This window comes from Lytechinus variegatus, chromosome 13 (genome assembly GCF_018143015.1).
Source record: "Lytechinus variegatus isolate NC3 chromosome 13, Lvar_3.0, whole genome shotgun sequence".
Taxonomy (NCBI): Eukaryota; Metazoa; Echinodermata; class Echinoidea; order Temnopleuroida; family Toxopneustidae; genus Lytechinus; species Lytechinus variegatus.
In genome coordinates, this window is record NC_054752.1 from 39,874 (window position 1) to 184,052 (window position 144,179).

At 37.6% G+C, this 144,179-nt stretch overlaps 1 protein-coding gene across 3 annotated transcripts; it reads right to left on the bottom strand.

Moving 5' to 3' along the window:
- Window positions 1-23,959: 23,959 nt before the first annotated feature.
- On the bottom strand, window positions 23,960-110,639 carry LOC121426341 (probable ATP-dependent RNA helicase DDX23). Of its 3 annotated transcripts, none has more exons than XM_041622608.1 (14): window positions 110,496-110,639; window positions 89,322-89,566; window positions 75,204-75,312; window positions 64,059-64,197; window positions 51,956-52,068; window positions 50,110-50,222; window positions 48,862-49,002; window positions 46,666-46,891; window positions 43,724-43,869; window positions 42,338-42,605; window positions 31,013-31,162; window positions 28,980-29,240; window positions 27,049-27,223; window positions 23,960-24,424 (listed from the first exon to the last, which is right to left on the bottom strand). In XM_041622608.1, exons 2-14 carry the CDS (start codon window positions 89,564-89,566, stop codon window positions 24,198-24,200), a joined length of 2,313 nt encoding a protein of 770 aa, XP_041478542.1. In that variant the 5' UTR covers window positions 110,496-110,639; the 3' UTR covers window positions 23,960-24,197. The 3 variants fall into 3 exon arrangements, with proteins under 3 accessions (XP_041478542.1, XP_041478544.1, XP_041478545.1); XM_041622610.1 differs by lacking the exon at window positions 110,496-110,639 and adding an exon at window positions 92,779-92,860; XM_041622611.1 differs by lacking the exon at window positions 110,496-110,639 and adding an exon at window positions 90,696-90,790.
- Window positions 110,640-144,179: the final 33,540 nt, after the last annotated feature.

Genomic DNA, 144,179 nt, shown 5'->3' on the forward strand with positions numbered 1-144,179 from the left:
AATTATTTTTTTCCAGAATTGCCCCCGAAACCCCCCCAGAGCAGCCGTCTTCGCTCCCTGGGATGTTTTGGCATCCTACCCGATTATTATAGCGAGAATCAAGAAGATCCAGGGAGTTTGAATTTTCGACCCTCTCGCCCCACCCGCGACATGGAAAATTGGCCAAAATAGGGCAAAATTATTTTTTTCCAGAATTGCCCCCGAAACCCCCCCAGAGCAGCCGTCTTCGCTCCCTGGGATGTTTTGGCATCCTACCCGATTATTATAGCGAGAATCAAGAAGATCCAGGGAGTTTGAATTTTCGACCCTCTCGCCCCACCCGCGACATGGAAAATTGGCCAAAATAGGGCAAAATTATTTTTTTCCAGAATTGCCCCCGAAACCCCCCCAGAGCAGCCGTCTTCGCTCCCTGGGATGTTTTGGCATCCTACCCGATTATTATAGCGAGAATCAAGAAGATCCAGGGAGTTTGAATTTTCGACCCTCTCGCCCCACCCGCGACATGGAAAATTGGCCAAAATAGGGCAAAATTATTTTTTTCCAGAATTGCCCCCGAAACCCCCCAGAGCAGCCGTCTTCGCTCCCTGGGATGTTTTGGCATCCTACCCGATTATTATAGCGAGAATCAAGAAGATCCAGGGAGTTTGAATTTTCGACCCTCTCGCCCCACCCGCGACATGGAAAATTGGCCAAAATAGGGCAAAATTATTTTTTTCCAGAATTGCCCCCGAAACCCCCCAGAGCAGCCGTCTTCGCTCCCTGGGATGTTTTGGCATCCTACCCGATTATTATAGCGAGAATCAAGAAGATCCAGGGAGTTTGAATTTTCGACCCTCTCGCCCCACCCGCGACATGGAAAATTGGCCAAAATAGGGCAAAATTATTTTTTTCCAGAATTGCCCCCGAAACCCCCCCAGAGCAGCCGTCTTCGCTCCCTGGGATGTTTTGGCATCCTACCCGATTATTATAGCGAGAATCAAGAAGATCCAGGGAGTTTGAATTTTCGACCCTCTCGCCCCACCCGCGACATGGAAAATTGGCCAAAATAGGGCAAAATTATTTTTTTCCAGAATTGCCCCCGAAACCCCCCAGAGCAGCCGTCTTCGCTCCCTGGGATGTTTTGGCATCCTACCCGATTATTATAGCGAGAATCAAGAAGATCCAGGGAGTTTGAATTTTCGACCCTCTCGCCCCACCCGCGACATGGAAAATTGGCCAAAATAGGGCAAAATTATTTTTTTCCAGAATTGCCCCCGAAACCCCCCCAGAGCAGCCGTCTTCGCTCCCTGGGATGTTTTGGCATCCTACCCGATTATTATAGCGAGAATCAAGAAGATCCAGGGAGTTTGAATTTTCGACCCTCTCGCCCCACCCGCGACATGGAAAATTGGCCAAAATAGGGCAAAATTATTTTTTTCCAGAATTGCCCCCGAAACCCCCCAGAGCAGCCGTCTTCGCTCCCTGGGATGTTTTGGCATCCTACCCGATTATTATAGCGAGAATCAAGAAGATCCAGGGAGTTTGAATTTTCGACCCTCTCGCCCCACCCGCGACATGGAAAATTGGCCAAAATAGGGCAAAATTATTTTTTTCCAGAATTGCCCCCGAAACCCCCCCAGAGCAGCCGTCTTCGCTCCCTGGGATGTTTTGGCATCCTACCCGATTATTATAGCGAGAATCAAGAAGATCCAGGGAGTTTGAATTTTCGACCCTCTCGCCCCACCCGCGACATGGAAAATTGGCCAAAATAGGGCAAAATTATTTTTTTCCAGAATTGCCCCCGAAACCCCCCAGAGCAGCCGTCTTCGCTCCCTGGGATGTTTTGGCATCCTACCCGATTATTATAGCGAGAATCAAGAAGATCCAGGGAGTTTGAATTTTCGACCCTCTCGCCCCACCCGCGACATGGAAAATTGGCCAAAATAGGGCAAAATTATTTTTTTCCAGAATTGCCCCCGAAACCCCCCCAGAGCAGCCGTCTTCGCTCCCTGGGATGTTTTGGCATCCTACCCGATTATTATAGCGAGAATCAAGAAGATCCAGGGAGTTTGAATTTTCGACCCTCTCGCCCCACCCGCGACATGGAAAATTGGCCAAAATAGGGCAAAATTATTTTTTTCCAGAATTGCCCCCGAAACCCCCCCAGAGCAGCCGTCTTCGCTCCCTGGGATGTTTTGGCATCCTACCCGATTATTATAGCGAGAATCAAGAAGATCCAGGGAGTTTGAATTTTCGACCCTCTCGCCCCACCCGCGACATGGAAAATTGGCCAAAATAGGGCAAAATTATTTTTTTCCAGAATTGCCCCCGAAACCCCCCAGAGCAGCCGTCTTCGCTCCCTGGGATGTTTTGGCATCCTACCCGATTATTATAGCGAGAATCAAGAAGATCCAGGGAGTTTGAATTTTCGACCCTCTCGCCCCACCCGCGACATGGAAAATTGGCCAAAATAGGGCAAAATTATTTTTTTCCAGAATTGCCCCCGAAACCCCCCCAGAGCAGCCGTCTTCGCTCCCTGGGATGTTTTGGCATCCTACCCGATTATTATAGCGAGAATCAAGAAGATCCAGGGAGTTTGAATTTTCGACCCTCTCGCCCCACCCGCGACATGGAAAATTGGCCAAAATAGGGCAAAATTATTTTTTTCCAGAATTGCCCCCGAAACCCCCCAGAGCAGCCGTCTTCGCTCCCTGGGATGTTTTGGCATCCTACCCGATTATTATAGCGAGAATCAAGAAGATCCAGGGAGTTTGAATTTTCGACCCTCTCGCCCCACCCGCGACATGGAAAATTGGCCAAAATAGGGCAAAATTATTTTTTTCCAGAATTGCCCCCGAAACCCCCCCAGAGCAGCCGTCTTCGCTCCCTGGGATGTTTTGGCATCCTACCCGATTATTATAGCGAGAATCAAGAAGATCCAGGGAGTTTGAATTTTCGACCCTCTCGCCCCACCCGCGACATGGAAAATTGGCCAAAATAGGGCAAAATTATTTTTTTCCAGAATTGCCCCCGAAACCCCCCCAGAGCAGCCGTCTTCGCTCCCTGGGATGTTTTGGCATCCTACCCGATTATTATAGCGAGAATCAAGAAGATCCAGGGAGTTTGAATTTTCGACCCTCTCGCCCCACCCGCGACATGGAAAATTGGCCAAAATAGGGCAAAATTATTTTTTTCCAGAATTGCCCCCGAAACCCCCCAGAGCAGCCGTCTTCGCTCCCTGGGATGTTTTGGCATCCTACCCGATTATTATAGCGAGAATCAAGAAGATCCAGGGAGTTTGAATTTTCGACCCTCTCGCCCCACCCGCGACATGGAAAATTGGCCAAAATAGGGCAAAATTATTTTTTTCCAGAATTGCCCCCGAAACCCCCCCAGAGCAGCCGTCTTCGCTCCCTGGGATGTTTTGGCATCCTACCCGATTATTATAGCGAGAATCAAGAAGATCCAGGGAGTTTGAATTTTCGACCCTCTCGCCCCACCCGCGACATGGAAAATTGGCCAAAATAGGGCAAAATTATTTTTTTCCAGAATTGCCCCCGAAACCCCCCCAGAGCAGCCGTCTTCGCTCCCTGGGATGTTTTGGCATCCTACCCGATTATTATAGCGAGAATCAAGAAGATCCAGGGAGTTTGAATTTTCGACCCTCTCGCCCCACCCGCGACATGGAAAATTGGCCAAAATAGGGCAAAATTATTTTTTTCCAGAATTGCCCCCGAAACCCCCCCAGAGCAGCCGTCTTCGCTCCCTGGGATGTTTTGGCATCCTACCCGATTATTATAGCGAGAATCAAGAAGATCCAGGGAGTTTGAATTTTCGACCCTCTCGCCCCACCCGCGACATGGAAAATTGGCCAAAATAGGGCAAAATTATTTTTTTCCAGAATTGCCCCCGAAACCCCCCAGAGCAGCCGTCTTCGCTCCCTGGGATGTTTTGGCATCCTACCCGATTATTATAGCGAGAATCAAGAAGATCCAGGGAGTTTGAATTTTCGACCCTCTCGCCCCACCCGCGACATGGAAAATTGGCCAAAATAGGGCAAAATTATTTTTTTCCAGAATTGCCCCCGAAACCCCCCAGAGCAGCCGTCTTCGCTCCCTGGGATGTTTTGGCATCCTACCCGATTATTATAGCGAGAATCAAGAAGATCCAGGGAGTTTGAATTTTCGACCCTCTCGCCCCACCCGCGACATGGAAAATTGGCCAAAATAGGGCAAAATTATTTTTTTCCAGAATTGCCCCCGAAACCCCCCAGAGCAGCCGTCTTCGCTCCCTGGGATGTTTTGGCATCCTACCCGATTATTATAGCGAGAATCAAGAAGATCCAGGGAGTTTGAATTTTCGACCCTCTCGCCCCACCCGCGACATGGAAAATTGGCCAAAATAGGGCAAAATTATTTTTTTCCAGAATTGCCCCCGAAACCCCCCAGAGCAGCCGTCTTCGCTCCCTGGGATGTTTTGGCATCCTACCCGATTATTATAGCGAGAATCAAGAAGATCCAGGGAGTTTGAATTTTCGACCCTCTCGCCCCACCCGCGACATGGAAAATTGGCCAAAATAGGGCAAAATTATTTTTTTCCAGAATTGCCCCCGAAACCCCCCAGAGCAGCCGTCTTCGCTCCCTGGGATGTTTTGGCATCCTACCCGATTATTATAGCGAGAATCAAGAAGATCCAGGGAGTTTGAATTTTCGACCCTCTCGCCCCACCCGCGACATGGAAAATTGGCCAAAATAGGGCAAAATTATTTTTTTCCAGAATTGCCCCCGAAACCCCCCAGAGCAGCCGTCTTCGCTCCCTGGGATGTTTTGGCATCCTACCCGATTATTATAGCGAGAATCAAGAAGATCCAGGGAGTTTGAATTTTCGACCCTCTCGCCCCACCCGCGACATGGAAAATTGGCCAAAATAGGGCAAAATTATTTTTTTCCAGAATTGCCCCCGAAACCCCCCCAGAGCAGCCGTCTTCGCTCCCTGGGATGTTTTGGCATCCTACCCGATTATTATAGCGAGAATCAAGAAGATCCAGGGAGTTTGAATTTTCGACCCTCTCGCCCCACCCGCGACATGGAAAATTGGCCAAAATAGGGCAAAATTATTTTTTTCCAGAATTGCCCCCGAAACCCCCCAGAGCAGCCGTCTTCGCTCCCTGGGATGTTTTGGCATCCTACCCGATTATTATAGCGAGAATCAAGAAGATCCAGGGAGTTTGAATTTTCGACCCTCTCGCCCCACCCGCGACATGGAAAATTGGCCAAAATAGGGCAAAATTATTTTTTTCCAGAATTGCCCCCGAAACCCCCCCAGAGCAGCCGTCTTCGCTCCCTGGGATGTTTTGGCATCCTACCCGATTATTATAGCGAGAATCAAGAAGATCCAGGGAGTTTGAATTTTCGACCCTCTCGCCCCACCCGCGACATGGAAAATTGGCCAAAATAGGGCAAAATTATTTTTTTCCAGAATTGCCCCCGAAACCCCCCCAGAGCAGCCGTCTTCGCTCCCTGGGATGTTTTGGCATCCTACCCGATTATTATAGCGAGAATCAAGAAGATCCAGGGAGTTTGAATTTTCGACCCTCTCGCCCCACCCGCGACATGGAAAATTGGCCAAAATAGGGCAAAATTATTTTTTTCCAGAATTGCCCCCGAAACCCCCCAGAGCAGCCGTCTTCGCTCCCTGGGATGTTTTGGCATCCTACCCGATTATTATAGCGAGAATCAAGAAGATCCAGGGAGTTTGAATTTTCGACCCTCTCGCCCCACCCGCGACATGGAAAATTGGCCAAAATAGGGCAAAATTATTTTTTTCCAGAATTGCCCCCGAAACCCCCCCAGAGCAGCCGTCTTCGCTCCCTGGGATGTTTTGGCATCCTACCCGATTATTATAGCGAGAATCAAGAAGATCCAGGGAGTTTGAATTTTCGACCCTCTCGCCCCACCCGCGACATGGAAAATTGGCCAAAATAGGGCAAAATTATTTTTTTCCAGAATTGCCCCCGAAACCCCCCCAGAGCAGCCGTCTTCGCTCCCTGGGATGTTTTGGCATCCTACCCGATTATTATAGCGAGAATCAAGAAGATCCAGGGAGTTTGAATTTTCGACCCTCTCGCCCCACCCGCGACATGGAAAATTGGCCAAAATAGGGCAAAATTATTTTTTTCCAGAATTGCCCCCGAAACCCCCCCAGAGCAGCCGTCTTCGCTCCCTGGGATGTTTTGGCATCCTACCCGATTATTATAGCGAGAATCAAGAAGATCCAGGGAGTTTGAATTTTCGACCCTCTCGCCCCACCCGCGACATGGAAAATTGGCCAAAATAGGGCAAAATTATTTTTTTCCAGAATTGCCCCCGAAACCCCCCAGAGCAGCCGTCTTCGCTCCCTGGGATGTTTTGGCATCCTACCCGATTATTATAGCGAGAATCAAGAAGATCCAGGGAGTTTGAATTTTCGACCCTCTCGCCCCACCCGCGACATGGAAAATTGGCCAAAATAGGGCAAAATTATTTTTTTCCAGAATTGCCCCCGAAACCCCCCCAGAGCAGCCGTCTTCGCTCCCTGGGATGTTTTGGCATCCTACCCGATTATTATAGCGAGAATCAAGAAGATCCAGGGAGTTTGAATTTTCGACCCTCTCGCCCCACCCGCGACATGGAAAATTGGCCAAAATAGGGCAAAATTATTTTTTTCCAGAATTGCCCCCGAAACCCCCCAGAGCAGCCGTCTTCGCTCCCTGGGATGTTTTGGCATCCTACCCGATTATTATAGCGAGAATCAAGAAGATCCAGGGAGTTTGAATTTTCGACCCTCTCGCCCCACCCGCGACATGGAAAATTGGCCAAAATAGGGCAAAATTATTTTTTTCCAGAATTGCCCCCGAAACCCCCCCAGAGCAGCCGTCTTCGCTCCCTGGGATGTTTTGGCATCCTACCCGATTATTATAGCGAGAATCAAGAAGATCCAGGGAGTTTGAATTTTCGACCCTCTCGCCCCACCCGCGACATGGAAAATTGGCCAAAATAGGGCAAAATTATTTTTTTCCAGAATTGCCCCCGAAACCCCCCCAGAGCAGCCGTCTTCGCTCCCTGGGATGTTTTGGCATCCTACCCGATTATTATAGCGAGAATCAAGAAGATCCAGGGAGTTTGAATTTTCGACCCTCTCGCCCCACCCGCGACATGGAAAATTGGCCAAAATAGGGCAAAATTATTTTTTTCCAGAATTGCCCCCGAAACCCCCCCAGAGCAGCCGTCTTCGCTCCCTGGGATGTTTTGGCATCCTACCCGATTATTATAGCGAGAATCAAGAAGATCCAGGGAGTTTGAATTTTCGACCCTCTCGCCCCACCCGCGACATGGAAAATTGGCCAAAATAGGGCAAAATTATTTTTTTCCAGAATTGCCCCCGAAACCCCCCCAGAGCAGCCGTCTTCGCTCCCTGGGATGTTTTGGCATCCTACCCGATTATTATAGCGAGAATCAAGAAGATCCAGGGAGTTTGAATTTTCGACCCTCTCGCCCCACCCGCGACATGGAAAATTGGCCAAAATAGGGCAAAATTATTTTTTTCCAGAATTGCCCCCGAAACCCCCCCAGAGCAGCCGTCTTCGCTCCCTGGGATGTTTTGGCATCCTACCCCATTATTATAGCGAGAATCAAGAAGATCCAGGGAGTTTGAATTTTCGACCCTCTCGCCCCACCCGCGACATGGAAAATTGGCCAAAATAGGGCAAAATTATTTTTTTCCAGAATTGCCCCCGAAACCCCCCAGAGCAGCCGTCTTCGCTCCCTGGGATGTTTTGGCATCCTACCCGATTATTATAGCGAGAATCAAGAAGATCCAGGGAGTTTGAATTTTCGACCCTCTCGCCCCACCCGCGACATGGAAAATTGGCCAAAATAGGGCAAAATTATTTTTTTCCAGAATTGCCCCCGAAACCCCCCAGAGCAGCCGTCTTCGCTCCCTGGGATGTTTTGGCATCCTACCCGATTATTATAGCGAGAATCAAGAAGATCCAGGGAGTTTGAATTTTCGACCCTCTCGCCCCACCCGCGACATGGAAAATTGGCCAAAATAGGGCAAAATTATTTTTTTCCAGAATTGCCCCCGAAACCCCCCCAGAGCAGCCGTCTTCGCTCCCTGGGATGTTTTGGCATCCTACCCGATTATTATAGCGAGAATCAAGAAGATCCAGGGAGTTTGAATTTTCGACCCTCTCGCCCCACCCGCGACATGGAAAATTGGCCAAAATAGGGCAAAATTATTTTTTTCCAGAATTGCCCCCGAAACCCCCCAGAGCAGCCGTCTTCGCTCCCTGGGATGTTTTGGCATCCTACCCGATTATTATAGCGAGAATCAAGAAGATCCAGGGAGTTTGAATTTTCGACCCTCTCGCCCCACCCGCGACATGGAAAATTGGCCAAAATAGGGCAAAATTATTTTTTTCCAGAATTGCCCCGAAACCCCCCAGAGCAGCCGTCTTCGCTCCCTGGGATGTTTTGGCATCCTACCCGATTATTATAGCGAGAATCAAGAAGATCCAGGGAGTTTGAATTTTCGACCCTCTCGCCCCACCCGCGACATGGAAAATTGGCCAAAATAGGGCAAAATTATTTTTTTCCAGAATTGCCCCCGAAACCCCCCCAGAGCAGCCGTCTTCGCTCCCTGGGATGTTTTGGCATCCTACCCGATTATTATAGCGAGAATCAAGAAGATCCAGGGAGTTTGAATTTTCGACCCTCTCGCCCCACCCGCGACATGGAAAATTGGCCAAAATAGGGCAAAATTATTTTTTTCCAGAATTGCCCCCGAAACCCCCCAGAGCAGCCGTCTTCGCTCCCTGGGATGTTTTGGCATCCTACCCCATTATTATAGCGAGAATCAAGAAGATCCAGGGAGTTTGAATTTTCGACCCTCTCGCCCCACCCGCGACATGGAAAATTGGCCAAAATAGGGCAAAATTATTTTTTTCCAGAATTGCCCCCGAAACCCCCCCAGAGCAGCCGTCTTCGCTCCCTGGGATGTTTTGGCATCCTACCCGATTATTATAGCGAGAATCAAGAAGATCCAGGGAGTTTGAATTTTCGACCCTCTCGCCCCACCCGCGACATGGAAAATTGGCCAAAATAGGGCAAAATTATTTTTTTCCAGAATTGCCCCCGAAACCCCCCAGAGCAGCCGTCTTCGCTCCCTGGGATGTTTTGGCATCCTACCCGATTATTATAGCGAGAATCAAGAAGATCCAGGGAGTTTGAATTTTCGACCCTCTCGCCCCACCCGCGACATGGAAAATTGGCCAAAATAGGGCAAAATTATTTTTTTCCAGAATTGCCCCCGAAACCCCCCCAGAGCAGCCGTCTTCGCTCCCTGGGATGTTTTGGCATCCTACCCGATTATTATAGCGAGAATCAAGAAGATCCAGGGAGTTTGAATTTTCGACCCTCTCGCCCCACCCGCGACATGGAAAATTGGCCAAAATAGGGCAAAATTATTTTTTTCCAGAATTGCCCCCGAAACCCCCCAGAGCAGCCGTCTTCGCTCCCTGGGATGTTTTGGCATCCTACCCGATTATTATAGCGAGAATCAAGAAGATCCAGGGAGTTTGAATTTTCGACCCTCTCGCCCCACCCGCGACATGGAAAATTGGCCAAAATAGGGCAAAATTATTTTTTTCCAGAATTGCCCCCGAAACCCCCCCAGAGCAGCCGTCTTCGCTCCCTGGGATGTTTTGGCATCCTACCCGATTATTATAGCGAGAATCAAGAAGATCCAGGGAGTTTGAATTTTCGACCCTCTCGCCCACCCGCGACATGGAAAATTGGCCAAAATAGGGCAAAATTATTTTTTTCCAGAATTGCCCCCGAAACCCCCCCAGAGCAGCCGTCTTCGCTCCCTGGGATGTTTTGGCATCCTACCCGATTATTATAGCGAGAATCAAGAAGATCCAGGGAGTTTGAATTTTCGACCCTCTCGCCCCACCCGCGACATGGAAAATTGGCCAAAATAGGGCAAAATTATTTTTTTCCAGAATTGCCCCCGAAACCCCCCAGAGCAGCCGTCTTCGCTCCCTGGGATGTTTTGGCATCCTACCCCATTATTATAGCGAGAATCAAGAAGATCCAGGGAGTTTGAATTTTCGACCCTCTCGCCCCACCCGCGACATGGAAAATTGGCCAAAATAGGGCAAAATTATTTTTTTCCAGAATTGCCCCCGAAACCCCCCAGAGCAGCCGTCTTCGCTCCCTGGGATGTTTTGGCATCCTACCCCATTATTATAGCGAGAATCAAGAAGATCCAGGGAGTTTGAATTTTCGACCCTCTCGCCCCACCCGCGACATGGAAAATTGGCCAAAATAGGGCAAAATTATTTTTTTCCAGAATTGCCCCCGAAACCCCCCAGAGCAGCCGTCTTCGCTCCCTGGGATGTTTTGGCATCCTACCCCATTATTATAGCGAGAATCAAGAAGATCCAGGGAGTTTGAATTTTCGACCCTCTCGCCCCACCCGCGACATGGAAAATTGGCCAAAATAGGGCAAAATTATTTTTTTCCAGAATTGCCCCCGAAACCCCCCAGAGCAGCCGTCTTCGCTCCCTGGGATGTTTTGGCATCCTACCCGATTATTATAGCGAGAATCAAGAAGATCCAGGGAGTTTGAATTTTCGACCCTCTCGCCCCACCCGCGACATGGAAAATTGGCCAAAATAGGGCAAAATTATTTTTTTCCAGAATTGCCCCCGAAACCCCCCAGAGCAGCCGTCTTCGCTCCCTGGGATGTTTTGGCATCCTACCCCATTATTATAGCGAGAATCAAGAAGATCCAGGGAGTTTGAATTTTCGACCCTCTCGCCCCACCCGCGACATGGAAAATTGGCCAAAATAGGGCAAAATTTTTTTTTCCAGAATTGCCCCGAAACCCCCCAGAGCAGCCGTCTTCGCTCCCTGGGATGTTTTGGCATCCTACCCCATTATTATAGCGAGAATCAAGAAGATCCAGGGAGTTTGAATTTTCGACCCTCTCGCCCCACCCGCGACATGGAAAATTGGCCAAAATAGGGCAAAATTATTTTTTTCCAGAATTGCCCCCGAAACCCCCCCAGAGCAGCCGTCTTCGCTCCCTGGGATGTTTTGGCATCCTACCCCATTATTATAGCGAGAATCAAGAAGATCCAGGGAGTTTGAATTTTCGACCCTCTCGCCCCACCCGCGACATGGAAAATTGGCCAAAATAGGGCAAAATTATTTTTTTCCAGAATTGCCCCCGAAACCCCCCCAGAGCAGCCGTCTTCGCTCCCTGGGATGTTTTGGCATCCTACCCCATTATTATAGCGAGAATCAAGAAGATCCAGGGAGTTTGAATTTTCGACCCTCTCGCCCCACCCGCGACATGGAAAATTGGCCAAAATAGGGCAAAATTATTTTTTTCCAGAATTGCCCCGAAACCCCCCAGAGCAGCCGTCTTCGCTCCCTGGGATGTTTTGGCATCCTACCCCATTATTATAGCGAGAATCAAGAAGATCCAGGGAGTTTGAATTTTCGACCCTCTCGCCCCACCCGCGACATGGAAAATTGGCCAAAATAGGGCAAAATTATTTTTTTCCAGAATTGCCCCTGAAACCCCCCCAGAGCAGCCGTCTTCGCTCCCTGGGATGTTTTGGCATCCTACCCCATTATTATAGCGAGAATCAAGAAGATCCAGGGAGTTTGAATTTTCGACCCTCTCGCCCCACCCGCGACATGGAAAATTGGCCAAAATAGGGCAAAATTATTTTTTTCCAGAATTGCCCCCGAAACCCCCCAGAGCAGCCGTCTTCGCTCCCTGGGATGTTTTGGCATCCTACCCCATTATTATAGCGAGAATCAAGAAGATCCAGGGAGTTTGAATTTTCGACCCTCTCGCCCCACCCGCGACATGGAAAATTGGCCAAAATAGGGCAAAATTATTTTTTTCCAGAATTGCCCCCGAAACCCCCAGAGCAGCCGTCTTCGCTCCCTGGGATGTTTTGGCATCCTACCCATTATTATAGCGAGAATCAAGAAGATCCAGGGAGTTTGAATTTTCGACCCTCTCGCCCCACCCGCGACATGGAAAATTGGCCAAAATAGGGCAAAATTATTTTTTTCCAGAATTGCCCCCGAAACCCCCCAGAGCAGCCGTCTTCGCTCCCTGGGATGTTTTGGCATCCTACCCCATTATTATAGCGAGAATCAAGAAGATCCAGGGAGTTTGAATTTTCGACCCTCTCGCCCCACCCGCGACATGGAAAATTGGCCAAAATAGGGCAAAATTATTTTTTTCCAGAATTGCCCCGAAACCCCCCAGAGCAGCCGTCTTCGCTCCCTGGGATGTTTTGGCATCCTACCCCATTATTATAGCGAGAATCAAGAAGATCCAGGGAGTTTGAATTTTCGACCCTCTCGCCCCACCTGCGACATGGAAAATTGGCCAAAATAGGGCAAAATTATTTTTTTCCAGAATTGCCCCCGAAACCCCCCAGAGCAGCCGTCTTCGCTCCCTGGGATGTTTTGGCATCCTACCCCATTATTATAGCGAGAATCAAGAAGATCCAGGGAGTTTGAATTTTCGACCCTCTCGCCCCACCCGCGACATGGAAAATTGGCCAAAATAGGGCGAAATTATTTTTTTCCAGAATTGCCCCCGAAACCCCCCCAGAGCAGCCGTCTTCGCTCCCTGGGATGTTTTGGCATCCTACCCCATTATTATAGCGAGAATCAAGAAGATCCAGGGAGTTTGAATTTTCGGTTACCCTTCGTAATTCCGAAGCTTCGTAATTCCGAAGGTTCTTTATTCCGAAGGTTCGTAATTCCGAAACACGTAAATTGCCTATACCTCGATGTTCGTTAATCCGAAAACGAAAAAGGGTTCGTTAATCCGAACATTTGTGGCGTAATTCCGACGGTTCGTTATTCCGAAGGTTCGATAATCCGAAAACAAAATAAGGTTCGTTGTTCCGAAGGTTCGTTAATCCGAAAACGAAATAAGGTTCGTTGTTCCGAAGGTTCGTTAATCCGAAAACGAAATAAGGTTCGTTGTTCCGAAGGTTCGTTGATCCGAAAACGAAATAAGGTTCGTTGTTCCGAAGGTTCGTTGATCCGAAAACGAAATAAGGTTCGTTTTCCCGAAGGTTCGTTAATCCGAAAACGAAATAAGGTTTGTAATCCGAAAACAAAATAAGGTTCGTTAATCCGAAAACGAAATAAGGTTCGTTAATCCGAAAACAAAATAAGGTTCGTTAATCTGAAAAATGAAAACCGTGAAAGCAGAGGCAAGGGGAGGGGGGCGGGGGCACTGTTGCCGTTCAATTATTATGAGGATGGGAAGGCAAGGGCGGCTGAACGAATTTTCGTTGGGGGGTAAAGCCAAAAATGAAACTCATACGTCAAAATGGGCACTTTGGTGATATTTTCACCTTAAGATTATCATCTGCTTGAAGTCATTGTGTTTGATAGTGATTAAGTAGAGAAAAACTTTTTTGAAGTGACTTCTTATTATGGCAAAATGTATAATTAGGCTTTATTTTTCGGGAGAGAGTATAATGAGCGAGCGGCTTGGTAAAACAAATTCAAAGGTGAAGTTGTTAAAACGTTTTTTGTGGTCAATTATTCTTAAAATGGCATTATTGCGGGGTGTTGCGAGCGTGAATCACAAGCTAAAACTTTAGGGTATTTAAATAAAAAATTAAAATAAGTTTTTTTTAATTCGAGCAGATTTCTGCTGTCATTAAAAAGATGTGCATCTAACAAAAGAATTAACACGAGCGCAAAACGCGAGCTTAAACATACACTGACCAGAAAAGGAACCTGTTAAAGAAAGCATTTAGTGACCTCTTTAGGATGCATATTTCACCAATCAAATATGAGAGTGCGAAGTGCAAGCTGAAAATTTGCAATATTCCAGCCTGAAAACTTAACTTAACTTGTATACTTTAAAAAGAGTATTTCATTTCGAAAAAACATAAAAAACGGCATATTTATTTTTGAAAAAGGAACTTTCCCATTTTGGAAAATATTAATTTCCCTGTTTTTTATTTAATTTTGGGGGTGCAAGTGCCCCCTGCCTCCCACCCGGCGGATCCAACTTTCGTCAAATAGGGGGGCAATATTTTTTTCTGTCCTATTTTCCTCGATCGGCAGCTTAAAGTTGTTTTTTTTTTCTTTGAAAGGGTAGTCCTAACAGTCAATTAGCTTTATACTTATAAAATAAAGTAAATATGTAATAACATGATAAACCCTTTTTAAATAATGCGAGCGCGAGCTATATATTTTTTTTGATGGGCAATATGTTTGTGATCTTCAAAACGAGATGCCTATGTACCTAAATTTAGATAATAACTGCGAGCAAGAAGCGCGAACAGAAATTTTAAATATATAAGCTCTGACCTGATCTAAAGGGGACATTTTAAGAACTTTTTGCAGTTTGCCATGAAGACGATGCGTTTTTCAACCAATGGCGGCGGAACGTATTTTATTTTTTCGGGGGGGGGGGGGGGACGCAAAGAAAAAAAAGGGCCAATAGGGGCAATTTGGTGCAAGCGGATATTTTCACCATGAGATTATCATCTGTGTAAAGAGGTTGTGTGTTTTGTAGTAATTAAATTGAGCACAATTTTTTAAGTGATCACTAGAGTTATATATTTACGTTTCATTTCTGGGAGCGTAGCGAGCAAGCGGTTTGGGGGAAAAAAATCCAATCTGAAATTATGTAAAATTCGCCTTTTTGGTCAAGTACTGTTAAAAGGGCATCCTTGTGAGATGTTGCGAGCGAATCACGTGCTCAAACTTTTGGAAATTTCATGCAGGTCTAGAATGATAATTGATATAGATATTATTTACCCAGGGAAGCCACTTCAGTTCTGAAAACTGTTCTCCCAGCTATTATTATTATTTTTTTTTACAAGAATGCTTAGAATGTCCAGTTTTCAGGTTTGGAAAATCGGAAAAGTTTGGCTCACGTTTCTCGCTCGCATCAAGTATTGTTTATTGAGGAACTCATTCTATTCCTGGTTACAAATAAAAAAAGTATAAAATGTCCATTTTTCAGGTTGGAATATCACAAATTTTAAGCTTGCGGTTCGCGCTCTCATTATTTAGTTCGTGAGATATATACTCTATTCATGAGTCACTAAATGCAGTCCTTAAAAAATTACTTTCTGAAGCCTGTTGCATAAAACTTTTTACCTTAGAAAACTGGTAAAAACTGACAACTAAGGTTAGTCTGATTTCCGCCATTTACTTTAGCACAGGGCAAAAACTCCTGTAAAAGCAATTTATGCAACGGGCCCCAGGTCAGTATACAGCTCGCCCTCGCATTAATTCTTTAGAAAGATACACATCTTTCTCACGATTACAAAAAATGCTCCGAATGCTCAATTCACGTCTTGAAATGTCTACTAGTTTGAGCTTGCGATTCGCGCTTTCAACATCTCACAAGGATCATTATTAGTATTATTTTTATTACCAGCAGAAGCTGTTATTAAAAATGACATCCCCCAATACAAATCCTATTATCTAGAGGTTACTCGCACGCGACCAACACACTTGATCCCTGCATCTTTAAACCATTTGCTTAGGCAGCAATTGCTCAGATAAAATCGAAATCGGCCTATGCTTGATCAGGGCGCCTATATTTTTAATGATATACATGCTTTTGGCCACAACACACGCATGTATCATCGATCGTTATTACTATCATTGCATAATATCGTGTAATCTTGTAACGATAACATCGTTTTTGTTACCAAAATGAATTATTCTCATTTTCGGAAATACGAACTTTATTTTATTTTCGGATTAACGAACCTTATTTCGTTTTCGGATTGACGAACCTTATTTCGTTTTCGGATTAACGAACCTTAGTTCGTTTTCGGATTAACGAACCTTATTTCGTTTTCGGATTAACGAACCTTCGGAATTACGAACCTTATTTCGTTTTCGGATTGACGAACCTTCGGAATTACGAACCTCATTTCTTTTTCGGATTAACGAACCTTATTTCGTTTTCGGATTAACGAACCTTCGGAATTACGAACCTTATTTCGTTTTCGGATTGACGAACCTTCGGAATTACGAACCTTCGGATTGACGAACCTTCGGAAATACGAACCTTCGGAATTACGAAGCTTCGGAATTACGAATGTATGCGGAATTTTCGACCCTCTCGCCCCACCCGCGACATGGAAAATTGGCCAAAATAGGGCAAAATTATTTTTTTCCAGAATTGCCCCCGAAACCCCCCCAGAGCAGCCGTCTTCTATGGGAAATAGGACGAACTCAACACGGGAAGAGGACTCGGATCACGAGGAGTATTTAGACAGTTGAATAGTGTTTTTAATGTGATTTTCATTGATTTTAATGATTCTTATTATCGAAAATATTCATTAATCATGTCTATTAAACTGTCTAAAAGTGGCAGAGTGGTTTTGAAGAGGAGGGAAATGAGGGGTAGATGAATATAAACGGGTTAATTGCCGTTTTGTATTTTTAGGAGAGGGGACTTGGATCACGAGTAATAGTACTCCTCGTTATCCAAGTCCCCTCCTATGGGAAATAGGACGAACTCAACACGGGAAGGGGACTCGGATCACGAGGAGTATTTAGACAGTTAAATAGTGTTTTTAATGTGATTTTCATTGATTTTAATGATTCTTATTATCGAAAATTTTAATTAATCATGTCTATAAAACTGTCTAAAAGTGGCAGAGTGGTTTTAAAGAGGAGGGAAATGAGGGGTAGATGAATATCAACGGGTTAATTGCCGTTTTGTATTTTTAGGAGAGGGGACTTGGATCACGAGGAGTAGTATATACTATTTCAATTCAATTCTATCGATCTTAATAATTCATCATCGAAAATCAACAAGTGACTTAGTAGTTTAATTCGGATGAAGGGGGACTTGAATCACGAGGAGTAATTATACAAATATTCTTTTTACCTGACGACATAAAGCAATGGAGACAGCTCAGAGGGAGATATGCAATTTGATTAATTTAGTAAAAACGTGATAGACGAAATAAAGCATAATCATGACAAACATATGAGATTTATTTATATAGCATAATTAAAAAGTACGACGAAATGAAGCTATATACTGAAAAGAAGTTGATGCAATTCTGATTTATTTAGTAAATTAGGGATAAACGAAATAAAGCAATGCCTGAAGAGGGATATACTCGGGACCGATTTATTTAGTAGATAGAAATGTAAACGAAATAAAGCAAATTTGATAGTGTGAGAAACATAAAAAGATGAAATAATCCTGATTTATGTATATGAAAAGTACTAGTCTACGAAATAAAGCAATGGAGATTGAAAAGAAATAGATGCAATTCTGATTTATTTAGTAAATCATGAATAGATGAAATAAACCAATGGAGACTGAAGAGGGATAGGGACTATTGATCTATTTAGTAAAAATGTAAATGAAATAAAGCAAATTTCATAGTGAGAAACATAAAAAGATGAAAATAATCATGATCTATTTACATGAAAAGTACTAATTTACGAACTAAAGCAATAGAGATTGAAAAGAAGCAGATGCAATTTTGATTTATTACGCAAATAAAGTAAAGACCAAAGATTGTAGAACGCCGCGTACGCGGCGCTCTACAATCTTTGGTTGAGACTGAAAAGAGACAAGTCACACACAACTAGGAGGTGGTGGGTTGGCAGAAACAGTTAGGACATGTTTTACGTTGTAAAAAATTGTCCGTGGATCCGAGTCACCGGGGACTTGGATCACGATAATGCCGCTGGATCTTACGTTTGCACACGTATGCACTTGCAGCGCGGTATTAACCCACGGAGCTCTGGCCCGTCGGTAACCCGGCACAGGCCGAAGCTCCCTGGGTTAGCAGCGAGGTATACTCACGCTCGCGACGTCGCAGCATGCATTGTAATTTGCATGTGTTGTCGCTCTAGCTGTGTTTGCACGCGCTTCTGGAATGTGCGCGCCATGTGAGATAGGCAAAGTGAAAAACTACGTACAAGAGTGTGTGTTCAGTTAGTGGAAAAATAATGTTATTTGGGATATAGTCGATTTGACAGTCTCATAGGCTCAATAAACCAACCTAGAAATGTTCTTTCCGATGAAGTTTTTTTCTTGATTCGTGTTCCTGTCCACAAAATGATGAGTAATAGCTCGTTTTAGGGGTTTAGAGATGTGTAGAATCGATTTCTGTAATCATTTTCGCAATATACGGTCATCTTCAAGTCAAATCCAAGATGGTCGCCATATGCCATCTTGAAAAATTGACTTTTGTTCCCTTTGCCCCAGAATGACGAGTAATACCTCGATTTAGGGGGTTTTGGGTGTGCAGAATCCATTTTTGCTTTCTATTTTGCAATATGTTATCTTTAGGTCAAATCCAAGATGGCCGCCATACATGTATGACGCCATCTGGAAATATCAACTTTTGAACCCTTTGCCCCAGAATCATGAAAAATAACTCTATTCGTAGTCATTTGATATTTTGATTCAATTCATGCTGTAATTTTGCATAAAGGATAATCTTCAGATCAAATCCAAGATGGCCGCCAACCGCCATCTTGAAAAATTATTGTCCGAGGCTTATACGTGTTAGAACTAATGTAAAGGGATTTCAGTAAGAAAACTCATTTCTTTTATTAATTCTCAAGTTTTCTTCCCCAGAATCATGAATAATCCCTCTTTTCGTGAGTTATTAAGTATGTTGATTCCATTTCTGTTAATAATTTTTCAATCTGGATAATCTCCTGGTAAAAATAATCCAACATGAACACTAAACACCATAGTAAGAAAAAGAAAACTACTTCCGAGACTATTGAACCTTGAAGAAGTGCTCTCCCTAATAAGGTTGTTGTTATGTATTGGAGCTCATGTAAGGGGATTTCAGTGAGAATGATTCATTTCTTTTAATCGCTCAATTTTTAGTTTGAGGTCAAGTCATGTCTAAGATGGTCAGATGGTTGATAGATTTCGTCAATAACTGCTTACTTTAGAATGAAACCATTCAAGGTTTGGGCTATGATTTCGGGAGTTCTGATCCTTTTTTTTCTGTGCAACCATACTTTTCCAGTGAAATGAATTTAAAGTATTATTTGAATTAAAAAGTGATTTCTCCATATTTTTTTTAAAAAAATTAGTTTACTTATTAACTTCCTTTATAATCATTATTGGACTTTTCCTCCTGATTAGAGCCATTCACTTGGTCAGCAGGAGTGCACTCGTTAGCCTCCTGCAGAAGATAGGCTCATCCAAGACTGTTCCAAGGTCAGGACTGTTCTCATTCGTGAAATGTGTTACGGAAACGATGTCGCTCCTGCCTCTCAAGAAGTGGGAGTACAAGACCTAGTCATACATAACAGCTGCCCGTCCTGTGCATGTAAGGGGTTTGGATCATCCATCAGCCTTTGAGACAGTCAGAAATCCTGATAGACTCAAGACACGTCCGTCTGTCCTCCAGACATGTATATCAACAGCACACACTCGTCTGGTTGTGGTGGACTCCTCACCTACCTTGGACCGACTATATGTCTCTTGCCCCCTTTCACAGGACAAGCATATAAGCATCAGGATTGTAAAATCTGTCACAGTCATGGCCAAGCTCCTGCAGGGAAGTAAGTCCTGGAAAACGTAAGCCGACCAAGAAAAGTGGCTAAACACCTTCCATGTAAGCTGCCTCGGACGTATCATGCACGTAAAATGGCAGGACAAAATACAGAGGCCCTTCAGCGTACGTGCTGGCATCAAAAACTTATTCTCGCTCCCTAGTCAAAGGCACCTCAGGTGGTTGGGGCATGTTTGCCGCATAAAACCTTGGCGAATCCCTTCTTGGATTCGCCAAGGTAAGGTGAGCTGTGTGATTGGTCTCACCCCATCAGTAGATCACACCTCCGTTATAAAGACACCTGTAAAATTGACATAAAACTTTCCGGCATAGACACTAACACTTATCATGCTTATGAAGGTGTAGATGATAATCGCCATTCTATGGAGAGCTACTAAGTACAGGGTCAAGACGTCAAAAAATAATCGGAATACTAAATTGGCAGATCAAAGGCCTCGAAAATGTAAGGCCTAGCGCTACACCATCGTCTTTTAAGGCGAACTGATGCCTACCAATCATTGGACACATTGATTCAGAAAAAAATATTGATAAAACACTTTTAAATTCAAATGGGCCTCTTCAGTACAAAGGTATGGATGGACCTTAAAAAAATGAAAATACACTCGAAATGGATCATAGCCCAAACCTAAAGAGGATTCATTCTAAGTTGAGCAATTAATGTTGAAATCTGACATCTAAGATGTAACTTCACCTTGACCTTGAGAATAAATAAAAGAAATGAGTATTCTTACTGAAATCCCTTTACATTTGTTCTACCACGTATAAGCCTCGGACGGTAATTTTTCAAGATGGCGGTTGGCGGCCATCTTGGATTTGATCTGAAGATTATCCTTTGTGCAAAATAACTGCATGAATATTAAATCAACATACCAAATGACTCATAGTTATTATTCATGAATCTGGGGCAAAGGGTTCAACAATTGATATTTCAAGATGGCGTCATATGGCGGCCATCTTGGATTTGACCTGAAGATGACATTATTTTGCAAAATAGAAAGCAGAAATGGATTCTGCACACCCAAAACCCCCTAAATCGAGGTATTACTCGTCATTCTGGGGAAAAGGGAACAAAAGTCAATTTTTTTCAAGATGGCATATGGCGGCCATCTTGGATTTGACTTGAAGATTACCTTATATTGCAAAAATGATTACATAGATCGGTTCTACACATCTCTAAGCCCCTAAAACGAGTTATTACTCATCATTTTGTGGACAGGGGTTCAAAAGTTAGGTTTTCAAGATGGCATCTGGCGGCCATTTTTGATTTATGCAAATTAGCAAAATTGCCCAAACGGCAACTTTGGGCAACCAAGCTGAATTTGTTCTAGGACCCCATAGGAACAAGAATCAAGAAAAAAACTTCATCGGAAAGAACATTTCTAGGTTCAGAAAATGTCAAATCGACTAATATCGCAATATCCAGGGGTGGTATTCTGTAACTCTGTCATAACTTTTGTAATTTCTCTCCGAGATGTGACACCGCTATGATTGTCACAAATCGGTATTCTGAACATTGTCTTTTCCCTGTCATATCTCTCAAAGTTCCCACCCATCTTTTCGGAAGCAAACCAATCAAAATCATCGTTAGTTCCCAGTTGGAGCCCTTCTAGCCAATAGGAAAGCCCCGTGGCAAGTAGGGCGTATCCCCAAAACAGTTGCTGGCATCATGCAACTACGCGTATATTGATGCGCTTAATTACAAAGAGAGACAGGGAGCTGTGAAGAATTTTAGAGAATTATAAAAGTAAGGAAAACAGAGAAAAAAAGGAGGAATAAATATGTAGGGCCTAACTAATTGTAGCATGAAAAAAGAATTTTGAAAATTGTCATGGAAGATGAGTGAAACTAATACCACAATCTAATCTAAATAATATAATTGTTTGCTTGATATTCAGTCGGCAGGTTATCGGGATATTTGGTACTAAAAGATATGACAAAATTTATGACTGCTATCCCCTTGTCATAACTTTTGTCATATCTTTTGCTTGTATAAAAGGATTACGCGCATTTAAAGCCGCGTATTTTTGGTGCGCGCTAAAGAGAAGAAACAAAATTTATGACAATTTTTGTGACAAAAGTTATGACATCCACCAGAATACCGATTTTGTCATATCTCTGTGATAAGATAAAATATGGAGTAAAGACAATGTTCAGAATACCGCCCCAGGTGTCCGCAAGCTTCAGATTGGTCTAACCTTCGCTCCAGCCGTTTTTTCAATATTATCAATGTAAAAATTAATGAAAATCGGAATTATGGGGTTGATATTCGTAATGCGGAATTGGCAATAAAAAATTGCGATGATTCCGCCAAAATCGGAATGGTTGGCAAGTATGCCCAACATGGCTAAAATTCATTGACCTTGGTCATGTGACCTGAAACTCACACAGGATGTTCACTGTTGCTGCTTGCTTACTCTTTTGTCTAAGTTTTATTAACTCTATCCACATACTTTCAAAGTTGAGATTTCAAAAAATTAACTTAGTTAATAATATGTTTTGATTCCCCCAACATAAAATAAGTTCACTGACCCTAAATGACCATTGACCTTGGTCATGTGACCTGAAACTCAGATGATTACCCTTATGTCCAAGTCTTATGAACTATGTCCATAAACATTTAAAGTTATGGAAATTAACAAATACCCCCAACGTGGCCAAAGTTCATTGACCCTAAATGACTTGTGATGTTCAGTATTAATTACACTTATGTCCAAGTTTTATGAACTAGGTCCACATAATTTCTAAGTTATGACATTTCAAAACTTAACCTTCATTTAAGAATTTAATTCCCCAACATGGTCTAAGTTCATTGACCCTAAATGACATTTTACCTTGGTCACATGACCTTACCATTGTGTCCAAGTTTCAGTCCATTTACTTTCTTCTTATGATGACATTTCAAAAACTGAACCTTAGGTTTATACATGTAGTTACGATATGATATTGACGCTTCCTTATTTCTTATGATGACATTTCAAAAACTTAACCTTAGGTTTATACATGTAGTTACGATATGATATTGACGCCTCCGTGGTTCGTAAATGTATCATTATTTCTCTTTCTACTGATTAAACTCAATTTCATCTTGTTTATGGCCAAATTCCCCGACAACCACCATTGACAAAACAATGTTAAAAAAAAAAAAAACAAGATATTTTAAAGACATTTAGAAAACAATAAAATACAAAAAATAATTGTGGTATTGAATTTTAAAAAAAGTAATTCTTTAAAGTAATTTGATCAGAATCCTACAAAGAGTCTGTGAACAAAAATTATCATTTTATGGTCCTTATTTTGATAACTAGAGCAAACTTTTTTATTTTTGGCAAAAATATGCATGATTAATTTAGAAATGAGATTCTTTGATTTGACCTTACAATTTTGTGAATCATGCCAAGGGCAACGGGTGTGCTGATTTTTCGTCATGATCATGTGATCGGTGGCCAAGATCAGCCCAACCCCGTTAAGGGAGCATTGAAATAGTGCAGTCTTTTTAGGGATCACTCGCATTAAAAAAAATACGAGGAAATGAACACACAGCCACCATCCTAAAGAACCGTGTACCCAGGGGTCGCAATTTTGGTCTTAAAAGTTGCACAAGACAAGGTAAAAAGTCAGTGAGCAACCCGGTCAAAAAAATTTGCATGGTGGATTTATCGCCTTAACCCTAAGAAGACATGGCTGATTCATCCCCCCCATCTTCATGGGCTTAAGGCGAGGTAAAAAATGCAGAGAATAACAGTGATGTCACACAGTAAGTTTGACAACCTATTTGGCCCAGCCTCTTCTATACTTAAATGCTAAAAATCAATATTTATAATTGGTAAAACAATTCTTCACCTTATACCCCCTTCATACTGCTCTCTTCATTTTTCTCCGCCTCGCATTCCTCACTTCCCCGGCGGAAAAAAATGTACCCTTTCACACTGACATTTCTTCCCCGGCAAAAGTAAACTGGCGATTGCAGAACAAATGAGAGAAAATTGTAAACATTACTTCTTACCTATTATAAAAGGTATAAAAAACTAATTACAACATATTTTGGAAGAATTACAAGAAAAACAAACAATATCACCTTGTTTTTATATTTTAGCACATTTTTATACGTGTAAAAATTGCTTTTTAATAAATATTGTTAGTAAAAAAATTATATTTGAGGGTATCTACTTGACCATAGCATTCAGCTGAGCTTGCAACTATCGCACGCGGAATCTCGGTACAGGACTACGGGAGAGAAAAAATTGACCTCTGATGTCATTAAAGAGAAGTTCTCCGGTTTGCTTTCATACTGGCCTTTTCACCTCTATAGAGGTGGAGATGTTCACCAGTGAAGTTCTCCTGTGTACCTTTCATACTTGACACTTTCCCCTTTGCTGGCGAACTTCGCCGGTGAAAAGCGCAATATGAAAGGGGTATTAGTCAGCTACGTGTATTCCAGTTACAATCTTATTGCAATTTTGATTAAGAGTCTGTCTAACTCAATCACACAATGTAAGGCAGGATCAAAGTAAAGAGTCATGTGGTGATTCATCTGTCAATCATCTCCAAAGAATAAATAGTCTGCTGACCTTTCCACTCATTAGGAGACAAATATCTTTTCATCTTTTCGTTTCCTCTGCATGATTGTACCAGGTTTGTTCTGAGCCTCAGGATGGCTTGCTAACTCAGGTGGACAAGATGAATTGTTACTAGACATCAAGACATTCTTAAGGTCATAGAATACAGAGCTGTCATCTTGGGTTAGGAAGGTAACAGCAGTACCAGTCTTACCAGCTCTTCCTGTTCTCCCTATACGATGGGTGTAGTCTAGCATGAAACAAACATTAACACAATAACTGTTACTATTTGTTTACCCTATACAATGGGTGTAGTCTAGTATGAAAGGGGATAACAAACATTTACCCAATAAATGTTACTATTTGTTCACCCTGTATGATGGGTGTAGATTAGGGGAGGGTAAACAAAATATCTGTTACAATACAAAACAGAAAATATAGTTGGTTAAATGCAATGGCCCTTTAATTCTTCATATTCTTGCTGTATAACTCAAAGTGAATACAGCACATTTCCATGGGAACAATCACTCTAACAATGGGGGGAGGGGGGTCTTCTTATTATTTGGCAACCAGTCAATTCGACTCTTCATCATCATACATATTCTTCAATTTTGTTTTCTTAAAAAACAAGGCAAAAGCGATTTTGTGTCTTGCCCACTTATGAAAATAAGCAGAAATATTGTGATTTGCAAGGGCATGCAACAGAATTGTATCAAAACTTCATTGCGAAATGACTGCGATGGAATAACACTTGTCATAAGTCTTGCACATAAGGTTTAATGTTGACCTCAAAATGAACTTTCACCATACCATGTGACCTCCCAACACTTCATAGCATGCAGGTCCCCTAAGTAAATCTACCATCAAAGTTTGGTTGAAAAGTGATTTACCGTTACGAAGTTAGGTGTCATAAAAGTCTTACATGTAACCTTTAACGTTGACCTGAAAATGACTTTTGACCTTACCATTTGACCTCTGACTGCAGCATAACATGCAGGTCCCCCAGGTCCACTTACCATCCAAGTTTGGTTGAAAAGTAACTTACGGTTGCGGAGTTAGGTGTCATAAGAGAGTCTTGCATGTAAACTTTAACGTTGACCTGTAAATGACCTTTGATCTTAACATGTGACCTCCGGCTGCAGCACAACATGCAGGTCCCCCAAGTCCATCTATCACCCAAGTTTGGTTGAAAAGTTACCTACGGTTGCGGAGTTAGGTGTCATAAGAGAGTCTTGCATGTAAACTTTAACATTGACCTGAAAAACCTGTGTGCCAATTATTGGCGCGATCACGTGGTCGAGACCTCAAAGGGGGGAGGGGGGCCTGGGAGCCCCCCCCCCTTCAAAGCCATATGAATTCCCAAAATATCCCGGCCTAGATAGGCAGTCTCACCTGTATCACGCGATTCAATATAGCAGCAGTGCTGACTTTGAAAACTACTATCAAATAATTATTCACAAAAAACACCATTCATATAATTAAACAATACTACGTTCATTGACATTTGATCTTGATCATGTGACCTAAAACTTGTCAGTGAAACTTGATTACCCCTATATCCACATTTTATACACTATATCTATAAAATTTGAGAGTAATGACAGCAATCTAATAATTACCTCTAAAATGGCCAAATTTCAATGACCTTACATGACCTTTGACCTTGATCATGTGATGCGAAACTTGCACAGGGTGTTCAGTGATACTTGATTACTCTTATGTCCAAGTTTTATGACTCATATTCATAAACTTTCGAAGTTATGATGGCAATTCAACACTCACAGATACCCAAATTATGGCCAAAGTTCATTGACCTTTGACCTTGGTCATGTGACCTGAAATGCGCACAGGATGTTCAGTGATACTTGATTACTCTTTATGTCCAAGTTTTATGAACTAAACCAATGAACTTTCAAAGTTATGATGGTAATTTAACAAATACCCCCAACTTGGCCAAAGTTCATTGACCTTAAATGACCTATGACTTTGGTCATGTGACGTGAAACTCAAGCAGGATGTTCAGTAATACTTGATTAACCTTATGGCCAAGTTTCATGAACTAGATCCATATATTTTCTAAGATATGCCGTTATTTGAAAATCTTAACCTTAGGTTAAGATTTGGTGTTGACACCGCCGCCGTCGGAAAAGCGGCACCTATAGTCTCACTCTGCTATGCAGGTGAGACAAAAAATGGTGGCAAAAATATGGGTTGAGTTTGCAAGTCAAATTTTGAATGTGGTACACTCCTTTTTCTTTTGCTGGATATTTTAACCAAACATTGCAGTAATTCAGGGAATTACAACGATTAATATCAGATGCCACAAGGCTTATTTCACAATGAAAATAATTTCTAGAACCATTTTGGTTTAATTAATAGGCAGTGAGTGGATCAGCTGTAAAAAAATAAATGCACATGGCGAAGTAATGCATTTGCATGTTAAAACTTGCATTTGCATGTTAAAACCTCTTTCATGTGGTATGACTTGCATGATTCCTCATTTATGCATGAGAGAGCAAGAAAAATTTGAAAAAGTATACCAAAAAGTCAATGTGATGTCCATCTAATGTTGGTAAAAAGTTGAGTTGAACTACAACAAATCCAGAAAAGATTTCAAGATCAAACATGAATGGGAGGAGACCTTCCTCACACCAAATCTGAGCAACATTTGAATTGTACTTCACTGAAATTACATTACTGGACATCTTGTAATTTTTTTTACCCAACCAGATGGACCCATATCCAATAACAATTATTCTTAATATTATTAATATTATCATCATCTTTAATTCCTTGAATGTATATTGAGCTGGAAACAGCAGCTTGATATTGCACCTAAGAATAGATAAAATAGTATTGTGTTTGTGATCTTACCTTCAATATTCTTGGCCATATCAAAGTTAATGACGAGAGAAACATTCCTGATGTCAATACCACGACCAGCTACATCCGTTGCTACTAAGATATCCTTCAATCCTGCTTTCAGGGATGCCAGGGCATACTCACGCTGCTCTTGACTCTTACCTCCATGAAGAGTAGTTGCATTGAACTAGTTATCAAGGAGAAAAATCTTTATAATGAATCTCATTGAATACTGTAGGAATAAAATTGAGTAAATGACCAGGCAGTGGTGTTTGGAATGGAAATGCAAGACAATTTTTTTGGAAAGTCAAATGTTATTTAAACATTCTACATTCATGTGGGACTACAATATTTACCTAGTGTACCATCATAAATTGATCTTTCTGACTCGAAAAAGGTGAATATTCTTACTTTTTCGGTAGTTTCCAACTAACCTCCAATTAAAATCAAGGAAATACGGAAAATAATAATAATACTCAATATCTATAACGCGCTTTTCCCAAATGGCCCAAAGCGCTCACAATTTCAATTAACATATAAAAGATACAAACAAAAATCAGAATGACATATTAAATGAAGGCAATTGCTTAGAACAAGAGAGTTTTAAGTGACTTCTTAAAAGACTTGATTGTTGGGGATTGTCTTATTGCAAGAGGGAGCTTGTTCCATTCCATTGAGGATGCAACAGTGAATGTTCTATCTCCAGTCTGTTTTCTTTTTGTTTTCAGATCGCCATTTAATGAATATAAAGACGTAAAATGTGAAATTTCTGTAACTTTTTGGGAAGGTTTTTTTTCCCCATTTTGTCATTGATTTGACATAAGTTTGGCCAATATTGGATTTTAAAAAAATTGAACGGTCTGCCGAGGACAACCAATATTTTTTTTTGTGCCTCACCCCCCTCCCCACAATCCTCAATATATCTCAAAAAGCCCAATCTTATTACAACTAAAGGGGAAGTATTAAGATTTGAACAAATTTATTAAGTTAAATCATTAAAAAAAACATTGAAAGTTTCATAATCCCTAAGGAATAACTAAGTTAAAACATATTAACCCTATAAGGCCTGGGGGAGGAATCCTCCCCCTCTACATTTTTCACGATAAAGTCTGCAGTGCAAAATTTTTCAACCGCGCTGCTCGCTGACTTTTTACTTTGAAATCTCGCACAACTTTTGAGACCAAATTTATGATGCCTGGATAAGCGATTACGAAATTATGCAACATTATGTACATGTAAGTGCAGGTTTGACCCAAAACAGCTCAAAAATGTGAATTCATGTACACATTCAATGCAAACTGTGTATTTAGCCAAAATTCATAAATTGAATGTATCATAATTTCAAATTTTACTGATTGAACTGATTGAGCGGAATCTGGCCCTTCCCGGCTGTGAGATGGGTCCAAACAACCTGGTTCTTGTAAGGTTAAAGTTTTGAATTGTTTTGGTAAAACAGTTTTATGCATGTCTTCATGAATATGGAATGAGCATGCTGATGATGTCATATCCTCACTCTCTTATTAATATTATTATCATGAAGTCATATTTATTCAAATTTTGTCCAAGAACAAAAAAAATAAAAAAACTGATGTAATGTATACCCTATTTTGTTACCACAGATATATTTCATACACATATACATGACAATATAAAAATATTCATGCTTCCATGGAATAGGCCTAAGAAGAAAAAATGGGGATATGACATCATCAGCCTACCTATTGCATATTCATGAGGATGTGCATATAAATGATTTAAAAAATGTTGTTAATCTTTAAGACTCAAGAACTTTGTTATTTGTTATCAGATTTTAATGAAATTTTCAGTGTTTTATTACATTTATTTTGATACAATTTTCAGCCCTGAGAATGCTTTTAAATACGCCATTCCCCAAACTAATGAGATAAGTGTAAGAACGGAAGAAGCAATGGATATCAACTTACGCCCATCTTTTCTAAGCTCTTTGCAAGGACATCAACACCCTTCTTCTGATTGACAAAGATAAGTACAGGAGGATCTATACCCTTCTCAAGAAGCTGTATTAGTTTATGTCTCTTCTCTTGATTGGTTGTCATGTAAACTATTTGTTGTACACTCTCAACAGGTTTGCCAACTGAACCAATGTATACCACTGCAGGTCGGCGCAAGTAAGATCGTGCTACACGCTCTACAGCCGTAGGCATGGTGGCCGTGAACATCACAGTCTGGTTTAATAAAATAGGAAATATTATTTAGTATTACACACATTTTTCAATCTATAGCATAATGAACTAGCACATCAATGATGTGGAGCTCATCTGGCATCTCGCAACGAAATCTAACACAATTTTAATTTTAGCCTAGTTGACACCAGTGAATCATACTGGTGACATAAATTGAGGATATAAAATTGAAATTGATGAAGAAATGACATAGAAGCATCTACGAACAAATTTCATAAAAATTAAGCATAAATAACTTTCTAGTCATAATTTCTTAACTCTGTGTAGAACCTTGGTGAACCTCATGTAGCTCTCAGATGGAACAAAAATAATCTAAATCAATCAACTAAATAAGTAATTTTTGTGAGTTTTGAAAATATATGAATAAATTAGCATATCTAATGAATTTCAAAATTCTGTGTTGAAATTTTGTATCACCATCTTGAGCTATCATATTAAGCAAACAAAATTGAAATTGACAAACAAATAAAGAAAATACATTTTTTTTTTATTTATGAATGAATTTTGCATAAATTAGCATAGATAATTTTCCAGACAAAATTTCAAAATTTTTTGTACAAGTTTGAACCTCATGCAGCTCTACCAGATGGAAGAAAAAAAATCAAAATCTGTCAACAAATAAAGCAAGAGGCATTTTCTGTGATTTCTGAATAAATTTTGCATAAATTAGCATATATAATTTTCTACTGAAAATTTCAAAATTCTGTGTAGGAGTTTGGTGAACCTCATGAAGTTCTACCAGATGGAAGAAAAAAAATCAAAATCGGTCAACAAATGAAGAGGCATTTTCTGTGATTTCTGAATAAATTTTGCATAGTTTTCTACTGAAAATTTCAAAAATTCTGTGTTAAGTATGGTGAACCTCATAAAGTTCTACCAGATGGAAAAAAAAAATCAAAATCGGTCAACAAAGAAGAAAAAGCATTTGATGTGAATTTTTAAAAATTTGCATGAATTAATTTAGCATAAATTACCATAGAAATTGTTCTGGTCAAAATTTCAAAATTCTGTGTAGAAGTTTGGTGAACCTCATGAAGGTCTACCAGATGGAAGCAAAAATGGGTCAACAAATAAAGAAGAATTTTTTGTGAACTTGAAAAATGCGCATAAATTAGCATATTTAATGAATTTCAAAATTCTGTGTAGAAGTTTTGAATCCCCCACCTAGTCCTATCATTTAAAGCAAACAGAATTGAAATCGGACTTGAAATGGCGAAGAAGTAGCATTTTGAAATTGTGGACGGACAACAGACGACGGACGCCACGGCATAAGCTCATCTTGCCCTTCGGGCCGGATGAGCTAAAAATGATAGTGTAGTGACTAAGGTAGTGATTTGACACCAACATAATATTGTGGGCTAAAGTAGACCATACAAGCTCTAAGATGATGATTTATTTCATTTGAACAAAATATATTCCATATAAGAACTATCTTTATAATCAATGGAACAGAATATCATTTGGGTAAAGAGAAAACATGGTTTGGATTTTCCTTTTCACTCAAGCAGTGGGCATGCTTACTGCGCTGTTACAAAGAGAAATGCTTTTATTTTGAGTGAATGTTATAAGTTACTCTTCAAGATTAGTTGTTGAAATTTGATCAGAAAAATTTGTAGTGTTCGTACATCTTTCCAACTAGCTCATTATGTTTGGGATGGCATGTTGGCATTCATTGCATTTAATCTACTCAACCAGGTAGTGTATCTCAGTAGTGAATAGGTCAAAGCTTTCTGTTTACTAAACCTTTAGCTCACCTGTCTGTATTTCTTCTTTGAGGCAAAGTTTGCAAGAAGTTTGGTAGCATCTTCTGCCTCTTCTGTATCTGGTTTCTGATTGGTCACTGGTAAGTATTCAAGAATCTTCTGAACATCAGGTTCAAAACCCATATCAATCATTCGATCAGCCTGGGTAAATGAAAGATATCAAATGTTCATTGATAAAAAAGAACTTTCAATTCAAGTAGTAGGAGATAACATACAGTACATCTCAGAGAAAAAAAACCCAAAGACTACCAATGATTTAGAATCTCCTCTTTCATCTTATATAACTTGGATGATTATTCATTTATGCATGAGTAAACTCAATTTGAAGCAAGGATACAAAAAACAAGTGGAACGCCTCTGGCAGTCTCGCCTGCATTACGCGATTTAATGCAGCAGCAGTGCTAACTTTAAAAAGTGGAATACCTCTGGCCGTCTCACCTGCATCACGCGGTTCAATATAACAGCAGTGCTGACTTTGAAAACTACTCTAACTCGCACAAGATGTTCAGTGATACATGGTTACTCTTATGTACACTTTTTATGAACTAGACCAATAAACTTACAGAGATATGATGGTTATTCAACAAAAAACCCCAAAATGGCCAAAGTTCATTGACCTTACATGACCTACATGTATGACTTTGATCATGTGATGTGAAACTCAAGCAGGATGTTCAGTAATACTTGATTACTCTTATGTCCAAGTTTCATGAATCAAATCCATTAACTTTCAAAGTTATGATGGTAATTCAACAGATATCCCCAATTCGGCCAAAGTTCATTGACCCTAAATGACCTTTGACCTTGGTCATGTGACATAAAACTCATGCAAGATGTTCAGTGATGCTTGATTACTATTATGTCCAAGTTTCATGAATCAGATCCATAAACTATCAAAGTTATGACATTTCAAAAACTTAACCTCAGGTTAAGATTTTGATGATGATTCCTCCAACATGGTATAAGTTCATTGACTCTAAATGACCTTTGACCTTGGTCATGTGACATGAAACTCTAATAGGATGTTCAGTAATACTTGATTAACCTTATGGCCAAGTTTCATGAACTAGGTTCATATACTTTCTAAGTTATGATGTCATTTCAAAAACTTAACCTTAAGTTAAGATTTGATGTTGATGACGCCGCCGCCGCCGTCGGAAAAGGGGCGCCTATAGTCTCACTCTGCTATGCAGGTGAGACAAAAACTACTATAAAATAATCATTCACAAAAACACCATTCACATAATGACATAATACCACATTTATTGACCATAAATGACATTTGAGCAGTGACTAAGACTTGTCAACTACACCCATGTCCACATTTCATTCACTCTATCCATAAACTTTCAAAGTTATGATGGCAATTCAACAATTACCCCAACATGGCTTAAGTTTATTGATCTTAACTGACCTTTGACCTTGGTTTTGTGACAAAAACTACTATAAAATAATCATTCACAAAAACACCATTCATATAATGACATAATACCACGTTTATTGACCATAAATGACATTTGAGCTGTGACTAAGACTTGTCAACTACACGCATGTCCACATTTCATTCACTCTATCCATAAACTTTCAAAATTATGATGGCAATTCAACAATTACCCCAACATGGCCTAAGTTTATTGACCTTAACTGACCTTTGACCTTGGTTTTGTGACCTGAAACTCACAGGGGATGTTCAATGATACTTGATTACTCTTATATCCCAAGTTTTATGAACTAGATCCATAAACTTTCAGAGTTAGGGTGGTAATTCAACAAATACCCCCAACACGGCCAAAAGTTCATTGACCTTTAATGACCTTTGACCATGGTCACGTGACCTGACACTCATACAGGATGTTCAGTGATACTTGATTACTCTCATGTCCAAGTTTTATGAACTAGATCCATAAACTTTCAGAATTAGCATGGTAATTTAACAAATACCCCCAACCTGCCAAAGTTCATTGACCTTAAATGACCATTGACTATGGTCATGTGACCTGAATCTTGTACAGGATATTCAGTGGTACTTGATTAAACTAATGTCTAAGTTTCATGAACAAGATCCATAAATTTTCAAAGTTATGATGGTGATTCAACAAATACCCCCAACTTGCCCAAAGTTCATTGACCCTAAATGACCTTTGACCTTGGTCATGTGACCTGAAACTCAGGCAGGATGTCCAGTAATACTTGATTAACCTTATGTCCAAGTTTCATGACCTAGGTCCATATACTTTCTAAGTTATGATGTCATTTCAAAACTTAACCTTAGGTTAAGATTTGATGTTGACGCCGCCGTCGTCGGAAAGCGGCGCCTATAATCTCGCTCTGCTATGCAGGCGAGACAGACAAAAAATTATTTAGCCGATTGTACCTGAATTTCGAAAAAAAAATCACATCTGTGAAGAGCTTATCATCTGCTCTGTAATTTGTTCCCTCAATCACAGCAAATGATCCGGAAATAAAGTTCTGTTCATTTAAAATAAAGCTTGAATATTAATCATTTCATAAAATGAAGATGTTGTACAGGCTAACTGTCTGATTTCCTCAACACTCTACAACTGGAGGGAATCTGTGAAAACACATCACAAAATTCACCAAGGGACAAGGGGGGGGGGGCAATTTGAGCAGAACCCCTCCCCATAATTTAAGGTATACACAGTCGCAATATATTTATATATATTCATATGTATATATAGAGTGCGTATCAAAAAAGTTTACACTTCGATAAAATCCTGTAAAATTATACATTTGTAACATCCTGAAGATTTTTACATCATGTTAACATTGGTACAGATCCATTTAAGCAAATGACGATAAAACTGTAAAAAAATATTTCTGCTTGAGTGAGCACCATTTACTTTTGAAAATTTAGTGAAAAATGATTTGCACAAACTTTGAAATAGTTAGGCAAATAAAATTAGACCTTAATCATGAAGAAAACGTGGAATTTAGCTAGTAAAATTGATTTGAAGATATTTTTCACCTTTTCAAACTTGTTTCCTTGCCCAAAACACTTCAAAGAGTGCATTGCGCCCCACCCCACTTCCCCACACACCGAGGCCAACGAGACGATATCTGTTTAACCCTGAGTTGTGATTTACATGAAATGGCTTAGGCTTGATTTTCATTTTGTTGATCATTAATCAGCTTGGGAAAAGTGTGGAGAAACAAGTACATGTATTAAATGAACAAGTGGAATGCCTCTGGCCGTCTCACCTGCATCACGCGGTTCAATACAGCAGCAGTGCTGACTTTGAATACTACTCTAACTCGCACAAGATGTTCAGTGATACATGGTTACTCTTATGTCCACTTTTTATGAACTAGACCAATAAACTTAAAGAGATATATGGTTATTCAACAAAAAACCCCAACATGGCCAAAGTTCATTGACCTTACATGACCTTTGACCTTGATCATGTGACCTGAAACTCGAACAGGATGTTCAGTGATACTTGATTACTCTTATGTACAAGTTTCATGAATCAGATCCATAAACTTTCAAAGTTATGATGGTAATTCAACAGATACACCCAATTCGGCCAAAGTTCATTGACCTTTGACCTTGGTCATGTGACCTGAAATGAGCACAGGATGTTCAGTGATACTTGATTACTCTAATGTGTAAGTTTAATGAACTAGACCAATAAACTTTCAAAGTTATGATAGTAATTCAACAGATACCCCCGATTCGGCCAAAGTTCATTGACCCTAAATGACCTTTGACCTTAATCATGAGACCTGAAACTTGCACAAAATGTTCAGTGATGCTTGATTACTATTATGTCCAAGATTCATGAATCAGATCCATAAACTTTCAAAGTTATGATGGGAATTCAACAGATATCCCCAATTCGGCCAAAGTTCATTGACCCTAAATGACCTTTGACCTTGGTCATGTGACGTGAAACTCATGCAGGATGTTCAGTGATAATTGATTAACCTTATGTCCAAGTTTCATGAACTAGGTCCATATATTTTTTAAGTTATGATGACATTTCAAAAACTGAACCTCAGGTTAAGATTTGATGTTGACGCCGCCGTCGCCGCTGCCGTCGGAAAAGCGGCGCCTATAGTCTCACTCTGCTTCGCAGGTGAGACAAAAATGAAAAGTAAACCCACTTTAAATGATAAAAACTCAGTGAAAAAATGTTGGAGATGTCTGATATAAACTTTTGTTGAGATCCGCTGCCGTCGGAAAAGCGGCGCCTATAGTCTCACTCTGCTTCGCAGGTGAGACAAAAATGAAAAGTAAACCCACTTTAAATGATAAAAACTCAGTGAAAAAATGTTGGAGATGTCTGATATAAACTTTTGTTGAGATTCAGTCATGTCCTCAGATCCAGCTGGCACAAAAAAGGTAAATGTTGTGCTTACTAAATGTTGAAATTTCAATTTGGGTGGCAAAATTGTTACAAAATGCTTGAATGTATCCGTTTTATTTCAATTAACTAAAAGTGCAAGGGAAATGTATGAGAAATGTTTCGCAGGGTATGTTTGATTTCGCCCTTTCCCCTTGACTTAGCGTGAAAAAGAGCATTTCTGCACAAACGGCTTTCTGTGAGCTTTACAAAAATGGACAGCGCTCACTGAAGTGTAACTTTCTGTCAAAACTTTTACTTTCATTGGATAGATGAGACCTAAACCCACGATTATATGTGAAAAAATTACTCACATGTTGTATATTTTTGAATTCCTAGGGCTTTTTCAAAGTGTAAACTTTTTTTGATACGCACTGTATATTGTGAAAGAAATGAATGAAGGTGCTATCTTCCCCTTGGAAACATTGGTGAGGCTGAAAAAAATGTCTCTGCCGGGAATCAAAACCAGGCCCCCAACTTAGAACGCTGGTGCCGTAACCACTAGACCGCAGAGACAGGTTAGTGGAGGGCGACTCCGATTCAACTGACCGTCAGATAAACAGATTTTCGACCCCACTAAAGATTCTTTGTCGAGTGTAGATGAGTTTTGAACAAGACAAGCCACCATGCCCCAGCTGGATCAAAGCAAGTGCTTAGATACCTGACATGTATGGATCAAATTATACAAATGCGAGAAAAATATATACACACCCACCAGTATTGTTATTTGATTGATTGTGTGATTTTGATGCCATGGCAGTATTCTAATGTCCGGTTATAACTATAGGAAGCCAAAAGATGTCAAAACATTAATTTTAACTTTTTACGGAGTGATGCTTCTTATGTTTATTCAACTCATATTCTTCATGCTTATATTGAAGGAAACAAATATTCTAGAGCAAGTATTGATAATTTCATTGCAAGATGTGCTTATTAACCAAATCTCAGCTGTAGATCTGTGTCATACATGTATCTTGTTATCCAATTGCTAAATTACAATGTAGACCATGAATTAAGATAAAGAATTCTCACAATGGATCAAACGCAAGATTTAGTTCGGAGGGTAAGGATGTTTCTGTGAATGCCCATTTTAGCTCTTTGGTCGTCAATTTGTCTAAGTGCAAACTGACTTCCAATGAAAGTTCGATGCTTACAAGGGGGCTTAAATTTTAAATGGCCCCGAAGCATGTTCTCCTACAAAGATTATTGCGAAAGTGGAATCCTCCATCCGTTGTCTTGATTTGGAAACCGACGGCTATGTGCACAGAGAGATAAATGTTATTCTCTCCTCCGCTGAACCGTCCAAACCCAACATTACTCATGGTATGCACACAGCCTTGAGATCGCTCAAGGAATACGAGTCTTCTATTTGCCAGTAGGCAAAGGGTGCCAGAGTTATTCTGGATACCGATGTCTATTGCATTGAGTTAATTGGATCTAGCCCTACTGATCCAAAACCTGATATTCCGCTACATCCGATTGTATCACATTTGAGTTCTTTTGCTTATAACTCAAAGTTTCTAGCTGACATTCTTGCTCCTAAGAGCTGCTTCATGCAGGTGACGTAAATCCGAACCCTGGACCGGAAAATTGTGATGAACTTGTACGATCATCTATCACTCACAGGGTCCCCTGTCTCCAGCGAAGGATCCAGTATTCTCCTACTGAACTCTCGCAATGGAGATCCATAAACTTTCCATTATCGTCGTCTGTTCAGGACGCCATACATGACTATGGAATTCAGCAGAAGAAAACAAGAAGAGGAAGAGGAGAAACAGCCTGCGACAATCAAAACTCTCATGATCACCGGAACAGCTTCTTCTTTGCTCCATGAACAAATCATCACTGATATACGACTTCATCTGTGACAGTAACGCCAACCTTCTCCCTATGACAGAAACCTGGCTAACGGACAGTGACTCTACAAGTCTGAGTGAATTTGTTCCTCCAGGATATAAGTTCATTCATCACCCTCGATGCAACCGCCGTGGTGGGGGAACTGGACTAGTTTTTAGAGAAACAATCAATGCCTTGCAAGCATCTGCTGGTGAGAAATCATCGTTTGAATTTGCTGAGTACCAGATCTCATGAATTGAATTGAATGTAAATCATATCAGTTATACTTGATAAATATATATATAGGCCTCCATACTCAGAATTGCACCCTATGTCTGTATCATGTTTTATATCAGAATTCCGTGTCTATATTCAGAGTCACTTACTTTCCAATGTTCCTTTAATGACAGTTGGAGATTTCAATATACATGTTGATACCAAAAATAGAGACTCTCAATCCTTCTTGTATCTAAATTAGAGTTTTTCATCCTATATTGTGGTCTGTTTCAGGGTTTTTGAGGACAAATACAGACACTCATATATATGTTTCGTCTCAGTTTGAGATTTTTTTTAAATCAGTTGCTCACAAAGTTAAATGATCCCTTTAACTGTTGACGATTCGGTTATAACTCCATCAGATAAAGCCAGAAACCTTGGTGTAGTCTTTGATACCCACTTAAGCATGGAATCACAAAACAACAATGTTTGTAAATCCGCTTATTTTATGATCTATAACGTGAGACGTATCCGCAAATTTTTTGATCAAGACACCATGAAAACTATTGTTCATGCTTGTATCACAAGTAAATTGGATTATTGCAATAGTGTTCTCTATGGATTACCCGATTCTCAAATAAGCAAACTGCAGAGAGTGCAAAACACATGTGCACATTTGATATGTTGTCTTCCCAAATTCTCTCCTGTCACCCCATTATTGAGAGAATTACACTGGCTACCTGTCCGGCAAATAATCACATTTAAGATCCTAATGATAGTTTTTAAGGTCTTAATGGTCAGGCCCCAAGTTACATCTCAGATCTCTTGAAATTGAAATCCCGATCTCATGACCATCATCTACGTATCTCACAAGATACACTACAAGTACCCTGTTACACCCACAAATGTAATAATCGCCCACAAATGTAATAACGCCCACAAATGTAATAACACTTTACCCACAAATGTAATAACGCCCACAAATGTAATAACACTTTACCCACAAATGTAATAATTTTTGATCGCCCACAAATGTAATAACACTTTACCCACAAATGTAATAACGCCCACAAATGTAATAACACTTTACCCACAAATGTAATAATGCACTTTACCCACAAATGTGATAATGACTTTACCCACATATGTAATAAATTTGAAGTGATTTTTGGCGAATTCGTTCTAAACTAATATCCTATAGTAATGCGTTCATATATATAGCACAAAAGTTCAAAGTCTTTTTTCCAGACCCGGTTAATGAAATATTACAGTACAAGTCCAAGTCTTTTTCCAGACCCGGTTTTTCAAAATTATAATATACGTCCAAAGTCTTTTTACCAGACCCGGTTGTTTCAAAATTATAATATACGTCCAAAGTCTTTTTTCCAGACCCGGTTAATTCGAAAATTATAATGCAAGTCCAAAGTCTTTTTTCAGACCTGGTCGTTCCAAAAATTATAATATACGTCGGTGAGGGGTAAAGACAACACTCTAAGCCCAAGCATTTTAAGTGGGTTTAATTTTGAAGATTGGTCTCAGCTGTCATTTTTTTTTCAATATTTCTTTATCTTTTAAATAACCGGGTCCAGACGAAAGACTAAGCATAATATTCCACAAGAATAAGAATATGAGTCTTTTGTTTTTAGGATTGTTTAAATCATGTTTAAATCACCGGGTCTGGAATAAAGACAACGCTCTAAACATGTGCTTTTCTACATGCATGGTCTTAATTTGGAGGATCGTTGGTTCTTAGATTCGTTGTTGGGGGTTGAGTTTTATTGATTTTTTTTATTCCTGAAATAATTGTGTCTGGAGGAAAGTCGATCTTCGACAATCGGTCTTCACGTTGTTCCACAGTAATTAGATTATTGGGTATTCGTTTTAGAATATTTGTAAAAACTATTTTATTTTTCAAATAGTAACCAAGTCTGGAGAAAGGATGTCTGCTTTACCCACGCGTTGTTACAATGTTTTGTAGGGGTAGTAGTAGTATTTAAAAAAAGACATATTTTTACTGGGTGAAACTTTGGAAATTTGGTCTTAGATTTGAAGTTTTTCAGTTTCTTTTTTTTAATAGCCGGGTCTGGAGGAAAGAGTACGTTTTAAAACTCGTGTTATTCCACGAGAATAAGAATATAAGGTCTTATGTTAGAATATTTTTTTTCGTAACTGTTTTAGGTCTGGAATAAAGACAACACTCTAAACCTCTTTTAAAACAGGTTCTTAGGTTGAAGGTTTGTTTGGTCTTAGACTTTGATTTTTTTATAATTCTTAATATTAGCGGGTTTTTTTAAGAAAAAAATTGGTCGGGCTGAAAGACTTCGCTATATCCAGCATTAATAAGATTATGAGGTCTTTATACTGTTTTAAACTGTTATTCATAATGTTTAAATAACAGGTAACCGGGTCTGGAGAAAAGACTACGCTTGATTCTCAATTTACTCTTAGTGCATATATTCACAATATACACCGTATAAGTTGAAACAACAACAAAGACATTAATTCCACCAGTTTTAATTAACTGGGTCTGGAGACAAGACTAAGCTCGATTCCCATTTTTTCCACAGGAATATCATTATCGTATCTTAGTTTGGACTTATATTATAAATTTTGAAATAACTGGGTCTGGAAAAAGACTTTGGACTTATTAAAATTCTTGAAACAACCGGGTCTGGAAAAAAGACTTTGGACTTTTATCACAATTTTTTAATCAACCGGGTCTGGAAAAAAAGACTTTGGACTTTTATTATATTTTTTTAAACAACCGGGTCTGGAAAAAAGACTTTGTATTTATATTATAATTTTTGAAACAACCGGGTCTGGAAAAAGACTTTGGACTTGTATTTTGATGTTTTATTAACCCGGTCTGAAAAAAAGACTTTGCACTCTTGTGCTATATGAACGCATTACTATAGGATTTTAGTTTAGAACGGATTTGCCCCAAATCCCTTCAAATTTATTACATTTGTGGGTAAAGTCATTATTACATTTGTGGGCGATCAAAAATTATTACATTTGTGGGTAAAGTGTTATTACATTTGTGGGCGTTATTACATTTGTGGGTAAAGTGTTATTACATTTGTGGGCGTTATTACATTTGTGGGCGTTATTACATTTGTGGGTGCAACATACCCCCACACAAGACTAAAGCAACACTAGGAGATAGGTCATTTCTGATGTCAGCCCCACAACTATGGAACAAACTTCCCCTCAACATTAGGAATTCAACAAACTTACATAATTTCAAGATAAAATTAAAAACCTACAGTGTATCTATTCCGATAGTATGTATAGCACCTAGGAAGCTCTTGCAGTGCAATAGAATATATATAGTTTTTGCGCTATATAAATGCATATTATTGTTATTCATGCCAGTCAGTGGAGGGGGGGGGGATATAGTTGGTATATAGGATGGTCATCTAACTGGAAATCTTTAGATAAAGCATTCTAGATGTATTTTGTTAACCAGTCGCAATATTGCTAATACACCTGATTCTATTTATTTCATTTTGTAATCTTTTTGTCTTAATTCTTGTGCCAAAAAGGGGGAAAATTACATTTTGGGGGTAATATTTTTCAATTTGGGGGAATTTTTCGTGAAGTCTGCCCCCATGTGGTAAAAGTGAAAAAAACATTGACATCACAACATTATCAAATATTCATTCTTGTACACCTCAGACAACTTAAAAATATAATTGGTGAAGAAAAGTGAGAAATAAGGTTGAAAACAATGGATTATCCTATTGGGCTTTGTACAGGCCAATATAGCGCCAAAAAGGACCCCCACGAAGGGAAGGAAGGGTCTGAAAATTTAAAACCCATCATTTTTTAGTCTTAAGGGACCCCAATGAAGCCAAAACAACCCAAAAATCAATTTTGGCAAAAAGTCCTACGGAATACATACATGTACCAAACCACACTATAATGGACCTACATGCCACATTTGAACATGATCGGAGAAGTACTGCAGCTGGTATAGCGCTCACAAGGACATCTATGCTTCTTCAACAAAAACTCTTGTTACCATGACAACAATGTCTCCTCTCACACCAAACTCAATAGGCGGCTTTGTTTTACCACAATGGACCTACATGCCACATTTGAAGATGATCGGAAAAGAAATGAAGCTGGTAGAGCGCTCACAAGGACATCTGCTATTTCCACAAAACCTTGTTACCATGGCAACGATGTCTCCTCCCACACTAAAATCAATAGGCAGCTTTGTTTCATCACAATGGACCTTCATGCAACATTTGAAGATGATGAGAGAAGGAATGCAGCTGGTAGAGCGTTCACAAGGACATCTCTGCTATTCCACAAAAAACTCTTGTTACCATGGCAACGATGTCTCCGCGCACACCAAAATCAAAAGGCTACTTTGCCTAACCATAATGGACCTTCATGCCACATTTGAAGATGATCAGAGGAAAAAATGCAGCTGGTAGAGCGCTCACAAGGACATCTCTGCTATTTCCACAAAAACTCGTTACCATGGCATCGATGTCTCCTCCCACACCAAAATCAATAGGCGGCTTTGCCTCACCGTAATGGACCTTCATGCCACATTTGAAGATGATCTGATAAGAAATGCAGCTGGTAGAGCGCTCATCTCATCAAGAATAGCATAGGGACACTGATCAAGAACAAGGTACATGTACATTTACATGTAGGTGAACTCATCTCAACAAAACAATAGGAGTACAGTATACACTGTCAAGAACAAGGTATCTAAACTCACCTCATCAAGAACGACGTAGGTACACTGATCAAGAACAATTTGGCTAAACTCACCTCATCAGCACAACTACGTGTCAGAACAGTATAGAACAAAGTAGCTAAATTCACTTCATCAAGAACAACATTCTAGTACACTGATCAAAAGCAAGGTATCGAGACTCACCTCATCAAGAACAACGTAGGTACACTGACCAAGAACAAGGTATCTATTCTCAAGAACATCAATGAGACGTCCTGGTGTTGCTATGACGATTTCACATCCAAGGCGGAGCTTGAATCCTTGATCTTCACGTGAGATACCGCCGATGATGGAAACGGTCCTGATGCCGAGAGGTTTACCAAATTTAATAGTTTCTTCTTCTATTTGTTGTGCAAGTTCACGTGTTGGGGCTAGGATGATGGCATAGGGTCCTTGATCAGCATCATCATCTCTAACAATTAACAGAAGAGAAGCATTATTATAGTGTAGTAGTTCTGACTTGTATCTCTTAAAGGTCAAGTCCAGTCCAGAAACATGTTGATTTGAATAAATAGAGAAAAATCAAACTAGCATAACCCTGAAAATTTCATCAAAACTGGATGTAAAATAAGAAAGTTATGACTTTTTCAAGTTTCGCTTATTTTTCACAAAACAGTGATATGCACAAATTAGTGAAATGCAAATAAGACAGTTGATGATGTCCCTCACTTACTATTTCTTGTTTTTTTATTGTTTGAATCATACAAAATTTTATTTTTTAGAGATTTGACAATAAGGACCAGCTTGACTGAACAATATAGTATTAAACAATGGTAATTACACATGTTCAGAGAGGTATTGATCATTGTTTCACTTGACAATGAGGAGAAAATTACAATATTTCATATTTCACTTAATAAAATACAAAAGAAATAGTGAGTGAATGATGTCATCGGTATTCTCATTTGCATACCAACCAGGATGTGCATATAACTGCTTTGTGAAATTAAGCGAAAATTTAGAATGTCATAACTTTCTTATTTCACATCCTATTTGGATGAAATTTTCATTGTTATGCTTGTTGGATTTTTCTTTTTTCTTTCAAATCAACTTCTTGTTGAGTGGACTTGTCCTTTAACTCTTTATGTGCCACTTAAAAAACCTGCCTGTGCTACATTATTTCAGGGATGCTACTAGTTTTCAAGTCTCTAAATCACTGAAGTCCAGAATACATTGATAACATCTTTATTCATCACTCTCAAGTTCATACTACTCGTTCATCTTCATCAATCTGGTTCATTCAGCACCTTTCAAGCAGGTGAAACATCCTTCCCTGTGGTTGCTGCAAAGCTCCTCCCTTCTACTGTGAAGACAGCCTCCTCAGCCTCCTGAATTATTCAAGAAAGCTATTAACTCACATCTATTTTGCTAAAAAGAACAATACATTGTATGTACTCAGCTAACCATTCCAATAAGATTTCATATTATGGTAAATATTACAACATGATATTGACTTGTGTTGAAGTAATTATTACCATTGATCCAGTCTTACATTATTCTAAATGTAAAATAAAACTCAATTTAGCTCACCTTTCAATCTTTGGCAAGGTAGTGATCCATACCAGAAGAGGAATAAGAAAAGCAGCAGTCTTCCCAGAACCAGTCTCAGCAACACCTATAACATCACGATTCTGGAGACCAATTGGAATGGCTTGTCTTTGAATAGGAGTTGGGTCCTAAAAAGTAATTTTGAAATGAGAGTATAGTTTAAATGAAGAGTAAATCATATGATACATGTATGACTAGAATTTTGCTAAATTGAAATGAGTTGAACTGATAATAATAGTAACATTAATATAGCGCTTAACCCTATCCAGGCGATTCGCGCGAAATTTTTTGACTTTGCTACTCGCTGACTTCTTATTATCAAGTCTTGCGCAACTTTTGAGACCAGTTTTGCGTCACCCGGGTATGCGGTTCCGAAATCACGCAACATTATGTAAGTGCATGTCAGACCCAAAATTGTTCAAAAACGTGATTTTGTGTACAAAGTCTATGCAAATTGTGTTTTCAACCAAAATCACAAGTGTACATGTCTGATTATTTTTAGTTTTGCTAGTCTGAATTGATTTACTTTATGCTGCTTATGATCTTAAGAGTTCCTGACTATGTTCATTGAAAAAACAATAAAATCAACAAAAGTTTGAAAAGACAGGAAAATACATAAGAATTTCAAAAAAATGAAATTTGAAAAGAAAATGAATAAGAAATTAATTATATTTTTGAAATTTTTGTAGATATTGGTTAGAAAGGTAAAATTTGATACCCTCATCTAAGTTTGGTTGAAAAGTGACATACGGTTGTGGAGTTATGTGTCATAAGGTTTGTAACGGAAGGACGACGGACGACATATGGTTCCCTGAGTCTCGCCTTCATCTTTGGTGGGCGAGACAAAAAGAGTAAATCCTACAAGCATAACACTTACAATTTAATCAAAACTGGATGTAAAATGTGAAAGTTAAGACATTTTAAGTTTTCCCCTAATATCACAAAACAGTTACTTGTATATGCCAATCCTGGTCGGTATAGAAACGAGGGGACTGATAACATCACCAATAACTCTTTCTTTTGTATTTCATCGTATGAGATATTCTAATTTTTGCTGTTGTCATGTGAAGCAAAGCTTTATTCCTCCCTGAACATGTGGAATTACAATTGTTTTACAATTTTCTGGTTCAGTCAAGATGGTCATTATTGTCAAATCTGTAAAAACTGAAATATTATACAATAGTAAGTGGGGGCCAGCATCAAATAAGTCATTTGCATATCACTGAGTTGTGCATATAACTGTTCAAAGAAAAAAATAAATGAACCTTTAACTTTTAATTTTGTGTCTCGCCCACTTATGAAAATAACCAGAAATTTTGTGATTTGCGAGGGCACGCAACAGAATTGTATCGAAACTTCATTGTGAAATGACTGGATGGAATAACACTTGTTATAAAAGCCTTGTACATAAAACTTTACTGTTGACCTGAAGATGACCTCCGACTGTAGCATATCATGCAAGTTGCCTTAGTCTGCCATCCAAGGTTTGTTGAAAAGTGACTTACAGTTGCGGAGTTAGGTGTCATAACAGAGTCTTGCATGTAAACTTTAACATTGACCTGAAAATGACCTTTGACCTTACATTGTGACCTCCGACTGCAGCATAAGATGCACATCCCCCAAGTCCATTTACCATCCAAGTTTGGTTGAAAAGTGACTTATGGTTGCGGAGTTGGGTGTCATAAGAGTCTTGCATGTAAACTTTAACGTTGACCTGAAAATGACCTTTGACCTTACCATGTGACCTCCGACTGCAGCATAACATGCAGGTCCCCCAAGTCCATCTACCATCCAAGTTTGGTTGAAAAGCGACTTAGTTGTGGAGTTATGTGTCATTAGATTTGTTACGGACGGACGGAAGACATTTGGATCCCTGAGTCTAGCCTTCACCTCTGGTGGGCGAGACAAAAATGACCGAACTTTCTTATACATCCAATTTTGATTAAATATTCAGTGTTTATTGTTTAATTTTTCTCAATTGATTCAGTCAACATTTAGCTGGAGTGGTTGCATAATTTTGTGACCATGTAAAGTGGGGGCTGCAAATTTGGTCTCAGAAGTTGCGTGAGACTTGAAAGTAAAAAATATATGAGCAATGCGGTCAAAAAATTTCTCACTGCAGATTTATTGAAAAAAATGTTGAAGGGGCACTGAATCAGTACCTCCCCTGTCTAATTAAAATGGAAGTGAAGTTTTTCATATTAACAAGTGGAATGCCTCTGGCGGTCTCACCTGCATCATGCGATTCAATATAGCAGCAGTGCTGACTTTAAAAACTACTCTAACTCCACAAGATGTTCAGTGATACTTGGTTACTCTTATTTCCACGTTTTATGAACTAGACCAATACACTTACAGAGATACATTATGATGGTAATTCAACAAATACCCCCAATGTGCCAAAGTTCATTGACCTTGCATGACCTTTGACTTTGATCATATGACCTGGAACTAGCACAGGATCTTCAGTGATACTTGATAACTCTTATGTCCAAGTTTCCCGAGTCGGATCCATAAACTTTCAAAATTTATGATGGTAATTCAACAGATACCCCCATTACGGCCAAAGTTCATTGACCTTTGACCTTGGTCATGTGACCTAAAATGCGCAAAGGATGTTCAGTGATACTTGATTACTCTTATGTACTAGACAAACATAATTTCAAAGTTACATGTATGATGGTGATTCAACAAATACCCCCAATTTGGCCAAAGTTCATTGACCCTAAATGACCTTTGACCTTGATCATGTGACCTAAAACTTGGACAGGATGTTCAGTAATACTTGATTACTATTATGTCCAAGTTTCATGAATAAGATCCATAAACTTTCAAAGTTGCAGGTGACACAAAAAACTACATGTATTAGTATGAGACAATGGCCATTGTTACACAGCCAGGAGTGATAGCCCATAGCCACCTACCTTATAACCAACATCATTGATAATATCAAGAATATGTTTAGGGAGTCCATACTCATCCCAAAATCGGATTGGTGATGGTATGTGACCTCCTTTAGTTGAGATGTTGAAGTCTTCTCTAAAGATTCTCCAATCTCTGTCTTTCATCTCAGTTAGTTTCTTCTGTTTCCAATGTCTCTCATCCCATGTTTGTTTGTCTTCTCTTTTCTTCTGCTTCTTTAATCGGCTCCTGTAATAGTAATGACCATTAGAATGAATCTACATGTATTACACTGTACAATCATTCTTGGGCCCCTGTACATCTTCTACAAAATCAATTGAAATCATACAACACGACCTGTGTCTTTAATGTTCAAATTGTTCAGAACCAAAGAGCATCCAGGTCAGGACTCTCTACAGCGCGATTAAATGCAAGGAATACCTACATCGGAAGGCTTTTGAATGAACCCTAACTAATCATGCCATGTTTTTGGTTGCTATGCCCAGAGTCACTCCTACACTGTATCTCCTCCCTTTATCTTTTTTTTATTTCTTAATATTCACTGACCTGGACATGCCTATGGAATGGCAGTCAGACCAAAGGTCCCTATGCTCATGAGCAAATATGATGATTCATCCAAAATCTCGTGATTCATGAGATTTTCTTTATCTAAGAATTTACCTGTTTTAACCTCAAGTCAAATGAAATATCAATGCACCATCAGATAGAGTAAAATGTTTCCCTTTTTTAATATTGGTCGTTTATTTTGTATACAACTTTTTTGTTTTGAGCCTCAATGATATCTATATCACCATAAAGCTGAACTTCTGTACTTTCTGACAATGTCACTCTTGATATGCGGCACCTTTCAATCGGGTCAAGATCACACTTTTCCCATCAAGGTACAAGACGAGATTTCTGAAATTTTGGAGTAGTATGATATCCAGAGTTCTGATTGGCTAGATAAGGTTCACAAAACAACAGGCATGGGTAATTTGAGGAGATTACCACATGGGAAGTGTGAGCTTCCCATGAACCCAGGCACTGGAACCGTTGGAATTTGCCAGTGTGTGGTCTATTTTACCAATCAGAGTGGTATTCTTGGTTTCAAGCTGCGTTATGTACTTGGCCAACGAAAAGTATGATCTTGACCCCATTAAACCAATTCTTATTTTGAAACCTATACCATTTTAAAGCATACATATTCAGCTTTATCATGATCTATAAATCATTTGGGCTCAATAGTCATTAAGTGTAAAAATAGCACCTTTTTTCAGGTGAAAATAACTATTGTTTAGCATAGTTTAGATCAAAAGTTTCATCTACATTACAAAATCCTTGAATAAATTCAAACACATGACCTGAAATAATGATTCTCATCCTTTACAATGATACCACAATCATGAAATTTGATGTAGAATTAGAGCAGCAATGACCGAATGAAAAGAGGTGTTTTAGTCCGCATCAAGCTCATTAAATATGCAAAACTTCTCTTGTAATGAATATCCCTTGGATGAAAGAAGCCACTTTTGGGGGACCTGCCTACTGACTGAATGGCGTGTACAAATCACACCCATGGCACAATTTTCATACTTCAGATGACATTTCTCACATATTTTTGCAACATGAATATTTTTGGTTTTAATGATTCACATTACATGTACTTGATTTTATGCTCTTTGTGTTCATCAACAAATTTCGTCTAAAAATAAAATAAGACAAGTGGAGTACCTTTGGCAGTCTTGTCTGCATTACGCGATTCAATATAGCAGCAGTGCTGACTTTGAAAACAACTATCAAATAATAATTCACAAAAACACAATTCACATAATAATATACTATGGCCATTGTCCCTAAATGCGCAAGCCAATTTTCGTCGCAGTCACGTGACAGACAGCCAAGATCCTAAGGAAGGCTGAATCAGCCCCCTGGTCTTTTTAGGCAAGGAAATATCCCAATAAAGTGAGTTAGGTTTTAAAGTTATCCGTCATAATGTCTTTGACAGATGGATGACGGACAGACAACATTTGGATCCCTTAGTCTAGCCTTCACTTCCGGCCAGGCCGTCGGGGAGACAAAAGCATAAGTTTGGAATTAAGTGTCAATTCGAACATTTCATGCTTTTTGTAAAATTTGAATATAAAATAAAAGCCAGAAAGTTTATGGTCAGTCAGGTTACGGCAACAAACTTCTTTTTAATTGGGGGGACTTAGCTTTACTTTTCTTGGTCTTTCTCCTGTTCTGTCCTTCGTTGTTCTAAGATCTCTTGATAGAACTTGGATTGTTTCTTCTGTGCTTTAATATCTATTCCTGCAACGCTCCCACGTCCAAAAAGTTGGATCTCATGATGTTCTCTGTACCTGATCAACAACCAAAACATAAATAAATAAATAACTGCATCAATACAGTACACCAGTTCAACATTTGTTTCTTGCTCAGATTCATCAAGCATTATTTCAGAATTAAAGGACTAGTTAAGCTGGCTGTTTCATCAATATATTGAGCAATCCTGTTATTCATTGTTTATTATGGAATGGGTGTCATGCATGATCAATTACCAGTAGATAGCCATCCATGCATGTGGTAAATTTTCCATGCGTCCAGTAAATACTTATGCATAGTTAAACAATTTTTTTTTATTTTCAGCGAAAAAATTCCACTGTTCTGTGAGCATGCGATAGCTATGGAAACTATTCTTAACCACCCAGTTGCACCTTGTGGGTTCAACAGTTATCTTGTGCTTGAAAAACCTACCAATGCACAGTGTATCATTTGTATATTGTGAATTTCTTGTGGGTTTATACTTTATGGCTTTCTCTGGCTCACTGAGGGGACACAGAGCAGCAGATTCATTTAATATGTTGTTCTCTATCTCTCTGTAGTGGTTTAGAGAGTTCTGAAGAGTCGTTTGCATGTACAGTATATAATTGTATCTTACGGTATTTGAAATATATCTTGGCTCTTTATGTTTTATTGGTATTTCATATGTTGAATATTTGTTTATTATGTTTATAATATACTGCCATCAGAAGTCAATTTTCTGTTTTAAAGAAAATATTACTTTGAACTTTGAATTGAGCCTCCAATCATGTATTTTTTCAGAAATAAAATGCAATATTGTCTTACGTATAAAAACACAAGGTCTAAAAAGATGGGACAATAATATTCCAAGGACCTTGAACCCAATGCCTACTAGACCAGAGATGAACCCGTACAAAGCCTGTATGAATTGCATTATTTAGTTTTCAACAGATTAACACTTCTAGGACTTTGCAGTACTTTTATTTCTAGCTTCTCCATAAACAGGAAGTTGCTCTTTTAATGAACATGACAACAAATGAATTACTAATCTCTGGACTGGAATACTGATATTTTAAAATCAAGACAATTTGAATTGCTAGGGAAAGCTCTACGCCACATAGATGAAGAAGCCCTCAAAAGCCTCATCGAGCTCATAAATGACTTACAAAGGGTTAAAATCAGCTGATGTATCTTCTCCTGCATCCCAATCAAAAACAAATTTCCGATCATTGAGACGACGAACTCTCCTCTTCTTCTTTACAACTCCCAAATAACGGTCCTGAACGATAAAGATAAATTCTGGTTGTGGTAAATGAAGACTGAGGGGCATACAGCAATTTGAATGTCAGACCTGCCTATCCAAAACCAAAATGTCACCAAAAAATTCATTTTTATGCAAATGAAAGAGCACACCTTCTGCTTTAAAATGATATGTAACTTGTCAAAATGATCAAAAATTACCCACAAAAGAACTTGATTATATTCAGAATTATGCAGTGAGAACAAATTTTCGAATAATCTGTACTTTTTGAAGCTATATATAACAGCTATTTACTGAGACCTTCTCTAGTGACTGGGTTTCAGTTTATGGATCATGAGATTATACAGTCTATGCTTATGTACAGGTAAACTTACATAAAAATAAGCAAACATCGTTTAAGCTATTCACCAAAATCAAAGTAATTATAAAGACCTTGGCCCCATTGCATAACAAGTGCAGCGCCTCTGGCAGTCTCGCCTGCATCACGCGATACAATAAATGTTCAGTGATACTTGATAACTCTTACATGTACATACATGTCTAAGTTTCAAAGCAATGATGCTACATGTAATCCCACAGATACCCCCAACTTGGATAAAGTTCATTGACCCTAAACGACCTTTGACCTAAATCATGTGAACTGAAACTCAGGCATGATGTTCAGTAATACTTGATTCACATTATGTCCAAGTTTCATAGACTCGGTTCATAAACTTTATTATTAAAGTTACGTTGTCATTTCAAAAGCTTAAACTTTGGTTAAGATTTGATATTCACGCCACCGCCGTCGAAAAAGTGGTGCCTATAGTCTTGCTCTGCTACGCAGGCGAGACAAAAATTACAATTATTAATTGGAATTTTCAATATCACCTAGATGAAAATCAGCAGCAATACATACACTACGCTTTGACAACAGAATCACATTTCACAGACATTGGAGACAAGCTTGCTACAATTTCTGATCTTAAAGGACAAGTCCACCCCAACAAAAACTTGATATGAATAAAAAGAGAAAAATTCAACAAGCACAACACTGAAAATTTCATCAAAATCGGATGTAAAATAAGAAAGTTATGGCATTTTAAAGTTTCGCTATTTTCAACAAAATAGTTATATGAACGAGCTAGTTACATCCAAATGAGAGAGTTGATGACACCACTCACTATTTCTTTTGCATTTTATTATATGAAATAGGAAATATTTTGATTTTCTTGTCATTGTCATGTAAAATGAAGTTTCATTCCACCCTAAACATGTGGAATTCCATTATTTCAACATTTTGTGCTTCAGGCAAGGAGGTCCTAATTGTCAAATTCGTAAAAATTGAAATATTGTAGAATTCAAACAATAAAAAACAAAAGAAATAGTGAGTGAGTGACATCATCGACTCTCTCATTTGGATGTAACTGGCTCGTTCATATAACTATTTTGTTGAAAATAAGCGAAATTTTGAAATGTCATAACTTTCTTATTTTACATCCGATTTTGATGAAATTTTCAGCATTGTGCTTGTCTGATTTTTCTCTATTGATTCAAATCAACATTTTTCTGAGATGGACTTGACCTTTAAAAAAAGAGGATAAATGATCAATGAAATGAAAAATCACTGATAGGCCTCTTCAATAAACTGTACTGCAAAGTTTGCATTATATAAGACTTTTGGCATGCAAAACATTTAAACTGAATGATGCAGGGTGGGAAAAATTATTGATGGTTTTCGATATTAAGAACTGTTATAATTAAAGTCAAACCTTTATTGCTTGTTTCTCTTTGATTTCATCTCTTGATAGTTTTTCTTCATCCCCAGCATCTTCCCTCATCCTCCTCTCTCTTCGTTCTCTTCTCTCCTTCTCTCTAGGATCCTCTGTATAAAACGAATGGTTCATGACATTTGCTCATTTCATACCCTGAAGGAATTACCAGCTTTAACCCTGGATTTAACACTGCCATATTGATCATGAAAGTTCATCTGTGTTACTGTAGTTGAAAATAAGAAAAGGTTAAACTTTTGCTCTCAACACAAAGAAAAAAAATCAGAATTACCTCAAAATTTCTAGCTGCCAACTACAGCTTTCCTCAGAGATGACCAAAGTGACCTGATTGACCTGGAGACCTAGCAATGACCGAAGTGACCTGGTGACCTAGCAATGACCGAAGTGACCTGATTGACCTGGTGACCTAGTGATCGATAATCTGGCTGAAGCATTCGGAAGCTTGTATCGCCTCTGTCCCTATTGAGAGGTTTGAATGCCGAGATCATTGATCACCACGTCACCAGCTCAAATTGGGTCACTTCTGTCATCGCTGAGGAAAGCTGCAGTTAGCAGCCAAAAATTTTGAGGTACCGGTAATTCTTCAGATTTTTTTGTGTATTAAGAAAAAGTTTAACCTTTTCTTACCATGCCCAATCCTAAACCCAACCCTAATCTATATAGGAAATATTCCTTTCATACTACATATACAGTAGGTGAAGAAATATAATAAAATAAGAATGTCCATGACATTTGCTCCAACGGCAATTTCTCCAATGGAAATCTGCATATTAAGCCAATACATGTAAAATGTAACCTCCAAAACTTTAACACTTATCCTTTTATTCTGAACCAAAACTATAATCCTAACTCTAACCCTATGTCCTCTGAAAGCATTTGTCACAGGAGCAAATGTCATGTTACCTTCAATTAGAATGCTTTTACTGTATAAGCTGTTATTTGTGCACACATAATTTTGTGCAAATCAGGAGGTCTCAACATTTTTGCGGGTTGTTGTGCGATCGGAAGATGTACCAAACACTACCACAGCATTTCAGAGAAGCAAAAATAGTGCAAAACATGAGCAAAAATATACTCCTCAAAGCCCCAATGCTGACATGTTTTTTGTACATACATGTAAATATGTCCCTTTAAAGAAAGTGTAAAAAAGTGGCTTTTCACTTGTTTTTGTACTTTTATATCTAAAAATTCATCATGTCACTAGCTAACTTTTTTAATAATTGTACTTTCTCAACCTTATATTTTGTACATTGCAGGTGCATATTACAATTTTTTTCACCCAACATGATGTTTGCAATTTAGTAGAACTATGCTGTTGGGGACATTGGCACTGACTACTAAATGTGTCAATAGTTTCACGGCCAATATTAAGCAATTCGCAAAATCAAAGACACTACAAGGGGGCAACAGAACAGTCAATAGAGCGCATAATGAAACACTCGCGAAGAGCACACCAAAGCATTAAGTAGACCCTTGCTGAGCCTTGGGTATCGCTATTGTGGGTTGTGTACAAAACATTTGAGGGAAATGATGGAAGTGTGAAGGAATAGATGATATTTTAAAATTCTTTTCTTCTTTTTTTTAATTAGATGTGAATGAGATTTCTGGGAGAGAAAAGGTGGAACCATCCACATGCGATGCCCTTGTGCCCTCTCCCAAAACCCCTATATCATTTTCCCAAAATGTTTTAAACACAGCCGTGTGCCGATATGCGAAGGTTTACTTAATACTTAATGCTATTGGGAGCCCTTCCCCCATGAGCATTTCAAAAATCGCCAAAGTGTCCGGTCTTCCCCTTGTACTTTCTTGGCTTAATCTGCAAAAATAATCCCCCCCCATATAACAGCTTATACAGTACATGTATTAAAGGTGGAGAATAGAAGACAATAAAAGAAATGCCATATAATGTGGGGAAAATAAAAACAAGTGAAATTCTAGCTAACTTTTTGAATCACTAACTGTACTTTCTAAGCCTTATTTTTGTACATATAGAGGTGCATAGCTCAATTTTTTTCACAATGCAGGATGTTTTCAATAGCAAAGCTTTGCTGTTGGGGGCATTGGCACTGACTAAGAAATGAGTCAAAATTTTTGCGTGTTGTTAAATTCGCGGCCGATTGGCAATTCGCGAAATCCGCGAAAAATAAAACCCCCGCGAAAATAACAGCTTATACAGTATAAGAAATGCTCATTTCCTATAAGCTGGAAAAAAGTACATGTAGATAATACTCCTTTCATAATTGAGGCATGGATATTACCAAATCTTACCCTGGCACAATAACAAAGTCTGTGCTGTGTACATGTATTGTACTGTACATGGAGCTTGAATCATGGTATGAAGGTGATATGTGACCTGAGTAGTGAAATTCTCACTCCCATTCTTGAGTAATTCTTCTTGAATAAATGTTGCTGTGAAACGATCTATGTATTTGGGATTCCTACTGACTTTTGTTAAAGATGTCTGGACATCAAATGTTGCTATCAAGGACAATTTCAAATAAAAACCTGGATTTGAACATGGTGAAAATAACAAGTGGAGCACCTCACCTGCATTACTGTATGTGATTCAAAATAGCAGCAGTGCTGACTTTGAAAACTACATGTACTATGAAATAATTATTCACAAAAACACCATTCATATAATGATATAATACTATAGTCATAAACCCTAAATGACATCTGACCTTGATCATGTGACCTAAGACTTGTAAGTGATACTCGAATACCCCTATGTCCACAATTCATAAACTATATCTATAAACTTTAAGTTATGACAGCAATTCAATAACTACCTCCAACATGGCCAAAGTTCATTGACCTTCGTCATGTGACCTGAAACTCGCACAGGATGTTCAGTGATACATGTACTTGATTACTCTAATGTCCAGGTTTCATAAATCAGATCAATAACTTTCAAAGTTATGACGGTAATTCAACAAATACCCCCAACCTGGCCAAAGATCATTGGCCTTAAATGACCATCGACCTTGGTCATGTGACCTGAAACTCACACAGGATGTTCCGGGGTTTATTTTTATTTAATTGTAAGTTTTTGTAGTAGGGTGGCTCCATCGGTAATTGGTATACTGTTGTCCTTGGAGGCCAGACAACAAAAATATAAATATAACAAACATGGGTATTAAAAAGTGTACATTGAAGTTGAGACAAGCAAAGTGTAAAGAAGAGAAAAACACAAAGGGCAAAATTATAAGACTATTGTAACAGTAAAATAAAATACGAAATGAGGATTCGGAATTTCGGATTTGGCATTTCTTAAAAAATTAGGTAAATTATTTCAAATGAATGCACCAGCAAAAGAAAAACTTTGACACCTTCCGTTGGAACTTTGGGCAAAATCTAACCTGTGTTTTGTGCACTACGTGTACCAATACTGCATGTATACAGTTTCAGATTTTTTAAAGATATTAGTATAACAAATACATGTAGGCTGGATTTCGATAAAGGAAAACAGAAAATACAGTATTCAACAAAGGTAAAAGTAATGCATTTAGCAAGGAGTTTTAATCCTTCCAGAGGTATCTTCTTGAACGAACAAGTAATGCTATCCTCGATCCTATTTTTTCAAATTGTTTTTGTCACGTGTTCTTTCCAATGCAATGTTGGATCTAGAAAAAAAAAGGATCAGTATAAAGTGTATGCTTGTAAAAATTTGCCGTTGTTCAAGTCTAATGCAAATATTTTTCTCAAGTTTAGCCAATAAGCCAGTTTGTAGTTCCATTCTGCGCATGATCAGAAGATTCTGCCAATGATCAGAGGAAGGTCATTTGTATTTATTGTGACATGGTGGTTTAAAATTCAATGAGATAAGCACCAACTTTGATGTCTTGATTATTCATATATTCTTTTCTTTTGAATTGTGCTTTTCATTTACATCCACAAAAAACAATGCATCCATGAACGACGAGTATTTCACAGTTTGCAATAAAGTACATTGTACAACATGCTATAATATGCATTAAAAGTAGAAATGCAACAAATACCTTCATATAGTGTTCAATGGTGTGCTTTTCTAGTCACCTGGTCTATTCAATTTTTTATCTTGCTATATAAGGCATCCTTACATATTATCTTGTTTTGAAATCTGCCATCTCAATGAAAGAAATGAAAGGTCATTTGACCTAATTTGTCCATGAACTACAAACTAGTCCATTTCATTTGTGAACCAAATAACGTAAATTCAGAGTTCTTTGCATTCATTGTGATAGTTGATTACTCTTATGTCCAAGTTTTATGAATCAGATCCATACTTTCAAAGTTAGGATGGTAATTAAAAAAATACCCCAACTCGGCAAAAGTTCATTAACCCTAGATGACCTTTATCCTTTGTCGTGTGACATGAAACTCAGGCAGGATGTTCAGTAATATTTTTTGATTACCCTTGTGACCAAGTTTCATGAACTAGGTCCACATACTTTCTAATACCCTGTTTAGATCTGTCTCTCTCTAGTGTCACACTAGATCGTCTGGAACAAACACGGCATGAAATTCCTTTATCTAAACATGAGGAACACATGTGAGTGCCGTCTAAATTGGAACGTCTGCGGTAATCGCGAGATGCGCTGTGAAGCCTGTGATGGTACCTATTTCAGTGAGGAAAACGAGCGCTCAATGAATTTTGAAACTTTTCTATTTTTCATCTTTTCCAACAACTCCTATGTATTTTTCTGTTTTTATTTTTATCTTCTTTTTTTCTATTAATTTGTATGTATCTGCTTGTTTTAATATTCTCATCTTTTATTCATTATGTTATTTTGTTCTCTCCTTCCGTTTTCTTCTTTATAATTTCTTACGTATTTCTGTAATATGTCTTAATTCTTCTTTCAATCTCTTTTCTATCAATTTTCTTTAATATGTATTTCCTTGCTTATAATTACATCTTGATTCATCTTTGTTTTTTTTCTAGTCTTTCTTTTTTTTCTATGAAATCTTATTTATTTCTATATTTTCTTCTTCCTCTATTTCCTTTTCTGTAATTTCTCATGTATGTCTTTGTTTCATTTCTTCTTTCATCGTCTTAATCAATTACTTATGTATTTCTTTTGTTTCTTTCTTTCTTTAATACCCTTCTTTGTGATATGCAGGTGAGACAAAAAAGGTGCATTGTAATACATGTATGAATCCATTGTTTATACACATTGGTTTTAATAATCAATAATGAACATTATTGTTATAACATGCTGAATTTACTTGTTTTGCTGTGGTTTGAGCATTTATTAGCCCCCAGTATCATATCTAATCTACATTAAAATCATATCAAAATGTCTGAATTTAGACATCTGTGATACAAGCACAAAGTATAAAGCATTATCTACTATTGAAATCTGCATAAACCATGGTGGTTTTGAACTGCAGATCAAAAACAAATTGTGTGAATTTTGACAATCAAAATTGTTTTCCCAATTACAACAGTGAAGAGTATTTTTTGCTTTATGGAAGGCACTTCTTTCTTTCTCAAGTTTTGGGTGTGACGTTCACTTTTATAATGTTGAATAGTTTTGGATCAGCATACTTGGGTGTCACACATTTTTTTTAAACTAGCACATCAATGATGTGGAGCTCATCTGGTATCTCACAACACAATTTAACAAAATTTTCATTTCAGCCCAGTTGACACTGTAGTGAATTATATTGGTGACATAAATTGAGGATATAGAATTGAAATTGATGAAGAAATGACAAAGAAGCATTTTTTGTGATCTATGAATAAATTTCATATGAATTAAGTATTAATTATTATCTAGTCAAAGTTTCTTAACTCTGTGTAGAAACTTGGTGAACGGTAGCTCTCAGATGGAACAAAAATAACCAAAATCAATATGAATAAATAGCAGATTCGATGAGTTGCAAAATTCTATGTTTAAATTTTGTATCACCACCTCGAGCTATCATAAAGCAAACAAAATTGAAAAGAAAAAAAAAAAAACAACATATTTTGTGATTTATGAATAAATTTTGCATAAATTAGAATTAATAATTTTCCAGACAAAATTTCAAAATTTTGTGTACAAGTTTGGTATATCTCATGCAGCTCTACCAGATGGAAGAAAAAAAAATCAAAATCTGTCAACAAATAAAGAAGAGGAATTTTCTGTGATTTATTAATACATTTTGCATAAATTAGCATAAATAATTTTCTACTGAAAATTTTCGAAATTCTGTGTAAAAGGTCGGTGGGCCTCATGAAGTTCTACCAGATTGAAAAACATATCAAAATCTGTCAACAAATAAAGAGGCATTTTCTGTGATTTCTGAATAAATTTTGCATAAATCAGCATAAGTAGTTTTCTACTGAAAATTTCAAAAATCTGTGTAGAAGTTTGGTGAACCTCATAAAGTTCTACAAGATGGAAGAAAAAAAGTAAAAATCAGTCAACAATTAAAGAAGAACAAGGCAAAAGCAATTTTGTGTCTCGCCCAATTAAGAAAATATCCAGAAATATCATGATTTGTGAGGGCAGGCAAGAGGATTATATCAAAACTTCATTGTGAAATTACTGGGATGGAATAACATTTGTCATAAGAGCCTTGCACGTAAACTTTAATGTTGACCTGAAAATGACTTTTGACCTTACCATGTGACCTCCGACTGCAGCATAACATGCAGGTCGCCTAAGTACATCTACCATCCAAGTTTGGTTGAAAAGCGACTTATGGTATGCAGAGTTAAGAGTCTTGCATGTAAACTTTAACATTAACCTGAAAATGACCTTTGACCTTATCATGTGATCTCCGACTGCAGCATAACATCCACGTCCCCCAAGTCCATCTACCATCAAAGCTTGGATGAAAAACGACATACGGTTGCGGAGTTAGGTGTCATAAGAGAGTCTTGCATGTAAACTTTAAAGTTGACCTTTGACCTTACCATATGACCTCAGACTGCAGCATAACATGCAGGTCCCCAAAGTCCATCTACCATCCAAGTTTGGTTGAAAAGCGACTTACGGTTGCGGAGTTAAAGTCTTGCATGTAAACTTTAACGTTGACCTGAAAATGACCTTTGACCTTACCATGTGACCTCCTCGCCTTCACCTCTGGTGGGCGAGACAAAAAGCATTTTATGTGAATTTTTTAAAATATGAATAAATTAATTTCGCATAAATTAGCATAAAAATTGTTCTAGTCAAAATTTCAAAATTCTGCGTAGAAGATTGGTGACCCTCATGAAGCTCTACCAGATGGAAGAAAAAAAAATCAAAATTGGTCAACAAATAAAGCATTTTATTTGAATTTTCAAAAATATGCATAAATTTTGCATAAATTAGCTTAAAAATTTTTCTGGTAAAAATTTCAAAATTCTGTGTAGAAGTTTGGTGAACCTCATAAAGCTCTACCAGATGGAACCCAAAAAAAATCAAAATCGTTCAACAAATAAGTAGCATTTTTTGTGAATTTTGAAAATGCGCAGAAATTAGCATATTTAATGAAGTTCAAAATTCTGTGTAGAAGTTTTGAATGCCCCACCTAGTAGTGCTATCATATAAAGCAAACAGAAATGAAATCGGACTTGAAATGGCGAAGAAGTAGCATTTTGAAATTGAGGACGGATGCCACGCCATGGCATAAGCTCATCTTGCCCTTCGGGCCGGATGAGCTAAAAATCAAAATCGGACAACAAATAAAGAAGAAGCATTTTATGTCAATTTAAAAAAAATATTCATAAATTAATTTCGCATAAATTAGCATAAACATTGTTCTGGTCAAAAATTTCAAAATTCTGTGTACAAGTTTGGTGAACCTCATGAAGCTCTACCAGATGGAAGCAAAAAAATCAAAATCGGTCAACAAATAAAGAAGAAGTAGCATTTTTTGTGAATTTTGAAAAATGCGCATAAATTAGCATAAAAATTGTTCTGGTCAAAATTTCAAAATTCTGTGTAGACATTTTGAATGCCCCACCTAGTGCTATCATATAAAGCAAACAGAATTGAAATTGGACTTGAAATGGCGAAGTAGTAGCATTTTGAAATTGTGGATGGACGACAGACGCCACGCCACGGCATAAGCTCATCTTGCCCTTCGGGCCGGATGAGCTAAAAAAGTCAGCGAGCAGTACAGTCAGAACCTTTCTCATGTAGTCAGGCAGCATATGTCATCTACTTCGAAAAATTGGCTAAGTCTGATTTTTCACTTTTATGTGATTGGTGACATCACAAGGAACAACTTTCAACTTGGTGACAAATTTCTAATGGTCATATTGACCATGTGAGGGGTCAAACTGGGGTCAATTTTTGGAATTGCCCCGGTTGTATTGAATCATACATCAAATTGTTTGTCTGGTTATACTGAACAAAAAAGTGTACACAACCATACACTCTTGACCTCCCATTAAAAAGTTACGACCGGAAATGTCATCAAGAGGTCAACGAACTTTCGTTACATTGTATATTATATGGCAAATTACACTGAAGTTGATAAAAAGCTAATGTTTTCGTTTTTTTTTTCTTTTTTGCATGTGTGTACTTTTTTATTTTTCATTTTAATAAGTTCATCTTCAGAGGTCATTATCCAGAAGATATTAAGGGTCAAGACAAGGTCAAAAGGTCAACAAACTTTCATTGGTATCCAAAATACACTAAAAGCGGTTTGAATCTTAGGAGTAGGTTCTTCATTTTGAAAAGTCTCTAAAAAGACATCATCCATTAGATAAAAAAGGGGTTAAATGTGCTCATTTAGGAACAAAATAGATAAACAGTGATATGCGTCAAATAGTTTAGTGTGGTATTATGGTTTATTGCAGGAATACCTTGAAACAACTTGACAAAACCTATGAAAATCGTATCATCTTCATGATGTTATAAGTGCAACCATGCAGCTCTTTCCGAGTTTCTTAATTTAGGAATTCAATTCAAGTTCTTTTCATTTCCAATTTACCGGTCTTTGATATGTAAAGAAACATTTCATCCATTTTCTATGTACAGAATATTTTAATCAACAGAAAATATTGTAACGTCCTGGGGTATATGTGTAATACTTTGCTAATAAACACATCGATTGATCAGTGCTCCCAACTCCAAAGAAAGATGCCTATCTTATTCAACTTAACTTACGAATAAGATAATGAGGCTAGGATGAGGATGATATGATAAGTTGGGCTCCAATTGTTCCTTGATTAATTGGAACAAGTGACGGTTATATTATTTCTAACAAAGAGGCAACACTTTGCAGGCATGCTCATTGTAGTCAATCATGGGTGTCCATTATGCTGATGTGATATATTCTTACCATTACTCAATTTCTGGAGCCAAAAAGACTGCACAATATTTCTGATTGTACTGTCATTAACACGACTTTAGGCCTTCTATTTTATCAAGTGTTTATCAAGTTTTTTTTTTTTCCAGAGCATACAGCGTGAATCTAAACTTAATACCTGTTCTCACGATAGTGATATGCATAGATGCTGATTGTTCTTTTGTCGTGTTTTTTCCTACTTGGTGAACTACCTGGATGTTACCAGAAAGAATAATCACAAATGTCATTGAAGTAAACCACGGCCATGCCGGAGCGGGCGGGGGTGGCAGCTGCCCCCAGAAATTGTGAAAAATTGCATTTTTCTTTACTGAAAGATACATCATAATTGACTAAAAGTATGCACAAAATCTATAAATTTCTCTTTACAATTATGCAAAAACGGCCGTGATGATTGGCTCAGCACAGCACCAGAAATGTGTAGTCCTTCTTGACTCCAGAGATCAAAATGGTCAGAATATATCACATCAGCATAATTGACATACATGACTATAATACGCATGCCTGCATGATGTTGCCTCTTTGTCAGAAATAATATAACCGTCACACATTTGAATTAATTAAGGAGCAATTGGAGCCTATTATCATCCTCAATCCAAACCTCAGAATCTTATTCATAAGTTAATCCAAATGAAATGTTATGCATCTTTCTTAGGAGCTGGGAGCACTGGTCAATCGATATTTATTCCGTTAACATAGTATTACACTTATACCCTACTACAATATAATAATTTCTGTTGATTGAAATATTCTGACAAAGCAATGAAGGAATGTTTCTTTACATATCGAAGACTAGTAAATTGAAAATGAATTGAACTTAAATTTAATTCCTTAAAAAAAGAGAAACACGGAAAGAGCTGGTTGCACTTATTACATCATGAAGATGATAGGATTTTAAGGGCATAAGGGTTTGTTAAGTTGTTTCAAGGTATTCCTGCAATACCATGATACCACACTAAATGCATTCGACGTCTATTTCTGTTATCTATTTTGTTCCTAAATAAGCCCCTTAATATATTTAATGTCTTAGATACAGACTTCTCAAAATAAAGAACCCACGAAAAATTAGACTTCTAAGATTCTAGTCGCTTTTAGTGTATTTCAGCTATATGTCGACCTTTTGACCTTTCCCTGACCTTGTCTTGACCCTAATATCTTCTGGATAAGGACCTCTGACGGTGAACTTATTAAAATCGAAAATAAAGAAAGTACAAACATGCACAAAAAAACCCCGGAAAATAGCTTTCTTAACACCTTCAGTGTCATTTGCCATATATACAATGTAACGAAAGTTCGTTGACCTTTTGCTATTTCCGGTCATAACTTTTTAACGGGAGGTCAAGAGTATATAATTGTGTACACTTTTTTGTTCAGTATAACCAGACACACAATTCGATGTATCACTCGACACAATCGGGGCAATTCCAAAAATTGACCCCTATTGACCACATTTTGACCCCTCACATGGTCAAGATGACCATTAGAAATTTGTCACCAAGTTGAAAGTTGTTCCTTGTCATGTCACCAATCACATAAAAGTGAAAAATCAGACTTAGCCAATTTGTCGAAGTAGCCGGTAAATCATGACATATGCTGCCTGACTAATGGCAAAATGTTTGGGGATAGGGCTGATTGAAACCCCATTACCATTCCATGTTTTTTTTTTTGGGGGGGAGGTAGGGCTGACTGACACCCCACTCAAATCCCAACTACCATCCCATGTTGGGGGGGGGGGGCTGATTGAAACCCCATTACCATCCCATGTTGGGAGGGGGATAGGGCCGATTGAAACCCCACTCAAAACCCCATTACCATCCCATGTTGGGAGGGGGGATAGGGCCGATTGAAACCCCACTCAAAACCCCATTACCATCCCATGTTGGGAGGGGGGATAGGGCTGATTGAATTTGAAACCCCACTCAAAACCCCATTACCTACCCATGTTTGGGGGGGGTAGAGCTGATTGAAACCCCACTCAAAACCCTATTACCTACCCATGTTTGGGGGGTAGAGCTGATTGAAACCCCATTAAAAACCCCATTACCATCCCATATTGGGGGGGGGTTGGGTTGATTGAAACCCCACTCAAAAGTTTTCAATACCCCATTACCATCCCATGTTTGGGGATGGGGTAGGGCTGATTGAAACCCCACTACCATCCCCTGTTGGAGGGAGGGGGGGGGTAGAGCTGATTGAAACCCCACTCAAAATCCTATTACCTACCCATGTTTGGGGGGGTAGAGCTGATTGAAACCCCACTCAAAAGTTTTCAATACCCCATTACCATCCCATGTTTGGGGATGGGGTAGGGCTGATTGAAACCACACTACCATCCCCTGTTGGAGGGAGGGGGGGGGGTAGAGCTGATTGAAACCCCACTCAAAACCCCATTACCTACCCCTGTTTGGGGGGGGTAGAGCTGATTGAAACCCCACTCAAAACCCCATGACCTATCGATGTTTGGGGGGGTAGGGCTGATTGAAACCCCACTAAAAAGTTTTCAAAACCCCATTACCATCCCATGTTTGGGGGTGGGGTAGGGCTGATTGAAACCCCACTAAAAAGTTTTTAAAACCCCATTACCATCCCATCTTTGGGGGTGGGGTAGGGCTGATTGAAAAGCCCACTACCATTCCATGTTGGAGGGGGGGGGGGGGTAGAGCTGATTGAAACCCCACTACCATCCCATGTTGGGGGGGTAGAGCTGATTGAAACCCCACTAACATCCCATGTTGGAGGGGGGGGGGGTAGAGCTGATTAAAACCCAATTATCATTCCCCAGTTGTTTTGTTGAGAAGAGACTTCTTCCTACCTGAGGCCTGCTGTGCCATTTTCTCAAATTCCAGCTGTTTATTACGAGTCTCTTCCAAAGCTTTCCTTTGAGCTTCTACTTCAGCTTGTCTTCTCTCCACAGCTAACTTTGCTCTCTCCTCCTTTGTCAAAAATTTGGGCTGGAAACAAACATAAATATTATTTTCAAACATACAGAAGTTTCACTGTTTTAAATACAGGTATTAGATTCTTCACTGTCACCACAAATTCAAAGATTCTCTGCAATGATTTAGGACAGTGCACTCATGGAAGTAGCCATGTTTTGAACACTAAATTTAGAATAGTAATCAAAGGTAACAAGCAGTTGTCTGAATGAAGGTTTTGAGTTCAAATCCAGCAAGCAAAGATGACCCATGCCAATGTTTTGAGATGGCAAATGGGCTTATTTCATTCCAATAACGTGTTCAACAAAGGTTTGTAGTTTTTGTAGAGATATTGCCCTATATTTATTAAATTGGAAAATAAAATGTTTCTTTGATCTCGGAAATTGAATTTGAAACTACTGTGGTGTTGCGATATTTTTCATATACATGTACTAAAAAAAACACAAGTGGAACGCCTCTGGCAGTCTCGCCTGCATTACGCAATTCAATTTGGCAGCAGTGCTGACATTGAAAATGATTATAAAATAATTATTCACAAAAAACACCGTCCATATATACATGCTACTACAGTCATTGCCCCTAAATGACATTTGACCTTGATCACATGACCTATGACTGTGCAAGATGAGCAATGATACTGGATTACCCCTATGTCCACATTCTATATCCATAAACTTTCCAAGTTACATGTACAATGGCATTTCAACAATTACCTACAACATGGCCAAAGTTCATTGACCTTAAATGACCTTCAGCTTCGACATTGGTCAAGTGAACTGAAATTTCACAGGATGTTCAGTGATACTTGTTTACTCTTATATCCAAGTTTTATGAACTAGATCTTTAAACTATAAAAAACATGATGGTAATTCTGCGAAAATTAATTTTAAAAATAGGTTGTACATATATCGTCGCACGCACCACGAACCGTCATCTCTGCGCACTTCGATGCGAAAGTTACTTTTGCAGAAAAAGCATTTAAAGAAAAGGTTTTTTTAACCAGCAATAAGTGCACCTACACAAGCCTTGAAATAAGCGGGCGCTGAGCGCAAATTCGCGCTCATAACGCCATCAATTGCGCCCATGAAGCCCCAAAATCATCAAAATTTTGACAACCGGGCGCAAATATTTTCCAGGTAATTGCGCCCGCCGTGAGTGAGCAGTGAAGCCATATCATACATGTAATTTAAATATCTGTAAAGCCAAAATCAAATAACTTTCAATTTACGATAAATACAGTTTAAAATTGCCAAGTGCGTTTTTTTTTCTGCACTATAAAAAGTGAGCTACGTAAGTCCGTCTTTTTTTTTCCTGTAATACATGCGCGCGTTCTTCCGTTAGTGGTTTTTCCATACTTCACCATGTGCAATTTCTAATGCACACATTTCCAGTTGGGATATCACAATTCTGTGATATAGTAATTCGAATTGCAGAGGAGATAAATCCCTGTTCACAGCACATACGATGTGTAAGTCTCTTATCCTCACAGTCGCCAACCTTGGCTTGCTTGTTAAAACGGAGCCTTAATAATCCAAAATAACTTAGCTTATAGTTGTGAATTGTAGCCTTTTAATTTCTTTCCTGGAGAGGGGTAAATATCAGACAATGAATAATCAAACAAGGCTCCATCTAAAAACAAAAATTAGGACGCCGCGTGCACTTGAGTGTGGTGTTAGCAAGCCAGTTTTGAGCTCATGTTGTCTGCCAGAGCTCTGGGTGAGAATTCTATCAGTAATGGCTTAAGTGATGGTGATTTTCCGTTTGAGATAGAGTTTAGATTTCATGTTAATTTTTGAAAACTGTCAAAAAACTTTATGATTTCTTCATTGTGATGAATATTTAAGTTATTAATGAATACATTTTCACCGAATTCAGACTCTCCCAGAATGAAAGGCATTTTCTGTGGAGATCTGCATTTTCAAATAACTTGTGAAAAACTTGTGAAAGGTACGTGAACCTACAATACATGTACATAGCCTGTGGCTATGTGCTGGAATTTGAATAGACTGAGTTATTTATTGATTTCGTTTCTTAATTTCTTTAACATAATTTATATGCAATCCGAGTGCACCTCACAGCCACAATCACACACAAACACTCACCCACTCCCGTGAATCAAACCATAAAAAAAACTTACTTTTTTTTTCTAAATTTATTATTTGATCTGAATTCTATTTCTCCATCTCTCTCTTTTTAAATTTTCATTTTACCGGTATTCATTTATTCAGATTTTTTTTTTTTTGGGGGGGTTCATTGATCATGGTTCATTAAAGCCGAATAATAAATAAGCCCATGTGTGTGTGGTTGTAAAGGGGATGTGGAGTGAGGGTGTCAAAACACTTAAACATTTAAATCTGATTTCTTAAATGATTGAATAAGCCTAATATGTAGCATATGCTATTCATGTACTAATTAAGAAATTGCTTACTCTAAACAAATTTGTGGTGTGGTTCACCGTTATATATATATTTTTTAAAATTGCCCCTGGTTCCAGAAAATTGCCCCCGGTTCCTGTAAAAAGCCCGTGAGCCGGGGGCAATTTAAAAAAAAATTGCCCCCGGCTCACAGGTGCTTATTTCAAGGCTTGCACCTACAAGGAGAGCAAATTATTTACCAGTGTCTTCGTTAAAAAGTTCAGGTTCCAAAGTTTCATCCCGTATCTTTATATTTTGTTGAAGTTAATTATTTACGCCACAGTGGGCAACGCAACAGAGAGGACGGTTCGTGGAATAGATACAGTGCGCGTAACTTTCGCATCGAAGTGCGCAGAGAGGACGGTTCGTGGTGCGTGCGACGATGTATGTCCTACAATAATTAAAAAACAAGGATTCAGTATACCAAAAGTAAGAGTGTACTTTTATACAAGGGTCATCCACACAGCAATAAAAAAAGGTATATTATCATGATCAATTTAATCACTGTCAAAATTATCTGAAACGAACATGGAAGACAATCAATTTTACCCCAAATAAGGGATGGAGGCATCCTAAGATTACTCAGCTTAGGCATTACAATTCAATCATTGAAACACTTAAAATGCAAATATTTTTAACAATTATCCTTGAACAGATCACTCTTTTCATAACTATTCTTTATTTTTCTCTCCAACCTATCCCTCCAAAAATAATCAAAATCATTACTGGGCTGAAATTTAATGAGAGTGCAGGAATCGATAACGACCTTCTACAAAAAAATATGAATTATATTGTTCATCCTCTTGTTCATACATGTACATATTCAATCTGTCTTTATCTTCTGAAAACATTCCAGAATCAATGAAAATTTCAAAAATAATTCCGGTTTTCAAAAAGAGTGATAGAGAGCTAAACAAATAATTACAGACCCATTTCATTTCTATAAACAACTTTGTCTAAAATCCTTGAGAAGTTGGTCCACATTCGTAAAATAAGTTTCTTTCAAAAGCTCAATATTCTTTAAAATACTCAATATGGCTTATGAGAAAACAGTAGCACTATACATCATGCAATACTTTTAGTTCAAAAGGTTGCCAAAGAGAGTAACCAGTCTTCTAATACAGTTGGTTTGTTCATAGATTTTCTACAGCATTTGATACTGTTGATCATGACATCCTTCTTTACAAACTTTCTCACTACGGCATTCAGGAAAACCTGTGATATCGTTCAGGAATTATCTTAAAGGGCACACCCAGTTTGTATCACATAAAGTTAAAGGAAACCAAATCCCAAGAAGAAAAGCAATCTTATTGGAAAGATTATAAAAACAAGATGAAAAATTTAAACCAAGTTTCATCGAAATCGGTTATGAAACAGGCAAATTATGGACGTTTAAAAAGTCTTGTACTTTCTATGGGGATCCTCAAATTGGCATACATGTACATGTACATGCTTCAAAATGGCTGATTTTGTGGACAACCATCATTTTGTTTTGTACACCAATTTTTAGATTTGCCCCTTTATTTTACATATTTCACATCATTTCCTCCTGACCCAGTGTGGTATGAATTATATTTTCTCATGACAAATGTTATTCTCAGAATGAAGCAATATGCGATTTTTAAAGATAATGGGGAAAATCTGAAAAATTGTGTTTTGGTTTCCTTTAATAATTTCTCTCAACACAAGCATGTCCATTGCAGAGTTCTGCAGGGCATTATTCTTGGACCCCTTTTGTTTATAATTTATATAAATGACATTGAAAAGTCATCTAGGTTACTTACATTCATTCTTTTTGCTGATGATTCAAATATATATTTCTCACATCATGATAATAATACATTTTTATAGCGCCTTTTCTAATACAAGACACAAAGCACATTATATTGAGAGAAGAAATAAAACAAAGAAACACATATAAATGCAAATGAAAATTTAAACAATAAGACCAGTGCTGGCAAGCGGGAGTTAGCGGAAAAGATGTGTTTTTAGATTTTTCTTGAATACATTGAGTGAAACAGAATTCTTTACAAAGTTGAGGAGATCGTTCCATGTTCTTGGAGCAGTAGCTAGGAACGCCCGCTTGCCAGCATTGGTTTGACATCTTGGAATCTGGATAACTCTACTGGCATTAGATCTTAGATTATAGTTAGATTGCTTTACATGTACATGAATGAGATTACACAGGTGGGTCATTCCATCTGGATTCACCCAGTGGTTGCACCCGACCGTCTCAGATTTCGTTGTAATTTGGTATACATAAAATTCATCATGGCTCAAGCACAAAACAAAAAAAATTAGTCCAATCGACCAATCGGTCCATCGGTTCTCACGCTACGGCCCGCCCTTTTCTCCTTGTTTTGACAAAAATGGGCGTGACCTTCAACTTTCAATGACCACTGCGTCGTTACGTGTTGACCAATTTTCATGAAACTGGTACCATTTGATAGGAAATTCAGAGAGGAATCCAAAACATGCATCGAATAATGTATTGGAGCAATTTATAAGGTCATGACCTTTGACCTTTAACTTTGACCTTGAGTTTGACCCCCGGACAAATAATTTTTTAACTTGATTTCGTGTATGTTAATTATTGGTATGATATTGACAAAATATGTTAAAATCAATGATGATATTTTATTTCTTCACCTTTAAAAACTCTTCCAAAGATACCATGAAATTTCACTCTAGTCCCACACACTGATATTCATGTTAGTAAAGTGTTTACCAGTTACATGATTTCTCCCAATCTTAAGTTACAGTATGCAAGCACATGAAAAGAAATTAAGCTTTATCAGTTCACAAATAAAAGATTAAACCTTTATGCTCATGAATAGGTATCTGTTTAGGCATTTTGATGTTCATCAATATATATTCATTTTGATGTTCGGCAACATATATCATATATATATTCATGGTAGTAAAGTCTTCACTTTTATCATCAAAATATATACATGTATATATATATATATGTATATGATATATATTGCTGAATCATAAAATACCTAAACAGATACCTATTCATGAGCATAAAGGTTTAATCTTTTATTTGTAAACTGATTAAGCTTAATTTCTTTTCATGTGTTTGCATGTTGTAACTTAAGATGGGAAGAAATCATGTAACAGGTGAACACTTTACTAACATGAATATCAGTGTGTGGGACTAGAGTGAAATTTCATGGTATCTTTGGAAGAGTTTTTAAAGGTGAAGAAATAAAATATCATCATTGATTTTAACATATTTTGTCAATATCATACCAATAATTAACATACACGAAAATCAAGTTAAAAAATTATTTGTCCGGGGTCAAAGTTAAGGTCAAAGGTCATGACCTTATAAATTGCTCCAATACATTATTCGATGCATGTTTTGGATTCCTCTCTGAATTTCCTATCAAATGGTACCAGTTTCATGAAAATTGGTCAACACGTAACAACGCAGTGGCCGTTGAAAGATGAAGGTCACGCCCATTTTTGTCAAAACAAGGAGAAAAGGACGGGCCGTAGCGCGAGAACCGACAGACCGATTGGACTAATTTTTTTTGTTTTCTGCTTGAGCTACATGTATGGTGAATTTTATGTATACCAAATTACAACAAATTCTGAGACGGTCGGGTGCAAAATTGCACATTCATTAGGTGAATTGGCATGGAATGACCCAGGTATGAGGGTGAGAGACCATTAATGGCTTTATAAACTAGAGTAGCGGTCTTAAATTGGAGTCTATGTTGTACAGGGAGCCAGTGCAGAGTGCTAAGCAGAGGTGAAGTGTGGGTGTTCTTGGTTTGACAAAAGATGAGACATGCTGAATGGTTCTGGAGTAGCTGAAGATGATGGATGTTTTTAGTTGTAGTGCCGTAAAAAGACTGTTGCAATAGTCAAGGCGTGATAGGACCAGGGCACGAACAGCAGCATGTGTGGTGTTTTCATCTAGATATTTCCTGATTCTGCTTAGATTACGGATTTGATATTTAACATTCTTGACAACATTCGAAATATGATCATCCAGTAGCATGAGATTGTCAAAGACGACTCCAAGGATGCGAAGATTTGGTGATGGCCTCAACCCTGTGTTATCATGCAAGGTTAATGTAAAGTCCTTGAGTAGATGCTGGTGCACTTTTGAAGCAAATACTACAAGCTCAGTCTTATCTTGATTCAGTTTCAGCTTATTTGATGTCATCCATGCATGAACTTCTTGCACGGCCTCTATTAATCTGCCTTTTGCACATATTCGATAGAGTTCAGCAATGATGGATCAAACTTCACAAAAAGCTGGATGTCATCAATCCACTCCATATCTGTGGAAAATGTCAGATACTGGCTTTGAGTACATCGTAAACAGCAGCAGGCCCATTACTGACCCTTGTGGGACGCCATACTCCAGTATGGTGTAAGCGACCGAGCTTTCCAATGACAAATTATGTAGTAGTATATCATCCCCAACATTCACATCAACAACATCAGTTGAAGCATCTACATCTCCAGTTATCACTTTTAGATTCTTAGATTCCTTTCTTCTAGTTTTCACTCCTCCACGCTGACCATGGTTCATATGATATTCCTTCATTTAGGAGAGTACATTGGCTGGTGGCTTAGCTTAAGTACTATTTGTATACCCCAGATTTAAAAGGGTTGATCTAGAATACTGGATGTGCTTTGTTACAATTGTTGAGAAGTGATAATAGAACTTAGAAGTGAGCTAAGATTCTATTCAGAAGTGATAATCCTTGGTAAAGGCCTTTGTCAATGTCCCCATTCAAGTCATAATCTTTTGGCTCACCACATTGTGAGCACTCTAGTGGGTGCACTGTACTGAAACACAGCACTGCAAGCAGTAGGGGAAGGCGGGGTAAGTTGTGACAGTTTTTGCTTTTTGCATGTTAGAATTGATATGACTAATAATCTTGTCGAAATAAGTACCTTGCCTTGAAATTTAATTCTTCTGAAATATTTTCCACCTACACTGTATATATAACTTTCTATCCCCACACTGAAAGTCATCGTGACCTTTGAAAAAAACGATGTCAAATGGCTCAACTTGCCCCATATATGGGGTAAGTTTGAGCCACCTTCTGGGGTAATTTGAGCCACCTTCTGGGGTAAGTTGAGCCACAAAAACTATGTACAAAATGTATGAGGGGAGAACCAGCATGTCAATTTTTTGTTTAAAGTCTTTTCACTTGCTAATTCTCTATAAATACTAACATTCTTTAAAAGGAAAAGAGCAGCCATGTAAATTTACTCCTTTTAGCCAGCATTTCAATTGATTTTTATGGGTTTTTTTTTTTTAAGATACATGTACATTACCATAGGAATTACCATGGCTCAACTTGCCCCATGCTGTTTGGCTCAACTTACCCCAGTCCGAACTTAGTGCGATAATTTTGCATCCACACATTTATTATGCATCCATCATATAAAAGACTATGACAAGAATGAAGATCCATACCTGGACTAATAATGTTGTTATCATGTCTTTATTATATTTAAAGACGTGTGTGTTTATAAAGTACTTATCTATTCCACCCTCTTTTTTACTTTTTTGGCTGAAATTCATATTTTTCCCTCTAAAAAACTACTTTTTGTTTCAAAGTTAAAAACAATGTGGTGGGGTTAGGTGTTATGCTATGGGTCATCAATACATGACACCACCACAATGTCTGACTCATTCATTATTGGCCTGGGGCTGGTGGCTCAACATGCCCCTATGCTCAACTTACCCCGCCTTCCCCTACATTTGGAGATCGGGGGGGGGGGGGGCACTTCCATTCACGAGTGGATACCATGCGCGACCATGGGGTCTCAAAAAGCACCCTAAACACGTAATTTCTATATTCTAAAAATGCACCCCTTAACAAGTATTGGCGTGTGAAACCCTACCCTTAAAAAGTATTGGAAACAAAACGATACTCTTAGCAAATATTCCCTTAAATGGACCCCTGAACAAGTTCAGGAATGTTTTATTGTTACGGGTCCTTCGGTCGTCGTGTTTACCTTATTTGGATTAGTACGACCCCACCTTCTGCACCTCGCGCAAATCGGACTCTAAACATTAAGTGTTGGGGCAAAAAGGACAACCTTTATAAAATATTCTAATTTTGTTTTATCATCCCCGCAAATTCGACCCTAAACACGTAATTTTCCTAGCGAAATAGATACCCTTTTTTCATTATTTTTGTGTTTTTGACACCCTTATCACGTAACGTGCCCTATCATGAAAAAGACATCCTTTTAACATGTTTTTTGGTCGCGCATGGTATCCACTCGTCAATGTAAGTGGCCCCCCCCCCCTGGATGGAGATACAACCAGTATGAAACACCTCCCAAATTCCTTATTCTCCAATTCATGAGAAGCTCCAAAAACTATCCAACAGGGTCAGTAAATCACAAGATGGCTCTTAGCATAAAAATCATTCACAATTACAGTCAAGAAACATATGTAATGAAGACATGAATAGGAGAGCTCCTTGAGTGTGGCAGCAGCTATTGAAAGCGCCCTCATTGGTCCAAAACAATCAACTCAATTTTGGATAAAGAACTTAAAAACATTGCAAATTGGATAAAAAGCAAACAAATTATCACTAAACCTTGATAAAACTGGTTATGCTGTTAAATAATAAATTTGAAGCTTTACCAAATGATTTTTTATGGTACTGTCATCCAAAGGGTCCGATCAACTTGAATCCTTGGACTAATCATCTATAGATGAAAAGCTTTCTTGGAAACCACACGTTGACAAAGTCTGCAAAATCATTTCTCGAAATACTGGCATCCTTGGTATCAAAATCAAAAACATTCCTACTGTACCACACATGTGTTCCTTGTATTCTACATTGTTCCTCCCTTACTTATTAAATTACAGACTTATCGCTTGGGATAATGCAACAAATTGGCTAATTGATAGACTATTTATATTGCAAAAAAAAGTTATCCGTGTAATAAATAATGCAGATTTCGGGGCACATACAATAATCTATTTTTGAAAAAATAAAATTCTGAAAATTAAAGAATTGTAAACTTCTTAACTTGGCAGTTTATGATCAAGCTTAACACTGTTCTACCTTTAGCCTCTCATTTATATGTTTTTTTTAGCAATAGTTTGATTCATACAGTGTAGTTACTTCACTTGCCAAGTATTATATTGACATTTACCACTAAATATAGCATCATTTGCTCAAAAAACTTTTATTCTTTATAGGTCCTAAAACTATGGAATTCTTTTATAAAACAATGCATTCTATACAAATTTTCAATAAAAAGGACTGAAATTACATTTTCTGAAAGACTACTAGATAATTCAATTCATCAAATACAAATCAAGCCTTAAGTGCTAATTAGCAAACCTTTAGTTATTTTCACTGTATACACTATGTACGATTTTTGTTTTATATAATGTATTCTATTACTTTATTGTTGCTTTTTAAAATATTTATAACAACAATTTGGTTGCTATAAACATGTACATGTAATTAAAACATCAGTGGGGCCTACATTATACAAGCTCTGCTTTTCTTCAGTTGGCCCTCCCTCCCTTTCAATTATTTATATTTTAATTTTTAATTTGATAATTATCTATTGAAATGTTAGGTTATTAATTGTTGTATTTACTTCAAATGTGATTATAAAATAATAATTATGTGAACATTTGGGCCATTCCGGTTACGACTTGGACAAAGGGGTTGAAAAAAATAAAGTACTCGCTAGGCTTGATTTTTCATACGTTTTAGATGGGCTAACATATCGGTTAAAGTGATTGGTTAACATTGGTTTGACTTTTAAAAAATCTGAGCTAGAAGGTCACACTTGTCACCTGTGTCTGTGATATGTTCCAAAAATGAAGCCCAGAAAAAATTGTGTTCGAAAATGATTATTTAGTGCTTCAAAAATTGAAATATAAAGCGACCGGAAACACCACCTTAATTTCATCCCATACACTTATGTGTACTATTTAGGTGTCTATAAGATGCCTATTTACAAAATCTGGGTTTGCCTTGTAGTTTTAGCTTTTCATTCTCAATAATGGTTGTTTTCAGGGTTTATTAGTTCTAATACATGCCCTTGTACACATGTTTCATCTTGGTTTGAGAATTTTTTTAAATCTGCTGCTCACAAAGTTAAACAATACCTTTAACTGGTTCAGATGTAGTGTAAGGAAAAGATAAGCTAGCATGTCAATTTCACAATATAACCAGATTTCTACAAATGTGAGAGATGTTCTCTTCTCGGAAAAGTGGCACCCACATGTACTGTTTCACTCTGCTATGCAGGCGAGACCAAAAAAAAAAGAAATACATAAAATGTTACTATTTGTACTTGTATGTACTTGTATGTACATGTACATGCAAAGGAATGGCTATCTGTTGATCACTCCAAGCTACACACTTTTCAAGCTTCGGAGGAGGGGGGGGGGGGGAGGTGCGATTTGACCGTGGTCTAACTTGAGTTGTCATTTAATCATATGCAACGGGCTTCCATTTACAAAAACACTCAAGTAGAATGAGCTGTTTAATTTTCAAGGTCCCATGACCTGGTGGCCCAATGAAATGAGACTATTCAGGCTAAGCCCAACTATCTGACAAACTTCTTGTAGATCTATTGACTGACCTTTGATAATGCCTCTTGCTCTGCATTCTTCTTGGCAATCATCTCCTCAAGAGAGATTGGTTGTTTCTTCTCAGGCTTCACTTCCTCTTCTTCCTCTTCTTTCTGAATACTAAAATAAGATATAAGAGAGATACATGTAGGAATTAATATTGTTGAGCGGGAAAGACCAGGAAAGTAGTTTTCAAGTAAATTGTCTTTAAAAGTTTTCTATTGATCTTGCATGCTTAAGGTTGTAAAAATAGTTTTCAAACTTAAATGAATGAATAAACGATGAAATGGAGCATACGTAGCAAATGTATTATAAATGGGATTGAGTGTGTGAGCTCTTCTGCTTGGTGAGAGTATTGTGTTCATACAACACATTTCATTCTTCATGAAACCATCCTTTCATTCTGTCATTTTATCATGCTATTAATTCATGCCTCATTATCCCAACTACTGTTTCCATCTCCATTCATAAGCTCACTATCATCATGTTTCCACCCTAGACCAGTTGTGTAAATATTGACCATGCTGTATTACCCCCACCATGAACAACCCCTTGTTCAACTCCATCTGTTTATACTTTCCTTATCACTTTACCTTCCTCAGAATATTATGTAACTATGTACAGTGAATTATATATTGCAGTTTAGTATAGAGAATAAAGTTAGTTGTGAATGTGACTCCAAGCCAAGCAGACATGCCTAGTTATTGAGTAGAGATCGAGACCCAGTATGAGTTCAAGTGTGTATTAGAGTTAGAATACACATACACAAAAGAGAGATTTGCACCCTTCTGCCAGCCGTGCAACGATATATGATTAATTTCAGCTTGTAATTAATTTCATTTGATTGATTAAGAGCTTTCATAATGTAAAAGTTTGCTATCATTCTGTAGACTCTGAGCTTGATTAAACAGTAGGGACAGTGATTTTCGGTTTCAAAAATTTGCCTTTTCTGTTTCAGAAAATCTTAAATTTTGTTTCAGCATGTCTGAAAAACGGAAATTCTGTTTCCCCATAGACTTTGTATACATGAAAAAGTGACAATTTCGTTTACATAGAAAATCGATATGCATTGAGTATTGAGTAGCGATGTAAGAATATGCCACTGCACTCTTTAGAATCCGCTTTCATCGGATCTATACGAGCACACAAAATTTTTTAAGAAACACATGTTAAGCCTACATGAATATTCTCATCTTTCACAGCATTATTTCAGGGTTTAATGAAAATTTATTGATAATTTTGGGACTTTTTGACATCAGAGCAATTGACGACCGTATCATGATTGTGTGTTATTTAGTTAATGACCAGTATTATGTAAAAAAAACTGATAAACTTGGGCTCCTCAAAATCCTTTCAGGCTCCCTAAAAAAGTGCTCGAGGAGCCCAGCTGGCTCCCTATTAGAAAAAAATTACAGGTCAGGCCCTACATGTACAGTGTACATGTCTTGCACATGATGTGCAGAGCAAGTCCAAGAAAAGGTAACCCTAGAAGGCAAACTTTCATCTTTAATTTAAGAAGTTATTTTTGGTGGGGTAAGAAAGCTCAAATGTTGAATTTTAAAATTTCATTAAGAAAAATTTGATAATATGCATATTTATGCTAATTTGGGGCATCTACTTTGCATAATTGGTAAAATAGGTGTGACGTATGGGAAAATTATAAAAACTCATAGAAAATAAAAACAAAACTTGTGAGATTAAGTCATAGGTGGGACATGGACCCCCTAACATTTTATTACTTTGGGGGAAAAAAGGTGGTGTCATCTAATCAATTATGCAAATTAGGTCTTGTCCAAGAATGGAATGTCCCATACATAACATTTTGAGGATGTTTTTAAAAGTTATTTCTCATAATACTTGCATTGTTGCATCTCTGGGAAGTTCTAATTTATAAAGTATGACAAGTGGAATGCCTCTGGCCGTCTCACCTGCATCACGCGGTTCAATATAGCAGCAGTGCTGACTTTGAATACTACTCTAACTCGCACAAGATGTTCAGTGATACATGGTTACTCTTATGTCCACTTTTTATGAACTAGACCAATAAACTTACAGAGATATGATGGTTATTCACCAAAAAACCCCAACATGGCCAAAGTTCATTGACCTTACATGACCTTTGACCATGATCATGTGACGTGAAACTCAAACAGGATATTCAGTGATACTTGATTACTCTTATGTACAAGTTTCATGAATCAGATCCATAAACTTTCAAAGTTATGATGGTAATTCAACAGATACACCCAATTCGGCCAAAGTTCATTGACCTTTGACCTTGGTCATGTGACCTGAAATGTGCACAGGATGTTCAGTGATACTTGATTACTCTAATGTCCAAGTTTAATGAACTAGCCCAATAAACTTCCAAAGTTATGATGGGAATTCAACAGATACCCCCAATTCGGCCAAAGTTCATTGACCCTAAATGACCTTTGACCTTAATCATGAGACCTGAAACTTGCACAAAATGTTCAGTGATGCTTGATTACTATCATGTCCAAGTTTCATGAATCAGATCCATAAACTTTCAAATTTATGATGGGAATTCAACAGATATCCCCAATTCGGCCAAAGTTCATTGACCCTAAATGACCTTTGACCTTGGTCATGTGACGTGAAACTCATGCAGGATGTTCAGTGATACTTGATTAACCTTATGTCCAAGTTTCATGAACTAGGTCCATATATTTTCTAAGTTATGATGACATTTCAAAAACTTAACCACAGGTTAAGATTTCGATGTTGATTCCTCCAACATGGTCTAAGTTCATTGACCCTAAATGACCTTTGACCTTGGTCATGTGACATGAAACTCTAATAGGATGTTCAGTAATACTTGATTAACCTTATGGCCAAGTTTCATGAACTAGGTCCATATACTTTCTAAGTTATGATGTCATTTCAAAAACTTAACCTCAGGTTAAGATTTGATGTTGACGCCGCCGCCGCCGCCGCCGTCGCCGTCGGAAAAGCGGCGCCTATAGTCTCACTTTGCTTCGCAGGTGAGACAAAAATGTTATACCCCAAAAAGTTTCAAGAATAAAGTTTACATTTTGATTAAAAGTTAATTAAAAAAATTTTAAGTATGGAACAACATGTTACTTATGGGACATTTACACACAATGTCAATGGGGAGATTTGTGTACAAAGTGAATGGAGAAAAACAACTTTCAAGAGTGCTCTAAAAAGTGATTATTTACCTTTTCTTTAGTTTTTAAAGACTGATTTGATATGAATACTGATTAATAACAAGTGGAATGCCTCTGGCCGTCTCACCTGCATCATGTGATTCAACATAGCAGCAGTGCTGACTTTAAAAATTACTATAACTCGTACAAGATGTTCAGTGATACTTGGTTACTAGACCAATACACTTTACATGATGGTAATTCAACAAATACCCCCAATGTGGCCAAAGTTCATTGACCTCACATGCCTTTTGACCTTGATCATGTGACCTGAAACGTGTGCCAAGTTTCATGAGAATTGGTTAAAAACTGAGGAAGTAGTTTGATGCGCAAGATTTGCAGCGGACCAACCAACCATACATTGATTCCTCTCCTCCTGAGAGACTAAGCTCGTCTAGGCTGGGCAGGAATTAGCCTTAGTGTGTGGAGCGTTGTGGCCCAGTGGATTAGTCTTCGGACTTTGAAACAGAGGGTCGTGGGTTCGAATCCCAGCCATGGCGTAATTTCCTTCAGCAAGAAACTGATCCACGATGTGCTGCACTCGACCCAGGTGAGGTAAATGGGTACCGGTAGGAAGTAATTCCTTAAGAAGCTGTGTGCGCTATGAACGCCTAGCTTAGCCGGGTAATATAGGAGCGCCTTGAGCACCTAACAAGGTGGAAATGTGCGCAATATAAATATCCTATATTATTATTATTATTATTATTTTTGAGTGGTTTGTCCTTTGGAACTTGCTAAGCTAAATTAATGAGTGAGATAATTTTTGTTTTTTAGGCAAATTTCATGAGTTACTCAATTGAAATTTAATGCATTCATGAGTAAACAGGAATTGTAATTTTAGTGTAGCATATTCATCTTGTGGACCTCAGAAGTGCGTTCCTGAGAGTCAGAGTAATGTGATGGTACCCTGTTACAAGCGAGAGGGTGAGATATATGCTAAGACTTGGTTAAAAGGGCATTCATCTTCTTTTTGTCCTTTTAAAAATTAAAATTCATATGTACTCTCCCCTCTCCACCTCCATTTCCCAGCACCCCCCTCTCTCTCTCTAGATGTCTCAATTCCTGGATCGTAGCCTATTCAAAACTTAAATGCCAAGTGACCAGTGGCTGATGGTCATTTTTTTATTGAATGATTACCAAGAAATTAATGATGATTAATGAAATTATTTATTGAAAAAAACTGAATGTTTTATTGATCACATTGCACAATGAATGAGTTGATTTACTGATAAATTGTTGATTAAATTTGATAGGAAAAATTTGATGCCCCAATTCAGAATTAATCATTAATTACAATATCCATCAGTCTCTCAACAGGAGGGGAGGGCAGGAAAGGGGGAAGGGGCAGGGGGCTGGATGTTCTAGTGACCCTTATTCCATCAAACTTCTTCTCCTACAAGTCCTATCTCACCCCCTATTCTCCCGACTCCCATGAACACATTGCTGAGATCCACATGATAAAGTTGAAATGCTGCCCAAAAAGAGAACCAAATGATAGAGATGAAATGCTGCCCCAAAAAGTGTAATTTGTGTTCACTCACACATTAAAGCTCAATTTAATGATTAATAAAATTTGCTTAAGCAACCAAAACTTTATCACAACGCCCTTAACTTTGAAAGTTCGAAAGGATTTGCCTCCCAAAAACTGACATTTATTGGAAGGCTAATTACAGCCCACCCTAATTTTCATACCCTTCGTTTCAGTGGGCAGTGCTTGCTCAAGCATGAATAGTTTTCCAACTTTGTGGTGTCATTTGAAAGTTGACTTTAAATTAATGTTGTAACCCGCAAGTGAAAACCCGAACCGTACCGTCCCGTATAATCCAAAAATTTGCAAGCGGGAGGACCTGCTGACCCGTCGGGTTTTAACCCGCAAGTCAATTTATCTTTGAAAAATATTATTTCTGCAATCCCCACACTATACAGGCTCAAATCTGGAAAATATATCTCAACTTCTACCTAGCCTAGAGTGAATTTACTTACAATTTGCAAATTAGCCTTTTTACTCCGGAGAGAAAATGTTTTTTTTGGGGTGACTTAAGTACTTCGTACCACGAAATGGATGTGCTCTGATCTCGGAATTGAAAGCATTACGCAATTACCTCCTTGGATCGGAGCTAGCGAGCCGCAGCTCAGCGCGCTAACGTATAACTAGCGATAGCCCAGGCTGCCCAGCAAGGATCGGCAATGTTATTTTTCAGTCCTGGGGGGCGTTTCATGAAAGGACTTGTCGGACATTTTATCCGACAAGTCCCATTTTATCCGACAGTTACCATAGGAACGGTGCCTCTCAGCCAATCAAAATCATGGAAAGATGTCAGATCTGACAACTTGTCGGATGAAAATATTGATGAAACGCTCCCCAGGTCGGTCGACACGGCGACTCACAACAATCATAATTACAAATACAATATTCAATTCTATGGGACCTTGTCTATAAAGTAATTAAAATTGCAATAAATACGTGGATAATGATACAGTCATTTTTTTCTTCTCGTTTACCTCCATATTATTTCCTTCTGTTTTTGTATTTCATTCGATATGGCCGCTAAAACTCGATGTTCAGTTTCCCGTCGCCCGCCCGCGTTATGAAATTTGGCCCGCGTTTGAAAATCAAATTCTAAAAATAATTCATTGTTTTACTATTTTGATATAGATCTAGATGCAAAACTGATATAAAACATAGCTTTTCAGTCACATAATTATTTGTATGTCTTGTAAATACCTGTAAATCCTTTCTTTTTCTTGTGAATGGAATGACACTGCATGCTCAACCATACCTCGAGGGATGTTCGTGCAGGGAGCCCGCACGAACATCGCTCGAGTTATGGTTGAGCTACCTCAATAAATCACAGAGTCTAGTAACCTCGCGTTGGTGAGTTATCATACGGCCTAGTAACATCCAAAATAACTGATCTTATTTGCTAATTATAATTTATACCAGGGGATGAGGTAAATATCAGACAAAAAAAATCATCAAACAAAGCTCAATCTGTTTTACAGGGCCGACGTGAGGCTCACGCACGTACGCATTGGCGCTTGTGCTAGCTAGCCAGTCTGAGCTCTGTCTCTCTGCCAGAGCTCTGGGGGACAATTCGCTCTGTAAAGGCCTCAATGATGGCGATTTTCTGTTTCAGACAGAGTTTATATTTCGGGTATATTATTCAAAACTGCCAATAAAGTTTGATGATTTCTTCATTGTCATGTATATTTAAGTTATTTATGAGTTCATTCTCACCAAATTTAGACTCCCCATAGAGAAATGCAATTTTCGTGGAGATCTGCGTTTTCAAAGAACTTCAGGAAAAGTAAGGGTATGTGGGCCTTCATTACATGGCCAAGTACTGGAATTAGATGGAGTAAGAAATTCATTTATATCCAAGTTCAACTCACAGTCTCACCCACACAAACACACCCACACCCAAGATTTTAAGCATGAAAATTTTATTGAAAATCCTACAATATCAAACAACAAGTAATAATCAATTTAATAAGTGAACAGGTATTCTTCAAAATACAAAAACGTAGTATTTGAAAAGAGCCCCTGAAATATTACCAAAAAATTGAAAATGGAGCCCCCGAAAAAAAATGATTAATTTTTCCCTGGCTTCAAGTTCCACAGAATAAAGTGCGTTAAAAGGTTACAAAAGGTCAAACTTTCATCTTCTGAAAAACAATAATGAAATCGGTTCCTCATTATGAGCTGGAAAAAATGGGACGGGAAACTCAACATCGAGTTTCATTGGCCCATGCGGTTGCTTTTGACTGCGCTGCATGCACTGGCGCTGGCCTTTGAAAGAGCAACTCGATGTATTTTATTATGTTGAACTGTCTCAGACTCTGTCCTGTTCACTGTTCACAAGACAAAAATATGCCGGCATTTTTTTAAAAGGAAATATCTACGTCTCTAAAAGAATCTGCCACGTAAGAAGCACATGATCTCAACTCAATTTTCATTGTGAATGTTTTTATCATGCGTCGTTACTTCTCCCTTTTTTTCGCATGACGGTCTGCGGGTTTGAGAATGAACTCGGCCCGGCCCGCAACCCGCGATCGGAGGCATACCGGCAGGTTAACCCGTACCGCAACGGGTGCGGGTTACAACATTACTTTAAATTGGCTTTCCATGTATGTAAGTTTTTTCCCAAAAAAAGCTACATTTAAATTTGGCAGCGATTTCAAAAGTGTATAGTTTTTGGGGGACGCACTGTGACTGGCCTTGAAGGGAACATCAAATCATTTTGGCCCAAGTCTTTAGAGGAGGGTAATCAGTCAGACCGAAGGTCCCTATGCTAATGAGCAAAAAGGCCAGATTCATCCAGATCATCTCCTGGCTGAATCCCCCTCCTTGCAAAATCTTGTGATTCATGAGATTTTAATTCTCTAAGAATTTAATACCTGTTTTAACCTCAAGTTAAATGAAATATCATTGCACCATCAGTTAGAGTAAAAGTTACTCTTTCATATTGGTTATTTCATTTTGTATACAATATTTTGTTAAAATAAGTAAATTTCTGGCCAGAAAATGTGCCTCAAAACTGAATTTTCTCCTCTGTTTTCTTTTGCAAATTGTGCAAAATGTTTTATTTTGAGCCTCAATGATATTTATATCACCATAAAGCTGAACTTCTGCACTTTCTCACAATGCCACTCTTGATATGCGGCACCTTTTAATCGGATCAAGATCACACTTTTCCCACCAAGGTACAAGACGAGATTTCTGAAATTTTGTACTTGCATGAATTCCAGAGTTCTGATTGGCTGGATAAGGTTCACAGAACAACAGACACAGAGTATTTGAGATTACCACATGGGAAGTGTGACCTTCCCACGAACCCAGGCACTGGAACCGTTGGAATTTGCCATTGTGTGGTCTCTTTGACCAATCAGAGTGCAGTATTCTTGTTTTCAAGCTGTTTTATGTACTTGGCAAATGAAAAGTGTGATCTTGACCCGATTATACCAATTCTTATTTTGAAACCTATATCATTTCAAAGCATACATTTTCAGTTTTATCATGATATAAAAATCATTTGGGCTCAAGCAAAAATAAAGTGTGAAAAAAAGCAGCTTTTGTCAGGTGAAAATATTTATTTTGTAGCATATTTTTAGATCAAAATTTTAACCTATATTACAAAATCTTTGAATAAATCCAAACACATGACCTGAAAGAATGATTCTTTTTCTTTATAATGGTACCAAAGTCATAAAATTTGATGCACAATTAGAGCAGCAATGATCGAATGAAAAGAGGTGCTTTGGTCCGCATCAAGCTCATTAAATATGCAAAACATCTCAAGTCATGAATATCACTTGGATGAAAGAAGCCACTTTCTTGGGACCTGCAGTCTGACTGGCAATATGGTTCTTTTAAGGGCAATATTATTTATTTCATTATTCATTGATTGGTATATATGTACATAAGAACTGACCAGCAGCACAAGCTGAAAGGGTCAATTTACAAAAATTTATGAAGTACAATATACAGAAATAACAAAGCAAATGCATAAAAACATAAAAGTATTCTACGTCAAAACTTATCTCCAACTAAAAGATGTATCTCATAAATAGAAGTTTGAGAAAGAGAGAAATAAGCAAAGGGGAGGAGGGAAAGAGAAGAAGGAGAAGAAGAAGAAGAGAGAGAGAGAGAGAGAGAAATGAGAGTAATGGAAAGAAAGAGAGGGAGAGAGGGGTACGTCCTCCAAATAGAAAGAGAAAATTGATTGAGTCAGAGAGAAAAAACAGAAAGTGGTGAAGAAGAGGAGGGTGACATGAGAACATAGAAATAAAAATACTGTAGATGATTGACACTACATAAAGATATGAATCCTAAATGAGATACAAAATGATTTATATACATAACAAAATAGATTCAACATAAGAACAAATAGTCTAATACATTTTAGTAAGACAATAACTGTAATCATTTTCCATGTACGTAGGCCTAACCTACAAAAAACTGATAGAAAGCTAAAGAAAGGATTATTAAAAAGAAAGAGGGACAGAAAAGAAAATAAAAAGAGAAAAGTGTAAGGGATATGACTCAAAAAGGTAAAGAGAATATTACTATAGGAAAGGGAAAGAAAGAGACAAGGGGAGAAAAAATAAGGTAAGAGAGTACATGTAAGTTTACATTGTAACAACACTAACAAAAAAAGGAGACAGAAGGATCATGGGCTGACACGGTGACAAGAAATGGCTACATAGTCAAAATACAGTAATTGCAGAAAACTACTTCAAAATCTTTGCAAGGTGAGGAATGTTGGATTTACGGTATCTTTCAGTATTGCATTTGATTGTGGGGAAACCAGTCATGTTGCGTAATTGTCCAGTACAAGAAACGGACCTTGGTGTTGGAAGTAGGTGTTTATGATGATCAGAGTTCATAAATTTCTGTCCAAAGTTTAATAAAAGTGAATCCCTTCTAGAAGATAGTGAAGTGAGTTTGCTAATTACAACAGCATCAGAGTAATGAATGTCATATCCTACAATTATTTTGAGTGCCCGGTTTTGAACAAATTCCAGTTTATCGGATTCTTTGATTGTGATAGAAGTGTGTCAGGTGTGACAGGGGAAGCATATTCGAGAATTGGCCTATATATGTAGTGTATACAGTCACTATGTCAGCCAAACTTGCCTTCGATCTCCTTAGAATACAGAGGGTGTACAACCTACGTGATGCCTTGGAAACAATTTCTTCAATGTGTAGGTTCCATTTGAGATCTTTTTGAAGTGTAACTCCTAAAAGTTTGATACTTTTGACAACATTGAGTGGGGTTAAGTTCAGGTGGAAATCAATACGGGGTACAAAGTTTCTTAGGAAGGATATTGGCATAAGGTTACATTTACATGTAGATGGTTTGGGAGGACATCATTATCAGTACACCATTTTGAGAGACAATCAAGTGACGATTGCAGAGAGGGATTTCCGTTACGTTTAACTATTTCTCCCAATGTTAAATCGTCAACGTACTTCCATCTGGAATCCCACTCGCATACAGCATCATTTACAAGTATAAGAAATAAAACGGGACCTAACTTGGTACCCTGCGGTACCCCACAGGATACTTCTACCAGAGGGAAGTAAAACTTATTAACCTTGGTACACTGGGTTCGATTAGTCAGAAAACTGCAAATAATTGGAATGATCGACCTACGAACATTCAAAAGAATAAGCTTTCATATTACAATGGAATGATTTACTCTGTCGAAGGCCTTAGTAAAATCAATAGTAGTTAAATAGGCGTAATGGCCGGGTTTGTCAAGGCCTTCAAGGACAAATTTTAGTAAGTGAACAAGATAGTGGGCAGTAAAGCAGCCCTTCACATTTCCAAACTGTTTCTTATCAATATGGGTTGATATATCTTCTACTACCCACTTTGCCACAAATGACTCAAGAGTTCTGGAAAATAATGGGGTAAGCGATATCAGTCTCAGCTGATCATAAGAACTTATCACTTTCTCTTTCGGTATGGGGTTTATACATGACGTTTTCCAGTCATCCGGGAAGGTGCCTTCCTGCAGGCATTGATTGAATATATATCAGGGACTCAGTTTTATAATTATGAGGGGAGCAATAAATAGCTCTCCTAGATCTTTTAAGGAGAGCGGTAGAGGAGCACTGCAAAAAGCTCTTCTTCAACATACAAGGGGAGCTTTTTGTCCAATTAACAAAACAGATGGAGGAAATGTATTTACTATAAAGTTACAATCAACAACCAAAGGAAGTATTTGTAATTGTTTTATAATGTTTTGTAATTAGATTGTGTGTTATCAAAACCTGTTTGAGTTAGGTTTTGACTTTGGCTTAAAGTTAAGTCACTAAAAATTTTTTTTTTTCAGGGGCTCCTTTTTTAATTTTTTTGGCAAATTTCGGGGGCTACTTTTTGCATTTCAGGGGCTCTTTTTAAATGCTACTTTTTTGTATTTTGAGGAATACCTGTTCACTTATTAATGAATTATTACTTTTTGTTCAATATTGTATGATTTTTAAAGTTATTTTTCATGCTTAGAATCTTGGATGTGGGTGTGTGTGGGTGAGTGCGTGTGTGTGTGACTGTGAGTTGGACTTGGATATAAATGAATTCAATACCTAATTTCTACTCCATCTATTCCAGTACAATACCCTGTACTCAGCCATGTACATGTAATAAAGGCCCACATCCCCTAACTTTTCCTGAAGTTTTTTGAAAACGCAGATCTCCATGAAAATTTCATTTCTCTATTGGGGTCTTTTGGGGAGTCTAAATTCGGTGAGAATATATTCATTAAGAACTTAAATATACATGACAATGAAGAAATCATCAAACTTTATTGGCAGTTTTGAATAATATTCATGAAATGTTAACTCTGTCTGAAACAGAAAATCACCATCATTGAGGCCTTTACTGAGTGAATTGTCCCCAGAGCTCTGGCAGAGACAGAGCTCTAACTGGCTAGCTAGTAAAAGCGCCAATGCGTGAGCCTGCCGCCAGCCTTGTAAAATAGATGGAGCTTTGTTTGATGATTTATTGTCTGATATAATACCTCATCCCCTAGAAAAAGAAAATAAATGATTTTTTAGTTATAATTAATAAATAAGGTAACTTATTTTGGAAGTTAATAAGCCGTTTTGAAAAGCAAAGCCGAATGACAACTCACCAATGCTAGGTTACAAGTCTCAGGGATTTATTTCCTGTGTAATTCGAATTATTTAATCATAGAATCGTGATATCTGTAGGGGAAACATGTGCATTCGAAATTGCACATGGTGGCAGTCATACAAATGTAATGGACCCCTATACATGCAACTGTTTCCCGACCGTTGCATTGATTTTTTTTCCGTACTTGGTACCATGTGTATGGAAATACGTGGTACAGAAAAAATAACGCAACGGCAGAATTTGAAACTGCGCTACTCGCTATTTTTAAGGATTATTCATGACTTTGAGTGTTGGATTTTGGATGATTTTTAAATGGTAAGCGGAGCTCCAGCATATTGAGGTGTTATTCACTCGGCAATAAGCATGATTTTGGGTGATTTCGAGGGTGACTTTAGGCATTTCCGCGCAGGTCAACGATTGCGAGGCGCGCTATTAATCGCGCTACCAAAAATGGATTAAGGCGCGCATGTAGCGTGCGATCGCTCTCGTGCGCCTTAAAATCGAATCCCTGATATATGTCAGTGGTTCAGGGCTTATTTCGAAAGGGTGGGTGCTGTCGCGTTAGGGTGCGTCAACGCGAACGCGAAGATTCGTCCAAATAAATTTATTTATTTATTCATTATTATTAAACACACCCTTTTGTCCAAACCGGGGGGGAGGGCTTTGGACGAAAGGGCGCGTTCCAGTGAACGCGACGCGACGTGGCGCTCCCAACGCACCCTTTCGGCCAAACCGGGGGGGGGGGAGGGGCTTTGGACGAATCTTCGCGTTCGCGTTGAGGCACCCTAACGCGACAGCACCCTTTCGACATAAGCCGTGGTTCAGCAAGTTCCACTGCAAACTCTTTGACTAGACGAATTGGTGAGTCATTGAAATGGGATGCTTTGTTTGCCTTTAGTTTCCTCAGAGCAGATAGAACCTGTCCCTGGTAAATAATAGGTGGAGGGGAATCTGCAGGTAAATAAGCTGGAAGTAGGTTTAAGTCAAGAGGAGGTAATTGGTTACAAATTGCAGCAAAGTGGGTATTAATGGAGACTGTCGTATCAAAAGGGTCATCGTCAAAACCAGGGATGTCTACTTTTTTAGTACTTAGCTTACACAATTTCTTTATGTGTTTGTGCCACTTTCCAGGCTGTGAATTCTTAAGATCATATGTACGGTTTGTGCATAATACTCTACCTTTGACTTTCTTATTTCCCATTGTTCTTGGTTACGCAAAGAAACCCACTTATCATGATCCTGTTTTCTATATGCCTTATTTCTATCCTTCAAGAGTTGTTTAATTCTACACGTCATCCAAGGTTTATCATTCTTCTTTAACAAAGATTTATTCAAAGGAAAGAACTTTATGTACCCATCATGTACATGTAAGGAACTATTGAATACACTATATATTTGATGTTCCCCAAAAGAAAATCCAGTCAATATTTTTATTATCATCCAAATCAGATATCTAGAGCAAATATCATGAAAATAGATATCTTTCAAGAATAGACGAGTAGGCTCTGCACTTTACCATTAAGACATACTTGTGCGCGGAACATTATGAAGCGTATCTCGTTATACGCTTCCTAAAATCAATGCCTGGATGTGAGACCAGGGATAATACAAGGTATATCAAGGCTCCACACTAACTTTTCTTCTTGGTGGCCCGATCAGTCGACCAAAATCATCAATTTCATATTCTTGGTGGCCTGAAAAGCAAATTTGATGGCCCTAAAACAATAGAGAGCATTACAATTTATCAAAACTTTGGTAGTCTGACTGGGCCACCAAATGCAGGCTTTTACAAGATTTTGGTGGCCCGACTCTCATTTTTGAGTGCCCATGGCCACTGCTTATGTCGAGACCTGGGTATTTATGTATTTTGCTTCGTCTCTGCATGCAAAGCCAATACATGCAGAGACCAAGTTTTGTAAATGAACAGCTCAGATGTTGGTTGTGTTTTGTATTCTCATTCAAAACACGCTATATTATTCTAGTTATTTTTATCACACGTGTATACAGGTGAGCCTGACTATCAAATCTCTCAAAGTGGGATCATAGTTTGCAATATTTGGCTTTATACTGTATGTGAAGAAAACAACCTTTGCAAAATCTCAAAGTCGGTGGAAATAAATCCTTTGACTTTGGTCATTACTCAACTTAAAGGACATTGACTTGAGCAGACATAAATTCTGTAATCACATTTACACCAAATTGGTTAAGGGCTTCTTTTCTGGGGTTTGTTTAAAAAAATAATTGTTTGAGGGATTTGATAAAACTGACTAAATAGCACTCTTGTACATGGACTCACCTCTTAGACTTTCTCATTGGTGACTTCGATGATCGTCTTGATCTATCTCTATCCTTCTTTCGGTCTTTGTCTCTCTCCCTATCCCTGTCTCGATGTCTATCTCGATCACGATCTTTTTCCCTGCCTCGATCCCTGTCACGGTCTTTGCCTCTATCTTTGTGACGATCAGAATGCAAGTCACGGGTTCTCTCACGGTCACGGTCCCTGCTATAATCCCTGTGCCTATCTCTATCCTTACTAGCCATCTATGCAAATGAAATAGAAAGAATTTTAAATTAATGTTGTAATCGATTTTAATTGCAATCCCGATTCGATTTTCCCCTTTTTCCTACATTTTTCCTAACTGCAATTTTTGATGAGTGGGAAAAAAAAATCGCATCGGAAAAAATAGAACAGAACGAGACAAAAAAAATATGGTGACATGTTTGTCATCAAAATGCGCTGATGATTTTTTTTTATCTCGGACAAAAGCGGTGGAAGGAAAAAAAGATAAAGGAGAAGAAAATTATGATTTATTTTGATCTCCGATAACAGAAAAGAGGAGATGATGATTTGTTTTGATCTCCGACGTAATTAGGCACTTCATGTGAAAATTAGGAAAGGCTGTTCCAGCATATTTGATAGGCTCACAATGAGGCTCAATATCTACGATTCACAAAACTGTTTGAATTTTCAAATTCAGATATCTAGAAGTCGAGTTATTGTCATCTTTGTGATGAAAAAACAGGGCTTTTTGTGGACAAAGGAAGATTGCAAAATCTTATTATTCTCTTTGTTTTGGGCATGGCACATTTATAACACATAGCTTATGGGGAATTGTTAAATTTAAATCTTAAAGTACTCAGATTGATTTGACATATTGGCATATGATTTCTTTTGTTCAAGGGCAACTACCCCTGGACGATTACCCCCACCCCCGGACAATTCCCCTCCCCCACCCGTCGCTTGCATCGGGTAACATTAGGGAAGAACAATAGAAAATAAGATGGCGGCGTAAACATCGGGCAAGTCTCTTCCGTCTTTTCATGACATTTTTCGCATTTTTTTGATGAATTCTTATCTAAAAATAAAATCCATAGCGTAAAAATGTCAGAAATGAAAGTTGTATCCCATGTACATGATTTATGGCTAGATCTTTTAGAAAGAAAGTAGAAATCTCTGGGGCGAAGGTTTCAGGTTTTTTGGTGGTACACACAAATGTATAGAGTAACCTTACGTTAGTAAATAATTTTTACTCTCTAGAACTAGAAGCCTCCTGGCTATGGAGGATGGACACATAGTGAAATACATTACAGTCATGTAAGTTGAATTATTCTTCTCATATTATTTTTCTTTAATATTTACAAAAGTCAATAAACATGATTTCCATCCCACCTTTGTGAATCGGAATGTCCGATCGAGTTCACCGTCTCTCGAAGTTCGGGTAGGTGGAGTGTAGTGTAGGCTGTAGCCTACACTACATCCAGGCCTGTGAGTGGGGTTTCAAAAAAATAGCGGAAAAATCTGAAAATTTACCTTTACTATCGCCAAGCCGCTGCATATGCCCATCATGATTTTGCGACCAAAATTACGCAATTCCATATAGGGCATAATTTATTTTTCATTAGTAACTTGGGAATATTTTTTGTATTCAAAAGAACGCGCGCAAAAACTTGAATTTTGGGCATATTTTTGTGTACGCCCTCTATTGGTGGAAAGTAATATGGCAAGAAAATTTTCATTTTTCAATCTAGACCTAGATCTATATTTTTAAAATTTTAATAAAGAAAAAAATAATTTAAAGAATCAAATTTACATAAGAGCCAAGTTATATGATGAAGAGCTGTAGATCTAGGCCTATTGGAAACTGACAATGTAAAAAAAATCAAGCATTTGTCCCATAGAAAAAGAGAAAATTGTTTTGTCACACATAGATAGATCCTAGAGATGTTAATACCGGTAGGGCCTAGGCCTATCGGTACTGAGAACCACTTGTTCACTGCAACCATCCTGCCTGTAGGGAATCTACAGGTAGGACTAGATCTATGGTATGCCAATGCTGTACATAGCACAAACTTTGAAAAATCATTAAAATATCATTTTTGTCACCAAAATTACTAATTTCCATACAGTTGCAATTTATTTTTCATTAGTAACTTGGGAATAATTTTTGTATTCACCAGAGCAATCAAAAACTTGAATTTTGGGCATTTTTTGTGTACACCCTTTATTGGTGGAAAGTTATATGGCAAGAAAGTTTTCATTTTACAATCTCTAATTTTAATTGAGAAAAAAATAATTCAAAGAATTAAATTTGCATAAGTGCCAAGTTATATGATGAATAGCTGTAATGAAAACTGACAGTGTAAGAAAATCAAGCATTTGTCCCATATAAAAAGAGAAATTAAGCCAAACATTGCCACCATTATTTTACCACACATGGGGATGTAACTGAGAACAAGGTTATATCATAACCTGGTTCATTGAATGAGTGCTGAGAACCAGGGGCCTGTTGCATGAAATGGTTTTTCGTAGAACCATTCTACGTAAGAACGAGATATCGCTCAACTGTTTCACAAAGCCGATTTGGGTGATACGAAGAATGGTCCTTGGAAAGACACCTCCAGACATGTCCTACAAAGGCATGATCTTCTTTGCACACCGCCCCGCCACCGTCGGCATTGAGAGAAAATGCGTTTACTTTACGGCAAGCCACACTGACATATCACCTTAAAACATATTTTTTAGTGGGTTTATGATGCATTTTATCTGGGATGGCACCAAGTTATATATGGGGGCTAGTTGTCATCAATTTCAGGTCAACAAGATGACCAAAAGCGGATGTCATTTTAACTTCTCCGGGGGTAATGTAGGCCCAAACTTTTTTAGAAATATGTTTTCTTTATTCTCCCTCCGTCAAATCCCCTCTCCTTTTTTTATAAAAAAACTTGAACTATCGAAATGGGCGGCACTATATCTCTGACCCCTCAAGCTTTCTCAATATAAATTCTAGATAATTAAACAACATGAAAAACAACGGCCGATCGAGACTGGGGAGGAGAGAAATTTTTTGATTTTTTGAGGTTCCAGTCTCATGTACATGGGATAAAACTTCATGTCCGACATTTCTACACCCTCGTTGTTATTTTTTTAACGAGAATTCATCAAAAAAATGAGAAAACACGCGTCTGTAACGTTGGCAAAGAACAATAGGAAACATAGTAAACATCGGGCAAATCTCTTCCGTCTTTTCAAAATATTTTTCTCATTTTTTTATGAATTCTTGTTAAAAAAAATAACGAGGGTGTAGAAATGTCGGACATGAAGTTTTATCCCATGTAGGCCTACATGTACATGATTTAGGGCTAGATCTTTTAGAAGGAAATTAGAAATCTCGGGGGTGAAAGTTTCAGGTTTTGGCTTCCGTTGTGTGGGTCAATTACCAGGAAGACCTGGCTTCGTATGAGAGTAAGCTTACCTTACGTTAGTAGGCCTAAATGATTTTTACTCTCTAGAACTTCTATTAGAAGCCTCCTGGCTAGGTACATGGGTAAATACACGGGAAGCTACTGGGCGCCAGCCCGCTAGGCGGGCCTGCGCTCCCTGGGTTACAATTCTACAATCCACAAAGAAGAATTGTACAGGAAACCCGTGCATGCGCAATACGATCGTTCGATCGCCAGCGTAATGCGTGACGTCATGTTTCATTCACAAATCTTGAGCTGTGATCTCATTGGGTGTTTTGGCTCTCATTTGCATATTCTCCCATAATACAAAACCTATGTAGTGCGAGAAGATTCTGTGCGAACCACCGATCAACCTCATACTAAACACGACATATTTCCTTCAAGATTTCGAGTTCAAAATCTCATTTTCTTCGTACGGTGTGGCTACATTACCTCGGAAAATCTGATGATATTTTGCGGACTTCTCGTCATTTGGTAAGTCATATTTTTGAAGATATTTACCGTCGAGAGATGAAAATCGCATGACTTTGTTCGTTGTTTACTGTGTATCAATGTGTGCAAAGTATATGTGAGCGACATGTGTAGGTAAAAAGCGACTTAGTGAAAACTGTCTCCACCGATGTTGATTTTGTGGACTGCTTTGCGGTGGTGTTAGTGCTAGCCCGCATTGGTGTATATAAAGCATGGGAGCGGTGCGTTGTGATCGGGCTTCGCTCGGGTGTTCGTGAAGGGCCGTGGAATGTGTGTGTGGAGCTCGGCCATGCGGCCTTGGGGTGTGAATGTAATATGAGTGGCAGCTGCAGCTGTTGTTTTGTATGCCTCTGAAATCGAAGCTCTCTCTCTGTTCAGGGCGAATATAGTGTTTATGTTTTAGGAATATAAGTTTGGGCATTTTATTTGTTGGAACTTTGATACTGATGTGATACTGATCTAACTTCTAAACTGGACACTGATTTTATTTTTTTTCGGTAAGGCCAGGGAAAATCAATGGAATTGTTGAGACATTTAACATCAACAATTATAGACCCTATAGAAATAGTGGAAATTAAATTGAAAAAAATAATGCAATTTACAATCACTGAAGTGCGGAAGTGTACCAAATTGATATGGATGGAGATTGATTTTGATTTTGTTACCTTCAGTATTTTTTTTTACAAAAATCATAAATATTTTCCTGCTCTGTTCTTTTTCTTATCTAGTTTTTTATTAATCTTTGAATGACCAATTATGACATTAGCAATAAATCAAACTCAAAAGTTCAAACTATGGTCTATTTTCATTGTATAATCTACAGCATAAATCCGAAGATGACTGACTGATACTGGTTGAAACACTGTTGTTCACAAGACCCAAAGGACAAAGGTTGAGAGCTACAAGTTCATGTGGGCAATTCCACAGGTTGGTGTACATGAGCTTAAAAATTCAAATGTAATATTTTCTTGAATTTTTAATACTTTAAGTCCTTCATACATGATAGTTTCAGGAACAAGAAATAAAAAGTTTATTTTCATATGTATACTTTGGAAAAAAATGGTCAAAAGTTGTGTCTTCCATTGTGTACCAAAATACAAGAAAAATAGTGAAAAATGAAATATGCCTTATTACCATTTTGTTGTTGCAACAACATACCACTTTACATATTTCTGAAGTTTAGAAGAGTCAAATTACTTAAAATACACAACCGCTTTTCAAGTAAATTTGTAGTACTCATTCAAAAATAAATATTGCAACCTGCTCAGGTGATGTAACGTGAGTAACCGAAAAAACTGACTTTGTTTTCTGAGAGAAAAATTCTTCACAGTTAATTGGTGGGATTTTAAATTCTCTTCCTTCAAACAATCTTTGACACAGTGATGACCATCAAAATCATTAAAAAGTACAATTTTTTTATAAAATTGATGAAGAAAAACTGTAACGTGAGTAACTTTGTAACGTGAGTAACCATCATGTAATGTGAGTAACCAGTAAAAATTATTCAGTTCGGTAACATTTTCTGTGGGATGTCAAGTTTTAAGTCTCATGGTGAGTTGTGAAGTTATTCTTGATTAATTAAAAGCAAAATGAGGGTACATCTCTTTGATGCGACTCTTTGTTCATCAAAATATCAGTGGTCACACAATCACACAAAAAATTAAATATTAGTAGAAGTATTCACAATGCGAGAGTGCATTAGTAAGACTTGGATTTGATTAGCCAAACTTTAAAGAGTGTTTAAACAACACATTGAATGCCCTTACCTGTAACCCTATCTAGGCCGGGGTATTTTGGGAGTTGATATGGCCCGGGGGGGGGGCTCCCAGGCCCCCCTTGAGATCTCGGCCATTGGCCGCACGATCACGCCAAAAATTTGTGTGCAGGTTGTTTTGGACATAATCTACAATACTATACAGTAATTTATTTCATGCAAATTGGTAAAGCGATTATGCTAATTAATGCATAATTAGTAAGCGAAATCATACTTTTCCCTCCTACTTCCTAATAAAGCTCCAATTGTTCCACTTTTTGGTATAAAATTTCTTTTAGATGTTCCTAGCAATGAATTTTACACACATTATTGAATTTTTAATGACATGTGTGTTGTTAACCATACATAGACAAAATGTAACGTGAGTAACCGTAACGTGAGTAACCATATTATCTGCACCCCAAGTAAAAACCATGTGTTCTTTATTTTTTTAATTATATACAAAGTTTGTCTCCCTAATACACTTCTTTGAAATGGATATAATCAACTTTCATAAAAGCCTTGTATGAGGAGACTTTTCACTTATGTTGACTTTTAATTTTATGCATGTCCAAATCATGTAACGTGAGTAACCGACACATTCCAAAGATTTGCCAGGAGCATAATAGAATTTCCCAAGTTTTGTTTTTATACGAAGGATAGTCAGACTGTGTACTTTGTTGTGATAAGGAGATGTTTAGTTCCTATCAATAATAATGGAGTTACAGCTCCAAGTATGAGTCAAGGTGTCTCCAAATGTAAAGTGAGTAACCGTGGAATAGCCCATATCACATTATTCTACTCAAGAAGGTGAAGGATTTGGGGATCACTAAAACAAGACCGTCGGATATAGAAACAATTTTATTTTATGAGATAATCTTTCAACTTTATTTTTACTTAATATTGAAGAAGAGAAAAAATCTTTAAAAATTATGAATGATGCTGAGAAGGGTAAAACCATTTTCTGTCAATGAAGATGCACTGTAAAAATATTGTCATAATATTCTTGTGATTTATTTGTAATTAACAGGGCGCAACAAACCCGCTTGCCCGATTGCCCGGGGCAAGTGAAAATGACGTGCGGGCAAGCATCTCTCAAAGTCAATTGCCCGATCGGGCAAGTGGTTGTTGCGTCTTTTTTTTCTGTACCGTACCTCGTTTTTCCACAAATCATCCAAAATCCACACTCAAAATCATGAATAAGCCTTAAAAAATAGGAGTAGCACCGTTTCAAATTCCGAAATTGCGTTATTTTTTCTGTACCACGTATTTCCATACATGGTACGGTGTGGTACCAGGTATGAAAAAAATCAACGCAATGGCCGGGAAACAGTTGAATGTAGTATAGGGGTCCATTATGACTACCACCATGTGCAATTTCTAATGCACATTTTCCACCTTCCGATATCACAATTCTGTGATAAAATAATTAGAACTACACAGGAAATAAATCACAGAGTCTAGTAACTTCGCATTGGTGAGTTGTCATGTCATTCGGCTTTGCTTTTCAAAACGGCCTATATTAACATCCAAAATAACTTGCCGTATTTGTTAATTATAACTTAAAATTCATTTGTTTCCCTTTTTGAGGGGATGAGGTAAATATCAGACAATAAATCATCAAACAAAGCTCCATCTATTTTACAAGGCCGGCGGGAGGCTCACACACGTGCGCATACTAGCTAGCCAGTCTGAGCTCTGTCTCTCTGCCAGAGCTCTGGGGGACAATTCGCTCAGTAAAGGCCACAATGATGGTGATTTTCTGTTTCAGACAGAGTTTACATTTCGGGTATATTATTCAAAACTTCCAATAAAGTTTGATGATTTCTTCATTGTCATGTATATTTAAGTTATTAATGAATACATTCTCACCAAATTTAGACTCCCCCATAGAGAAATGCAATTTTCGTAGAAGTCTGCGTTTTCAAAGAACTTCAGGAAAAGTTAGGGTATGTGGGCCTTTATTACACGGCCGAGTACAGGTTATTGTACTGGAATAGGCGAAGTAGAAATTAGATATTGAATTCATTTATATCAAAGTTCAACTCACAGTCACACCCACACAAACACACGCGCGCACACACACACACACACCCAAGATTCTAAGCATAGTGAAAAAAAATACTTAAAAATCATACAATATTAAACAATGTTACTGATAATTCATTAATAAGTGAACAGGTATTATTTAAAAAATTGGGCAAGCAGTTTTTTCTATCGGGCAAGCAAATTTTTTCATCACTTGCCCAACAGGGCAAGTGACGAAAAAAATTTTTGTAGAGGCCTGATTAATATGTTGTTTCACTGTTGAAAATAATTCAAACAACGTTGTTTAAAACTTTAATATGTGAATTGAATATTAGTTTAAACATTTTAAACAAGTGTTTAAGAACTTTATAAACAAAGTTTAAACTCTAATATTTAATTATCAATAAATAAAGCATGGTTGTTTCAGATTTTAAACACTTGTTTAAACTGTTTTAACTACTATGGTAGTATACAGCATTGTTTAAATTATCTTAACATATATATATATATATATATACATATATATATATATTCAATAAATTATTATGCATTAAATTTGCCTTTACTAAGAGTTTCCAGTTCAGTATGAATTATAAAAACATGGAATTATGGAAGGACATTCACTTTCACGGAATACATGTAAAACACTGTTATAACTAAAAATTATCGTGATAAGTAAAATGAAGATCATCACACTAAATTAAAGCCAAACTGTAAAGTGTAATCCAACCCCTATATCATGATTTCTTGTAATAAAGATTTAACAATTTGCAACTGCAACAACTATATTATTTTTATGTCATTATAATACCCCAGTCACATTTCCCTTACGGCGGCCTTACGGCAAGTCGAAAACGGCAGTTTAGAAATAATTTTTTTCTACATAATTTATACATGATTTGAATGAAAATTAATACAAGTGGAATGCCTCTGGCCGTCTCACCTGCATCACGCGGTTCAATATAGCAGCAGTGCTGACTTTGAATACTACTCTAACTCGCACAAGATGTTCAGTGATACATGGTTACTCTTATGTCCACTTTTTATGAACTAGACAAATAAACTTACAGAGATATGATGGTTATTCAACAAAAAACCCCAACATGGCCAAAGTTCATTGACCTTACATGACCTTTGACCTTAATCATGTGACCTGAAACTTGAACAGGATGTTCAGTGATACTTGACTACTCTCATGTACAAGTTTCATGAATCAGATCCATAAACTTTCAAAGTTATGATGGTAATTCAACAGATACACCCAATTCGGCCAAAGTTCATTGACCTTTGACCTTGGTCATGTGACCTGAAACGCGCACAGGATGTTCAGTGATACTTGATTACTCTAATGTCCAAGTTTATTTAACTAGACCAATAAACTTACAAAGTTATGATGGTAATTCAACAGATACCCCCCATTCGGCCAAAGTTCATTGACCCTAAATGACCTTTGACCTTAATCATGAGACCTGAAACTTGCACAAAATTTTCAGTGATGCTTGATTACTATTATGTCCAAGTTTCATGAATCAGATCCATAAACTTTCAAATTTATGATGGGAATTCAACAGATATCCCCAATTCGGCCAAAGTTCATTGACCCTAAATGACCTTTGACCTTGGTCATGTGACGTGAAACTCATGCAGGATGTTCAGTGATACTTGATTAACCTTATGTCCAAGTTTCATGAACTAGGTCCATATATTTTCTAAGTTATGATGACATTTCAAAAACTTAACCTCAGGTTAAGATTTCGATGTTGAATCCTCCAACATGGTTTAAGTTCATTGACCCTAAATGACCTTTGACCTTGGTCATGTGACATGAAACTCTAATAGGATGTTCAGTAATACTTGATTAACCTTATGGCCAAGTTTTATTAACTAGGTCCATATACTTTCTAAGTTATGATGTCATTTCAAAAACTTAACCTCAGGTTAAGATTTGATGTTGACGCCGCCGCCGCCGTCGGAAAAGCGGCGCCTATAGTCTCACTTTGCTTCGCAGGTGAGACAAAAACGACTGTTTTCGACTCAACGTACGACCGGCGTAGAACAAATGTGACTCCTACACTAATTAAGGTCAGACGTCAAAATTTGTAGAATATCTTTTAATGGAAAACTGGAATGGATCGATATAAAGTTCAACGAAGTTACTTAAAGCCAGATTTATTCACATATTGATCAATAAATTTACCCCATATTTTCTACATCTTTTGATATTGTGATTTAATTTTCTGAATGCGTGTTTTGGTTCTGTCAACCATTGTTTTTCACGTCTTTGACAGACTCGTACCTCGGCTCGGTCATATATTTGCCGCACGTCGAGTCGAAAACAACATTTCTATTCATTTTTAATTTTTTATACATGTACAAACCACAAATGTAGCTGGTACAAAAACAATATTAAAACGACTGTTTTCGACTCGCCGTATGGCCGCCGTAGAGCAAATGTGACAGAGGTATAAGGACCATAGCCCCTCGGTCCGTGAAATCTCAAGATTAATTGTTCTGAGGCTTCTAAATAATTAATGGACATCTGCATTCATTAGAAGGAGTCCAAAACTTCTCTGTATAAATTGAATATTTTTCATTTTCGGATAAAATATAACTTTCATAATTACTAGCTGTCTGCTAACGTTTATAATTCGTATCCAATTATTTCATTTTCAACATGAAATATAAGTATTTTCATTTGTATCAGGAGCGGATCCAGGATTTGTTTTAAAGGAGGGGGCACGTTTTCCCGTGGAAAATTTTTACAAGCAAAAAAAAAATAAATAAAAAATATATTTTCTATTTTAAGAGTATTTTGGTCTTCATTTTCGGGGGGGGGGGGAGGGCACGCTTCTGTTTTAACAACATTTTACATTACAAATTTTGCTTGTGCCTCTCAATGGTGGGGGGGGGGGGGGCGCAAGGGCCGGCTGTGCCCCTGCCCCGGATCCGCCAGTGATTTTTATTGTTTGTTCACTCATGATCTCGAACGTTTTCAAAATGCATACATGTACCTCACGATTTTTTAAAAATACGATTCTAAATGTTTGGAAGTAGTTCGACAGGCCTAATTCTTTTTGATATACCACACTCATGGAACTGCTGTTGCTACTCTGCAGTCTGCACCAGTGTGTATTACTAGTAATGCACAAGCTTGAGAGAGAAAGGGGGGGGGGGGTAGGATGGTCGCAAAGAGCGATTGAGCAAAAGACAAAGGGGTTATGAAGAGGGGATGTTGAGAATTGAGATCAGTGTTGGGGGGATGTTCAAAGCGAATGTTGTCACTGCTGATGACGACGATGGTTGATTAATCTTTACATCTTAATTTGGGCGATTTGGGAATTTTGACAAACAAGAAAAGAACATCAAAAAAATGGAAAAGGGTTTCAACCAAAAATAATTTTGGTTTTCTTGTACCATGGGTGGGGAGAAGTGAGTGATTCAGTAAATTTCCTTAGAAGTGTACTTTTAAGTTACAGAAGAGGATTTCACCAAATGACGGGAATTCGGGAAACACCATTTTCAAGCAATACTACAATTCAATCACGTTCCATCGGCTTTAGGGCCGAGTGTTCTCGTTCACATTCCAACTATCATTTCATAAATAGGCACTCTTAGAAATTAGACCGATGCCGTTGTATATAAAGATGACTATTTGTTTAAGGGTTAATTGAAATTGAACAATTAATCGAAACGATATTCTAATCAAAATAGTATCAACTCGTGTAGATGTCTAGGGATGAACAGATGAAACAGACAAACCAATTAAATGTAACTTGAAATCGGACTGTAACTTTCGATTAATTGCTCAATTCCATCAGAAATATTCTTCATTCTACCTTAAGACTCGTCTATTCAATGCCTCTTATTACTCTTAATTGTTTCTGGATCTATTTTACTATCATATTTGTACCTGTTCTCTTTCGTTCTTTCTTCTTTCACTGCGCCTTGGGAATGACTCTGCCGAGTGGATTTGGCGCATTACAAATCACATATTATTATTATTATTCATGAAGTCTTGTCAGACTGTTGAATGTGAACTTCTATTGGAATTTATTGAATCACGTACTCCTCCCAATCAAGGTATATTTCCCAATCACCATAGATAACATACGGTTACATACCCATGCATAAATGGTATCTTGTTACATTGTTAGGTATTGACGACATCTTCATAAATATGTTCACAATTATTTCATGAAATGTCACCATTAATTGCCGTGGCTGTGACATGTTAAAGCCTGAAAGCTATGACATAAAACAGTTCTTGCACTTTGATATAGAGGTCAGATATTCTCGTCATCTAATATAAACATTGCATTATGCAACATGTTTCAAAATGGGTAAGAAAATCACATTACCATTGGTATCCAGACAATGAGTCCATGATTAGACCAGGATCATCGGAGTCTACCCCTTATTTTTTTTTTTTTTTTGGGGGGGGAATTTCTTTTTTTTCAGCACATCGAAGTGAGGAAAAAGACACTACCCCAAACCCTATATTGGTATTAAATGATGATCACGTTTAGGACTGAGGGAATTGGGGGAGATGGTATGGGGAGGGAGAGTATTTCATTTTCCAATAAAGTGCAAAAGTACAATATTTTCATGAACATGAACAAAATAAACAAAAAGTTATAAGCTCAATATTTTTATTGCATTGTTCAATAATACTAGCTGTAACAATGTTAAAAACATTTCAGTCATCATTGTTATTACATGTGTTTCATCAATATCAATATATTGACAATGGAAATGATTTTTTAATATAGATAAAGATAATATATTTTTTATGACTATTGTGAATTTTAAATAATCCTATTTTAGATCTTAAATTAAAACACCTTTCTGAAACAATCACTTTGATATCTCCTGTAAAATTAATTTTAGATAAAAAATATTTTCTGCTAAAATTGATTTCTAAGATCCTGTCTAAAAATTGATGAAACACTCTAGCTGGAGTAGAAGTGCATAATACAAAGATATTGAATATACTAGCTCAAACTCTTATAATGATATTGTCCAGCAAAAAAAAGTCAAATAGTTAATGAAAAATAATTGAATTATAAACAAACAATTGAGTCAAATGGAATAAGAAAATTAACACACAATGCAATCGTGTCACATTCGTTCTCACTTTCGTAGTTGCAGCTAGCATGGGGGGGGGGGGATCAGGCGTCCGGACACTTCATACTTTTGAAGCATTCTATTTTTTGTCTTTGCATTACAGTAAAAGTATGGATTCAATGGTTGTAATCATCTATAGTTCTCCATACTATTTCCTAATATCTTGAACTAAAAATTGATGAAACTTTGCTTGTAAATTTCTCCAAATGACTTTCTAAAATTGATCGTCCGGACACACAACCTGTCCAGACATACAACTGGGTAGACTCAGCTCATGCTAGTCTAGAAGCACTCCCACACTCCAGACAAAATGTCACAAGTACATGAATTCTCGTTTGCACATAGAAAATATAAATTATATGCTCCAATAGTTAAAATGTACTGCCTTTCATTCAAGGTTCAAATATCCTATAAGTACACTCTTTTTGAACATCAGATTATTCTATTAAAAAAACAAAGTTAATTTATAGGACATTAATATACATGTATGAAGTCTGCGCCGAGCATCTAATCATAAGGCAGTCTACCAGGAAATTCTCTTATCGCAGGGGCAACGCAGAATTCAGTACAGACAAGTATACATGTACATAATATAGATACGCTGTGCACTGTACTCAACGCAAATACAATTTATGCAAGCGGCCTTCGGCATTGCGTAACCCGATGAAAACCACATGTTTGTCTTTAGACTTCGGACACTGCCTGCCGAAGTGCCGATATCATCCGAAAATGCGCCCGAAATCTACACGCTGGCATCTTTACCCGACACAGTGTTGTGCTCCGTGAGTGAGCATATCGCGCGTTGTAAAGATTCTCACACACAGCGCTGGGCGAGGAAGGGAAGAGGGTCGCGCGATCAGCCAATCAGCGTGCAGGGATTCTGTCTACTGTGTGCCTATGGGGAAAGTTCTATGTGGAAGACTAATACCCTTTTCATAAACCTATCCTCCAATTAGCCGCCTAAGAGTAATGCGGATAATTCAATAAAAATTGCGTTCATATAAACTCCGAAAATAAGCCGCATTATTTTTACGAGCGCCCGTCCTGAAAAAGGCGGATAATCGCCATGACAACTGGACACGCCCCCTCCGATGCGGTTGTGTTGGAAAAGGGTGACCTTGTGACCGCACCATGGCAATTATCCGCATTATTTGGAAATGCGTTTATAAACTCAAAATCTTGTCCCGATGCTGCTATTATGCGGATAATAGCAGCATCAGAGTAATGCGGATAACTCTTGTCCTCCTCCAATTTTACGACCAAATTATGCTGCTATTAGCCGCCTAATTCATTTTAATGGGGTTTATGAAAGGGGTAAAAGTTGCCTTCGTGAAACGGAAAGCGCTGATTTGTCGCCAATCTTCCTATCTTGGAAGAATGGTCCTAGACGTTCGCGTTCCTACGTATCGCTCATCTCGTCATGCAACAGGCCCAGGCCAAGGTACCGGTACCTGTTCATTGAATGAGTGGACCATGATGGTGTGGACTGAACTAGGCCTACAAGAACAGTAGAGGCGCTGGTCCAAAAATTGGGATGGTCCCAGAAAACAAGGATATCCTCATAAACCAAGACAAATCATGTCTTGATAAATTGAGACTGTCCTTGACCTTGTTTATGGGGACGTTTTTTTTTCACTTCCCCCTACGGGACAAAGACCGCAATTACGGAAATTGAGAGTGCTAAAAATAGATTCAGTGACCTCAATTCCCCCCAGTTCACCGTCTATTTTTCGTGACTTACCGTCTTCCAATAATCTTGTTATGAAACGTGATATGTTTACATTGACTAGCACACTTCATTGGTGTCGGCACTTGACAGGTGAATGAACATTCCTACCTTGCCCCGGAGACCCCGACACGTCTTCAGACAGTGTCGGGGTCCTGAGTTCCTCCATGCATTCTCACCGGAGTACAAAACTTCGCGATGTTTGGCATTAGAAAAACGGTGATAATAATGAATTAAAAATATAACGATGAATATCAATCTTACCTAAACAAACTGTTCCTAAATCAGCTTAACTTTCAATTAAAACTGATGTATACAATTCCAATAAATCCTTCGAAAGAACGTCAATTTTCGGACTTTTGTTCCAATCGCGAGATCGCCATGTTTGAAGAACGTGAAAATAGTTTCTGCGCATGCGTATATAAATATTCATAAGATGACGTCTCAATTCAATACCATTTTTTCATTTTAATTTGAAAAAAAATCTGTATTAATGAAAAAATAATTTATTTCATATATATTGCTATTTTGTTACATTCTGTGTTTTTATAATAAATGTTTTTTTTATTTGTCATTTGTTATAAACTTATATTTCTTTCTCCTTTTCATTCTTTTTATGATTTATTTATGGGAAGGGGGGGGGGAGCATGACTGTTCTCTTGGTGTGTGTGTGTTTTATATACTGAACAAATAAAATTTACGAATAGCATGATTGTGTTTTATAATTTTATTAAGAGATATCTAGATCATGTAGAAACTTTTAGTCTGTATTATGACTATTCCCTTTGTGATTATGAGATATTAAAGAAATAGTTACAGATTCTAATTTTACATTTAGAATAACTTAACGATTTTCTTAAATATGAATTCTGTGTTTTTATAATATATTTTTTTATTTGTCATTTGTTATAAACTTATATTTCTTTCTCCTTTTCATTCTTTTTATGATTTGTTTATGGGAAGGGGGAGCATGACTGTTATCTTGGTGTGTGTGTGTTTTATATACTGAACAAATAAAATTTACGAATAGCATGATTGTGTTTTACAATTTTATTAAGAGATATCTAGATCATGTAGAAACTTTTAGTCTGTATTATGACTATTCCCTTTGTGATTATGAGATATTAAAGAAATAGTTACAGATTCTAATTTTACATTTAGAATAACTTAACGATTTTCTTAAATATGAATCCTGATTTTATTGATGTTATTCATCTTTTTCACTTGTTATAGCAATTAGGAAGGAATGAATATGATTTTAAATGAAAGGACATACTTAAAAACAACTTTGCCTCCTTTTAAAATAAATATAAAGATATTGTAAAGAATAAATAATTATGATTAAAAAAAAATTCTGTTGCTTTGATAATCTCTAATCACCATGGCAGTAGCATAGGTTTTTTTAATCGCTCCCCCCTTCTGAAGAAAATTGATACGAAACGACCTCCAATTTTATGTTGAAGACCTTTTTTTGCTTGTCAAATTCACATTAAAAACATCGAACTCACTGCTGGATCCGGGGGGGGGGGGGGGGGGGCAAAGCCGGCTCGTCCTCCCCCCTTGAGAAGCATAATGAAAATTTGTGATGTTAAAATGGTGTTAAAACCGAACTGTGCCCCCTCCCCTTTTTTTTCTTGTCAATTTTTTTTCGGGCCAAATAATTTTTTTTTTGTTACAAAGATTTCTTTCATTTTGTTTTTTGGCTTAGCAATTTTTTTCCTGGACGAAATTTCCTTAATTTTGGTTGGAAAATCTTTCTTGTTTTTTTTTGCTCGTCAAATTTTTCATTGGAAAAATTTGCCCCCCTTTTGAAAATCATGGTTCCGCCCCTAATTGAGCTCATTTATATGAAGTGCTTACACTGTCAAAAAATAATTTAAACAACACTATTTATTGTGTGAATTGCGCAGTAGTTGTTTAAACATTTTAAATAAGTGTTTAAACTCTTAAACAATCAAGCTTTAATTATTGATAATTTGATATTTGAATTTAATTATTGATAATCAAATTTTGAATTTAAACTGTGTTGTTTAAGATTTTAAATACTTGTTTAAACAATTGTGTGATTCGTGTCGTAAACAGCGTTTTTTCAATCATTTTTAACAGTGTATTTGTATGATTAGGAACAAAAAGTGACATGCAAAATATCAAATTAATGGCGCAAAATAGGCGACAGGAGATTGATGACATATGAACTTCCATCATTTAGTAATACTGTATTTTTTTCACAATTTTTATAACTGCCCCTTTACATGCTCATGATAAGGCCGTCATGCGGCCCCAAATAAATTCACTAGTAAAGAGCTGAAAAGCGGAAGAAGTAGCCTTTGTGGGTAATTGACATCATTGTTATTATATAGTTTACCGCCCTTACCTAGGGATCGGAAAAGTTGGTATTGATCAATTTGAAGAAATATATTACTTTGACCTGTAATCTTAATACAAGTTCCGTTCCCAAATATTATTTTTAAAAACTTGATGCCGCAACGAAACAAAATAGCATTAAGCCAAGATGGGAAAACGGGGAAAGGTAAACAAAGGAGAAAACTATATTTTCATGATTTCCTCGCAAACTTGCGCGGAAGCAAATATTTATAGAGAAAGAAAATCCCGCAAAGCTATCTTTTTCGCCACTGCTTTCCCCTTCGCTCTCACCATTTCTCATGTTCTTTTTTTTTTGGGGGGGGGGGCGTTAGGATGGGGAAGGCCACCCCACAGCCTCCTTGCGACGCACTTGTTATAGAAAAATGGAAAAGGTTCATGACAAAGGCCTGACTTTTATTGGGATGTTATGACAAAATCTATCACAAAATTTGATTTCTGCATCAATACTTCAGTGGTACTGCAGTAGAAATATAGATAAGCTGATTTAGTGTCATCATTATTATTCATTAATTCTTATAAGCAAAACAATTAAGATAAAGAACGGGACGTATTCGAAAAAAGCGCCTCTTGGATGCCAAGAAAACAATCAGATAAGTAAGATTCCCGGCGAATTTATGCATCCTATATGTAATGAGCAATTCAATTCTTTGTAATTACATGCCTATACTTATCCCGCAGAGATTTATATACTCAATGATTGAGGCTTAACCCTATCTAGGCCGGGGTATTTTGGGAGTTCATATGGCCGGGGGGGGGGCCTCCCAGGCCCCCCCCCTAAGATCTCGGCCGTCTACCGCGCGATTACGCCGAAAATTGGCACGCGGGTTGCCTGGGACATAATCTACAAGATCATATAGTAATTTATTTCATGCGAATTGCTATTACGTGATTATGCTAATTTATGCGTAATTAGTATGCGAAATCATACTTTTTCCTCTAACTCCCTAAATACACCTCCAAATTTACTAATTTGTGGTATAGAAACTCTTTGAGCTGTTCATAGCAAGTGTAAATGAAAAAAATTGCAATATCAAATCATTTTCTTATGTATTATATTGTTTTTTGCAATTTCTTATGTATTTCTTTGTTTTTTGACCTTTTGTTTTTCATTGTTTTTTCAATGAAATTTGTTGGGGAATCTTCTGTGATCATAAAAAGCATAAAATAATTACATTTAGACCAGCAAAACTAAAAATAATCATGCATTTATGAATTTTGGTTGAAAACACAATTTGCATTGACTTTGTACACGAAATCACGTTTTTGAGAAATTTTTGTTGCGCAAGACTTAAAAGTAAAAAGTCAGCGAGCAGCGCGTTCAAAAAATTTCGCGCGGCGAAAATATTGCACAATTTGTTGAGGGGGGGGCCTCGGAGGCCCCCCCCCCGGCCTAGATAGGGTTAAAGAATGCCAACAAGATGAAAGATTACATAGTAATCTAGAAACAAACATATGAATTTTAATCATATTTCATGATCATCTTATAATCTCCGTTCAAACAAATTACAAATTGATATTGATATAAGTATCAATAGTATATGAAAATTGTTGGATGATAATGACATTTGCATATATTTTCATTTCATTTATTTATTTTAAATTCTCATTAAAACATACAACATACAATTCAAACTGACAGAATGATTCATGCATGCACAGTAAACAAAATAAATAAAATGGAAAACATAACAAGAGAGAAAGAACAAAATTAAAATATGTGGGAGCCAGCATTGGACTCCGTGATAATGTCTTTAAAATCATTTCACATCACGGAGTCCTCTAGATTCTAGGCTAAGTCAGCGCAGACCTTTCAGTTTCTGGGTTCCAGAAAATGGGCATCAATATCTTAAAGAGATGATTTGCTGATACTCAATAATTTTGATCAACGAATATTTTCACAAGCGTACCTAAGAGGGGGGGTAGACTGCCCCCCCCTCTGACGAGTCATAACTCATGCAATGGACGTACCCCTGCCCCCATGACGAATCACAACTGATCCCGACGAGCCACAAGTGCCCCCTCTTTTGAACTTGTAGACTTTTTTTTCTTATTTGCTTGTCAATTTTTTTTCTGGTACGAAATCATTTATTTCTGGTTGAAGACAATTTCTTCTCTTTTTTTTGCTTGTCAAATTTTTGGGCAGACGAATTTGCCCCCCCCCCCACGGAAAATTCTGGTACGCCCCTGAAAATATTCCTTTAATATATAAGTATTAATTTATTTCTTCGCTTGTTTATTTACCTATATCTGTAGATTTCTATAATAATAATAATGATAAAAAATTTGTAGTACGACACCATGAGTATTATCTCTCGAAAACAAAGAAGACAAGAAGAAAATTAGAGACAAAAAAGAGAAGGAAAAAAATGAAGAATAAAAAAGAAAAACAAAGGCAAAAACTAAAAAAAAAGGAAGAAAAAAAAACGACCCAAAAATGAAGAGAAGGTAGGGGAACAAAATAACGAGAATAAAAAAAGGGCAAAGGAAAATAAAATAGAACAGAAGAAAAGAAAAAAAAATGAAGGAGAAAGAAAGAAAAAACAAATAATTCAAAAGAAAATATGTTATTTCTTTCAAAGAAAAAACCAAAGCCGTATGTTGACTGGTTATCAGGCAAAGGGAAAAGCAAGAATTTACGGAACTAGACTCATGAATATTCATGTGAATCTTTCTCCGACGCATCGAATGATAGCCTTTTGTCGGGGCCTTAAGTTATTTTCTATATGGACTTTAGTGCTATTGGCAAATCTGATGAACATGCGAACTTACTAAAATTCACACATATTACGCATATTCAATTATTATTTTATTTTTAAGTATATTTTTCTTTTATTGTTTGTTTTTGTTTTTTCGCCTGTTTGCTGACAAAAATCAAATTTATCTCGTTGCCTCGTCAAAAGGCTATATCGATCCTCCATTGGTTCCTGTACAAACGACTTTTAATGCACATCGGAAAAACATCCCTCCATTTTTGCCTAGTTTTGGGTCATTACTTCTTCGTTTTGAGGATTGTGAATATTGCGGCTTAAGTTGTAAGTATGTATTGATTCCTTCATTCAAATTTTGTGTAATATTTCTAATAATTACTGAATTCCCGAATCTCTTTTGGCCGATCCGGTCCGGATCCGGTGAGCTTGGGTGAAGCTGTTCGCAGCCCGAACACAGTATGGTGAGACTACCACATATCGACCACCTCTTTTGAAACCGACCACATTGCGCGCGTTAAAATTATTGCGTATTACAAACGATACGCGCGGGAGAGTAGGCGCAGTGTCCATAGAAACGGTAAAAATCGATTTCACAAGAAAAAAAGAAGCAACAAAAAGTAGAAATGTAGTAGAATTAATCAAAATTGTATTGACTAAACCCAATCCCCGCTGAAAAACCAAGAAATCCGATAGGAAATGGCTTTAGAACAAATATCCGTCGTCAATCGTCGAATCATATGCGCCGGAGCTCACAGTGGAAGTAGTGAGGCGATCATTTAGCATGTTGACGTCATGTAACTGATTTGAAAGAGTAAAAATATTTCACCACCGCGACACGAATGGACCGTAAACTTAGTGTATCGCTAGTGGTCGGTTTCAAAATACGGCTGCAAATGAGCAAATGTAAAATCGTCGCATTCCTTGTTCGTCGATATATACGCGAATTGAATCGGAGTCGTCGAGCAAAACATGGAAATCTGATCTGCTCAATTTTCTGCACAAATGAGACGAAAACTGGGTAAAATTGGTGAATATTTTCGCAGATATGATGCTTAGAATATTAGGTGGTCGATAAGGGGTAGTTCCAACCATACGTGTTCGGGCTGCCGCAGTAAATTCCTACCTAGATTTCTTGTGAAGTTGTGTGAAGAAATCCTTATATTATCTAAACTGAGACAGTCCCTGTAATAAACTGGGACGATCCCAATTTTCTGACCAGTGCCTCTACTGAAGAACGGTCGTGGAGCTGTTGCCTGAAGTTAGTAACCTAAAATAATTTAGACCCCTAAATGCTAAAATACAGGATTGGGCATTATCGTGATATTGGGAACCACCGTTCACTTCATACAGCAGCGCTTTATTCAGTCACACGCACGGTTCCCTAGTAATAATTTCCACCTCCATTCACTTTGTACACAAGTGCGCGTACCGGTACACAAATCTACGAGTGGTTCCCAAAACCACGATTTGGCCACAATTGCCAATAATTAAACCCGGCACAAACCCATGGCATTCGCAAAAAAAAACACTTACTGTATTGAATATTGTAGTCTGGATCTTTGTTTCTGTATACAGCTAGGCCTACGGTACGGTAAACCCTCTTTTGCGCTCGTTGAAACCGTCGACCATTTAGCGCGCGTTCGACCAATAAGAGTGAAAATAGCGACTGGAAAAAATTAGTATTGCGTCTTCGAAAAGGTGCAAACAAAAGGGAAATTGTATTTCTACTTAGGATATAGATTAGGATGTAGGATAGGATGTGATATAATGGGGTTATAAATAAAGCATGACTTTCTTAACATTATTCAAATCAACTACCCGAATTCTACCTGTTAATCTTAATCATTATTGATGTGTAACTATGAGGAGACTACGTTTAACAGGAAGTTTTTGCGGATTAAAGTAACATGACAAAGAGGGGAGAGAGGTCCAGCATTTACGTGCGTCTCATACTAGAAAAGTATTGTATTGACATCTCTATGGCTTGTGAACATCGCATTTTTTTCTTTTGAGCCTAATCTTGATCGACACGCCCCGATAAGTGAATATTTGAATTCAACGTGGTTAAATCGCCTCGATCACCCCTCCCCCTCAATGTCGAAATATAAAACAGAGATTGGAATTGGATGAAACCTAAAGAAAAATGTTTTTCTTTATTAATGCATCTTTATTTTGTAAATATGAAAATATAAAGGAAATTGAAATAAAATTCAAAGAGCGATTATGAGAGTTTCAGCGCCCGATGTCAACGTAAAATTATCTTAATGGCTGTAACCCCCCCCCCCCAAAAAAAAAAAGATGCACAGTAATATTTAGGCAGAATAAGACTGGAAATACGAGACTCATTACATTCGACCCAACCCATTTTCACTTTTATTAATTCAATATACTAGATTGACGAAATGCATCCATATGATTCGGCAATTGACAGTGATTCAACAGGTTGGGCATCATTTGAATTAAATTTGTAAAAATAAGGGAAAATATACGTATGCTCTTGAAACTATTTTACTTGTGGAATCATGATCACCAATACTTTACCGTATATGAGGTGATGAATGGCGTGACCTCGTCAGATGTTTTACATAGTGAATAATTAAAATCTACGACCAAATCCTGGAAATTGGCGGAAATATATCGAATGACCTCTATTGAGAATAGTGGATGGCGTTTTCTGAAAGCCCAGATACTCCCTATATCATGTATATGCTGGAACACTCGATCTAACTCGTATTGTTTATGATTGAATCTACTACCAAATCCTGGAATTAGGCGAAAATCGCAAAATCCCGCCAAAATTAAACTTTTTATTCAATCGAAATAAAATATATCGAATGACATTATATATTAGAAATAGTGGTAGTAGACTTGTTAACTGCAAAAAAAGGGGTGAACGCTGCATTTTTTAGTACAAATGGCACAAATGTTCCTTGAGTCAACAGAAAAAGATTCATCCAAAGAGACACGCTGTATCTATGCAAATAAGCAAGTAATTTGCATAAATTTGCATATTATGTCGATATAGTAAAAACAAGTAATTCAGAATATATATTTCACCAGAACTGCCCTAAAATTGGAAATAAAGACTTAGGGTAAGACAGGGAAGAAAATTGTCGTAAAATAATTGGGATATCCTTGATTATTACTACCTAGTTTACATAAATTATGCAAGTTATAATTTAAAACAGAGTATTTTTCAAGGTTCAAGGTTTTTATTCATATCAAGCATACCACACTTTCAACAATATCAACAATAATATTATACAAGACAAGCAATAATATCATACAATACAAATTATTATAGGTAAGCATAAATAAATGTCGTAAAATAAGAAAAGTGTACTTAATATATTAGAAAAAAAATACTATAATGCATTCTTGTAAATTGTTGTAATATAATGACAGTGAAAGAAAATGTGAGGTGAAGATATGGGGAGCCAAAAGTAGAAGCAGAGCTTGTTGGTTAAAGGCTCCAAGGAATATGCAGTGAGAGTCCCGTAAAAATATCAATACGACAAGAGGGATAAATAAACGGGCAAACAAAAAGTAAACAAAAACTTGGGATACACAAATACATAAATGATGAGTAGGAAGAAATAAGAGTAGAAAGCAACAAATTGAATTCGAGCCTGTAGGAAAATGGAAATAAACATTGCTAAGAGTGGGAAATGGAAAATTTATGTCATAAGACAGCAATAAGATGGATGGACATCTTCCAAGGATTAAGACAACCCACGCGCAACGATGATAAAGGAGCAATGAAAGAATAAGACTTAATAAAAAAAATCAATTTGGTATAAACCAGTAGAGCAAATGGAATGAGGCTATAACTTTTTAAAAAGGTACACAACTGTGTTCGTGCTAAGTATAGTCCTTGAGAAGATGGTGTTTCAGCTTTCGTCGAAAGACATATATTGAGGGTGAATGTAATAGATCATTATGGAGGGCATTCCAAAATTTAGGGCCTGTAAAAGTGATATTCCTTTTGGCAAATGAAGTTCTCACACGAGGAAAATGAAACAGATTACTTTGCCGAGTAGGATATCCATGGACACTGCTATTTTTTGAAAAAAGGGAGGCAATAACAGAAGGTATATCATTGGCATTTAACTGATACATAAAGATTCCTAAGTTATAGGTATAAAGATCAGTAATACGAAGTAGTTTTTTTTTTTTTAGAAATAATGGAAATGTATGAGATAGGTAACCAACACAGTTAATATTTCTAATTGCACGTTTCTGGAGTAATAAAATCCTATCAAGCAGGAATTTAGCCCCGTTGCCCCAGGCTAAAATACCATAGTTGAGGTAGGATGATATGAGAGTAAAGTATAGTGATAGTAGAATATGGTGAGGAAATTCATGTTTCAGTTTATTTAAAACTCCCGCGTTTCTAGACAGCAACTTACATAAGTAGTTCACGTGAGTCTTCCACGATAAATTAGAATCTATATATATGCCAAGGAATTTTGTTGACTCAACCGAGGTCAAGAGGAGTATCATGTATAAATAAATTGCCAGGAAGTGTTGAGAGTGAATTACTGAAGAGCATGTAATGAGTTTTATTAACATTTAGAGATAGTTTATTGGCATTTATCCAACTTTGAACCATTTTTAACTCTTCATTAACAGTATCGAGGAGAGTTTGAGGGTTGTGATGGGAGTAGAATATGTTGGAGTCATCCGCAAAGAGGATGAATGACATGATTTCAGAACAATATTGAAAGTCGTTTATGTAAAGAATAAAGAGCAAAGGCCCCAACAGCGATCCCTGTGGAACGCCACAGGATATTTGTCTGAAGTAGGAATCCTCGTCATTAATACTCACAAATTGGTTGCGGTCCGTTAGGTAGCTCCTGAACCACTCCAAGGCCTTTCCTCGTACACCATAATTGCTCAGTTTGTACAATAATATATCATGGTTGATGGTATCAAAGGCCTTGGAGATGTCCAGGAAAATTCCAACGGTATGAAAAGATTTATCAATTGCACGGCTAACTTTATCCAAAAATAGAAGAAGGGCATGAGTTGTAGAGTGATTTTGTCGAAAACCAAATTGGGTATCGGATAAGATTTCATATTTTGTAAGAAATTTCACTGTGCGAGAATAAATCAATTTTTCCAAAATCTTGGAAAGTGCAGTTAAAAGTGATATTGGGCGGTAGTTTCCGAGGTCTTCTTTACTACCCTTTTTAAAAATAGGTATAACTTTTGCAGTTTTCATTTTTTTCGGCACAGTTCCATTAGACAATGATAAATTAAAAACATATGTTAGGGGAGATAAAATTTCTGTAATTGTTTTTTTAAGCAAAGAGTTGGATATACTATCGAACCCAGCACTTTTGTTTATTTTCAGATTGTTCACTATGTCTAAGACTTCATGCTCACGAATTGGATCTAGAAACAGCGTTTGAGGGTTTTAGCGTTTTTAAGAACTGTTTGAAATTACAATTAGGTTCAGAGACATTTCGCGCCAAATTTTGACCAATGTTGACGAAGTAGTTGTTGAATTCCTCAGCAATTGCAAGATGACCCTGTACTTCGGTTTCGTTAACTAGAATTCTGGAAATAGGAGTTGAGACTACCTTAGTTTTCAAGACATCATTTATAACTTTCCACGTCTTTTTTAAATCGCCTTTGTGAGCATCAATCGCCTTTGTGAGGAGTAATAGTTCTTTTTAGCTAGTCGTAATGAAGTTGTTAGAATATTACGATATCTACTTGGATTTGGTTGTGGTGTTTGGAGTAGTTTTGTATTTATAAAAGAGGTTATTTTTTTATTTATAGATTTGAGTAGCGATTTGGTAATCCACGGAAGCTTAGGAGTTTTTTTGTAGTTAGAAACACGGCTTCTGCGGAATGGGATAGAAGAATTGAGGTTATGCATGAAGATATCCATAAAGTTATCAAAAGACGTATCAGCATTGTCTGTGGCATATACAGAGTTCCATTCAGCAACAGCAAGTGCCCTAATAAAATTGTTAACGTTTTCCTCCGAAAAGTTGCGAGTCTCAATGTTATTGGCTGATGCAGGCAGACAGGATGAGATTGGATATGATATTAAGTTATAAACAGGAAAATGGTCCGAAATGTCGCTGACTATAATCCCAGATTTTACGTTGTTCGTTTTGTTAACAAAAATATTGTCAATTAGAGTGGCTGATGATTCAGTTATTCTAGTAGGTTTGGTAATAGTTGGGACGAATGAATAAGCAAGTAGCAAGTCAAGGAAGTCTTGACAGTCTGAGTTTTCATGATACTGGAGGAGATTAAGATCAAAATCACCCATAATTGCACAGGATTTGTTACTAAGAGAGCAGGAAGATAATATATGGTGTATAGATTCAATGAATTCGCTAGAATTAGAATGTGGAGGTCTATACACTACTCCAACTATCATATTACCCTTGTTTTTTAATTTAATTTCGATGAAGATAGTTTCTAATGCATCAGATATTTGCGTCAACTCTCCGATGACTTCAAAGTTAAATCAACCGGGACATATAAATTCCCACTTCACCACCTCTTTTGCCAATGCGACTAGAAGAAACAAAGTTAAAACCATTCATAGAAAAAAAAAGAGGATGGCGTATCTTTGAGCCATGTCTCACTAATTCCCAAAATAGAATGATTGATCATTAGCTGCTTTGTGAAAAAATCCAAACGATCAAAGTTTTTGTTGAGACTTCTGATGTTAAAATGTAAAAAGAGAATATCATTGCCGGAAACAGATTCCAAAGTTGAGAAAAAATTGTTCTCTGTAACATGGTTTGATGAAAAGGAATCGAATGGAGTGTCTTCTGCATCAAAATCAAAAAGAAGTTCAGGTGTTTCAAAGTTAAGAGAGCTGTTGTCAAGCGACTCACTAGAGGACTGGTTAGTATGCATATACGGTACATTAGTTGAGGAACTACACATGGATGTGTAAGAAAAATTTGTGAGTTTTAAAAGTTGTAAATTGAAGGAAATCCATAACTAAATGGACAGAAGTAAAAAGAAGTCCATTCGCAATATACGGGGATGTTATCACTAACATATCATGGCGCGTGGGAAGTAAAGTAAATTGTGGGTAAGCAATTGGCAGCGTTAAGAAGAGTTGCTTTTCCGTAGCGAAAGAAGGACGTCGATACTCAAACAGAGGGAAGAGGGAAGGCTGGAATAAACATAGCGAAGTACACTTGAACAAAGAATAAGATGAATAAAATGGTACTGAAAATATGATCATGAATAAGTAAAAATATTGGTATTGATATAAATAGCAGGACAAGCACTGCATATTGTGTGATGGCGCACTCTAATTCAAGCACGAGCTGGACTACTGCCATTAAGAATAAATTATTAGATGATAATAACACGCATTATACACTGCAAAAGAAAAGAACGAAGTGCCAACCCAGCATCCACAGCGCCTGCATAACGACTGCACCGCGAGCGCCGATCAGCCAGCTCAGAAATTTAAAGGGAAATCAAACCATCGGAACGAGCCCAAGCATCCTGAACTGTTTTATAAATAACAGCAATTAATACAAAATGTCAACATTCTACATGAAAGAGAATATATTAGCAAAAACATCGATATGCTTCATGACAGTATTAGTATCTTAATTTGCTTAGAAAGAGGGCAAATATGTCAAAATGTATGACGTGATATTGCGCTAAAACGAGACCAAAAACAACCTCTATGTCAAGTCACACTCACGAATCGGACAATAAAGAGATCAATGGTATGTCATTAGAAATAACACAATCCCAACACAATAGCTTCCATCGGCTTCTCGCATCGCTGTTGTTGGTGTATCTGCCACACCGTAATCTATGATACATACGGGCAAAATTCATTTTGGTATCGGTATTAATTTTGTTTTATTGTTTCTAATTTGTTTCTCTTGGAAACTTTACAGGAGACATTGCTTTTCAGGCTACTGCTTTAATGAAGCTCTGGCACATGAATCATGACGAATGCACCCCACCTCAATCCATATTTTAACTTTGTTAAAATATATATCTTTTGGAGACCCCGAAGTGGCAAAACTGCATTCCCCGCGGGATTCCCGCTACTTTACAAAACCAGTTTGACTTGTATTAACGACTTGGAAAGACAGATGTATGAGACATCAGTTAACATGTTTCCTGAAGATAGTTTTTTTTTTGTTTATTTAAGCCTACGTCCACGGGAGCCCTCCGAATTTACTCCATCCCCTCTCTGTATTTCGACACTAAATAAAAAATATCGTGTTTAAGAGCCACCGGCAAGGCAAATTGCGTTTTTGGTATAATAAAGCAACTTTTATATCTGTATTTCATATTTATCTATATTAATACTATTAATGTTATTATTATCATTATTATTTTTCTGCAGTTTTTAATAATGCTCTAGCAAAGTAAAGGCTATAACCCAACAGGAGCATGCCTAGAATACCCTTTTCCCTTTTGGTTTTATGTATTTAAAATAGTTTATTGTCTTTAGAACTCTTAAAAGATTACGCTTGTTTGTATTGATATCTTGGAATAGATTGAGGAGAAAATATTCTACAATTGACATGTAGAAGAGCTGTAGTACATTGAAAAAAAGCCACACTTAAGCTCTAAAATACTCATACCCCTTTATTGCTTCCACTCTACGTTAAATTGAAATATTTTCAGAGCCCATTTGGAAGAAAGATACATTTCTACTACACAAAGTAAAGCCCCTTTACTTTCTCCTCTTGAAAAAAAAACATAGAAGGCATTGTTTTATATCGCATAAAATAAGTTCGAGTACATGACGGTGGCCTGTCGAAGTTGCCCAACCCTTTATTTTGTTTTGACAATATATATTTAGAATATCGTCTAAATGAAGCCCTCATCTGGAAAAGGGCACTTATTAAAGACAGCATCTGCATTATATAGAGGAGGCCCTGGTACTTGGAAGCGGGGGCTGAAGCACCCGCAAGATTTTCCGGAAGAGAGGGGGGGGGGGGGGGTGCTGCGTGTATTATTCTTGATAGATAGCACCCCCTGGAATTCCCGCAGATGGAACAAAACGAAAAGAAAGAAACGTTACCCAAAAAACTTCATTTTGTAGTGCAATCCTTTTTGTTTATTTGCCTGTAAAATTTATTGATGCAAATTTGAAAAGCAAAAAAGATTCAATGTAAAATTTTGGTCCCAAGAAATTAAACAAGCTTCAGCCCTCTCTTCCTAGTGCCAAGGCCTCCTCTATATAATGTAGATGCTGCCTTTAATAAGTGCCCTTTTCCAGATGAGGGTTCATTTAGATGATATTCTAACTATATATTGTCAAAACAAAATAAACGGTTTTGGCAGCTTCGACAGGCCACCGTCACGTACATGAACTTATTTTATGAGATATAAAACAATGCCTGATATGTTTGGGTTTTTTTTTCAAGAGGAGAACGCAAAGAGGCTTTACTGTGTGTAGTAGAAATGTATCTTTCTTCCGATTGGGCTCTCAAAATATTTAAATTCAACATAGAGTGGAATCAATAAAGAGCCGTGTGGCTGTTCTTCAATTTACCACAGCTCCTCTAAACATGTCGGTTAAAGAGTATTTTCTCCTCAATCTATTCCAAGGTATCAATACAAACAAAAGTAATCTCTTAAGAGTTCTAAAGACAATAAACTATTTTTAATACTTAAAACCATAAAGGGAAAGGGTATCCTAGGCATGCTCCTATTGGGTTATAGCCTTTACTGTGCTAGAGCACTATTACAAACGGCAGAACAATAATAATAATAATAAAAATAGTAATAATAATAATATTATTAATAATAATTATTATAATATCAATAATGATGAATGCAAATATAAAAATATAGATATAAAAGTTGCTTTATTATACCAAAAAACGCAATTTGCCTTGCCGATGGCTTTAAAACACGATATTTTTTTTAATTTAAAGTCGAAATACGGAGAGGGGATGGGGTAAATTCGGAGGGCTCCCGTGGGCTTAAATTAACAAAAATAATATTTTTTTTTTTCAGGAATCATGTTGTCTGATGTCTCATACATCTGTGTTTTCCAAGTTGATAATACAAGTCAAACTGGTTTTGTAAAGTAGCGGGAATGCCGGGGAGATGCAGTTTTGCCACTTTGGGGTCTCCAAAAGATATATAGTGGTGGGGGTACATTCGTCATGATTCATGTGCCAGAGCTTCATTAAAGCAGTAACCTGCAAAGCAATGTCTCCTGTAAATTTCCCAAGAGAAACAAATTAGAAACAAATAAAACAAAATTAAGTGTTTTACCGATATCGAAATGCACTTTTCACGTATATAGCATAGATTACGGTGAGTTAGACACACCAACAAAAGCGATACGAGAAGCCGATGGAAGCTATTGTGTTGAGATTGTGTTATCTCGAATGACTTACCATTGATCGCTTTAATTGTCCGATTCGTGAGTGTGACTGTGACATAGAGGTTGTTTTGGTCTCGTTTTAGCGCAATACACGTCATACATTTTGACATATTTGCCCTCTTTCTGAGCAAATTAAGACACTAATACTGTCATGAAGCATATCGATGTTTCGGCTAATATATTCTCTTTCATGTAGAATGCTGACATTGTGTATTAGTTGCTGCTTTTTTTTGACAGTTCAGGATTCATGAAAAAATACTATGTTTAAATTATAATTTGCATAATTTATGTAAATTAGGTAATAATAAACAAGGATATCCCAATTATTTTATGACAGTTTTCTTCCCTGTTTTACCCTAAGTCTTTATTTCCAATTTTAGGGCAGTTCTGGTGAAATATATATTCTGAATTACTTGTTTTTACTATATCGACATAATATGCAAATTTATGCAAATTACTTGCTTATTTGCATAGATACAGCGTGTCTCTTTGGATGAATCTTTTTCTTTTGACTCAAGGAACATTTGTGCTAAGTGGGACATTTGTACTCAAAAATGCAGCGTTCAACCTCTTAACAAGTCTACATGGCTGGCGTTTTCCGAAAGGGATAAGCCCGTCAGTCATAAGGACCATAAGTCATAATACTAACTGGTCATAAGGACCGCTAGTCATAACATGTAAAATCCTATACCCAAAAGCTCGCTAGTCATAATAGGCAAAAGGGTCGCTAGTCATGAGGTCATAAGGACCATAGGTCATAAGGTCCGATTTTCATAATGCAAGATAAGGGTCGCTATTCATAATGGACCATAAGGGTAATTGATCATAAGGATCGCTAGTCATAATCAACAATGAGGGTCGGTATTCATAATACTAGATAAGGGTCGCTAGTCATAAAAAGGAAGAGGCTACATTAATCATAACGGTCGCCAGTCATAATAGGGGATGAGGGTCGCCAGTCAAGATAGTAGAAGGGGTTCGTCAGTCATAATAATACATGAGGGTCGCCAGTCATAATACTACTAAAAGGGGTTTGCCAGTCAAAATAGTAGAAGGGGTTCGCAAGTCATAATGGTAGATGAGGGTCGCTATTCATAATAGTAGAAAGGGTTCGCCAGTCATAATAATGGATGAGGGTCGCCGGTCATTATAATGGATGAGGGTCGCTATTCATAATAGTAGAAGGGGTTCGCCAGTCATAATGGTAGATGAGGGTCGCTATTCATAATAGTAGAAGGGGTTCGCCAGTCATAATGGTAGATGAGGGTCGCTATTCATAATAGTAGAAAGGGTTCGCCATAATATTGAATGAGGGTCGCCAGTCATAATAGGAGAAAGGGTTCGCCAGTCATAATAATGGAGGAGGGTCGCCAGTCATAATACTAAAAGGGGTTCGCCAGTTATAAAAGTAGAAGGGGTTCGCCAGTCATAATGGTAGATGAGGGTCGCTATTCATAATAGTAGAAGGGGTTCGCCAGTCATAATGGTAGATGAGGGTCGCTATTCATAATAGTAGAAAGGGTTCGCCAGTCATAATAATAGATGAAGGTCGCCAGTCATAATAGTAGAAGGGGTTCGCCAGTCATAATGGTAGACGAGGGTCGCTATTCATAATAGTAGAAAGTGTTCGCCAGTCATAATAATGGATGAGGGTCGCCAGTCATAATAGGAGAAAGGGTTCGCCAGTCATAATAATGGATGAGGGTCGCCAGTCATAATACTAAAAGGGGTTCGACAGTCATAATTGTAGATGGGGTTCGCTATTCATGATAGTAGAAAGGGTTCGCCAGTCATAATAATGAATGAGGGTCACCAGTAGGAGAAAGGGTTCGCCAGTCATAAAAGTAGAAGGGGTTCGCCAGTCATAATTGTAGATGAGGGTCGCTATTCATAATAGTAGAAAGGGTTCGCCAGTCATAATAATAGATGAGGGTCGCCAGTCATAATAGTAGAAGGGGTTCGCCAGTCATAATGGTAGATGAGGGTCGCTATTCATGATAGTAGAAAGGGTTCGCCAGTCATAATAATGAATGAGGGTCGCCAGTCATAATAGGAGAAAGGGTTCGCCAGTCATAAAAGTAGAAGGGGTTCGCCAGTAATAATGGTACATGAGGGTCGCTATTCATAATAGAAGGGTTCGCCAGTCATAATGGTAGATGAGGGTCGCTATTCATAATAGTAGAAAGGGTTCGCCAGTCATAATAATGGATGAGGGTCGCCAGTCATAATAGGAGAAAGGGTTCGCCAGTCATAATAATGGATGAGGGTCGCCAGTCATAATACTAAAAGGGGTTCGCCAGTCATAAAAGTAGAAGGGGTTCGCCAGTCATAATGGTAGATGAGGGTCGCCAGTCAAGATAGTAGAAGGGGTTCGTCAGTCATAATAATATATGAGGGTCGCCAGTCATAATACTACTAAAAGGGGTTTGCCAGTCAAAATAGTAGAAGGGGTTCGCAAGTCATAATGGTAGATGAGGGTCGCTATTCATAATAGTAGAAAGGGTTCGCCAGTCATAATAATGGATGAGGGTCGCCGGTCATTATAATGGATGAGGGTCGCTATTCATAATAGTAGAAGGGGTTCGCCAGTCATAATGGTAGATGAGGGTCGCTATTCATAATAGTAGAAGGGGTTCGCCAGTCATAATGGTAGATGAGGGTCGCTATTCATAATAGTAGAAAGGGTTCGCCATAATATTGAATGAGGGTCGCCAGTCATAATAGGAGAAAGGGTTCGCCAGTCATAATAATGGAGGAGGGTCGCCAGTCATAATACTAAAAGGGGTTCGCCAGTTATAAAAGTAGAAGGGGTTCGCCAGTCATAATGGTAGATGAGGGTCGCTATTCATAATAGTAGAAGGGGTTCGCCAGTCATAATGGTAGATGAGGGTCGCTATTCATAATAGTAGAAAGGGTTCGCCAGTCATAATAATAGATGAAGGTCGCCAGTCATAATAGTAGAAGGGGTTCGCCAGTCATAACGGTAGATGAGGGTCGCTATTCATAATAGTAGAAAGGGTTCGCCAGTCATAATGGTAGACGAGGGTCGCTATTCATAATAGTAGAAAGTGTTCGCCAGTCATAATAATGGATGAGGGTCGCCAGTCATAATACTAAAAGGGGTTCGACAGTCATAATTGTAGATGGGGTTCGCTATTCATGATAGTAGAAAGGGTTCGCCAGTCATAATAATGAATGAGGGTCACCAGTAGGAGAAAGGGTTCGCCAGTCATAAAAGTAGAAGGGGTTCGCCAGTCATAATTGTAGATGAGGGTCGCTATTCATAATAGTAGAAAGGGTTCGCCAGTCATAATAATAGATGAGGGTCGCCAGTCATAATAGTAGAAGGGGTTCGCCAGTCATAATGGTAGATGAGGGTCGCTATTCATGATAGTAGAAAGGGTTCGCCAGTCATAATAATGAATGAGGGTCGCCAGTCATAATAGGAGAAAGGGTTCGCCAGTCATAAAAGTAGAAGGGGTTCGCCAGTAATAATGGTACATGAGGGTCGCTATTCATAATAGAAGGGTTCGCCAGTCATAATGGTAGATGAGGGTCGCTATTCATAATAGTAGAAAGGGTTCGCCAGTCATAATAATGGATGAGGGTCGCCAGTCATAATAGGAGAAAGGGTTCGCCAGTCATAATAATGGATGAGGGTCGCCAGTCATAATACTAAAAGGGGTTCGCCAGTCATAAAAGTAGAAGGGGTTCTACAGTCATAATGGTAGATGAGGGTCGCTGTTCATAATAGTAGAAGGGGTTCGCCAGTCATAATGGTAGATGAGGGTCGCTATTCATAATAGTGGAAAGGGTTCGCCAGTCATAATAATGGATGAGAGTCGTGAGTCATAATAGGAGAAAGGGTTCGCCAGTCATAATAATGGATGAGGGTCGCCAGTCATAATACTAATAGGGGTTCGCCAGTCATATAAGTAGAAGGGGTTCGCCAGTCATAATGGTAAAAGAGGGTCGCTGTTCATGATAGTAGAAAGGGTTCGCCAGTCATAATACTACATGAGGGTCGCCAGTCATAATAGTAGAAGGGGGTTCGCCAGTCATAATGGTAGATGAGGGTCTCTATTCATAATAGTAGAAAGGGTACGCCAGTCATGGTAGATGAGGGTCGCTATTCATAATAGTAGAAAGGGTTCGCCAGTCATAATAATGGGTGAGGGTCGCCATTCATAATAATGGATGAGGGTCGCCAGTCATAATAGGAGAAAGGGTTCGCCAGTCATAATAATGGATAAGGGTCGCCAGTCATAATAGGAGAAAGGGTTCGCCAGTCATAATAATGGATGAGGGTCGCCAGTCATAATACTTAAAGGGGTTCGCCAGTCATAAAAGTAGAAGGGGTTCGCCAGTCATAATGGTAGATGAGGGTCGCTATTCATAATAGTAGAAAGGGTTCGCCAGTCATAATACTACATGAGGGTCGCCAGTCATAATAGTAGAAGGGGTTCGCCAGTCATAATGATAGTAGATGGTAGATTTTGCGTATTGACCTTCAACCCACTACATTCAGCAAATGAATCCGAAATATTTAGTACATTACAGAAACTGGCAGCTGTACCATCGAGAAATAAAACTGTGTTATCCGCATATTAAAGAACTTTGTATTCTTTTAAGCCAACATAAATTCATTTGACAGAGTGTGAATTTCGAATTAACAACCAAGAATTTTAACGCATAACAAATGTCATTTGCCCATTGACTATAACACTAGAAAATGCATTCTGATAAAGTATTTTTATTCATGTCATGAAAGATTTGCCAAATTTAAAAATGGAAAGCGTTTAAAAAAAAATCATGAAAAATCAGAAATCAGGAATATGTTTCTTCTCCGTATACACAATTAAATCATACAAAATTTTCCTATTTTCACCAATAAATCGTCCAGACAAGAATCCTGATTGATTAACACGAATAATTATATGGTAATACTTTTTAAAGTCTGTGAGCATACAACTTTACAACAGTGTATAAACAACATTCAACAGTGAAATTGATCTCCAATTTTTGATGAAATGTCTTACTTTGTCACCTTAAGGAATTAATGTTATCAAGCCATTATTGTTTGTGAGATGGATAATTTTCCAGAAATATAAGCAAAATTCATACTTCGTACCAAAAATATACCTACAGTGTAAGTCCTGAAAGAATGCTTTAAAAAATTCATTTGTAAATCCATCTCGTCCAGGAGGCTTATTATTTTTGATATTTTTTTAATGCAAAATCAACTTCACAGTAAGATATTTCTCCTTCTAAAGAAGAATCGTCTTCCTCTGTAAGACTATGGAAACTCTCTTCTCTAATAAGATTAAAAAAAAAAGTTCTTCAGCATCACTATTTGCATGATATTTATATAACTGTTCATTATATGAGCCAATTTCTCCTAAAATGTCTGTTTGTTCTTGCAATACTGTACCAATATCATGAATCAATTCAACAAATGTTTACTTCTGCTATCCTCTGCTTTTCAAGATAAAAAAATATTTGGACGGTTTTCTCCATATTGCATAATTTGAAGTCTTATCTAAATTGTTCTAATTATTTCCTAAGTAGCCTAATTTTTCTCTAGTATTTATATTTTGGTCTAGAAGTTTTTCTAAGTTAAGTTTTTAAATTTCGAGGTTTTTTCTACACTTTCTTCTTTTCTCTTCTCACTTATTACATACAATATAGTCGCTGCTCTCAACTCCATCAACAGCAGGGGCGGATCTAGCCTTCGCCAATAGGGGGGGGGGCGGAATTTTTTTTTTCAGACATATTTTCCCCGATCGGCCACTCGAAGATGATTTTTGGTTTCTTTGAAGGGGTAATCCTAATACTCACTTCTTAGCTTTATTCCTATGAATAAACATTTATAGACAATATCATATCTTTATTTATATAATGTGAGCGCGAAGCGCGAGCTAATTTTTTTGGAAATCTTTTGTATTTTTTCTGAAAAAGATGTGTATGCAAATGATTAACTACTACGAACGTGAAGCGCGAGCAGAAATGACTGAATGGCTGATTTTGTGGACAACTCTCCATTTGTTTTGTACACATATTTTCAGATTTTCACCTTTATTTTACACATTTCACATTATCACCTCCTGACCTTGACATATATGGTGTGGATTATATTTTCCCATGACATATGTTGTGCTCAGAAGGAGGCAAGATGCAACTTGAAAGATAATGAGGAAAATCTGAAAATTTGTGTACAAAACAAATGGAGAGTTGTCCACAAAATCAGCCATATTGAAGCACGTTTGCCATTTTGAGGATGCCCATAGAAAGTACAACAAGAGTTTTCAAACTCATATTGCTTATTTCATAACCGATTTTGATGAAACTTTTTTAAAATTGAACCTTTCATTTTACTCTTTCAAGTAAAATTGCCTCTCTTCTTGGGTTTTGGTTTCCTTTAATAAATCGAGCGCAAAGTGCGAGCAGAAATTTTTAATATATACGTTTTGATGTAATAAAAAATGATCTGTTAACAGCTGCTTGCAGTTAGCCTAAGAACGTTATATATTTCAATAATCATATAATGCGAGCGCGAGGCACGAGCTAAAAATTTAGACATTTCTACCTGAAAAAAGAAATTCTGAGCACTTTTTGTAATCGTAAAAAGGATAAGTATGTAACTAAACAATTGATGTGAGCGCGAAGTGCGAGCGGAAAAATTCGAGATTTACACCAGTGGCGTAACAGGCAGGGGGCAAGCTGCCCCCCGGCGGATTTCACCGGAAAAATAAATAAAAACGGGAAAAAATAAAAGGGATGGAGAAAGAAAGGGAAAGGGGAAGGAAAGAGAGAAAGGAAAGGAGGAAGAGGAAAGAGAAAGGGAAAAGAGGAAAGAAAACAAGGAAAAATATATTTTTTGAAATGGAAAAGGAAGGAAAGCGGGAAGAAGAACGAAAGAAAAACATTTGAGAAAGAACCAATCATTCTGAAATAGACCTATATAGTGCAATAGCATGATGGGAAATAAATTAAAAGATGGCAAACAATAGCGGGAAATGAAGGTAGAATGGAATTAGTCAAAAGCTAAATTGGAAAACAAAGAAAAGGGACAAGAAAATAACACGACCGGGCTGACGAGGATAGAAAATAAAGAGCGGGAAGAAAGAGGAACTGCATACAACATTGTGCTATTAGCTTGCTAAATTTTATGCAAAAAAGCTACCGGGGCTTTGCCCCAGACCCCAAGCAGTAGGGATTCTTCATCTATGACCTTCAAATGGCTCTATTACGTCCCCCCTTTAGGGATCCTTCCTACATTAAGCTTTACGTTCAGTCACTGGCGTACAGGCGCGGGGGGGGGGGGGGGGTCTTGGTTCAACACCCAAGAGGAAATAAAATAATTTATGGGAGACAACGTATAATGAAATGAATGGAAACAATGAAATGTGTTATTTGCTAAATATAATGGAGAAATCTATCACATAATTAGAATTTGATTTCAATATGCATTTTTTTTCCAGCTCGCTTTGCTCGCTGGCGGCTCCCCCCCCCACATTGCTATGTTTTGCCCCCTCAAAATATTTGGTTCAACTGGGTTGAATAAATGTGTTGTGTAAAAGCTATATTCTGTATATACCCGCAATATGATTAAATAGCGGCAATCTGCGAGGTTTAAATGGCTTTGATATCAAGAAGTTCCGGGGGCTCCTCCCCAGACCCCCAACCGCATAGCACTGCCGTATATGAGTATGAAAGGGTTGGGCCATGGTCCCCAAAAGTTTTACCATGTAAAGAAAGATATCTCAAGGTAAGATTCTCATGAAAAGGTGATTTCTTTTTCTCGCTTCGCTCGCTCCGGACTTATATAAAGCAGCTTTTTAGCACATGCGCCATACTGCACCCCTTGATTTTTGTTTTGTTTACTCTGCACGCTACTGTCGCAAATAATCATGTTAACAGAGGCGTACAGATCAAAAAAAGGGATGAAAAGAGAGAAGAGTGAAATATATTCTCTGGATATCATGTCAAAATCTATCACAAAATTGGATTTTTGTATTAAAAATGTCAACATTTTTGCTCGCTCGCATCGCTCTCTCGCAACTTATTTTTTTAAAAGATAAATTCTGCCTGATACACAATGTCTTGCCCTTTCGAAATCGTCGCCTAATTACACCATTGCGCCTGTTTATACCATGATATGACCGGGAAATTTTTGGCTCTTGCCCCCCCCCTTGGCCACCGATCCCTGTTACGCCGCTGTTTACACCCGAAAACGGAACACTCCATTCATGTTTTGTAAATCATGAAAAGGATGAGTAATTTGATATCTTTCTACATTGCTATTGCGAGCGCAAAGCGCGAGCACAAATCTTTTTTTATATTGTGGAATAAAACTGGATAATGATTTATACAGAGAACAAGCTGCGTATCTAAATAAACGCACGCGTGTTTCAGATTTAGACCTAGAATCTAGAGTGGGCATTGTAAATACCTTTTTTCATCGTTAAAATCGATAAAGTGAGCGCAAAGCGCGAGCTTAAAACATTTGATATTCCGATCTGAAAAGGGTCAATTTAAGCTCTGTATTTCAAGCACTTTGTAGGAAAAATTGTGAGGTGGATATGGATGACATTAAAAAAAAGAGTTTCATTATTTTAATTTCATTCAAAAGTTTCATTATCATTACTTTGAGTTTTGACATAGGACCAGGACATTCCAAGAGCATTATGTCATCATATGAAAATTATGACTATATCTTCTTATTTCTCTTCCTAAGCGCAAGATAAAACTTGTCGATATTGCATTCTGAAAAAAGGGAAAATTTGATTCTTAAATTAATATCTTATTTATTAACCTAATAAGCCTAATATGAGAGCGTGAAATCTATTAATATTATGGCCTGAAAACTGTACATTTAAAGCACTTTTATATTTATGATTTATGAAGAAGATGCATGAGTTGATAGATTTTCAACAATCAATGCGAGCGCGAATCGCGAGCCGAAATTTTTAAAAATTCAGACCATAAAACAAAAAGTTTTGCAGAGCACTTTTTAAAAATCAATTTGTAAATCAAACAAAATAATGAAAGTACGATTTCTGAGCTGAAAAATGTTTTCCATGTTGACTTCAAAATTTGATATTTCAATCTCCATATTGATATGTAAATCACCTAACATGCAATGCGAGCGCGAAGCGCAAGCGATTTTTTTTATAGTGACATTACGGATTTTAAAAATCATTTTCCTAGGCTTCCCCTCATCTTATTTCACTCACTCGTCTTCCTGTTCTTGTGTTTCCCCTTCTTTTTTCTCCTCTCTTTTCCCTTCATTTTCTCTTTTTCTTTTTTCTTTCTTTCTTTCTTTCTTTCTTTCTTTCTTCCCCCCTTTTACTTTTTTTTTGCTCCGCCAATGGGGGGGGGGGGGGTGGGCCCCTCGGTCCCCCTAGATCCGCCTATGAACAGTGTATAAAAAAACAACTGATAATCAATAACAAGTGGAATGCCTCTGGCCGTCTCACCTGCATCACGCGATTCAATATAGCAGCAGTGCTGACTTTGAATACTACTCTAACTCGCACAAGATGTTCAGTGATACATGGTTACTCTTATGTCCTCTTTTTATGAACTAGACCAATAAACTTACAGAGATATGATGGTTATTCAACAAAAAAACCCAACATGGCCAAAGTTCACTGACCTTACATGACCTTTGACCTTGATCATGTGACCTGAAACTCGCACAGGATGTTCAGTGATACTTGATTACTCTTATGTACAGGTTTCATGAATCAGATCCATAAATTTTCAAAGTTATGATGGTAATTCAACAGATACATCCAATTCGGAGAAAGTTCATTGACCTTTGACCTTGGTCATGTGACCTGAAGCGCGCACAGGATGTTCAGTGATACTTGATTACTCTAATGTCCAAGTTTAATGAACTAGACCAATAAACTTTCAAAGTTAAGATGGTAATTCAACAGACACCCCCGATTCGGCCAAAGTTCATTGACCCTAAATGACCTTTGACCTTAATCATTAGACCTGAAACTTGCACAAAATGTTCAGTGATGCTTGATTACTATTATGTCCAAGTTTCATGAATCAGATCCATAAACTTTTAAAGTTATGATGGGAATTCAACAGATATCCCCAATTCGGCCAAAGTTCAATGACCCTAAATGACCTTTGACCTTGGTCATGTGACGTGAAACTCATGCAGGATGTTCAGTGATGCTTGATTAACCTTATGTCCAAGTTTCATGAACTAGGTCCATATATTTTCTAAGTTATACCATGGTCACATTTCTTCTACGGCGGCCGTACGGCGAGTCGAAAACAGCCGTTTTATCAATTTTGATTCAAACCACCTATATGTAGTTGGACAAAAAATGTTAAAACGGCTGTTTTCGACTCGCCGTACGACCGCCGTAGAACAAATGTGACCATGGCATTATGATGACATTTCAAAAACTTAACCTCAGGTTAAGATTTCGATGTTGATTCCTCCAACATGGTCTAAGTTCATTGACCCTAAATGACCTTTGACCTTGGTCATGTGACATGAAACTCTAATAGGATGTTCAGTAATACTTGATTAACCTTATGGCCAAATTTTATTAACTAGGTCCATATACTTTCTAAGTTATGACGTCATTTCAAAAACTTAACCTCAGGTTAAGATTTGATGTTGACGCCGCCGCCGCCGCCGTCGCCGCCGCCGTCGGAAAAGCGGCGCCTATAGTCTCACTCTGCTTCGCAGGTGAGACAATAAATCTGAGTTTCTCTTTTCTAACAGTTTCAAAAGCTTTACCATGAAGACAATCAATATCAAGATACTGTAAAAACATTTATCTAACACAATCTCTAAACTGATCATTGTGTGATTGGTACGATATCCTAAATCAATATCACATTTTCTAACCAAAGAAATAATATCTGAAGATATCAAAAAATAATGTTTTCTACTTTGCTTCAATGGTGTGGGCTGTCTCCAAGTATAACATTTTGAATTTGGATTTAACTGACGCCATGGATCAACTAAATTAACTCACTGACTTAAAACTTTGGACCAGGTTCCAATCACCACATAGGATTTTATGAGGATCATCATAGTCCAATAAGATATTTTCTATACATCTAAAAAATTTAGGGTCATTTTGCCCATACAATGAAATCAATGAAATAAGCAACATAGTTTCCATCAGTATCGCATTTTACTCTCTTAATAACAAGTTGTGTGTTTTTATCAAATAATATAGCATTGCATTGTAGGGGGAAACCCCGGTGTAGTGGTCCACCTGCATTCCCCCAATCAGTTATATCGGGAGGAGAGACCTGCGGGTCACAGTGATTCAGTTCGCTTTTCGCCTCCCAGGCACAGGTGACGCCAAACAAATAATAATAATAATAATTAGATGATTTATATGAAAAAAAAACCTTCCTCCCACTCCGTTAAGATGTTTTCTTCCAAATCCTTTACAAAATGAGTGTCCTGTAAACAATAAATATTTGGGTTTTTTTCCTTTTCAAAAAATGAAATATATAATATGAAGGAATAATTTCATGCTCATATCATATTCAACATCAACTAAAAAAAGTATAATATAGATAGTAAAGACATTTTTCTGTAAAAAAAACAACCTCTATTGAAAAAAAGGCTTTTGGAAAATACTGTGGTACAGGTTTAGGTCAACATTATCTTAAATGCATATATTCAAAGAAGATTTCCTTGTTATTGGTATTATTCACAATCTACACCTTTTCGCCTAAAGATAATTTGATTTTTTTTAGGGGAAGGTGTCATTTCTAACAACTTCTGCTGGTTATGATAAAAAAAATGCCCTCTTTCAAAAGGAAAAAGCCTTTTGGCAAAATTAAATGTGCTCTTTTTTCAAAACTTTATACTGTTCTTGAAGTCCAACATAAAACATTTCAGGATGGTCACAAAAGTAATGTCAATAACATCAGAAAATTTATCTTTTTAAAGGGTGTCATTTTTAATAGCTCCTGCTGGTTATGATTTTAAAAAAATCAAATTTTTCAAAATAAAAATGTGCTCTTATTATCTTATGTGCCCTTTTTGAACTATAACATAATACATATTACGCTTGAAAATCACCTTTTTTGTGTTCTCACGCTTTGCGCCCACCTTAGCTATTATGTAGCAAAGTTCCCTTCTACTGACAGGCGAACCCCTTCACTTATCATGGCTAGAGACCCTCTTCTACTAAAAAAGACTAGCGACCCTCATCTACTCTTATGACTAGCAAACCCCTACTACACTGTAAAACTGAATTGCTAATTCAGCACTTACAGTGATTGTGTAGTGACTGCACTACTAGTGCTCATTTTCTAGTTCAAATTTAAACTAGAAAATCAACACTCCGAGTGCAGTCACTCTACAAGCACTGTAAGCGCTAAATTAGCACCTCATTTTTTACAATGTACTATTATGACTGGCGACCCCCATCCATTATTATGACTGGCGAACCCCATCTACTATTATGACTAGCGACCCTCATCTACCATTATGACTGGCGAACCCCTTCTACTATTATGACTGGCGACCCTCATCCATTATTATGACTGGCGAACCCTTTCTACTATTATGAATAGCGACCCGCATCTACCATTATAACTGGCGAACCCCTTCTACTATTATGACTGGCGACCCTCATCTATTATTATGACTCGCGAACCCTTTCTACTACCATGAATAGCGACCCTCATCCACTACTATGACTGACGAACCCCATCTACTATTATGACTAGCGACCCTCATCTGCCATTATGACTGGCGAACCCCTTCTAACATTATGACTGGCGACCCTCATCCATTATTATGACTGGAGAACACCATTTTTAATTATTATGACTGGCGATCCTCATCCATTATTATGACTGGCGAACCCTTTCTGCTATTATGAATAGCGACCCTCATCTACCATTATGACTGGCGAACCCCTTCTACTATTATGACTGGCGAACCCCATCTACTATTATGACTAGCGACCCTCATCTACCATTATGACTGGCGAACCCTTTCTACTATTATGAATAGCGACCCTCATCTACCATTATGACTGGCGAACCCCTTCTACTATTATGACTGGCGACCCTCATCAATTATTATGACTGGCGAACCCCATCTACTATTATGACTAGCGACCCTCATCTACCATTATGACTGGCGAACCCCTTCTACTATTATGACTGGCGAACCCCATCTACTATTATGACTAGCGACCCTCATCTACCATTATGACTGGCGAACCCTTTCTACTATTATGACTGGCGACCCTCATCTACTATAATGACTGGCGAACCCTTTCTACTATTATGAATAGCGACCCTCATCTACCATTATGACTGGCGAACCCCTTCTACTATTATGACTGGCGACCCTCATCAATTATTATGACTGGCGAACCCCATCTACTATTATGACTAGCGACCCTCATCTACCATTATGACTGGCGAACCCCTTCTACTATTATGACTGGCGAACCCCATCTACTATTATGACTAGCGACCCTCATCCATTATTATGACTGGCGAACCCTTTCTACTATTATGACTGGCGACCCTCATCTACTATAATGACGGGCGAACCCTTTCTACTATTATGAATAGCGACCCTCATCTACCATTATGACTGGCGAACCCTTTCTACTATTATGACTGGCGACCCTCATCCACTATTATGAATGGCGAACCCCTTCTACTATTATGACTGGCGACCCTCATCAATTATTATGACTGGCGAACCCTTTCTACTATTATGACTGGCGACCCTCATCTACTATAATGACGGGCGAACCCTTTCTACTATTATGAATAGCGACCCTCATCTACCATTATGACTGGCGAACCCCTTCTACTATTATGACTGGCGACCCTCATCAATTATTATGACTGGCGAACCCCATCTACTATTATGACTAGCGACCCTCATCTACCATTATGACTGGCGAACCCCTTCTACTATTATGACTGGCGAACCCCATCTACTATTATGACTAGCGACCCTCATCCATTATTATGACTGGCGAACCCTTTCTACTATTATGACTGGCGACCCTCATCTACTATAATGACGTGCGAACCCTTTCTACTATTATGAATAGCGACCCTCATCTACCATTATGACTGGCGAACCCTTTCTACTATTATGACTGGCGACCCTCATCCACTATTATGAATGGCGACCCTTATGATCAACGAACCCTTTTCCTCCTTATGACTGACGACCCTCTTCCTTTATTATGACTAGCGACCCTCTTGTTTGATTATGAATGGCGACCCCCATCGTTGATTATGACTTGCGACCTCTATGAATAAAGCCCCTTATGAATAGCGACCCTTATGACTATTATGACTAGCGGTCCTTATAACTAGCGGGTATTATGACCAGTGGTCCTTATGACTGGCGGGTGGACCCCTTCCGGGGGCCCAGATATTCCCCTTTCACTTATTGGTATAGGTCCCAATAAATCGTCCAGACAAGAATTCTGATTGATTAACATAAATAATTTATGGTACTACTACTTTTTTAAGTCTGTTAGCAATACAACTTGACAACAGTTTATAATAATAATAAAAATAATAAGCAATTTCTTATTTGGCGCTTAATACAAATGTTTCTAAGCGCTGCATACTATTACCCCGGCTTTAGCACGGCTACCCTGATCAGGCACATCAAGCATTCAAGGAATTCCTTCCTACCGGGTACCCATTTACGGTTACACTTCGTAATTCCGGAAAACGTAAACTGCCTATACCTCGATGCTCGTTAATCCGAAAACGAAAAAGGGTTCGTTAATCCGAACATTTGTGGCGTAATTCCGACGGTTCGTTATTCCGAAGGTTCGATAATCCGGAAACGAAATAAGGTTCGTTGATCCGAAAACGAAATAAGGTTCGTTTTTCCGAAGGTTCGTTAATCCGAAAACGAAATAAGGTTCGTTGTTCCGAAGGTTCGTTGATCCGAAAACGAAATAAGGTTCGTTGTTCCGAAGGTTCGTTGATCCGAAAACGAAATAAGGTTCGTTTTTCCGAAGGTTCGTTAATCCGAAAACAAAATAAGGTTCATTAATCCGAAAACAAAATAAGTTTCGTTAATCCGAAAACGAAATAAGCTTCGTTAATCCGAAAACGAAATAAGGTTCGTTAATCCGAAAAATGAAAACCGGGAAAGCAGAGGCAGGGGAGGGGGGCGGGGGCACTGTTGCCGTTCAATTATTATGAGGATGGGAAGGCAAGGGCGACCGAACGAATTTTCGTTGGGGGTAAAGCCAAAAATGAAAATCATACGTCAAAATGGGCACTTTGGCGATATTTTCACCATAAGATTATGATCTGCTTGAAGTCATTGGCCCGAATTCACAAAGGTGGTTTTGAAAACCCACGGTTGAGTCCATGGTTTATGCAGATTTCTTGTATAAATTACGCTTAATTTAGCGCTTATCGGGCGCGTATGTAAGAAATGTCCAATGCTGATGCGCGCTTTTGTCACAGTGCGCCAAATTGACGCCTGTAACCATGGTTAGATGCGCTATTTTATTCATAAATCCACTGTTTGAAGAGTGGACTCATGAATAAAAACAGTGGACTCATGAATAAGATAGCGTATTTAACCATGGTAACAGGCGTCAATTTGGCGCACTGTGACAAAAGCGCGCATCAGCATTGGACATTTCTTACATACGCGCCGGATACGCGCTAAATTAAGCGTAATTTATACAGGAAATCTACATAAACCATGGACTCAACCGTGGGTTTTCAAAACCACCTTTGTGAATTCGGGCCATTGTGTTTGAGAGTGATTAAGTAGAGAAAAACTTTTTTGACGTGACTTCTTATTACGGCAAAATGTATATTTAGGCTTTATTTTTCGGGAGAGAGTATAATGAGCGAGAGGCTTGGTAAAACAAATTCTAAGGTGAAGTTGTTAAACTTTTTTGGGGGGTCAATTATTCTTAAAATGGCATTATTGCGATGTGTTGCGAGTGTGAATCACAAGCTAAAACTTTAGGGTATTTAAATAAAAAATGAAAATAAGTTTTTTAAAATTCGAGCAGATTTCTGCTGTCATTAAAAAGATGTGCATCTAACTAAAGAATTAACACGAGCGCAAAACGCGAGCTTAAACATAATGACCAGAAAAGGAACCTGTTAAAGAAAGCATTTAGTGACCTCTTTAGGATGCATATTTCACCAATCAAATGAGAGTGCGAAGCGCAAGCTGAAAATTTGCAATATTCCAGCCTGAAAACTTAACTTAACTTAACTTGTATACTTTTAAAAGAGTATTTCATTTCGAAAAAACATGAAAAACGGCATATTCATTTTTGAAAAAGGAACTTTCCCATTTTGGAAAATATTAATTTCCCTGTTTTTTATTTCATTTTGGTGGTGCAAGTGCCCCCTGCCTCCCTCCCGGCGGATCCAACTTTCGTCAAATAGGGGGGGGGGGGAAAATATTTTTTTCATTCATATTTTCCTCGATCGGCAGCTTAAAGTTGATTTTTGTTTGTTTCTTTGAAAGGGTAGTCCTAACAGTCAATAATTAGCTTTATACTTATAAAATAAAGTAAATATGTAATAACATGATAAACCCTTTTTAAATAATGCGAGCGCGAGCTATATATTTTTTTGATGGGCAATATGTTTGTGATCTTCAAAACGAGATGCCTATGTAACTAAATTTAGATAATAACTGCGAGCAAGAAGCGCGAACAGAAATTTTAGATATATAAGCTCTGACCTGATCTAAAGGGGACATTTTAAGAACTTTTTGCAGTTTGCCATGAAGACGATGCGTGTTTCAACCAATGGCGGCGGAACGTATTTTCTTTTTTTTTCGGGGGGGGGGGCAAAGCAAAAAAAAAGGGCCAATAGGGGCAATTTGGTGCAAGCGGATATTTTCACCATGAGATTATCATCTGTGTAAAGAGGTTGTGTGTTTTGTAGTAATTAAATTGAGCAATATTTTTTAAGTGATCACTAGACTTATATATTTACGTTTCATTTCTGCGAGCGTAGCGAGCAAGCGGTTTGGGGGAAAAAATCAAATCTGAAGATGTAAAATTCGCCTTTTTGGTCAAGTACTGTTAAAAGGGCATCCTTGTGAGATGTTGCGAGCGAATCACGTGCTCAAACTTTTGGAAATTTCATGTAGGTCTAGAATAATAATAATGATAATATTGATATAGATATTATTTACCCAGGGAAGCCACTTCAGTTCTGAAAACTGTTCTCCCAGCTATTATTATTATTTTTTTTTACAAGAATGCTTAGAATGTCCAGTTTTCGGGTTTGGAAAATCGGAAAAATTTGGCTCACGTTTCTCGCTCGCATCAAGTATTGTTTATTGAGGAACTCATTCTATTCCTGGTTACAAATAAAAAAAGTATAAAATGTCCAGTTTTCAGGTTGGAATATCACAAATGTTAAGGTTGCGGTTCGCGCTTTCATTATTTAGTTCGTGAGATATATATTCTATTCATGAGTCACTAAATGCAGTCCTTAAAAGATTACTTTTCTGAAGCCTGTTGCATAAAACTTTTTACCTTAGAAAATTCTGGTAAAAACTGAAAACTAAGGTTAGTCTGATTTCCGCACAGGGCAAAAACTCCTGTAAAAACAATTTATGCAACGGGCCCCAGGTCAGTATACAAATCGCCCTCGCATTAATTCTTTAGAAAGATACACATCTTTCTCATGATTACAAAAAATGCTCCGAATGCTCAATTCACGTCTTGTTGCACGAAATGTCTACTAGTTTGAGATTGCGATTCGCGCTTTCAAATCTCACAAGGATCATTATTAGTATTATTTTTATTACCAGCAGAAGCTGTTATTAAAAATGACATCCCCTCCAATACAAATCCTATTATCTGGAGGTTACTCGCACGCGACCAACACACTTGATCCCCTGCATCTTTAAACCATTTGCTTAGGCAGCAATTGCTCAGATAAAATCGAAATCGGCCTATGCTTGATCAGGGCGCCTATATTTTTAATGATATACATGCTTTTGGCCACAACACAAGCATGTATCATCGATCGTTATTACTATCATTGTATAATATCATGTAATCTTGTAACGACAACATCGTTTTTGTTACCAAAATGAATTATTCTCATTTTCGGAAATACGAACCTTATTCAATTTTCGGATTAACGAACCTTATTTCGTTTTCGGATTGACGAACCTTCGGAATTACGAACCTTATTTCGTTTTCGGATTAACGAACCTTATTTCGTTTTCGAATTAACGAACCTTCGGAATTACGAACCTTATTTCGTTTTCGGATTAACGAACCTTCGGAATTACGAACCTTATTTCGTTTTCGGATTGACGAACCTTCGGAAATACGAACCTTCGGAATTACCAAGCTTCGGAATTACGAATGTATGCGCCCATTTACTACACCTGGGTCGAGAGTGGCAAATGTAGATAAACGCCTTGCCAAAGGACGCTACTGCTGTGATGGGATTTGAACCCCGGACCTTGTGGTTCACAGTCTGGAGACTTATCCACTGAGCCACAGCACCTCTATAAACAACATTCAACAATGAAATTTGTCTCCAATTTTTGATGAAATGTCTTACTTTGTCACCTTTAACAAGTGTTTAGGAATTAATGTTATCAAGCAATTAATTTGTGAGATGGATAATTTTCCAGAAATGTAAGCCAAATTCATATTTCGTACCAAGTATATACGTAAGTACTGAAAGAATACTTTAAAAAATTCAGTTGTAAATCAATTTTGTCCAGGAGCCTTATTATTTTTTATATTTTTTAATGCACAATCAACTACTCTGTAAGATATTTCTCCTTCTAAAGAAGAACTTTCTTCCTCTGTAAGACTATGGAAACTCAAGAGAAGAAAGTTCTTCAGCATCACTATTCGCATGATATTTAATTTATATAACTGTTCATAATATGAGCCAATTTCTTTTAAAATGTCCGATTGTACTTGCAATACTGTATCATTATCATCAATCAATTTCACAAACATTTTTTCTGCTATCCTCTGCTTTTCAAGATTTGAAAAAGTTTTAGACGGTTTTCTCCATAATGAAGTCTTAACCTGTTTGCAACCATTTTAAGTTTCTGATGTCTAAATTGTTCTAATTCTTGCCTAAGTAGCCTATTTTTGGAAAATTTTCTATATTATTTATATTTTGTTCGAAGTTTTCCTAAGTTAAGTTTTTCAAAGTTTTTTTCTACACTTTCTTCTTTTCTCTTCTGTCTTATTACATACAATGTAGTCGCTGCTCTCAACTCCATCAACAGTGTATAAAAAAAACTGATCATCAATAATAAATCTAAGTTCCTCTTTTCTATAACAGTTTCAAAAACTTTACCATGAAGACAATCAATATCAAGATACTGCAAAGTAATTTCTTTTACTTTTTCCTTAATAAGATCAAGATATTCATTTTTTCCCGAAAGTGAGTTATTAAATTTCCAATAATTGCATCGCCTACGATGATGATGATGATGATGATGATGGGTTCTTGTATAGCGCCGGTATCCGCCTCAGCTGGGCGCTCATGGTGCTTGCTCAAAAATAGGAAATATCTCACAAATTTCAATGATATTTATCTAACACAATCTCTAAGCTGATCATTGAGTCATCGATACCATGTGCTAAATCAATATAAGATTTTCTAACCAAAGAAAAAATATCTGAAGATATAACAAAATAATGCAATCTACTTTGCTTTAATGGTGTGGGCTGTCTCCAAGTATAACATTTTGAATTTAGATTTAACTGACGCCATGGATCAACTAAATCAAAATCAGTTCAAGAACCTTCTCCCGTGCATTTATATTTTGAAGACAATGACAAGTATCTAACTCAAAACTTTGGACCAGGTTCCAATCACCACAAATGATTTTATGAGGATCACCATATAGTCCAATAAGATATCTTTATACATCTATTCATTTTGGGTCATTTATAATTGACCTATACAATGAAATCAAGAAAATTCAAGAAAATCAGATTGAATACTCAATGCAGCATAGTTTCCATCAGTATCGCAGGATACTCTCTAAATAACGAGTTGTATTCTTTATAAAATAATATAGGAATTCTTGCATTAGATGATTTATATGAGAAACAGCCCCTTCCTCCCCACTCCTTTAAGATGTTTTCTTCCAAATCCTTTACGACAAGAGTGTCTTGTAAACAATAAATATTTGCTTTTTTCCTTTTCAAAAAATCAAATTTATAAGAAAGTATAATTTCATGCTCATATCATATTCAAGACCAATTAATAAAATATATAATATATATAGTAAAGATATTTTTTCTGTAAAAAAACCCTTTATTTGAAAAAAGGGCTTTTAGAAAATACCGTGGTACAGGTTTAGGTCCAGGCTATCTTAAATGCACGAGCGCCCAGCTGAGGCGGATACCGGCGCTTTACAAGAACCCATCATCATCATATTCAAAGTAGATTTCCTTGATATTTTAATTATGCACAATCTACACCTTTCCACCTAAAGATAAGGTGATATTTTAGGGGAGGGTGTGTTGCACCCACAAATGTAATAACGCCCACAAATGTAATAACACTTTACCCACAAATGTAATAACACTTTACCCACAAATGTAATAATTTTTGATCGCCCACAAATGTAATAATGACTTTACCCACAAATGTAATAAATTTGAAGGGATTTTTAGCGAATCCGTTCTAAACTAAAATCCTATTAGTAATGCGTTCATATAGCACAAAAGTGCAAAGTCTTTTTTTTCAGACCGGGTTAATAAAACATCAAAGTACAAGTCCAAAGTCTTTCTTCCAGACCCGGTTGTTTAAAAAATTCTAATATAAATCCAAAGTCTTTTTTCCAGACCCGGTTGTTTAAAAAAACATAATAAAAGTCCAAAGTCTTTTTTTTCCAGACCCGGTTGTTTAAGAAATTGTGATATAAGTCCAAAGTCTTTTTTTCCAGACCCGGTTGTTTCAAAAATTATAATATAAATCCAAAGTCTTTTTTCCATTCCCGGTTGTTTCAAGAATTTTAATAAGTGCAAAGTCTTTTTCCTGACCCAGTTATTTCAAAATTTATAATATAAGTCCAAACTAAGATACAATAATGATATTCCTGTGGAAAAAATGGGAATCGAGCTTAGTCTTTTCTCCAGACCCAGTTAATTAAAACTGGTGGAATTAATGTCTTTGTTGTTGTTTCAACTTATACGGTGTATATTGTGAATATATGCACTAAGAGTAAATTGAGAATCAAGCGTAGTCTTTTCTCCAGACCCGGTTACCTGTTATTTAAACATTATGAATAACAGTTTAAAACAGTATAAAGACCCCATAATCTTATAAATGCTGGATATATAGCGTAGTCTTTCAGCCCGACCATTTTTTTCTTGAAAAAAACGCTAATAGTAAGAATAAAAAAAAATATCAAAGTTTAAGACCAAACAAACCTTCAACCTAAGAACCTGTTTTAAAAGAGCTTTAGAGTGTTGTCTTTATTCCAGACCTAAAACAGTTACGAAAAAAAAATCTGCTAACATAAGACCTTATATTCTTATTCTCGTGGAATAACACGAGTTTTAAAACGTACTCTTTCCTCCAGACCCGGCTATTAAAAAAAGTAACTGAAAAACTTCGAATCTAAGACCAAATTTCCAAAGTTTCACCCAGTAAAAATATGTCTTTTTTAAATAATACTACTACGTCTACAAAACATTGTAATAACGCGTGGGTAAAGCAGACATCCTTTCTCCAGACTTGGTTACTATTTGAAAAATAAAATAGTTTTTACAAATATTCTAAAACGAATACCCAACAATCTAATTACTGTGGAACAACATGAAGACCGATTGTCGAAGATCGACTTCCTCCAGACACAATTATTTCAGGAATAAAAAATCAATAAAAATCAACCCCCAACAACGAATCTAAGAACCAACAATCCTCCAAATTAAGACCATGCATGTAGAAAAGCACACGTTTAGAGCGTTGTCTTTATTCCAGACCCGGTGATTTAAAAATGATTTAAACAATCCTAAAAACAAAAGACTCATATTCTTATTCTTGTGGAATAACACGAGTATTATGCTTAGTATTTCGTCTGGACCCGGTTATTTAAAAGATAAAGAAATATTGGAAAAAATGACAGCTGAGACCAATCTTCAAAATTAAACCCACTTAAAATGCTTGGGCTTAGAGTGTTGTCTTTACCCCTCACCGACGTGTATTATAACTTTTGAAACGACCGGGTCTGAAAAAAAGACTTTGGACTTGCATTATAATTTTTGAATTAACCGGGTCTGGAAAAAAGACTTTGGACGTATATTATAATAATAATAATAATAATAATAATAAGGCATTTAGGAACGCTATACATAGTACACTATATCATAGCGTTTACACTGTAGATCAATTTACAAATACTTAAAAAGCTACATCTATCCTGGATACAAGTACGTTTTCAACTGTTTCTTAAATCTATGAAGAGAAGTTTCAGATCTTAATGTCATGGGAAGCTTGTTCCATTCTTTTGCCGCAGCAACAGTAAAACTACGTTCACCAGCCTTACTCCGGTTGTCTGATAGGTTAGTCGAAGATGATCTCCACTAGACCGCAAACCTTCTCGTTTAGGATAATGAACCTGAAGTGCCCCCTTGATATACATTGGTACATGATCATGAAATGATTTATATACATACAAAAGAATCTTAAATAATATTCTTTGTTTAACTGGTAGCCAGTGTAATGCCCTTATGAATGGAATAGCATCATGTCTACGGTCAACTTTGTGAATAATACGTGCTGCCCAGTTTTGCAGACTCTGTAGTCGCCTTACATGAGTTTGGGGAACTTCTGCAAGGAGTGCATTACAATAATCGATCCGAGATAGTACATGACTACGTACCGCATGATGACATGCATCTACTGTTATGTACTTTCGTATGCGACATATATTTCTTAATTGAAACCTAACAGATTTACATAAAAAATCAATTTGCTGTGTCATAGACATGTTACTATCCAAATATACACCAAGACTCTTAATTGAAGTGGATGGTAAGACTTGGGATGTACCAATATCAATAGAAATATTATCTAACCCACGAAGGTTATATGGTGAACCTACTACCAGAAATTCAGTTTTTGCTTCATTCAGCTTTAGTCTGTTACGATTCATCCATGTGCTGATGTCTGCAACACATACCGAAAGGGTTCTCAATGCAATCTCCAAGCCATGTGCTGCCCTGGGGTCAAAAGATACATAAAGTTGCGTATCATCAGCATATAGATGATAAGACACATTATGAGTTTTGGCAATGTCTGCGATAGGTAGGGTGTATACAGTGTAACCTATCGGTCCAAACACAGAACCTTGGGGAAGGCCGATTGAATTAACAGAAACTAGTGAATGCTTTCCATTTATTTCCACACATGTAGACCAATCATCCAAATAGGTCTGGAACCAGTTTAAAGCTGTGCCCTGGACTCTTATCCGTTTCGAAAGCCGGGTTATCAAAATCTGACGATCTATCGTGTCAAACGCTGCTGATAAGTCTAACGACAGAAGCAAAGTTACTTGACCCTTGTCCATAGCAGACATAATGTCATTCTTCACCTTGATAAGAGCGCTCTCTGTACTATGGTGAGATCTATAGGCAGACTGATGAGGATCCCACAAACTATTTTCCGACATATGATCCGTGAGCCTACGACAAGCAATCTTCTCCAATACCTTCCCAATAAAACTGAGGTTGGATACTGGCCGGTAGTTGGACAGGCAATTCTTGTCATGGCTTGGTTTCTTGAGTAGTGGCCGAATAACTGCTGACCTCAATGAACTTGGAAAGTCGCCAGACTGAAGGGACGAATTTATGATATTCGTCAAAATAGGAAGAAGGTGTGGTAAGTTCTCTTTGAGGAACCATGTGGGTAACGGATCCAGACTGCATGACTTGCTGGGTGATCCTAAAATGATCTTCTTCACTTCATCTTCTGTAGCGAGATCAAAGCGTGACAGTGGCTCAAAATCACTTTGACAAATGTCAGTAGCTGGATCCGAATAGGAATGAGGCTGCACATCATCTAGGCTCCTTTGAATCTTTCTTATCTTTTCTTCAAAGAACGAAGAGAATTTATTGGACAGTGCTTCAAGAGAGTCGTAAAAAGGAAGAGCTGGCAACTTCCTGTTCATTAGATAGTCTAAAGTTTTATACAGATCCTTAACATTACAAGAAGATAAAGCACTCCGATAATAGGCAATTTTCTTTTGACAAATGACATTGGATGACTCACGTTTCATTGCCAGAAAAACTTCACGATCAGCATCAGAACCGGATTTCTTCAACCGGGTCTGGTAAAAAGACTTTGGACGTATATTATAATTTTGAAAAACCGGGTCTGGAAAAAGACTTGGACTTGTACTGTAATATTTCATTAACCGGGTCTGGAAAAAAGACTTTGAACTTTTGTGCTATATGAACGCATTCCTATAGGATATTAGTTTAGAACGAATTCGCCAAAAATCACTTCAAATTTATTACATTTGTAGGTAAAGTCATTATTACATTTGTGGGTAAAGTGTTATTACATTTGTGGGCGTTATTACATTTGTGGGTAAAGTGTTATTACATTTGTGGGCGATCAAAAATTATTACATTTGTGGGTAAAGTGTTATTACATTTGTGGGCGTTATTACATTTGTGGGTAAAGTGTTATTACATTTGTGGGCGATTATTACATTTGTGGGTGTTATTTTTAACAGCTTCTGCTGTTTATAATAAAAAAAAATCTCCGTAGGTAAAATACGCCCCTTTTCAAAAGGGGAAATGCCTTTTACAAAATGTAATGTGCCCTTTTTCAAAATTAAATACTCTTTTTGA

What these genes read in the sequence shown, in the direction of transcription:
- LOC121426341 (XM_041622608.1), bottom strand. Translation starts at nt 89,566, where the DNA reads ATGGCTAGTAAGGATAGAGATAGGCACAGGGATTATAGCAGGGACCGT. An exon ending in TCAATGATGTTGGTTATAAG is followed by an intron (nt 43,870 to 46,665) that starts GTAGGTGGCTAT and finishes ATTACTTTTTAG; the next exon opens with GACCCAACTCCTATTCAAAG. An exon ending in CCTACGTTGTTCTTGATGAG is followed by an intron (nt 31,163 to 42,337) that starts GTGAGTCTCGAT and finishes TCATTTACCCAG; the next exon opens with GCTGATCGAATGATTGATAT.